Source organism: Salvelinus namaycush, chromosome 36 (assembly GCF_016432855.1).
Source record: "Salvelinus namaycush isolate Seneca chromosome 36, SaNama_1.0, whole genome shotgun sequence".
Lineage (NCBI taxonomy): Eukaryota > Metazoa > Chordata > Actinopteri > Salmoniformes > Salmonidae > Salvelinus > Salvelinus namaycush.
Window position 1 is genome coordinate 12758012 of NC_052342.1, and position 121896 is coordinate 12879907.

The 121896-nt window shown below is 41.5% G+C and overlaps 1 protein-coding gene across 1 annotated transcript; it reads left to right on the top strand.

Moving 5' to 3' along the window:
* Positions 1-35153: 35153 nt before the first annotated feature.
* LOC120030560 (adhesion G protein-coupled receptor L3-like) lies at positions 35154-121511 on the top strand. Its single transcript, XM_038975977.1, has 3 exons — positions 35154-35231; positions 92416-92614; positions 121294-121511. The coding sequence occupies exons 2-3, from the start codon at positions 92560-92562 to the stop codon at positions 121509-121511; spliced, it is 273 nt and encodes a 90-aa protein (XP_038831905.1). The 5' UTR covers positions 35154-35231; positions 92416-92559.
* The last annotated feature ends 385 nt before the right edge of the window (positions 121512-121896 follow it).

A 121896-nucleotide genomic window follows, 5' to 3' on the forward strand; every position in this document is an offset into this window, starting at 1 on the left:
ACATAGTCCAACGAAGCCTCAGTAGATCAACCTATTTACTACTCTGTAAATTGTGATGTATTTGTCTACATGCATTTTACAATGTGACACGTTTTCTGAGGTGAAGATTGATATTAAAGCTTTGCTTCATTTTTTTATTTTATATATATTTTTTTACTAGACACAGGATGTGGTGGGTACTCAAACAAAAACAATGTTTTTCCTGCTAAATGGAGAAACTTGGGAGTTAATTTATGGCCTGTTTGGAAGGCAAGTTTGGGCCTGAATCCATAATGAGCGAGTGCACCTGCAGCCGCATACAAATTAATGGATGACGGTTAGCATTTATGCCTCCCAAACCATGGAGACCTCCTGATCTGACCAATAATTGCAGATCAAAGAGGGGGAAGATGGGTTTTTGTTTCATCCACCATATCATAAATATCAATGTACAGTTATACATTGTGTACTTACTGTACAATGCTGGACAGTGCTAAATGTGTTACATGCCTAAGGAATACAGATGGCAGCCTTCAAGTTATCACTAAGGTGTTTAGAGGATTAAGGTCATAATTGCATCCAAAATGGCACCCTTTTTCTTTCATCGTGCACTGCTTTTGATCAGGGCCCATAGGGTTCTGGTAGTGCACTATATAGGGAATAGGGTGCCATTTGGGACACTGACGAAGACTGCGAAATACCAAATGGTCAAGTAAATGTCATCTGTAAAGTTCATGTAATGTTATACCAACCTAAGTATGTAGTGCAGGGATGGCGGCCCACTTTTGTAGGCACGCAAATTGTTTTCTTTTCTTTTTTGGGGGAGGGACTCAGTCAGTCTCAACTTACTGTTGAGAGTTAGAACAGTTGAATACACAAGGTTCAATTTCGACATTTTGTTGTGCATCAGCATATTTTCTCATGTCAGCTAACATTTTTTAGATAAGTTAGTCTAATTTTACTTTGGGCTCCCAAAAGGCTAGGGCCGGCTCTGAATGCATATGTGGGTATGCAGACCTGTGGCCCCTCACTGTGGCCCCTCATGAGTTACATTTTTTTGGTGGCCACACTCCCATCAAAGTTGCCCATCCATGATGTAGTGCATGTGTATAGCATAGAGAGAGAATTTATTTAAGTTGTCAGTTTTATTGGGAACTTGTGTATCAGTTTCCTAGTTAGTGATGAATAAATGATCAATCCTCTAACATCAATCAATTTATAAAACCCTTTTTTAATGGTTAAGAGCAGTCCTAACACAACTTCCACTTGGATTGTTTTCTCTCTTCTCTCCTCATGGAATTTGATTTCTTTAGTACTACATATGTATATCAGAGGCATTAAGTGCTATATTCATGTGGAAATGTTACAAAATGCACATTTGTGACATGCTCTATCAAAATCAGTCGCTTGTCGTGCTAGCTAGTTAGCATAGAAACATGGACATTTCATCAAAAGTATTGATATGCTCTGAACAATGCTATTTGTTTTCTAGCCAACCAAATTAGAATGTCAAAATCAAATTGCAGGTAAACTTTTAAAATGAGTCCTTGGCTAGCTAATGTTCACAGTCAGCTGACAAGCTAAAGACACCCCCACATTTTTTGGGTACATTAATCAGCTAGCTAGTACATTATCTTGCTAAATGAGCGAGCGAGCTACAAGTTTTGCCAAATAACAGACATGTCTTCTACAGTAGCACTTGAGTTGCGACGTCCAGTATGCAAACAGCGTCGCGGTCAAAACTGACAAACTTCAGAGGTGATTTTTTTTTCTTCTGAACAGCTGATCAGGGATACCACCCTTATAATTAGCTCTACTGAGCTCAATTTAGAGAGCTGATGCATAAGTTATAAATCGTTTTGAAGCATGTCTCTTTTCAAATATCTAAAGAGCTCAAAATGTATTTTGGGGTCAACTGATAAGAATGAAGCAAGATACACTGAAGTGTGCCATAGGGGACTGTGTGATTTGCCAGTGTCAGTCCATTTAGAGGGGATAATCCACAATGTAGTGTCATAATGGTTGAAAGGTAATATTACATATAAGCATTTCTATCAAGCCCAATAGGCCCTAGTACCGTTCATGTTTTGAATTATGCCTTCATCATTGAGTGGAAGGCTTATTTTTAATTAGAATAATGCAAATTTGTGACCCGTTTCAGGAGGCTAGGCGTATGTCGCATGTCACTACTTCACAGTGGAGGCATTTAAACTTATTTTTTTGTTGTTATTCTTTATAAAATGTGCTTTTTGGCATAAAAGCCTTCTGGGGACCTCTCGCGGGGCGCAGTGATTTAAGGCACTGCATTGCTGTGCCATCAGAGATTCTGGGTTTGAGCCTAGGCTCTGTCGCAGCCGGCCGCGACCGGGAGGTCCATGGGGCGACGCACAATTGGCCCAGCGTCGTCCGGGTTAGGGAGCGTTTCGCCAGACGGGATATCCTTGTCTCATCACGCACTAGCGACTCCTGTGGCGGGCCGGGCGCAGTGCACGCTGACCAGGTGAACGGTGTTTCCTCCGACACATTGGTGCGGCTGGCTTCCGAGCTTGTGTCAAGAAGCAGTGTGCGGCTAGGTTGGGTTGTGTTTCGGAGGACGCATGGCTCTCGACTTTCGCCTGTCCCGAGTCCGTACGGGAGTTGCAGCGATGAGACAAGACTGTACCTACTACCAATTGGATACCACGAAATTGGGGAGGAAAAAAAAGAAAAAAAAGAAAGCCTTCTGGAACATGTGAACATTCATGTGCCTTAATAACAAACTTGTATTCCATTTGTAAATATGAATAAAATTGTTAAATTATGAGTCTAGTTGGTTTAGCCACAGAGAAAGCCAGGAACCTTCCCATTAGCCGTGATTGGCTGAGACAATTGATGGGTTGGACATGCCGGGAGATGAATTTGGATTGGTCTGCCATGTAGTGTGCTTCTGTCTATAACGTGAGCTGCTCAGTATGTGTTGTTAATCCTTTCTACTGCTGATTTAGCCATCGAGAACTACAAAAGTTTTGCTGCTTTTCTCAACAACATTGATGCCCTGAATTTAGCAGGCGCTCTCGACAGATCAGTTGGAAAAAGTTGCGATGGGCTACTTTCTGCGCACACCCCGGTCAATGTGAACCGGAGTGACTTGACACAACGCTGGCCAAACAAGATGCAGTTACAAACAAAACAGAGTTACACGGTTCCAGTCTGCCGTGAAGCGTTCATCCATGTATACGGGTAAGAGTTTAGCGACATCTTCAGATATTATAGGTTTCTAATTTTGTTAGAATGTCTTATTCATTGCAAGTTAAAGCATACTGTTAGCTAGCTAACAAATGTTAGTTTGTTGTCTCGCTAGCTAATGTTACGTGTATGATTAGTTTTGTAATATTATTCAAATCTGAAAACCATTTGCATTGCTAGCTAACATTGCAACTAGTTGGTTAGCTTTAGCTACCTGCAGATTCATACTACAGCTATGACGATCACTTTGGTAGTAGTACGAGTTGAGATTATGCCGGTTCATTGTTTAGCTAGCTAGCTACATGTGTAAATAAAAGACTCCACTTCGCCTGATGATTACATGACCCATCAAGTTAGCCAGGTGTGTCTGGGGGTGATTACGGCCATCTAAAGTATTTCATGAACATGTGTACATGTCTAGACAATAGTGACCCGTCCACTTAGCTAGATGTGGCTGGGGGGTGGTTATAGCATTTCTTTCATGTGACCCATCCATTTAGTGTCTGCAGAAGCATCCTCTTATAATTATCTGGACACTTTCTGTTTTTAATATTGCTACTATGCAAATATGCAAGTAACCATTTCACTGTTCCATTTACAAAGTCTGTATCCTGTACATGTGACAAATAAACATGACATTTTATTTGATATAGTGTGTGTTTACCAGAGACGGTGATGTGAAGAACAACATGACCTTCACCAAAGTCAGATTAGGATTTAGGCCAAGAACTAGTTTGTGTATTTGTTTACTACACTACTCACTCTGTTTAGTACATGGCCTCACATGTGAATCCTTAAAGAGATGGGTGGGGCTAAGGCTTAAGAGGGTGTGAACGATGCTGAATGGGTGTAGACAAAGAAGAGCTCTCCAGTAGGTGTAAAAAAAAAACATTCTTGGGTCTTTTTCTCAAAAGTAGGGTTACAAGTTTATCAACTTTCAAAGCAGAATTACTTTCCCATTGTTCCTCAACTGTAGTGTATGATATACCATTTTCTAGCTCTGAGTCTCTACTTTTATCCAAAGTCAAAAATACAATTTCAAATGTTGCTACATAGAACTGAATCCAGGTGGTGGGTCACATTTGTAATATAATCAAGGGGGCTCAATCCATTCGCTTGAGCAAAATCTGATTTCGATTGTGTCTTTTTAAAATGTATTTCAGCATCTCACTGCGCCTGTGATTGAGCCCAAATTGATTTCTCTAATCAATAACTATAGGATTTAAACTGAGGGGGACGGACTGCCTTATCCAGGAGGCTCCTTGCAGCAGTCACTCGCTCACATTGAGGCATGTGATTGCCCCATTTGGAGTGACGCAGGCTATTCGAGACACAAGCACTGTGTACCTGCAACCGTGCCTCGTACCAGGGTCGTAGTCATTAGGGCAAACCGTAGAAAAACATCTTGCAACAGAAAACAAAAATTAGCTTTCTTGTTGGACAGGTTCTGGTTGACCCTCCCTGTTTCAGTCCATTTTCTTCCATTTGGTGCCTTTTGAAAATGACACTTGATGGTATATAAGGACACTCAGTTTCAATCTGTGGTGCTGCGGAGACTGGCAAAATAATCTTTCCTGCCAGACCTTTGTCAAATTTGAGGCGGAAATGCCCGGATTGATGCAGGGGCCCACCGGAGCAAAACCGTTCAAGCAAATTACACGTTTTTTGTCTCACCTTGAACTTAATTGACTGCCTGAAAGCTGACGTCCTCTGAAAAGTGCTGAAGGAGGGTACTACTTCTTCCTCTGACATTTTGAAAAGGGTAGCTGTTGACATCGACATCGCAGACCCCCCTGCCGTGCTCTTTTCATATGGATTGTGACAATCGCGTGCACATTCTAGACCTTCAGAAAGTATTCATACCCCTTGACTTATTCCACATTGTGTTACAAACCTGATTTCAAAATGGGTTGAATTGACACAATACCCCATAATGACAGTGACAAAAAAAAATTGAAATTATTGAAAGTGAACTACAAATCTCATTTACAAGTATTCACACCCCTTTTGCTATGACACTTGAAATTGAGCTCAGGTGCATCCAATTTCCTTTTAATCATCCTTGAGATGTCACTACAACTTGATTGGAGTCCACCTGTGGCCAATTCAATTGTTTGAACATGATTTAGAAAGAAACACACCTGTCTATATAATGTCCCACAGTTGACAGTGCATGTCAGAGCAGAAACTATGCCATGTAGTCCAAAAAACTGTCCGAGATTGTGATGAATTGTGCTCAGGCTTATATCTGGGGAAAGGTATAAAACAATTCGTAGTGTTGAACATTTCCAAGAGCACAGTGGTCAATGGAAAAAATTTGGAATTACCCAGACTGCCTAGAGCTGGCTGTCCGGCCAAACTAAATAACCAGGCAAGAAGCACCTTGGTCAGGGAGGCGACCAAGAACCCAATGACCACTCCGTCAGAACTACAGAGTTCCTTGGCTGAGATGGGAGAACCTGTCAGAAGGACAAGTCTTTACAGCACTTCATCAATCTGAGCTTATGAAAGAGGGGCCAGACGGAATCTAAAAAGGCACATGACAGCACACTTGGAGTTTGTAAAATGGCACGTGAAACACTGCGAGCATAAGGCAAAAGATTCTGTGGTCTGAGACAATTTTACTATTTGGCCTGAATGTAAAGCGCTCTGTCTAGAGAAAACGAGGCACAGCTCTTCACCCGTCTAACACCATCCCTACCGTGAAACATGGTGGTGGCAGCTATGCTATGGGGATGCTTTTCAGTGGTAGGGATGGGGAGACTGGTAAGGTTAGAGGGAACAATAAATGGAGCCAAATACAGGCAAATCCTTAATGAGAACCTGCTTCAGAGTGAAAACGACTTTAGACTGAGGCGAAGATTTACATTCCGACAGAACAATGACCCTAAGAATACAGCCAAAGCAATGCTGGAATGGCTTCAGAACAAGAATGTGAAAGTCCTTGAGTGGCACAGCAAAAAGCCCAGACTTGAATCCCATTTGAAAATCTGTGGAAAGACTTCAAGATTGCTGTTCACTGCTGCTCCCCATCTAACTTAACAGAGGTTGAGAAAATCTGCAAAGAATAGGAGAAAATCCCATGTGCAAAGCTGATACAGACATACCCAAGATGACTCAACTGTAATTGCTGTCAAAGGTGCTTCTACAAAGTATTGACTCGGATATGAATACTTATGTAAATTAGATTTCTCTATTTAATTTTCTAAACATTTGCTAACTTTTCTAAAAACATATTTTCATTTTGTCATTATGGGGTGTTTAAAAAATAATAATATCCATTTTGAATTCAGGCTGTAACAACATTTGGATTAAGTCAAGGGGTATGAATACTTTCTGAAGGCACTGTATATGTCAAACTCCTAATTGAGTGGAGGAACTTGAAAGGCGGGTAGAGAGGGATCATGCATATCATGTCAATCAAATCATGTCTGTATTAGATTGTGTTTCAACTCTTCAGGAGGTTAGCGGCTAAAATCTTCATTAAACATTCACAGACACGAGGAAGCAATGTCATACACCACAGCCTCTCCAATGACCATTTCCTGCATTCTACCATAGTATATCATACTTCTCCCATTCAACACAACCCACATCCACATCGTTAGAGGGTTTGTGACGAGGCGAGCGGTGATGGGCACAGAGTACCCAGGTGTCCAGCTGAGTCTCTGTCAGCCGTGACAGGTAGAGAGGCGGCTCAGTTAGGCTGTCACCGCTCCCCCCGACCTCTCCTGCGGTGCCAAACTGCAGCTGGTGGCGGCGGTGGGATTTCGCGGGAGCGGCAGACTGTAATCAGTCATTATGTCAGCAGCGGCCCCGGGAGCCCCGCTCCGGCTCATTCAGCCAAATAATAAGCAGCAGATAACGGTGCTGCCGTGCAGCCAGGGGCCCTGCAGGGCGAGGAGCTGGAAAATGGAGCCTTTTCCACTCGTGGGTGTATACAGATATCGCCTTCAGTCAAGGGCTGGAGTAGACTTTCATAGACCCCCAGCAGCCTCACTCACCTTTGCTGGCTGTGGCTAACATGGAACGTGTGTGTGTGTCTCTCTGCTCGGTCTGAATTCAATATCCCTTTAATAGATCTATATGCGTGATATTGAGGTTCCAAAGACCAAGTGTTATGGATCAGGATGATGACACCATAAAATGCATACCTAAGGTTGACACTGGTGTAGAAGCCTACATTTACTAGTATTCCAGAACATTGGGTGAACCTGATGATCGTTTCACCTTAAAATTGGAACTTTCAAAGCCTTTGCCAAATATGCAACTTTAAATCTGCGTATCAAGTGGCAGCTTTCCGCCATCATTCTTAAACCCGATGATGCACCCAAATGGCATGCTATTCCCTATATAGTGCACTTCTTTTGACCGGGGCCTATACGGCTGTGGTCCACAGTAGTGCACTATGTAGGGGGAAAAGGATGCCATTTGGGATGCAACCATAATGCTGACTGTTGAAACGTATATTAAATTGTCTCCCCACCACCCTCAGAATCCTCTTCCCCTAGATTTTTGTCATTCCATAACGAGGTTCAAAGTCTCCCATTGTCCCTCTAGCATTCCACAGCTCAGTAGTATTGACTGGTTCTGCTGGGTGACTGGTGCCATATTACATCCATTTATCATCGGTACGACAGAGCGCTCGGAACGTCAGATTCTCTTCACCAGACATTTGACTTCTACTTTTGTTCAACAAGGCTCACTCCATCCGCAGTGATTGCCTTGTCTATAACTCATGGCTACCCACATTTTACACATGTCCACATCCATAATACAAAGGAAAGGTCTGTGTTCCCTTTTGGAGTATTCTTTCCAATGGTAACAATGGTTGGAGAGAAATTTGCTCTACAAAAATTGTTAGGATATTTTGTTGTTGCTTTTATCGCTTTATTTAGGTGCTATTTGTTGGCGATTTGGTTCAGTGAACCACGCTTGCGTGTTGAGTGACCTTGGCTGAGACTTGAAGACTTGAGCTGATGCCTAAGTTTGACCTCAACTGGTTAACACCCATCTGCTCACACTGTTGTAGTTGGTTAACTTGGGTAACTCACAGGCAATAGTCGCATAAATGACCACACATAAAAATACTTTCTTTCAAGATGAACTGTTACCTTCCAGTGTTGTACATGACAAATGGATGACTACATATCAGCTCATATCTAGACTGATGAAATAATTTATGAGCATGCTTATCATACTGTGGCATTGTGAGACCACATTGTGTAGCTAGACTATGAGCTCAAGTTTGATCCCTCACAGTGAAACTAACACCCATAATGATTAATAGACACTGGCAGTGATGATGTTAATCATGAACTGAATCCTGCAGTCTAAGGCTGTGTCCCCCAAATGGCACCCTGTTCCCTATGTAGTGCACTACTTTTGAGCAGAGGACATAGAATGAATGGGGAGCCATTTGGGATGCAGCCTAAATCTTTCTTAATCTGCCAGACTCCTGTGACGTCTTTATTCCTGCACCTGTGGCTTTAACTTTCATGTGTTATCAGCCGGGATATTTCTGTGCCTTTCCTGTGGCTACAACTTCCCCCGAATGAACAATTACCATCAATAATTGATTGAGATGAAAATGATAGATTTTTTTGTGCCGGGCAAAACGTGTCTGATTCGGGGAGGCACATTTGGGATTTTTTCCTCTTTCAGCCCCTTGCCGTAAGACATTTTAAGCACCTCACTTCGGTGAATCTTTTTTTTATGGCTTTTGGTGGCGGTGCGGCCAGAGAAACCAAAGGTCCACTTAGCGGCTCCACTGTCACACAGGAGTCGATGTGAAACGTTACCATCTCTAATCTTGTTTATGCTTTTGGTGGTTGTAAGCCCTCTCTCTGTAAGCCAGCTTTGTGTCAAACACAGCTGGGTAACCTCATGTAATTGCAGCTGGGCAGAAATAATTGGGGCAGCAGCTTGAATGCAGCCTCTACACCCAGGTCATTTACAGATTTCTATCTGCTGGCTTGGCCAGGGCTGCAATGTGGGTTACACAGGTTTCAGAACAAATGGGTCACATAATACATTGTAATATTCAGGCCACTTTAATTCAAATAAAAGGAATGTGACTGTGTACATGTGCCTGTTGATGCGCCTGGATGACGATAAACTGATGTGACGTTGGCTTACAGTACATTAACTAATAATGTAAGACTGTGGCGCTCAAACTGAAATGTGATATTTGAAATGCTGAAGCGGTGGAAATGTTGCGATGGCGAGCAAATTGTTGTATTAGTTACAAAAGCACTCTGACAATTTATCAACCTGACATTTCATTTATAATGGTAACAGCGAGATGGATGCATTTTATTCAACAGATTACTAAAGTATCCAATCTTTCCATGACTCCCTAGTACAATCTGAAATTAGGCTTGAACTGACAAACCTGTATTTAAAACAACTATTTGTCCTCTCACCTGATGCTCTGTCATCCCCACTCCATATACAATCCCTTGACATATAGGCCTAGTATTCTGTACAATACATGCCACAATACAACAGTCAGTCGCTTTGTTTTTACCTAATCAGCCAAAACCTCTACCAGAAGAGCTAACCACCTTTAGCCACCCAGTGCTTGGCATTAGATTGGCTGCTCGTGGCCCTGTAGAATTCATCATTGGCTACAAATAGCGTACAGCCCTATGTCCAATGAATCCTCCATCCTGATGTGGTCAATAACTTGGGCTTCCGTATAATCAGTGGGAGTGTGGGATACGTGAGGCCACGGCAGCTCCCAGGAGAATACTTTTCGCCCGCGTTCGATTGATGACTTTGAACGGGGCCTGTCTTGGCTTAGGGGGAAATTTGGATTGGAAAGTCTGTCGAGAGCAGTTTTAATTCTACCGGCAGTAAAGGATGAAATTGAGCAGGAATGAAGTGCTTTTGGTGCATCGATCTTGCTCTGGTCTCTGCCGAGACAAAGGGAGATGAAGACAATTGTAACCTTCTCTATCGCCTGGCTGAATGCAAATTGAGCAACCGCATCCTTCTTTTCTAATAAAAGGGAAAAGCACACAGGGTAAGAAAGCCCCTCTCAAGCTATCAACCATGTCCAATTAGAGCAGGTCTCTGAAAGGAGCACAGACAGTCAGCCTGCACTGTGGCCATACAACCACTTTCACACAGTCTTATTTTATGATGTTTGGATCTGTTTTGACAGATGACAAAGGTGGCCAACCCCAGTTCCCATACTGTTGTCTCTAGCATGACAAGGGTGGCCAACCCTGGAGGGGTTGCAGTGCCCTGCTAGTTTTTCCTTCAAGGCTGTCTGCCCACCTGGGTGTTAAGAGACTGACTGGGTCCTTGATTGCTTTTTTAAGGCGCCCTAAATAGGATTGTGGCTCCAAGTTGGCTCTCCCCAAATAAAATAGATGGATTTTCTTTTAACACAGATAACAGCGTTCAGCTTTTGTTTTGCTTCCTAATGAAGAGTACTTTCCTGCTGGTTCCTTGAGCTTCACCCTGGCCAGGAAATCTGCAGTAACACACCAGCAGATGCAGCGAGTCCTCATGCATAAGAAACCCCACTCCGACAGCCATCTGTCTCCCTGTGTCTGTTACCATGCGCCTGCAGTTTGTTTTGTTAGCGCCAAGCGCTGTATACAAGTTTAATGGCTTGCAAGACACGTCATCCAATCTCATGGTCCTCGCACCTCATTTTGGAAAAATTCGCATTCCTCTACCTATATTTGACCAGAGTAACAGAAACCAGAACAATCTCTACTGAGGGTTCCATAACTCTGAGTAGGTCTGCCATTGCTTAACTGTGCTATACTGTTACCCCACAAGACTGCTGGGTTGAATTATGTTGCTGGGCTAAATTAAAAGTTGAACCTCCTTTGACCTTAAAGAAACCCTAACAACAACAACAGCAGTAGCAGCAGCATCCCAGCATATAAGCTGTACGACTAGCAAATAGCAAAGAGGTCAGACAGATCACTCTTACCACTCCGTGGCCTGACAATAAAATGAGGGGCTATTCTGGAAGTGAGGAGGATTTGAAAAGGAAAGTGCACATTGACGTGAGAAAAATGCAGTCCGACACCACATAAGCAATATAGAGACTTATCCATTTGTTTTGTCTGATGTTTTGCTTGCAACATGCCCAATTAGAAAGCGGCCAACAGTGAGATAGCGAGAGCTCACAATCTGCTTCAAAGAGTCCCAGCAGCATTAGTATGCAGCCCCCTCTTCCTCAGTCAAGCATAGAGAACTGCTACCCACAACACAGTGCCTGCCATAATGATTACTTATGCCGTTTTTGTGCGCTAGGCCAGCAGTCATTTTTTCTTTCAGCTTGAAATGACTGTTCTCTATTTTTGTGACAATATCCTGCCCAAGTTTATCTGGATAGTTAATGATAACTGGAATCATGACTGTACTTGAGCGATTCCATTCATCACAATGTCACCCTTGGCAACGCAGTGAAGGCGATTTATTGGAGGACTTAGCTTTTTCGAAGACGCCCAACACTCTTCGGTTATGTTTTCATTGTTTTCATCTGAAAGGCAAATGTTTACCACCAACACCGCTATTTACTCTCTTGCCAGCTTTGACTGTATACCTCCCAGGCTAAATATTAGCAAGGGGAAGCTAGCGCGTTTATTAGCCTAGCATATTTTATTTTTAGCCGTTGCGGCACAAGACTTCCCTCACTGCAGATGCCCCAATGAGGACACGGCCCTTATTTCTCCCTGCCCCTGAGAAGACGTGAACACATTAGCCGAGGCACAATGTCACTTTACAGCAGACGACTGTCGGTTCTTATCGCGTAAGCCACCGGCTCTAGCCCGTTTTTTTTGCCTACATTTTTTATGTAAACTAGGCAATACAAATGTGATTTACTGCGTTGATAACCTGTGGATTCAGTGGTTGACCCTTTTTCTGTACATACTGGTTGATGCCTTTTAATATAGCAGTATGGATGGCTACTTGAGGTATAGGCCTTGTCAGTAACGTCATATGCTTAACTCCTTTCACAATCTTAGTTGTTTCTGGCATCTTACCCTATGACTTTTCAATGCACCATTTAGAACCTCTTTGGTCAGTCATTTAAAAAAAAAAATGTTTACTATTTTTGACATCAATTTGACTGTTCACTTGTATTGTTAGAATAGGCTCTATAATATATATCGTCAGTATTAAGAAATTAATATTCCAGCATTTATACAAACAGATATTTATATAATTACTTAAAGGTGCATCTGCGATTCGACCATTTTAAAGTGCCCACTTTCATACATTTAGTGAGAAGAACCAACAAGTAAGTCAGTCAGTCAATTCACATGGCCATGTTTCTGTAACTGTAATCCAGCTATATCTGTATTAATCCCAGATTAAATTCTGGACTACAGGAAACTGAGTGCTGAGCACTCCCCCATCCACATTGATGGGGCTGTGGTGGAGCGGTGTCCACATTACTAAGGAATTATCATTGTCCACACACACTAACACAGTTGTGAAAATGGCACGAGCTCCCTGCCATTAAGGACTTAAAAATAGTCAGACTCCAGCCACCCAAGTCATAGACTGTTATCTCTGCTACCGCATGGCAAGTGGTACCGATGCACCAAGTCTGGAGCCAACAGGACTCTGAACAGCTTCTACCCCCAAGACATAAGACTGCTAAATAGTTAGTCCGGGTAGCTATTGGATAACTATTTAATGATCTGCATTGACACACTTTGCACTAAATCTTTTGACTAATCACATATGCTGCTGCTACTGTTTATCTATTATCTTGCCTAGTCACTTTATCCCTACTTACAGTATACAGTGGGGAGAACAAGTATTTGATACACTGCCGATAGTGCAGGTTTTCCTACTTACAAAGCATGTAGAGGTCTGTGATTTTTATCATAGGTACACTTCAACTGTGAGAGACGGAATCTAAAACAAAAATCCAGAAAATCACATTGTATGATTTTTAAGTAATTAATTTGCATTTTATTGCATGACATAAGTATTTGATCACTTACCAACCAGTAAGAATTCCGGCTCTCACAGACCTGTTAGTTTTTCTTTAAGAAGCCCTCCTGTTCTCCACTCATTACCTGTATTAACTGCACCTGTTTGAACTCGTTACCTGTATAAAAGACACCTGTCCACACACTCAATCAAACAGACTCCAACCTCTCCACAATGGCCAAGACCAGAGAGCTGTGTAAGGACATCAGGGATAAAATTGTAGACCTGCACAAGGCTGGGATGGGCTACAGGACAATAGGCAAGCAGCTTGGTGAGAAGGCAACAACTGTTGGCGCAATTATTAGAAAATGGAAGAAGTTCAAGATGACGGTCAATCACCCTCGGTCTGGGGCTCAATGATCATGAGGAAGGTGAGGGATCAGCCCAGAACTACACGGCAGGACCTGGTCAATGACCTGAAGAGAGCTGGGACCACAGTCTCAAAGAAAACCATTAGTAACACACTACGCCGTCATGGATTAAAATCCTGCAGCGCACGCAAGGTCCCCCTGCTCAAGCCAGCGCATGTCCAGGCCCGTCTGAAGTTTGCCAATGACCATCTGGATGATCCAGAAGAGGAATGGGAGAAGGTCATGTGGCCTGATGAGACAAAAATAGAGCTTTTTGGTCTAAACTCCACTCGCCGTGTTTGGAGGAAGAAGAAGGATGAGTACAACCCCAAGAACACCATCCCAACCGTGAAGCATGGAGGTGAAAACATAATTCTTTGGGGATGCTTTTCTGCAAAGGGGACAGGACGACTGCACCGTATTGAGGGGAGGATGGATGGGGCCATGTATCGCGAGATCTTGGCCAACAACCTCCTTCCCTCAGTAAGAGCATTGAAGATGGGTCGTGGCTGGGTCTTCCAGCATGACAACGACCCGAAACACACAGCCAGGGCAACTAAGGAGTGGCTCCGTAGGAAGCATCTCAAGGTCCTAGAGTAGCCTATAGAAACCCAATAGAAAATATTTGGAGGGAGCTGAAAGTCAGTATTGCCCAGCGACAGCCCCAAAACCTGAAGGATCTGGAGAAGGTCTGTATGGAGGAGTGGGCCAAAATCCCTGCTGCAGTGTGTGCAAACCTGGTCAAGAACTACAGGAAACGTATGATCTCTGTAATTGCAAACAAAGGTTTCTGTACCAAATATAAAGTTATGCTTTTCTGATGTATCAAATACTTATGTCATGCAATAAAATGCAAATGAATTACTTAAAAATCATACAATGTGATTTTCTGGATTTTTGTTTTACATTCCGTCTCTCACAGTTGAAGTGTACCTATGATAAAAAGTACAGACCTCTACATGCTTTGTAAGTAGGAAAACCTGCAAAATCGGCAGTGTATCAAATACTTGTTCTCCCCACTATGTACAGATCTACCTCAATTACCATGTACCACTGCACATCGACTCGGTACCCCGTGTATAGCCAAGTTATCGTTGCTCATTGTGTATTTATTCCGTGTGATATTTTTCTGCTCTCTGCATTGTTGTGAAGGGCTAGTAAGTAAGCATTTCAGTGTTAGTCTAAGTATGTGACAAATAACATTTGATTTGATTGAAATTAGTTTAAAAAAATAAAATGATCAGAAGCACGTTCTATAATGCTTCTCCCCATCTAAAGCCAGCCATAGATTTATGCCTGGGCTGAAGGATGGCTGTCCAATTTTACGCATGAATGGCCGCTCTGCCAGCGTCGGCTATGTTTTAAAAGCCTCTGTCAGATGTACATTTTAGGATGTATATCAGTGCTGCCCGTGTGTAATTCTTGTGTAATTCCTGCACACAGTGACTATTTCTGTCAAAGCCCACCAGCAGCTTGTGCATTGCTAGGATTGTTTTACATAATTTCCGTGAGTGTTTGTTGTCCAAGGTGTGTGTGTGTGATGTCTGTGCATGCACAGTGCTCAAATACACTCTACCGGAATAGCTTTCCTGTTTTCCCACGTCATTATTCATTATGGAGCTAGTCAAATTATAACTACCTCAAGGTCAAAGTTCATGTCTCGTGTTTTTGCAAATGGGAATGAATCCCAAACTGGGAAATGGGGGAGTTGTCGAGTCAATTACGACTGACACCTTTCTGTGTTTTTTTTGGAGGAAGGCTTTTCCTCTCTAGCTGCTTTCTGAGAGATGATACATAGTGAGTTGATAATGTGAAACTATTCAAATAGGTCTGTGATAAAGCCAGGACATTGTCCACTGAAGTTGACTGGTTGTATTATACTGTGTTGTATTAGCTGCATATTTAGTGTATCCTAACGAATGAAAGACAAAATGGCAGTCCGATCATAGGTGGAGGAGAGACTTCCAATATGTAGCGGACTGTCATTTAGACACCCAAAACCCTCTCTTCTCAATGTCATTCGTCATCTGGACAGGCCAATCAACGTTATGGCAATGGGACCTATACACATGTCCACAATGTGATATGAAAGAGGGACAAGTTCCCCTTTGTTATGATGGTAAGTCAAAACGAGGTCAGGCTACCCATTTAAGATGTTTATACAGGTACGGTCAGGTCTGTCTCTGTGTCCCAAATGACACCCTATTCCCAATATAGTGCACTACTTTTGACTTGAGCCCTGGACCCGGGTCAAAAGGAGTACACTATCTAGGGAATAGGTTGCCATTTAGGACACTGCCTGTGTGTGTAGTAGTACAGAAAGCGTTGACGTTGTTCGTCACCTCATGGAGAAATGGGCACCCTTTTTAACTCCTTGTTACAGGGGTCCTGGCATATCTCTGCGGTCTCCCACAAAGCCTGAATGGGAACATTGTGTGTGACCGACCCCGCTGCTGGTCTGGGTGCCTGTTTGGGTCCAGCACACCTGTCAAACCATGTCGGCAGCGCCTCCGGCACTGATAGACTCCAGAACCCCCCTACACAGGAACACACATACACACGTGCACGTCGGACACGTGCACACACACACAAAGTCTTGGGTTTTTATTGAAAACACATATTGGCCCCCTCACTTATATCAAGGTTGCATTCAATGCTGGGGTCGCCCTCTTCTGAGGGGGTCAAGTTCCATATTGGAAAGTGGGAGTTGGGGGGGGGGGGGGGGGGTTGAAGGTGAGGGATGGTGAAGGTTAGTCAGAGCACACACACTTACACATGGAAACGGGACTCTTGACGTACCTTGCCAGTAACTCGATTCCCATTTTCAATCAGTTGCAGATTTTTTGGTATCCTATTCACAATGCCCAAACACTGTGTGTTGCAGTGCTTTTGCAGACACGTTGAGTTTCGTACCAGAAAAGTCTTCGCCCATGACCCCACTCGAACACAATAGAAACATTTAAAACAACTGAATGTCAAGTGAAATGTTCAGAGACCTGCCAATACATATTTTTTCAAGTAATTTCTTTCGATCATCTTCTGCGGATGGGCATTCGCATTCGACAGTATCATGCTCTTACATTCAGCATTGATCTTGATCACGTCTCATTGCCCGACAATACCACCCTGCACTGTAAACATGATGCTAAGTGACGTTATCATGAGAAGGGAAAAAAAGCTATATTGCTGATAGTTAATGCACACAATGCCATAGCCCTCTGAAGCACTTACGGTGTCAAGTCCCACTAACATCACCCATACAATTTTCTCCTCTATTGACTTTTATGTTCTGTCGCAAGGTTGGTCATCCCGGCAAGAGTATGTATTCCAAATAAAGAATAGCATCATTACCATAATGATATTTGATCTCAAAGATAAACACCCCATTCTTCCCCACACCATGCCTCTGAAGCGTCGGGAGAGGGCAAAATTGTGGGGGTTGCCTTGACACTAGTTCGCCTTGACGTGAAGAAAGGCGGCCGTCTTTGCAAGGTGTCTTCCATTGTTTTGCACACTTACTGTAAATTGTGGGTTGACGCTAGTTCACCTTGACCACCTTTTGTGCGCATGTCATTTACAATGGTGTCTAGAACAAGGTTTTACACGGTCGGATTGATTCTACAATTTGACACGCACAAAGGCGGACATTTTTTAAAGGTATCTTCCACAAGAAGGTGTTCCACACATACATTGTGGGGTTGATGCTTGAACCTTGACACATTTTCGAAAATGTGTCTTCAGCAAGAAGACATTTCCCACAATCCAGATTTCCCACCCATAGCAGGGATATGAGGACGCCTCCTCCTTGCCTCAATGCTTTATCGATCAGCCATGGGACCCACAGGAGACCGGAGTCTGCTGTGCTGTGAGTCTGCACCCCTGCATGTCTAAACACTCGATGCAAACGTGCATACTCATTTTTAACCCGAGCTTGCTCTCTTGCTTTCTGTCATACACACACGCACACACGTCACATAGCTCAAGGTTCCTTAGTTCGCTAATAAGGCCAATTAGAGCACAGGCATGTGGAAGCCTCCAGCAGAGTAGCTAAAAGGTTGGAGGTGTTAGATGTACACCCTTCTCCGCCTCCCCTCATTGTCATGGAGACCGCAAGACAGAAGGGAGAGTTGGGGAGAGAATAAGAGGATAAAGATGGGACTCAGAGAGAGAGAATTAAGTGAGGGAGGGAGAGCGAATGAGCGGTTGACGCTAGAGAGAAATAAAGATGGGAAGATGCAGAGGGAGGATAGAGAGAAGGGAGGGATGGAGAGAAAGCGGTGTGATAATATTATGCAGTTGAAGGGGAGAGAAAGATGGAGTGAGTGAGGAGGAGAGGAAGATAACAAGGGTGCACAAAGGAAGGCAAGAAAGCACATTTAAATACATAACCTGCCTGCACTTCCTCTGGTCTGGGTCATCAAACAGTCCCAGTCATTTATCAGCTTGCCTGCATTTAATTTGACCCTTGGGTCCAGATGGTCCTCATGCATAGTGTGTGTCCTCCTCCTCCAATGACTCCTAATGATAGCCTCTGCTAACACCCCTAGACTGACTCAGCACAAAATCTTTGATCTGCTGAGGATGACTGGAAAAACATTTTGCACCGGAATATACACTGTGTACAAAACATGAGGAACACATTCCTAATATTGAGTTGCACCCCCTTTTGGCCTTCAGAACAGCCTCTTTTTTGAAAGTTATTTTATTTTTTATTTCGCCCTTATTTAACCAGGAAGGCCAGTTGAGAACAAGTTCTCATTTACAACTGCGACCTGGCCAAGATAAAGCAAAGCAGTGTGACAAAAACAACACAGAGTTACACATAAACAAACATACAGTCAATAACACAAAATTAAAAATTAAAAAATCTATGTACAGTGTGTGCAAATGTAGAAGAGTAGGGAGGTAAAGCAATAAATAGGCCATAGAGACGAAATAATTACAATTTGGCATTAACACTGGAGTGATAGATGTGCAGATGATGATGTGCAAGTAGAGATACTGCGGTGCAAAAGAGCAAGAAGATAAGTAACAATATGGGGATGAGGTAGTTGGGTGTGCTATTTACAGATTCGCTGTGTACAGTGATCGGTAAGCTGCTCTGACAGCTGATGCTTAAAGTTTGTGAGGGAGATATAAGTCTCCAGCTTCAGGGATTTTTGCAATTCGTTCCAGTCATTGGCAGCAGAGAACTGGAAGGAAAGGCGGCCAAAGGGAGTGTTGGCTTTGGGGATGACCAGTGAAAAATACCTGCTGGGGCACGTGCTATGGGTGGGTGTTGCTATGGTGACCAGTGAGCTAAGGTGGGGCTTTACCTAGCAAAGACTTATAGATGACCTGGAGCCAGTGGGTTTGGTGATGAATATGTGGTGAGGGCCAGCCAATGAGAGCATACAGGTCACAGTGGTGGGTAGTATATGGGGCTTTGGTGACAGAACGGATGGCACTGTTACAGACTGCATCCAGTTTGCCGAGTAGAGTTTGAGGCTATTTTGTAAATGACATCGCCGAAGTCAAGGATCGGTAAGATAGTCCGTTTTACGAGGGTATGTTTGGCAGCATGAGTGAAGGAGGCTTTGTTGCGAAATAGGATGCCGATTCTAGATTTCATTTTGGATTGGAGATGCTTAATGTGAGTCTGTAAGGAGAGATTGCAGTCTAACCAGACACCTAGGTATTTGTAGTTCACATATTCTAAGTCAGAACCATCCAGAGTAGTGATGCTAGCCGGGCGGGAGGGTGCGGGCAGCAATCGTTTGGAGAGCATGCACTTAGTTTTACTAGCATTTAAAAGCAGTTGGAGGCCACGGAAGGAGTGTTGTATGGCATTGAAGCTCGTTTTGAGGTTTGTTAGCACAGTGTCCAAAGAAGGGCCAGAAGTATACAGAATGGTGTCGTCTGCGTAGAGGTGGATCAGAGAATCCCCAGCAGCAAGAGCGAAATCATTTATATATATACAGAGAAAAGAGTCGGCCCGAGAATTGAACCCTGTGGTACCCCTATAGAGACTGCCAGAGGTCCGGACAACAGGCCCTCCGATTTGACACACTGAACTCTGTCTGAGAAGTAGTTGGTGAACCAGGCGAGGCAGTCATTTGAGAAGCCAAGGCTATTGAGTCTGCCGATAAAAATGCCGTGATTTGATTCCTTGATAATTTGTTTGAGATTGAGGGCATCTAGCTTTGATTTTTAGAATGGCTTGGGTGTTAAGCATGTCCCTTTGAAGATACATGGGGGGGCAATCAATTCACATATGGTGTCCAGGGCACAGCTGGGGGCTGAAGGGGGTTTATAACAAGCGACAATGGTGAGAGACTTGTTTCTGGAAATGTGGATTTTTAAAAGTAGAAGTTCGAATTGTTTGGGCACAGACCTGGATAGCCTCAATTTGTCGAGGATGGACTAGGGCTGTTGCGGTGACCTTATTACAGCCACACCGGTGGTCATGAAGGCAGTCAAATTCCACGTGATTATTTAGTCACTGTAATTAGGCTTCTCCAAGCTCTGATGCTGCTGATGGTCATTAGTAGCCTACCAACCTTGGTAACTGCCTGGTACTCAGGACTTAATTGTCCCTCTAATCACTCTGTCTTAACTTCTACTTGGTCACAATCCCGGATCCGGGAGCACCCCCATCAGTAAAAAAGCTGACTAGCATAGCCTAGCATAGCGTCACAAGTAAATACTAGCATCTAAATATCATTAAATCACAAGTCCAAGACACCAGATGAAAGATACACATCTTGTGAATCCAGCCATCATTTCTGATTTTTAAAATGTTTTACAGGGAAGACACAATATGTATTTCTATTAGCTAACCACGATAGCAAAAGACACAACTTTTTTTTCCCACCATTTTTTTCCTGCATAGGTAGCTATCACAATTTCGACCAAATAAAGATATAAATAGTCACTAACCAAGAAACAACTTCATCAGATGACAGTCTGATAACATATTTATTGTATAGCATATGTTTTGTTAGAAAAATGTGCATATTTCAGGTATAAATCATAGTTTTACATTGCAGCCACCATCACAACTCTCACCAAAGCAACTAGAATAACTACAGAGACCAACGTGAATTACCTAAATACTCATCATAAAACATTTATGAAAAATACACAGCGTACAGCAAATGAAAGACAAAGATCTTGTGAATCCAGCCAATATTTCAGATTTTTTAAGTGTTTTACAGCGAAAACACAATATAGCATTATATTAGCTTACTACAATAGCCAACCACACAACAGCATTGATTCAAGCCAACAATAGCGATAACGAATAAACCAGCAAAAGATATTAATTTTTTCACTAACCTTCTCAAACTTCTTCAGATGACAGTCCTATAACATCATATTACACAATACATATAGAGTTTGTTCGAAATTGTGCATATTTAGCGGCACAAATCGTGGTTATACAATGAGAATAGTAGCCAAGCTGCCAACAATATGTCGGGAGAAATCTTGGGAGAGGCACCTAATCTAATCAGTAACTAATCATAAACTTGACTAAAAAATACAGGTTGGACAGCAAATGAAAGATACATTAGTTCTTAATGCAACCGCTGTGTTAGATTTTTTAAAATTAACGTTACTACGACATACAGCGTGCGTTAAAGCGAGACCGCACCGAAATTAATGGCGGAATATGAGTTTTACATTTTTCAACAGAACAACGAATTAACATCATAAATAGTTCTTACTTTTTGATGAGCTCCCATCAGAATCTTGGGCAAGTTGTCCTTTGTCCAAAAGAATCGTTGCTCGGTTGTAGATTGTCGCCTTCAACTTTGGAATTAGCAGTAAACATTAGCCATGTGGCGAAGACGTGTCCAACTCACCATAACGCAGCACAAATAAAATACCGAAAATCGCAATATACTGATATAAACTGATATAACTCGGTTTAAAATAACAACATTATGATGTCTTTAACACCTATATCGAATAAAATCAGAGCCGGATATATCTAAGGGCTATAACGGGAGCTTTCTAGAACGCCATCCTGAGGTCTGTCTTGCGTCATGGCGAATGAAGGAAAGACTGGACCCCACGTTCCCAGTCCATTTATATGGCCTCAGATCTGCCTAGCAACTCCATTCCAATTCTCACTATTTGCTGACATCCAGGGGAAGACGTATGCAGTGCATCTCAACCAATAGAAGACATGCAAATTAATAAACTGACCTCAGAACAGCCTGGCTGATTTCAGATTTCTCACTTGCTGACAGGAAGATTGCTCCAACTCGAGTTCTGTTTTACTCACAGATATAATTCAAACGGTTTTAGAAACTAGAGAGTGTTTTCTATCCAATAGTAATAATAATATGCATATTGTACGAGCAAGAATTGAGTACGAGGCAGTTTAATTTGGGAACGAAATTTTTACAAAGTGAAAACAGCACCCCCTTTTGAGAAGTTTAAAGGCAAATGTATTTGAAAATCTAATCACACTTCATGAGTGTCCATGAGCTCATGTTGCGCAACATTTCAATAGTCTATGCAATTGCACGAGAAAACAGAGTGATGGCCTCTATTAAAAAGAGGAGGATCAGCTTTCTATAGACTAGGCCTACTATATTTATTTCTCAACTTTCCTAATATTAAGCACATTGCTTATATTTACAACAAGAGTATAGCCTACCTGGCTGGCATGAAAATAAACCACGAGAAAAGCGACCTCCATTCGCTATTTAAGTGTATTTTTTTCCCCGCTGCCACTGTTTCGAGACAGTTGCATGATTAATTGTCCATTCTAAATATAAACTCAGCAAAAAAATAAACGTCCCTTTTTCAGCACCCTGTCTTTCAAAGATAATTCGTAACAATTAATTAACTTCACAGATCTAAATTGTAAAGGGTTTAACTTCTTATGGCTGCAGGGGGCGTATTGAAAAACTGGAAAATATGTGCCCATTTTCAAACGGCCTCTTAATCAATTTTTGCTCTTACAATATGCATATTATTACTACTATTGGATAGAAAACAGTCTCTAGTTTCTAAAATCGTTTGAATTATTTCTCTAAGTGGAACAGAACTATTTTTACAGCCCATTTCCTATCCGGAAGTGAGATTTCCAACATCGATGTCTCTCTTCAAGACCTTGTCTATAAAAGGGCATGTCACTTAGGACTGTAGAAACACGTCATACGCCTTCCCCTGGGTGTCATGCGGAAGTGAGAGCAGAAAGGACTTGAATATCTCGTCCAGGGACTGAACACAACCTCTTGGAGTGAGACTTGCGCACTTTATTTTTTTTTTCTGGGCGCGAAGTAGGACCTGTACTCGGCTCCTGGAAAACGCTCGTTAAAGGTGAATATGACCTCCGGCTTCGATTTTATTTGATACATGTCACAATATCATCCTAAAGTATGTTTTTTCAATATAGTTTAATTATATTATTGAAATTTATTCTGGACTTTAGACGTGATGCGACGCAAGAATTTTGTCAAGATGGAGAGGTTAGCGTCGCACTGCCAGTGTGCTTGCTAATTCAAGAGGGAAATCGTTCGTTCTGGATCGAAATAAAGACGTTTCTGAACAAAGGACCCCTTGGAGAACATTCTGATGGAAGATCAACAAAGATAAGGACCCAATTTGGGATGCTTTTTCATATATCTGTCGAACTGTGCTATGCTACCGTTCGACTAGAATCAATGCTGCTGTGTGCTAGCTAATGTAGTAAGCTAATATAACGATATATTGTGTTTTCGCTGTAAAACACTTCAAAAATCGGAAATATTGGCTCTTTTCACAAGATCTTTGTCTTTCATTAGCTATCCACCATATATTTTTCTGAAATGTTTTATGATGTGTAATTAGTAGTTGACGTTGGTGTCTGTATTTTCTCTGGCTACTCCCGTGCGATTTCTGACTGTAGCTATGATGGTAGCAGTAATGTAAAACTGATTTATAGCTAAAATATGCACATTTTTTGAACAAAACATAGATTTATTGTGTAACATGTTATAGGACTGTCATCTGAGGTAGTTTTTTCTAGGTTATTTAGGTTGGTTCTAGGTTAGTTAGGTTGGCTTGTGCATGCTACTTGCATCCTACTTGTGCTGTGAAAAATGTCTGTCCTCTTTTTTATTTGGTGGTGAGCTAACATAAATATATGTGGTGTTTTCTCTGTAAAACATTTAAAAAATCGGACATGTTGGCTGGATTGACAAGATGTTTATCTTTCAAATGCTGTATTGGACTTGTTAATGTGTGAAAGTTAAATATTTAAAAAAAATAGATTTTGAATTTCGCGCCCTGCACTTGAGCTGGATGTTGTCATAAGTGTACCGATGTCGGGACAGCCCGCCTAACATGTTAAACACTGTTTCCCAACCATAAACAATTTATGAACATGCACCTGTGGAACGGTTGTTAATAAGACACTAACAGCTTACAGACGGTAGGCAATTAATTAAGGTCACAGTTATGAAAACTTAGGACACTAAAGAGGCCTTTCTACCAACTCTGAAAAACATCAAAAGAAAGATGCCCAGGGTCGCTGCCCATCTGCGTGAACGTGCATTAGGCATGCTGCAAAGAGGCATGAGGACTGCAGATGTGGCCAGGGCAATAAATTGCAATGTCAGTACTGTGAGACGCCTAAGACGGCGCTACAGGGAGACAGGACGGACAGCTGATCGTCCTCGCAGTGGCAGACCACGTGTAACAACACCTGCACAGGATCGGTACATCCGAACATCACACCTATGGGACAGATACAGGATGGAAACAACTGCCCGAGTTACACCAAGAACGCACAATCCCTCCATTAGTGCTCAGACTGTCCGCAATAGGCTGAGAGAGGCTGGACTCAGGGCTTGTAGGCCTGTTGTAAGGCAGGTCCTCACCAGACATCACCGGCAACAACGTCGCCTATGGGCACAAACCCACCGTCGCTGGACCAGACAGGACTGGCAAAAAGTGCTCTTCACTAACGAGTCGCAGTTTTGTCTTACATGTGGTGATGGTTGGATTCGCGCTTATCGTCAAAGGAATGAGCGTTATACTGAGGCCTGTACTCTGGAGCGGGATCGATTTGGAGGTGGAGGGTCCGTCATGGTCTGGGGCGGTGTGTCACAGCATCATCGGACTGAGCTTGTTGTCATTGCAGGCAATCTCAACGCTCTGCGTTACAGGGAAGACATCCTCCTCCCTCATGTGGTACCCTTCCTGCAGGCTCATCCTGACATGACCCTCCAGCATGATAATGCCACTAGCCATACTGCTCGTTTTGTGCATGATTTCCTGCTAGACAGGAATGTCAGTGTCCTGCCATGGCCAGCGAAGAGTCTGGATTTCAATCTGTGAGGTGAGGGCTAGGGCCGTTCCAGCAAGAACTGGCAAATCTGGTGTAGTCCATGAGGAGGAGATGCACTGCAGTACTTAATGCAGCTGGTGGCCACAACAGATACTGACTGTTACTTTAGATTTTGACCCCCCCTTTGTTCAGGGACACATTATTCCATTTCTGTTAGTCACATGTCTGTGGAACTTGTTCAGTTTATGTCTGTTGTTGAATCTTGGTATGTTCATACAAATATTTACACATGTTAAGTTTGCTGAAAATAAACGCAGTTGACAGTGAGGACGTTTCTTTTTTCACACCTATATTATTTAGTACATGTAAAGATGAGATTAAATCAAGAATAGGCTGATGGGTGACAATATTAGCCAATCACTTGATGATGCCCAGCATCAGAAACAAAGCCAACTTTTTTGAATCATAGTTGCACACCTCGTGTAGCCTAGCCCATAGGCCTATATGTCTTAATAAGGTTTGTATCACAACTAAAGTGGCCAAATAATTTCTTAACATTTAGCACATTAATCCGCTTTACAAGGGATGTAGCTGGCTTACATAAGCAGTGTGTGAGTTTCAAGTTTGGGGAAGATAATTTTCACCATAAAAATGCACCTTTTTATAATAAAAGCATTACATGCATAATCACATCGGCTTTGAAAATGGTGATTTCCAACTAACGGAACATTCGCGCTTATAGGCTACTACCATGTGTGCATTGCTGCTCTTATAATGTGAAGAAATAGCCTAATAGTTTATCAACATTTTAAGCTAAAAGTTCTGATCTGTTCCATCAGCCACGTTGAGTATAACATTTTTTTTATGCTAGTGGTTGTATTAATTTTGGATCTATCGCATCCCACAACTGTCCCAGACTATATTTTGAATAATTATTTATCTCACAGAATCGAATATGTCTACCTTTGTACTATGGAGGATAGTAAATTGACATAGGGTAGTGCTTTTGCTGTTCGTTACGCATACACATCTTGTCTGACGAAAAGTGAATGTGGACAGTTCTTCCAATATCTTCAATATGCACCTCGGAATTGGATAAGGACGCGCGCAGTTGCGTCCCCAATGTGGGTGTCTTCACTTGTAGCCTATGAGAAAGACCCGATCACATGATGGAGCGTGCATCAGTCAGGGAGAAGGGCACAATGGCCACTGGCCGCAAAAGGCATGGATTTTTTTAGGGTGCATTACGGCCACACAAGGGGGATGCCGCCGTGAAATTCTAGACATTATCAAGTGCTTGTCAAATTGTGAATGAGTCACTGATGTAGTTTGTACAGCCTGCGCAAAAAAAAACAGAGCTCATGCCTTTTCAAGCTACTTTTTTCAAATCATCATTAGTCGCATCATGCAGCCTTACAATGTATTAAAAATCAAAACATATAGCCCAACGTTTGTAGAACAACTAAAGTTACATTAATAACTCTACATTAGGCATATAGGAATACCTCTTTTTAACTGCTCAACACAGAATATCCGCATGTGCGCACTCCCTCAAATCGTTTGGAGAAAATATCCTTTCTATTTTATTCAGCTTTGTTCAATTGTATTCTTCATACTATAAAACAATGCTACGGATTTCTAAGCAATTCTTGTCTGCTAAATGAACTAGTGTAGCCCACAGCCATTTGGCATAGCTGGATCAGGACCCAACATAAGGACAACTCTGAGTATACTATTCTGTTCTTCTGTCTCAAATGTCTCAAGGCTTAAAAATCCTGCTTTAACCTGTCTCCTCCCCTTCATCTACACTGATTTGAAGTGGCTTTAACAGGTGTTCATCAATAAGGGATCACAGCTTTCACCTTGATTCTCCTGGTCAGTCTGTCATAGAAAGAGTAGGTGTTCCTAATATTTTGTACACAGTGTATTTGTATATATTTGTGGTAGTATTGCTGTGTTAGTGTTGACAGTAATTGCATGCCTGTTGTGATATAGGCTCCTATGAGTAATGCAACTATGTTTGCAGACTAGTTTTTGGCAACAGTAATGTTTGTATGAATAAATGGCTAGTATTTATTTATATTATGGACAAAACTGCCATGGCTTCTCTACTTCCTAGTATACACAATATCAGTTGAGCACTTTGAGTACTATCCAAGCTGGTCCTATTCATAAACAAGACACTTCAATAACATTTTGTCTACATTAACCTCATCCACATAGCCTCTGGCTGTTTTCTGACCTGTAATAACCCCTGGGTCATGAGTCGTGAGATAAGGTTCAGCCATTACCGCTTTTTGTTGCTAATGTGTCACTAGTAACATGGGTGTTTGGGTCAGCGGCGGGCAACAATAGAATAGTGACTTCTGTCCTACGACTTCCTGTCTAACCCCTCTCAGCACATTTTTCACTCAGCTGATAAAGTAAGTCGTTCTTTGATACACTCCAGGGACCGCAAGAGCTGTCCCTTTTGTGTTCGCACTAGTGCGGCTACGCCACAGGCCGTCGCCCTGCATTAGTCATGCGGTAAACATGTGCTCTTTCGCGCTCGTATGGTTTTCTTTTCACTTCTATTTAGTCGACGGTATAGGGGCCTGTTAAGATTGTTGACGTGATGGCCCCTTGTGTTGTACAATGGCTGTGCCCTTGGATGCAATCGCGGTATGAAGCACACTTGAAGCCACATTCAATGCCTGTACATTTGCTGATGCACTTGCTCTACCTTCAATGTACTGAAGCTGATTTCAATGACAACAAACGGTAGAGTTTTGAAAGAACGTGAAGTTAAAGCTAATGAGGTTTATTTGAACCGTGAGTAACCCAGATGAATAGTGGCTCGAGCACAGGGTGGGGCTGCATTCTCTCACAGCACCCTCTGGTTTGGAGTACCCAGTGATCTTCAAATGTTTTCCTTAGTTTTGTCTTTTCAGCAAAAATGTCTTTCCAGCAGGCTAGGATGATACACTTTAGTCAGAACGACAATGATATGAATGTGTATTCTCCAGTGAAAGCGCCCCACAGTAATGCAACAACAACATCTCAAACACCTATTAGTCAGTCATGAAAGGCCTCTGTTTCACAACCCATTGAAGAGGTTTTGGAAGCTCTTATCCCCAGTGGCCACCACCACTTCTGCCCCACTGAAAGTAGTGGAACAAGTCCAACATGTATCTGTGAAAACACCTCCGCTCAGAATGTGTAGCTGAGATACAGAATTATAAGAATAAGAGAGGCGTGGAAGAAGTGTTCTTAAGAAGAAGAAAACCCCAGATTCATGTCTGAGACAAACATTTGTATAAAAATCCATTACATCTGCATGTGGAGCATCAAGGTCACCAGTGTGCCGGAGTTTCTTTTCATCATAGTTCAGGTGAACCAGGTCCGGTCCCATGTGGCTCAGTCGGTAGAGCATGGCGCTTGCAACTTCAGAGTGGTGGGTTCGATTCCCATGGGGAACCAGTATGAAAAAGTGCACTACTGTAAGTGGCTCTGGATAAATGACAAATGTAAATGTATAATACTGGACTTGTTATACCATTTTCAATTGAGATGTTAACTCCAATGTGAACATAATGCTTTGTAATTCGGCTTGTTCCCATTGTGCAAAACTCTTTCTGGAGGGGATTGGTGTAATATGGCAGAGCTTCTCCAAACCCCCCTGGGCCTTCAAATAACTGACAGATGCTATGTCTGTCTGACCACCAGCCTGGTTCTCCAGATTGACCTATGGCGTCTGCCAATCTAACAACAACCCCTGCTTGGATGTAATGACTAATAGACTTGATGAAGCTCTCTAATGGTTAGGAAACAACGTTGGGTCAGATTGTGTTAAGACATTTTTTTGCCCGAACAACTAATTTAGTGGCCTATGGTACATTCTAATGCAAGATTGTATATTCAAGCAGCAACTAGCAGGGTTCACCATCTTCATCGACTGTTTTCATAATTTGTCTGCAGATCATCGCCAAAAAGACTACCAGTATGCAAATTAGGGAACCAAATCAACAGCTCTCTAACCGATGCAATTCAGTAGGCTCCTGATGAGTCACTCACTTTGATGTCATTGTCTGGCATGTCCTGATGAACTTCATATAGAACATATAAATTAGATCTTTAGTTGTCTGGATGCGATACCACAGACATATAACTATGTGTTCCTTCAAGGTATTCACACCCCTTTCACTTTTTCCACAATTTGTTACAAATCGCGATTTAAAATGGATTAATAAAAACTGTGCAACGTTCTACACAAAATACTTTCAAAGTAGAAAAATGCTACTTTTTTTTGTTGATTCATACAAAATAGTATTCAAACCCCGAGTCAATACATGTTAGAATCACTTTTGGTAGCGATTACAGCGTTGAGTCTCTAAGAGCTTTGCACAACTGGATTGTACAATATTTTGCAATCTTCAAGCTCTGTTAAGTTGGTTGTTGATCATTGCTAGACAGCCATTTAAGTCTTGCTATAGCCAATTTTAAGTCCAAAACTGTAATTAATGTCAGCTTGGTAAGCAACTCCAGTGTACACTACATGACCAAAAGTATACAGTATGTACACCTGCTCATCAAATCGAATTCCAAAATGAATGAGCAATAATATGGAGTTGGTCCTCCCTTTGACGCTATAACAGTCTCCTCTACTGGGAAAACCTTCCACTAGATGTTGGAATATTGCTTGCGGGACTTGATTACATTCAGTCACGAGCATTAGTGAGGTCGGGCACTGATGTTGGGCGATTAGGCCTGGCTCGCAGTCAGCGTTCCAGTTCATCCCAAAGGTGTTCGATGGGGTTGAGGTCAGGGCTCTGCAGGCCAGTCAAGTTCTTCCACACCAATCTCGACAAACCATTTCTGTATGGACCTCGCTTTGTGCATGGTGGCATTGTCATGCTGAAACGGGAAAGGGCCTATCACAAAGTTGGAAACATAGAATCGTCTAGAATATCATTGTAAGATGATACGATTTCCCTTCACTGGAACTAAGAGGCCTAGCCTGAACCATGAAAACCAGCCACAGACCATTATTCCTCTTCCACCGAATTTTATAGTTGGCACTATGTGTTGTGACAGGTAGCGTTCTCCTGGCATCCGCCAAACACAGATTTGTCCATCGAACTGCCAGATGGTGAAGCGTGATTCATAACTCCAGAGAATGCATTTCCACTGCTCCAGAGTCCAATGGCGGCGAACGTCACACCATTCCAGCATATACTTGGTATTGCACATTGATCTTAAGCTTGTGTACGGCTGCTAGGCCACGGAAACCCATTTCATGAAGCTCCCGACGAACAGTGCTGACGTTGCAACCAAGGACAGATGTTTTTAGGCACTTCAGCACTCTGCAGTCTTGTTCTGTGAGCTTGTGTGGCCTACTACTTTGTGGTTGAGCCATTGCTGCTCCTAGACATTTCCACTTCACAATAACGGCACTTACAGTTGACTAGGGCAGCTCTAGCAGAGCAGAAATTTGACGAACTGACTGTTGGAAAGGTGGCATCCTGAAAGTCACGGTGCCACGTTGAAAGTCACTGAGCTCTTCAGTAAGGCCATTCTACTGCCAATGTTTGTCTATGGAGATTGCATGGCTGTGTGCTCTATTTTATACACCTGTCAGCAACAGGTGTGGCTTAAATAGCTGAATCCGTTCATTTGAAGAGGTGTCTACATTTGTGTATACAGTGCATTCAGAGAGTATACAGATCCCTTCACTTTTTCCACATTTTGTTATGCTACAGCCTTATTCTAATATTGATTAAATACAAATGTTCCTCAATCTACACACAATAACCCATAATGACAAACTCAAAACAGGTTTTTAGACATTTTTGCTAATGTATTTAAAATAAAAAACAAATACCTTATTTACGTAAGTATTCAGACCCTTTCATATGAGACTCGAAATTGAGCTCTGTTTCCATTGATCATCCTTGATGTTTCTTCAACTTGATTGGAGTCCACCTGTGGTAAATTAAATAGATCGGACATGATTTGGAAAAGCACACACCAGTTTATATAAAGTCTTACAGTTGACAGTGCATGTCAGAGCAAAAACCAATCCATGAGGTCTAAGGAATTGTGTATAGAGTTCCGAGACAGGATTGTGTCGAGGCACAGATGTGGAGAAGGGTACCAATACATTTCTTCAGCATTTTAAGGTCCCTAAGAACACAGTGGCCTCCATCATTCTTAAATGGAAGAAGTTTAGAACCACCAAGACTCTCTTCCACCCAGCCAAACCAAGCCTGAATGCCAAACGTCACGTCTTGAGGAAACCAGGTACCGCTCATCACCTGGCCATTACCATCCCTACGGTGATGGTGGTGGCAGCATTATGCTGTGGGGATGTTTTTAGTGACAGGGACTGGGAGACTAGTCAGGATTGAGGGAAAGATGGACAGAGCAAAGTACAGATAGATCGTTGATGAAAACCTGCTCCAGAATGCTCAGGACCTAAGACTGGGGCGACGGCTCACCTTCCAACAAGACAATGACCCTAATGAATTTTAACATAAGGCTGTATTGTAACAAAATGTGGAAAAAGACAAGGGGTCTTGAATACTTTCCAAATGTACTGTATATAATGTATATTTGGCCATGATTTTTAGGTTATTTGTCTCCCAGTGTCTGTCGGAAAGAAGACCGAACCAGGTTTTCCTCTAGGATTTTGCCTGTGCTTAGCTCTATTCTGTTTTCTTTTTATAAAAAAAAAACCCTCTGTAGTCCTTGCCGATCCATAACATGATGCAGCCACCACCATGCTTGAAAATATGAAGTGGTACTCAGTGATGTTTAATTTGCCCCAAACATAATGCTTTGTATTCAGGACAAAAAGCACATTTCCTTTCCATATTTTTTTGCAGTATTACATTAGTGCCTTATTGCAAACCGGATGCATGTTTTGGAATATCTTTATTCTGTACAGGCTTCCTTCTTTTCACTCTTGTCATTTAGGTTAGTATTGTGGAGTAACTACAATGTTGTTGATTTATACTATATTTTCTCTGATCACAGCCATTAAACTCTGAATCGGTTTAAAAATCACTACACCATGGTGAAATAATCACTGAGCAGTTTCCTTCTTCCCAGGGCAAACTGAATTAGGAAGGACACCTGTATCTTTGTAATGACTGGGTGCATTGATCCACCATCCAAAGCGTAGTTAAACATTTCACCATGCTCAAAGGGATATTCAGTGTCATTTTATTTTTATTTGTAAAAATATTTTGCCATCTACCAATGGATGCCCTTCTTTGCGAGGCATTGGAAAACCTCCCTGGTCTTTGTGGTTGAATCTGTTCTTGAAATTCACTACTCGACTGAGGGACCTTACAGATAATTGTATGTGGGGGGTACAGAGATGAGGTAGTCATTCAAAAACCATGTTAAACACTATTATTGCACACAGTGAGTCCATGCAACTTATGTGACTTATTAAGCAATTTTTTTTTACTCCTGAACGTTTTGATGTTTGCCATTACAAAGTAGTTGAATATTTAATGACATTTCAGCTTAATTTTATAAATGTAATTAATACAAATGTATAAAAACTAAATTCCACTTTGGCATTGTGGGGTATTGTGTGTAGATCATTGGCACAAAATCTCAATTAAATGTTTTAAATTCAGGCTGCAACACATCAAAATGTGGAAAAAGTCGAGGGGTGTGAATACTTTCTGAAGGCGCTGTATGAGATTGTCACCTTTTATAAATCAGTCAAACTCGCTGTTCGTCAATTAAAGCACAGTAAATAGCCTATGAGCGACCACTCCGTGACTGCATATGAAACGCCAGGGTCCAACATGAACTGTTTATCAATGAAAAAGTTGACTCGCGGAAGCATAGTGGCGCTTAAATGAATGGTCAATCATAATGGTCAAGTACAAATAGCATGATATTTAACCTTCGCTTGTACTCTTCAATTGTAGACTGCGACAGAGCAGATAAATATTGAAATGGAATGCAAAAATGCACTGAAAGGATACTGGCCCGACACAAGATCCACTGTACTGATATGTATTTACTGGCCCAGGGCCAACAGACCATGGTTAATGTCGGACTAATGGCATGCAAAATAACATAAATGAATGTGCCAGAAAACAATAGCCTAAGTGGATTTCGACTCATCGTTACCACATTAACGTTATATGGGAAGTGCAAATTCACTCACATGGAAATTCGACTGCAACCACTGCGCGCGCACACCCAGGTACTGAGAGGCGGGCGGGACCGACAGCAGACTAGCGATGGGCCGTTTGTGAATGAACAGCTCTTTTCTAAGGGATCTTTTCGGTTAACGTCGGGATACCGAATCACATCGGTGAAAGGACCGTTCATTTGTCTCCCTGATTTGCATACTACTACCAAGACTTATTTAAAAAAAATCTCAAACGTTTTTCTGCAGATAAATTACAAAATCATTATCTAAAGAAGGTTAATACTAATTTGTAGAAACAATAAATAGTGGGGAGAGCGCATCAATCTGGTCCACGCTGATATTTTCCCAGTGCTTAGATGATTATTTTTTTGAACGTTAATTTAACGATATGACATAGTGGTAGCCTACCTTTTGGCCTTTATATGGGGATTTGCAATTATTTCATGGTTCTCGGTCGACATAAGCATTTTGACATAATAAGAGCTGTTTGGGAGCCAAATGAGCCTACTATTTTACGTGAACGGAGCCAAATGACCCAGCTCACCGAAAAGACCCATCACTACAGTCATACCAGCAGTTTCCCTGTCATCGCTCACTTTGTGATTGACAAGCGCCTCTATCAATAGATTGCTAGAAGATACATATTGTTAATTCTAGCGGGATCCGCAGACTTTTTTTCTGACTAGCGAATCGAAAGGTAGCCTAGTTGATTTGAGTTGGGAAAGTACCCGGCTGAAAATTACTCTGTAATCGGCTATATAGCCGGCGCTAGTGCAAAACACAGTTTTTATGATTTACGATTCTAATCAGATGTGTGGACTTCAGTCGCCTCAATCTGCAGACATTTGTGTCTTGGCTGTGTTTGTGATGGATGAAATTTAATCAAGATCATTTTAAAGGGAATCCATTTCACAGCCCCTGTAAATACAAAAAGCAAGCCATCATTCCAGGGAGAGGATTACATGTTTTGTTCCGTTCTTCTGTTGCACACACACAAAGAAGTCATTGGTGTGTATTTCTGTTTCAATTACGCACATTTCTGAAGTACTAATTCGAGAGGAATTGTCTAAATCATAATTTGTCTGTAATTAAGGTCAACCTCTTCACATCTGAAGCCTTTTCATAAAAGGGGGTGCAGAGAGCGAGATTGATAGAGAGCGAAGAAGAGGAAGAGAATGACAAACCTAGATGCATTTCTAGAGACAATAAGAGAAATGGAGACAGCGATACACACGGTGGGAGAGAGAGAGACTGCTAAAATGGAGCAAGAGAGAGATTCTGTGAAATTGAAAAGCAGTCATCAAAATTCTAATGTCGTATATGTATATTTACTGCAGTGTTAATGCAATTTAAATCAGGATTGTTGTCTGGCTCCCATCAGAAGGGACCTGTTGGGTCCTAATAAATCAGTCATTAAAAGCTGATGTGACCTGAATCAAAGATTATGGATATACTGACAAGATACACGTCTCTCCGCCCTAACAATGTGAGTCGTTGTCCACAATGCAGCACGGCGGGCTGTCTAGCTCCTGCCTTTCCTTTCTTTGGATTGTTGGATACATCTCATTATTGTAATCCTTTTTTTGAATATTCGGTGAGGGTTGTTGACGTCAACCACCTGTATTCAATGGAGAGAGAGAAGCTACTAGCCTCATGCCATCGATATGCATAGCCATCTCAACAACTCTGATATAAAGTGTCACGTCTCTTACTTATATTAGTACACTTGTAACAACTTATATTTGATCAAATAAACCTCACATAGAGAATAAGCCATAGATCTTTTTTTTGTTGACCAAATTTGCAACTCATTGATTTCCTTACAAAAATTCCTTGTCTGGTGGGCGAAACAACAAAAAAATGCCACCTGCTGTAGGGTGACAGATTTTCCACTGAATTGGGCCTCTCTCTTCCTCTTCCTCTCTGCCTGAATAGCTCTTCAGACACTTGAAATAACTTCTAATGGCCATCTGAAGAGACACAAACAGCTCATATGCAGCTAAAATATACTTGCAAATGATCATGTGCATAATCATAAGGATTGTGAGGATCATAATGATGACATTTTCAAAATGATCCTAACCATCCTCATCGTCATGGATTCAATCGTTTAATTATGTTGTGAATATCTTATTTTTTTAAACTAATCAAAAAGTCAGCCCTTTTGGGTTCTAACAGGTGTCTTTCTCTGTTCTAGGATGGGATATATGGTTCTAGTCTCTGAGATGTGATGTACTGGATTTGTAAGGAGCTTTGACGAGAGAAGAACCACTCACAGGTATGTGACAAGTCGATCCACTTCCTCATCAGATTAAACAGCTGCTAATATCATGACAAGACAATTCCCTGCACTGTTTCTTCAAACTCACCCCCAAACACAGAAAATCACAAACACATTTTATTCAGGAGATTCCAACAACATTTTTCAGCTTGCTATCAAGTTCCCCTCTTCGAGTGATTCAACCGACCTTGCATAAATGTGACCGACCGGCTCGATTCGGTCTTATGTAGAAAAATGTGAAATTGTGTTTTTTGCACCATTTCAAACTCAGAGCTAGAAAATGTTATATAATAAACTGCAGTTGAGGAACAATGGGAAAGTAAATAAACTTGTAACCTTACTTTTGAGAAAATGGCACTTGAATGTTTTTGTACATCTACTGGAAAGATCATCTTTGTCTACACCCGTTCAGCATCGTTCACACCCTGTTAAGCCTTAGCCCCACCCATCTCTTTGAGGATTCACATGTGAGGCCATGTACTAAACAACCAAAGATCTCAAGACTAAAGGCTGGTTTATACTACAGGTGTGTTCGTAAATTCAATCTGGAGTGGAAGAGTGCGCTCAGAGTGCGCAATCAAAACGATGTCAGATTGTCTGTTCATGAATCCAGATCATTTCACTCTCGGAGTGTTCAGAGCGCCCACTGGACACTCTGGCCGAGGAGTAGGTTTGATTCGAGCGTTCTGACCTAACAACAGCAGTCAAGCACCCAAGCTACCTGGCTGACTTTGGTTAGCTTGCTAGAATGATTTCCAAAAAAATGCATTTTGATCAGAAAAGTTGACGTTAAAATGGCTCCCCTGTGAGGTAGTGATGCACGACATGTGCATAGTTTCCTGAAACTTATCACAAATTCCAAGAAGTTTCCTTTGAAAGCATGAATATGCAACAGGGCAAGATTGCATGTCTATTTAATCTCCTACACAGCATTCTAATGATGAGCATTCATGGGGTCCTTCTATTTCACTTGTGTCCTCTCGTGATTTTTTGATGAGTTGATGGATAGGGAAATGCTAGGTGGTCATTAACATATGCAAATCTCCAGGACAGCACTGGTAAACCACTAATATCCCCCCTCAGCGACGGGAGGTTTTTCTGGTCAGTAACCACACCCATCCACCAAGCATGTTTGGATTGCGCTCCCCGGTGCAAATTAGGTTTTTGGTGTAATCATGCAAAAGTGCAGTTGGCTTCCATTTTGCTGTCCCTCGAGTCTCTACCCGTCTCATGCTAACCCTCCCCCTACCTCTCAACCCTGTCCTTCTGATCCATCTTATATTCACTCCCCATCTTGCTTTCGATTTTGTCATTGTTTTCTTGTGCACCTTTCATCTCTCCTCCTCCAAATCGGATGCAGTGACACACATGCCCCCCCTCCCCCCCACCTGTGGGTTTTGACGACCTTACCCACACTAATACCCCCCCCCCCCCCCCCCCCATCACCCTTCCCCTCTCCTTACTGCAGGCTGTTTTTTTCAGTAAATGCCACCTCACTTCGGATGTTTCTTCTCTTTGCCACTCAAAGAGATTGTGGAGAAGATATTGGCTCGTTGAAATAAAAAATCTCGGACGCCTGACATATCGTCCGCAGCTGCTGAAGTGACTTAATCTTAAAACCGTAGGATACGTCAGTCGGCGGTCTGAATATGGTGCACGTTATTAGTGACAGAGGTTAATAAATTCAGCGTAAGGTGCCATGTCACCTTTTCCAATAATGCCACACGGAATCACACTGGGAGATTTTGCATTTCATGTTACTTTGCATCGAGGGGATTTGAATGGCATTTCCTCCTCTGCTGGATAATACAGAAAACAGCGTGGACGTTCTGGCTAAAATTAATCTAAGCGTAATCCCATATTTATTGTAAAATAAATATGCATTAATGTCCCAGCCAGTCCTTCCCTCTGCACAGTATGAACTGAAGCAAGGACGGGAAGCTGCAGAGTCAAATGTAATTGGCATATTAGTCACAAAGTGACATGGAAGCTGTTGTGCATTTGAATAACATGGGGCAACAGTGAGGGGTAGTTGTGCGGGCTTATAGCTGAAAGCTAACACATTTAATGCATTTTATCCATGTACAGAGCCATTCTCAATTGTATTTTCTTGATTACATTTACATAATTTAGCAGACTCTCTTCTCCAGAGTGACTTACAGGGGCAATTAGGGTTTTTCACATAGTCAGCTAGGGGGTTCGAAACCGAAAAGTCGCTGGTTACTGACTCAACATTCTTAACCGCCAGGCTACCTGTCGCCCTTACGTTCCTCCCCTCCAATCTTTTCCTCCAATGTCTTTTAAGAAGGAGGCTATGAGAGAGGGCATGAAGAATCAAGGATAAACAATTGAGATGCAGCCTCATTTTTATAGATCTCTGGGTCTTTAACCCCAACAGCCTGCTGCTCGGATCTCATGTAATAGTAGACGTTTGCTACTCTATTAGTGTTGAAAGGTGTCAAAGGAATTTATATCCGTAGTCTACTTTCATTACAAATCATCTTAATAACTCCCGACATGGAATTAAGACCTTCATTTGATGCACCTTCTTTTGCCTAATGTGCGGTCACTTTGATTTAAGTCCAATCTGGCGGAAGGAGACTATGCCGGTGGAACGTTGGGGGAGCCTCTGAATGGGATCCTTGGGAAGTCCCAAATCTGACGTCACCCCATTTGAAGTTGAAATTTAACACAGTTAAGGTAAGGGTTATGGTTAGGGGTTAGGGTTTAGGGTAGGGATGGATAGCACTAAGAATCCCGGATAGCACTAAACCTTTACAACCAATACATCTTTCCCAGCGCGCTTTGCATACCCACCTAGGTTGTCCTAGTGACAGCAGTGTAAGGTCTATTTGACCACAATGTGTTCTGGTCACATGTACTCCTAGGTTTTGGTTTAGTTATCTTAAGGCAGGCCCTTTGTTTTGTTAGTTTGAGTCGACAGTCATGCTGTCTAGATCTCTCTAGAACGATGCAAAGTCATTTAAATGGAGTTCGAGTACACAGGAGAGGAATCATTTTGAGCAAAGTCAGCAACGTCCTCAAATTTTAATTCAACCCGAGGACAGTTGTCTTTACAGGTCTTGCTGGTGCTTTGGCCCAAAAAATGACTCAATGCCACAAAGGAGGAACACGTTGGTGTTCGACCTAAAATGACTGAAAAAGTCATTTGATGAACTTTTGATATCTCTAGTGGTGAATTTGTTGACACTCGGCCCCATAGACCGCTGTTATCTGTGGCGCCATGAAACTGTGAGGCATGTTTACAGTCACCTCTGCCCCAGCGGGTGGAAAGATCCTTGCAGGTTGTGATACAGTACGCTTCCCATTTTGACCAGAGCCCGATTGGGTACTGTATATAGAGAATAGGGCACTATATAGGGAATAGGGTGCTATTTTGGACTCATCCAATGTGTACACATTCTCTACATTAACATGTCTTGTCCTTGCTTGAATTCATTGTTTGGTATGAATTGAAGCACCTCCCAAACATGCTCTCTGCTTACGTGATGCTCTACTTGCCTCACACTGCTTTCTCTCTCCCTCCATCACCCCCTTATCTCTCTCCCTCCATCACCCCCTTATCTCTCTCCCTCCCTCACCCCCTTATATCTCCCTCTGTCTTTCACCCTCTTCCATAATTTTTCTTCCTCTCTTTTTCTCTCTCCCTTCCCTCCTGCTCTCCGCCTCTGTATTTATTGTTCTTCTTCCTCCCTCTATCCCCGCCCCCCTCCCCCTCCACCCCCTCTCTCCCCCCAGTCATGCTTGCTGCTTGCTCAGCTCTTAGCCTGGCTCTGTGTTTCTACCTATGTCCCCCCTGGCCTTAGTTGCTTTGCTCTAAATATACATACCGTGCTGTTTGCCGTGCTGCTACGGCTGCTGCTGAGACGAGGGAATCACAGCTTATTCCCCTCACTAGTTTACATAACCAACTCATACAGTATGGATGTATTCAGTGGCCCATCCGTGGCACATTGGCATGTTATAATGATGGAGCATAATGTGGTGGGACCTCGGCTAGTTCTGTTTGTGAATTGGTTCTGAATATGTTATTTGTGTTATGAATATTTATCACTGTTGGTATAACATTTTTCCATTGCTGAAGCTGTTGATGTTGTATGTTTGTAATTCATTGTGAATCACAACCCCTGCTTTTATATTGTGCAATCATTGGGTGATATCTTTTTGAGAACCTTAAAAGATATTGCAATCATCACCAGTTCAGATCATCTCACACTAAAGATCAGTCAGCAACTGCTTGCAATTAGTCCACTTTCACCGTATGGACCATATTGATTGATACAAGGGCTATGATAACAATATAACCTGTTTAGAAGATAATTAATGGGACTTTCATGGATGAATCATAAAAGGATTAGGCCCATCTCTGAGATGAACCAAAATGGAGTCATAAGCCTGGAGATGTGTTCAAGAAGGGTTGACTACACCCTCCCACCCTCTGTCACACACTGCCTGCTCAATCCCAGAGGGCTGTGCGGTGTGAGGAAGGTTCCACTTGGCTTGATGAGGCGGTTCAGAAGCAGCACCCCCCCGCCACCTCAGGGGGAGGGAACAAATCTGACAAAGTCAAGTCTGATTAAGTCAATGCGGTCTGGGGAAGTTCGATGTCATGTGCCCCACTGCTCCTCTGACATGCACTCTGACAAGTTTCAGATCTTAATAACAGTAGAGTTACAGTATGGCCTTAATGGGGAGTTCACATAGTCTTAAAGGGATAGTTCACCAAAAATGCTTTTATCTTTTACTCCAGACAGTATGGCCTTAAAGAGGAGCTCACATGGACGTAATAACAGAACATTATGGGCTCGCAATAGACTAGCGTCCTGTCCAGGGGGTGTACTTGTACATCACGCTACAGAAACAGGAGATCCTGTCCTTTAGGCCATTCTGGCTGGGACAAGGCTACTATTATGGGGAACTTGTACAGTTGGAGTCGGAAGTTTACATACACTTAGGTTGGAGTCATAAAAACTCGTTTTTCACCCACTCCACAAATTTCTTGTTAACAAACTATAGTTTTGGCATGTCGGTTATGTACTTTGTGCATGACACAAGTAATTTTTCCAACAATTGTTTACAGACAGATTATTTCACTTATAATTCACTGTATCACAATTCCAGTGGGTCAGAAGTTTACATACACTAAGTTGACTGTGCCTTTAAACAGCTTGGGAAATTCCTGAAAATGATTTCATGGCTTTAGAAGCTTCTGATAGGCTAATTGACATAATTTGAGTCAATTGGAGGTGTACTTGTGGATATATTTCAAGGCCTACCTTCAAACCTTTGCTTGACATCATGGGGAAAATCAAAAGAAATCAGCCAAGACCTCAGAAAAAAAATTGTAGACATCCACAAGTCTGGTTCATCCTTGGGAGCAATTTACAAACGCCTGAAGGTACCACGTTCATCTGTACAAACAATAGTACGCAAGTATAAACACCATGGGACCACGCAGCCGTCATACCGCTCAGGAAGGAGACGCGTTCTGTCTCCTAGAGATGAACGTACTTTGGGGCAAAAAGTGCAAATCAATCCCAGAACAACAGCAAAGGACCTTGTGAAGATGCTGGAGGAAACGGGTACAAAGGTATCTATATCCACAGTAAAATGAGTCCTATATCGACATAACCTGAGGTCGCTCAGCAAGGAAGAAGCCACTGCTCCAAAACCGCCATTAAAAAAGCCAGACTACGGTTTGCAACAGCACATGGGGACAAAGATTGTACTTTTTGTAGAAATGTCCTCTGGTCTGATGAACAAAAAATAGAACTGTTTGGCCATAATGACCATCGTTATGTTCGGAAGAAAAAGGGGGAGGCTTGCAAACCGAAGAACACCATCCCAAACGTGAAGCACGGGGGTGGCAGCATCATGTTGTGGGGGTGCTTTGCTGCAGGAGGGACTGGTGCACTTCAAAAAATAGATGGCTTCATGAGGAAGGAAAATTACGTGGATATATTTTAGAGACTTCTCAAGACATCAGTCAGGAAGTTAAAGCTTGGTCGCAAATGGGTCTTCCAAATGGACAATGACCACAAGCACAGTTCCAAAGTTGTGGCTAAATGGCTTAAGGACAACAAAAGTCAAGGTATTGGAGTGGCCATCACAAAGCCCTGACCTCATCCTATAGAAAATTTGTGGGCAGAACTGAAAAAGTGTGTGCGAGCAAGGAGGCCTACAAAACTGACTGTTACACCAGCTCTGTCAGGAGGAATGGGCCCAACTTATTGTGGGAAGCTTGTGGAAGGCTACCTGCAATTTTTGATCCAAGTTAAACAATTTAAAGGCAATGCTAGCAAATACTAATATAGTGTATGTAAACTTCTGACCCACTGGGAATGTGATAAAAGAAATAAAAGAAATAAAAGCTGAAATTAATCATTCTCTACTAATTTTCTGACATTTCACATTCTTAAAATCAAGTGGTGATTCTTACTGACCTAAGACAGGGAATTTTTACTAGGATTAAATGTCAGGAATTGTGAAAAACTGAGTTGAAATGTATTTGGCTAAGGTGTATGTAAGCTTCTGACTTCAATAGTATTGTGACATCCCAAGGGCCTCTTCCTCTTGCAGAGCCTCAATAATGTATTCTAATGTAAACTAACAGCTAGAATAGAATGTGCTGATGCAGATTTAAAGGGAACTGCCAGTCATACCAGTGGATATCATATAATATGACTGAGGAATCTCAACCAGCCCCACCCTGTGGTTAATAATGTTTTCATTAGCTCAAGGGGCTTTAGTGTGGTCGTAGTCAGTCTCGTTCTGGCAGGTATGCAAATGGAGGTACAGGAGAGTGAAAGAGCCAATGAACATGCCCTCCTTTGTTGTCATGCAGGTTGTCGTTGATACCATGTAATGTTATTTTCTTTCTTCCTTTCTTTTTCTTCTTCTCATTCCGTACCTCTGGCTCCCACCTGTGAAGTTAGGTGTCCCTTTGTGCCCGTCTAAAAAATAAACGACACTCAGCGACCGGGTCTCGGGAGTCGCTGCCTGACAACCAGCGCGCACCCGGAGGTAATCAGAAGCTGTCAAATGGAAAGGGCTTGGGCTGCGTTTTGAGAGGCAACTCTCTCCAGTCTCCTCGCTGGTCTAATTTGAGCATGGGGTACAGTGGAGATGAGCCCAGTATCAATATGAGGACCTAAAAGCAAAACACATGTAAGTGAAGAAAATGGACCCCAACAAGAAAGCAAAGTGGCGCCATCTTGTCAGTCACAGCCTAACCAAACCTAATTGCTCTCAGAAGGTTTTCCGGATGACTTTGAGTAACACAAATAATGTCCCTTTTCTGTGCTTCCAAGACAACGACAACTTGTGAAGATCATTTATCAAATTCTTCCTGCTATATGTTTATCCTCTGTCTCACTCCGAGGCAGAGGGAAAGTGAAAAATGTGCCACCTTAAAAGAATAGGGCTGACAAATTCTGGATGTGTCTTACTTTTCTGGAGACAAACGAAAGATCCTGGCATACCGGAGGCCCTTTGGTGGCCCATTGTACGAGTCCACCCTTGAATGGGTGGTTCTAATACGCAGACGGACACAGAGCCCCGCCACAATCTGTTTCATCCATTCCTGGGGTTTATTTACAGCCGCAGCCCTATAAAATCCAGAATTTATGTCATACTTTTTAATTAGAAATAATGTCTTGTAGAATTGAAGTGATATACAGCTTAATCAATATATAGACTGTGTCCGGACAGGATGACAGACAACACTATTGACAGCTCACAGAGTAGCCTAACTTAACACTGTCTTTCAGAGAAATATGTTGTTTGCGGAGGAAGGAAACTGTACTCTCAATCAATTTTTTCACGTTTTCTGTATTTTTCTCTTTCTCTGTTTTTTCTTTCTCTCCCTCTGTCTCTCTCGACAATCTGCCAACATCTTCGAACAGATAGTATTTTCTTCAGATTGAATCAGGCTCCCTCGTCACTCTGTATTTACCCAAATAATTATTTTACCTGAGCGAGCCCCACTGTGCTGTTAATTGCTATTGTATAGGTTTGAATAGCGGGAAAGCTGGAGGTGGGTTTTAATGAATATGAACTTAACAGATCGAGAGAGGAATGAAACTCAAGTGGGTATTGTATAAATCTCTCTCTCTCTGTAAGCTAAGGTAGAGAGGAAAACTAGGAAACTGTAAGCCCGTTCACTTAAAACCGCTTGGACGATTTATATTCCATTAGTATTTTGTTGTGAGAAAGCATGGTTTAATTAAGTTTATATATCATTTGAGTTAAATTTGTCTTCTCATTTCACACAATACACATAGTTTGATTGATTAATGAAAATACACGGCTGCTTTTATAAAGTGCTATAGGTGGAATGTCACATGATAACCCAGAGTTATTTTGACCGGAGGGCAACGATAGAGTTAATATTTGTCCAAATTCACGGCTAGGTCTACCAAATTGTTTATTACTTTACTATTTTTAGCTCTCGAAACATTGACTTATTCATGTCACATCCAGGATACAGGAACCACATTTACAGGATTCATATTCTCATGGAGTCTCAAACAAATATATGCCAGAGTATATTGCCATGTTGTTTTAGGGGACAATCTAAGCACAATGATGTCTGGGAGCGTTGACAATGATACCTATAGCAAGGTTTTCAACCCTGCTTTAGGTGTGTGGTGCTGCGCTGGTTACAAGGTCAGGTATGAAGGTTGTGTTTGTTTATGGAAAGGCAGTTACTGTTGCCATGCGGATTTACCATTTACGGAATTAGTTTTCCTTTTTAATATACGGCATGTCTTTTCTCTATAAATATTTGTCCCTATCCCCTGCCACTAGTCATTTTGAAGCCATCCTATCCCTAATCCATAATGCATCGAGAACTCTGAGAATAGCACAAATACATGTCATATCGCCTTTTGGTGTGTGTGCTGCAAAACTAGGAATGGTGTCTTTGGGAAAGTTGTAAGATAAGAGGTGACAGTAAATCCCATGCGTACAACACCTGGCGAGTCGATGGCAACATGACTCAATCAGATGGAGTGAGGCGGTGAGGGAGTCTGAGAGAAGCTCTGAGAGGCCATTGAGCTTCCCATTGTCTCGGCTTTGCTGATTTAATCAGCAAATGAATAACAAAAGAAGCTCTATCAGAACATTTAATAATGTAATGTCAGAAGGCATGCGTACAAAGTCCCCAAGATTGTTGCACATTATATAGACAGCCGTTCACACGACTCACTAATGAATATGAAAAGGTGGTACACACACACACACACACACACACACACACACACATTTTAATTTGTTGCACAATTAAAGGTCAACACTGCATTTCAAATAGCCAGGAATTATCTAATGATTACTTTTACAAGCCCAATCTTCCACAATCATAAGACCCACTAATAATTGTACTTTATCAAAATAGTTTAACCTATGGAAAATCAGTTTTTTTGTTGCACATTTAGCCAGAACCATGCACATCCACTAATAACCAACTTCTGGTAGCAGGCATTATAGAACATTAACACAGGTCTCATAATCGCTCAAGCATAAGCCCATGTGCTATTGAGTAGCCAGCTAATATGTATATTTAAAGTCTAGCCAACTTGGATCTATTTGCTTGCTAACAAGGTAGAACAGTTGAACTGTTATGAATACACCCTCCTTTCTGTCTCCAACTGTTTGAACCGTTTGAACAACATAGCCTGTTCCCTTTAAGATGTTGAAAGCAAGTGGCTTACCTGGGTAAGAACATGTTCTCAGAATGAGAATGAGTTGACAATTCCTTATATGAATGCATCTTTTTATGCTCATTGCACATTTATAAAAACAGCTAGCACATTACAGTCCATGGCTAAAATGCTGCTAGCGATAAGTGGTACTGCCAGTGGTGGGAAAAAGTACCCAATTGTCATACTTGAGTAAAAGTAAAGATACCTTTTTTATAGAAAATTACTCAAGTAAAAGTGAGTCACCCAGCAAAATACTACTTGAGTAAATGTCTAAAAGTATTTGGTTTTAAATATACATAAGTATCAAAAGTAAATGTAATTGCTAAAATATACATAAGTATCAAAAGTCAAAGTATGAAATAAATAAATAAATATGTCATTTGTGTTTAGTGAGTCCGCCAGATCAGAGGCAGTAGAGATGACCAGGGATGTTCTCTTGGTAAGTGTGTGAATTGGACCATTTTCTGTCCTGCTAAGCATTCAAAATGTAACGAGTACTTTTGGCTGCCAGGGAAAATGTATGGAGTAAAAAGTACATAATTTTCTATAGGAGTGTAGTGAAGTAAACATATAAGTTGTCAACCATATAAATAGTAAAATTACAGATACCCCCAAAAACAACTTAAGTAGTACTTTAAAGAATTTTTACTTAAGTACTTTACACCACTGGGTACCCCAATGCCACATGTGACAAACTGAGCATCCATTTTCTATAATCATGTCTGTTGATACTCCCGTTTTAGTAGGGTCTGCAGTGTTCTACATTTTAAAGTGTTCTCCTTTATTACAGTAAAATGTCTGTTTTTCAGCGTCCATATGAACCATTCTGTTAGCGCTGAAACATACATTAAAATGAATTGAATTAATTTGATACATTGCCCAGCCGTAACACACACACAGATCCCCCTCTGTTCTCTGACGCACCTTCTATTCTCATTCATTAGTGTTGCGTTCACTTCTCAGGGCAGGTAGAGACTAACCAATAATGACTTAATGCTTTGTGTTTACAGACTTGTGAGTTAGATGGTCAAGAACGCTACGCTGCCAGCCCCTAGTCAATGGTTAACTGTTCTCGGCGATTCAAAGCATCCGGAATCTGTCACAACTGACTACCCTCCCCTACATCTTGACCCGCTTCCTAGGCTCATTTTCCTTCCCCTCTGAGCTTGTCCGCGCTTATCTGAGTCCTTTGTGTAACCCAAACCCTATAGAGAAGAAGTATTGGGGCTGGGGTTACTCATGTCTGTTCTTCCTTTCATCATGATCCTCTAATTCCCCAAAATACCCAGAATACTATTTGCTAGGCCACAGGTGGCCTCGTGTTGCAATGTTGCGGCCACACAGCGGCTCTCCACTAAGCAGACAGACGTTTACTCACCCACCCTCGCTTTTGTGTACCTGAATGGCGGTAATACCCAATATGGCTAGTGTACACACGGCTAATCCTTCAACCGTTGTAAAACGCACAGTTGTCAGGTACGCAGCTTTGGACGAGGTTAACTGTGAAGTCCAGGTATTACTCACATGTTGTTTTCCCCCTCACCGTTCCTGATAGACCGATGTGTAGCTAGCGTGTATGGGAAATACCCCGGATTCTCAAAACAAATTCTCCAATTTAGCAGACAGGACAGGTGTTGCAAACCACACTACTGTGTCTAAAAGCAAAGCTTCCAGTATTCGTGTAGGTAGTGCTGACGCTAACGGCGGTCTAGTTTCAGTCTTTTTGTGATGGGATTTATTGAGTAGAAGCGGTTGCATACCAGAGTAGGCTACCAGTACTGCCCTGAGACCATGACTGGGCCTGTTCACAAGAATAGGGTCACAACCGGCAATGAACTTTGTGCCCCACAGTTAATTACAAATTAGAACGCCATGCGACCCTGAGGATGTGCTCCATGGGTGGAATAATGAACACCTGGAAATGGAAAGAATAAGAAGGATGAGGTAAAGACAGAGAGGGAGGGTAGTGCATATTAAAGCTACAATATGCACTTGACATCTTTATGCATTGTGTTGCCAGCCCTTCAACTCTGTTGAACTCTTTTTCTGTACTGTATTTTTATACCGGTATGCTAACTTGGATAGAGAGGCCCTAATTGCGTTTACTTAATTCAATAACTGACTTGAATTGCATTTTGCTCATTGAAGTTTTCCCTCTGGGTGTAATGTGAGATACCTGCTTATACGCATACTGTACAGTTTGTACTTTACATCTACTCTTGCAGGTCACAGTGCAGCTGACAGTCAGGTTAGTTCTCTGGGTTGCTTTCGTGGTGAGAACTCTCTAGTCCACAGACATCATATGATGATGCAGTGTGGCAGGCCCCGGTGAATCATCCCCCGCCGTCACAGGTGGGGGAAATACATCTGTGCTACTGGCAGTCTGAAGGCGGCTCATGGCCTAGTGCTCAGCGAGGGGTTTGGATCTGATGGAAATTCAGTGTTTATGTGACGTGGGGGATAAAGACATGGAGCAATCGATCGAGAAAGAAGAGGAAAACATTGACTTATAGGTGAAGCTGTGGAAATACAAAATACTGTCTATATATGGTCAAGACATATGAGACAGTAGACCGGGAAGTACCTTTTATTTCCAATGTCTGTGTGTACGTCTGCTTCTGTGGGGTGCGATGTCGGGGCACGCTCTGTGTTTGTGTGCGTGGAGGTCAGCGTCGTCTGTGTGTGTGTGTCGGACGATTCCGGCGAGGCCCCTTTTGAGCAAAGGCTGATTCCCTGGGCAACGGGAGGCCTTTTTATTGGCCACTCCGGTTCACAGTATCCTTATTTAACCATTCTCCAAGAATGGCCCTCGCCCAGTGTCGGATATGGCGGATTGTTTTCCTCCGCCTTTTGCTACGGGGCGTGGGATGGAAAGCGAATACGAGGGGATGTCGTGTTCCCCTGTGACGTTCCCTTCCTTGTGTGGCTCGGCACAATTCCTTCCACGGTAATTGGGGTGTGAAAGCAACACTCGCTTGCCTATTGTCTCGGTATCTGATTCTGAAATGCGTTCAGACCACACTCGGGCCACACTAGTAAAGAGAGAGTAGGAAGGGTAAGGGAGAAAAATGAGTGACGGAGGGAGTATGTGGTGACAAAGGGGAATTCGGTTTGAGATTGTGAAAATGGCAGATGGTACTCATCCTTCTGATAATCACTATGTGGACAGAGGAGGGAAATTGACTGATTATACATGGACAGAAGTAAATTGTCTTAGAGAAAAGGGAGGTTCCAGAGAAAGCAACAGTGTACAGGTGTAGCAGAGAGTTTGATCTGAGAGAGAACAACTGAGAGAGCGAGAGAGCTGTGCGAGTGAGTGTTCAACAGCGATAGCCAAACTAGGTTCAGCTCTTTATACAATGTACAGGAGATGGATTGAGAGAACCAGAGGTCCTAATTGTGCCACACCATCTGCCCACTATAGGGAACAGGCCAATGAATGTGACTCCTTCCAACAGGCTCGGTGACGAGCAGATGTGTGTGTGTGTGTGTCCTGTATGGTTGTATAATTATGTACGTCTCTATATTTGAAGTATGTTTGCGTACATGCATGAGTAATGTAACACTAGAGGACGTGCTTTGAAAATTACCAGCGAGCAGACATTCCAAACTGACTCTGAAATGATCAGTCTGTTATCCAGCCCCATCTAGCTATGTTTGACACTTAATTTTTTTTTTTTTTACGGGAAATGTCCAAACAAAAGTAGGTTGAGGAAAAGGTAGACTTTCTGAGGGAAAACGAGGACCAAGCCTCCCTTGTCTTCCACCCTCCTTACTCGAACTGTGCCGAACCAGAAAGGGCTATGTGTAAGAGATAATCGCATTGGTTACATTCATCACATTACCTGGATCTCTTTACTTACACCTGGATCTCTTTACTTACACCTGGATCTCTTTACTTACACCTGGATCTCTTTACTTACAGATCTAAAGGTGATAGGAGCAACATGAAATCCTACCCCATTGTCTTACTGGAGGAATGGCACCCGATTTAGGTAATAAGGAAATTTCATTTGCATAGCAAATGACCGACAACTAACCTGACTGTGGCTATGCCAGATTTTCCATTTAGTTTCAGCACCCTTTCTGTTTAATTGTTGTTATTTACAAGAGTATTAAAGGGTGTCTTCTCAATGTAAATGAATCTGTAGTAACATTAGGCACCTCCGTAAAGATTCCATTTAATACCGTGTATAACGTTTCCATCACAGTTACCCAACTGCTCTTGTGGTGCCTCCACTTCCAAAATGTTGATATGATGTGAATGTGCTTTCATTTAGTAAATGCTCATTGAATTAGGAATGTATTTATTCATATAGCACTTTTTTTGAGGGTGGAGGTGTAAGCCACTAAATATGACAATAGGGTAATGGATTTTTTATTTACTTGCCCGACCAGCAGTGTTGGTTGGTGCCAATCCCATCTGTACATTTGAATATGAAATATATGAACTTTTTTTTCCAAACATTGAGTAAATATTGATATCAACTCTCAGAATATACTGTAAATCATGGACTATGAGCTGGTTAACACTCATACAGTATGATATAAATTCTTAACCGTCCAATTTGCACAAGAGAAAAAATGACCAGATATGACAAGACAGCCCCCTCCTCCTCTCTCACTTGGTCGTGTTTGGTCACAGTAGGAAAGGGACGTTGGCATTCTCCTCATATCCTGCATACTCATATCCCTAAGTCCCTCTCATAATTATTATTCAGTGGATGCATTGCTTGGCACAAGGACAAAACTTTGCATAATTTATGCAAGACCGTCATCATTTTTTTTTTAAACGGCCCCAGACACGTTATTTTGCTTTTAACTAAATAGACAAGCTCTGGTCGGACATAAAACGCAGGCGGAGGAGAGAAATAACTTTATTTATATCTTTATCTAAACTTTGAACCAGTGTTCAGTTTATATAATAAGTGGCCAACTCAAATAAATTGTATTTATGGGCATACTTTTGCATAGCCTGGTATGATACTGCAAATCTACAAAGCGACACAGGGATGAAGGTTTTAAAGTATTGAGCTTATTTGGAAGGGGATAAATATATTCCCAGGTATGCTGTTGTTGAAGATGAGATAGGCGTGTTAAGGTACAGCAGTCTTTCCCGTACAGCAGTCTTTCCCGTACAGCAGTCTTTCCCGTACAGCAGTCTTCAGGGCTTTTGCTCTGGGACTTGGAAGGTATTTTCAGTGCAGTGCTCAAAGGAAAATGTCCTCAGAGAACGAAAGGAGGGGGCTGCTCTTATTGTCCTGTATCCCAGGATGTTGCTGGGCTATTTATACCAACCTTAATGAAGAAAAGGAGATGTAAATAGCTTCTCTTTATTAGCTAACCACGTCCAACGGGAGCTGTGTGGTCTTTTTCACTTTGCATTCCACTCCCGTGATATTCCAAGTAATAAACCTGTTTTTTTCCACTGCATTGTCCATCAGTGTGGATATCACACACCAGCCGTGTGCGGCTGCCAGACCATTGCAATGCGCTTTTCGCTGCCAGAAACAGGAAAGGGCAAGTCAGTTTGACTTTGTCTGACCACACTGCGGAGTGTACTGAAACCCATGAACATTGGCAGCTCTCTTCCATTTCTAAACAGAGTGGATTTAATGGACATTTCACAAATACACTCCCACTCCATAGGTAAACGACACGTCCCACTAATTTACTTTTGGTTCCTCTCTTTGTCACTCTGTCTCCGGTATTACGTTTGTTAGCGAGGAGCGTAAATCAAATGAGAACTTTTCTATTATGAAACGAGATGTGGAATTACATTCCGCTGCCAACCCCCATTTTTTTTTATCTAAAAAAAAAAGTTTTATTTGGTTACATTAGCTGAAAATGGGACTTTCTTTAAAGAATAATGTGTAAGAGATGCTATTTAATCAGTTTGCTCAAAATTTCAGTTCGGGATGTAATTTCCTGACATTTTTGAGCTGAGCCACGTTAAACTACTTCAATGGAAATGCCTTTTTACTTTTAAGTTTAATTTATTTGCACAAAATAAAATAAGTGATAAACAATAATACAAGGGCTCATATAAAAACCACACCACAATATACAATATATAAGTACAAAAATAATTAAGGTTTGTTAAAACAGATTACAAAATCCACTAATCATAAATGTACAAATGAACCGATCAACCACACAATAATAAACAGTACACATACTCACATAGTTTTGTTTAAATGTGAGTATGTGCGAGTTGGGATATATGGAGGAGTAGTTTGGTTGAGTAGTTTGGTTCATCAGGCTGACCCCCAGTCTTCGCTTGGCAATGTGAAGATAAGAATTCCAGAGTAGGGTGGTATCTCTATCTGATATAGAATTGACTATGTGAGGTGCGCCAGTGGGGAGGGTGAAGGTTATCGCAGTGTCTTGTGTTATATAGATGGATTTCAGAATTAACCTTTGAATAATCCATTGAAGGGTTTAGGTAAACTGTCTGGGAGATATGAGTATTTGTAGATAATAATGCATAATTGGCGTACAGTGATGTCGTAAATGGATAAGATATTGAGTTTCTTAAAGGTGCAGATGGAGCCAGGTAAATAGCTGAGGTGGCTAGTCTTGTAAATGTCTTTTGTATGATGAGTCATTTGTGTAGGTAGGAGATGTTTGTAGTGGCCCAGACAATATTATAGTAAATAAGATATGGGTAAATGAAGCTATAGTAAAGAGTTACGAAGCAAGCCTGATGAACCAAACCACTCATCTTTCTGATGATACAAACAGATTTCATCACTTTCCTGCTGTAACGGCAGTCTATTTCGTCCTCCTCATCGGACGAGGAGAGGCGAGAAGGATCGGAGGACCAATGTACAGCGTGGTAAGTTTCCATGATTTAATAACATGAAAACAAATACAATTACAAAATAACAAAACAAACTAACCGTCACAGTCCCGTGTGGCACAAACACTGACACAGAAAACAACCACCCACAAAATCCCAACACAAAACAAGCCACCTATATATGATTCTCAATCAGGGACAACGATTGACAGCTGCCTCTAATTGAGAACCATATTAGGCTGAACACAGAAACAGACAAACAACATAGAATGCCCACCCAGCTCACGTCCTGACCAACACTAAAACACGCAAAACACATAAGCACTATGGTCAGGACGTGACACCTGCAGACAAATTGAATAGGATCTTTCAAGGTTAACTTTTCATTCATTAGAACTCTGAGGAATCTAGGCTATGTGACCATTTCTTATTCTTACTAGTGAATACAATAAAGTTGGATTTTATTTACATTGAAAGATAATTTGTTTATCTGGAACCATTCAGAAAATTTGACCATGCCTGAGTTGGCTTCATGAATTAGTGAATCAAAATTCTTGTGAGATCAAATGTATCATCAGCAAAGAGAATGGGAAGTACGGTAGAAAACACAACAGCAAGGTCATTGATTTAGATTAGGAATAACAAAGGTCCAATTATCAACCCTGTTGGACGCCACAGGATATCTTGGCCCTGGTAGATGCACAGCCGTTTGCATAAACATATTGTTTTCTATCATAAACATAACTATATAACTAATTATACTGTTTGTGTAATCATGAAAACCGGAATAATGAAATATCGAAAGTAAAATTTCATGATCAACCGTGTCAAATGCTTTGGATAAATCTAAAAAGATCCCAAGAGGGTATTTATTGGTAAGGGCTGTAAATATTTGATCCACAGGTTGTAAAAGAGCCTTATCTGTGGAGTATATGGTGCTCATTTAGAATAGTGTTGATTTTAAATTTTGGTTCTCTTATACAGCAATTGTTCTAGGATTTTATAAAAACATGGTAGTACAGATATTGGCCGATTTTAATTTGTAAAAGTTTTGGGATCCCCTGATTTATAGATGGGGATAACTTTGGCAATTTTAAAATCTTTAGGAATAATACCTATTTGCATAGATATGGTGAAGATATATGTTAGAGGCTCCGTGATCGATTTCACCAAAGAGGCACCAATCTCATCATGACCTGGTGCTGATATCTTTAAGTTGCCAATTACCTCCATCACTTCCATTACATCAGGAGGCTCAAACTGAAGCAGAGAAGGGAAATGTCCCTTAGTATAATGCAAGGGATATCCATCAGTTATCTACATTTTCTTTGACAGAGAGGAACCCACATTCACAAAAAATGTATTAAATTAGCATGAAATAACATCAGGATCACAATAAGTCTTATTTCCAACAATACATTTAACTTCACTAGGGTAGGGGACACTATTTTCACTTCCGGATGAAAAGCGTGCCCAAAGTAAACTGCCTGCTACGCAGGCCCAGAAGCTAGGTTGTGCATATAATTTGTAGATTTGGATAGAATAAACTCAAAAGTTTCCAAAACTGTTAAAATAATGTCTGAGTATAACAGAACTCATATGGCAGGCGAAAACCTGAGAAAAATACATCCCGGAAGTGTGATTTTTTTTATTTTTGTAGTTTCCTATTGAATGGCATTACAGTATCCATTGACTTATGACTCAAATTGCACTTCCTATGGCTTCCACTAGATGTCAACAGTCTTTAGAAATTGTTTCAGGCTTGTGTTCTGAAAAATGAGGGAGTAAGAGCACTCTGAGTGGACACTGCAGTGGGCCAGAGCATTTTCATGCGCGAGACCGAGAGCGTGCCTTTCTGTCCGGTTGAAATATTATCGATTATTTAGGCTAAAAAGAACCTGAGGATTGATTATAAACATCGTTTGACATGTTTCTACGAACTTTACGGATACTATTTGGATTTTTCGTCTGCCTGTTGTGACTGCGTTTGAGCCTGTGGATTACTGAACAAAATGCGCGAACAAAACGGAGGTTTTTGGATATAAACATGGACTTTATCGAACAAAACGAACATTTATTGAGTAAATGGGAGTCTCGTGAGTGCAACCATATGAAGATCATCAAAGGTAAGTGATTAATTTTATCACTATTTCTGACTTGTGTAACTCCTCTACTTGGCTGGTTACTGTTTGTAATGATTTGTCCGCTGGGCACTGTTCTCAGATAATCGCATGGTATGCTTTCGCCGTAAAGCCTTTTTGAAATCTGAGACCGTGGTTGGATTAACAAGAAGTTCATCTTTAAACCGATGTATAACACTTGTATGCTTCATGAATTTTTATGAGTATTTCTGTTTTTGAATTTGGCGCTCTGCAATTTCACTGGATGTTGGACAGGTGGGACGCTACCGTCCCAAGTACCCTAGTGAGGTTATGAGTGGATCGTTGTAGATGCCTTTTTCTTATTCAATTGATGATTTTCCGACAAGACAGAACTGCCAAAGGGGGAAGAGTTGCAATCTACTGCAGAGATAGCCTGCAGAGTTCTGTCATACTTTCCAGGTTCATGCCCAAACAGTTCGAGCTAATTTTAAAAATGAATCTCTCCAGAAATAAGTCTCTCACTGTTGCCGCATGTTATAGACACCCCCCCCCCCCCCCCCCCCTCAGCTCCCAGCTGTGCCCTGGACACCATATGTGAATTGATTGCCCCCCCCATCTATCTTAAGAGTTCGTTCTGTTAGGTGACCTAAACTGGGATATGCTTAACACCCCGGCCGTCCTACAATCTAAGCTAGATGCCCTCAATCTCACAGAAATCTTCAAGGAACCCACCAGGTACAACCCTAAATCAGTAAACATGGGCACCCTCATGGATATTATCCTGACCAACTTGCCCTCCAAATACACCTCTGACACCCCTGTTTTCAATCAGGATCTCAGCGATCACTGCCTCATTGCCTGCATCCGTTATGGGTTCGTGGTCAAACGACCACCCATCATCACTGTCAACCGCTCCCTAAAACACTTCTGCGAGCAGGCCTTTCTAATCGACCTGGCCCGGGTATCCTGGAAGGATATTGACCTCATCCCCTCAGTTGAGGATGCCTGGTTGTTCTTTAAAAGTAATTTCCTCACCATCTGAAATAAGCATGCCCCTTTAAAAAAATGCAGAACTAAGAACAAATATAGCCCATGGTTCACTCCAGACCTGACTTCCCTCGACCAGCACAAAAACATCCTGTGGCGTACTGCACTAGCATCAAATAGTCCCCGCGATATGCAACTTTTCAGGGAAGTCAGGAACCAATAGACACAGTCAGTTAGGAAAGCAAAGGATAGCTTTCTCAAACAGGAATTTGCATCCTGTAGCGCTCCAAAAAGTTCTGGGACACTGTAAAGTCCATGGAGAAAAAGAGCACCTCCTCCCAGCTGCCCATTGCACTGAGGCTAGGAAACACTGTCACCACTGATAAATCCACGATAATCGAGAATTTCAATGAGCATTTCTCTACGGCTGACCATGCTTTCCTCCTGGCTACCCCAACTCCGGTCAACAGCTCCGCACCCCCCACAGCTACTTGCCCAAGCCTCCCCAGCTTCTCCTTCACCCAAATCCAGATAGCAGATGATCTGAAAGAGCTGCAAAACCTGGACCCGTACAAATCAGCTGGGCTAGACAATCTGGACCCTCTCTTTCTAAAATTATCTGCCTCCATTGTTGCAACCCCTATTACCAGTCTGTTCAACCTCTCTTTCGTATCGTCCAAGATTCCTAAAGACTGGAAAGCTGCCGTGGTCATCCCTCTCTTCAAAGGGGGAGACACTCTAGACCCAAACAGTTACAGACCTTTATCCATCCTGCCCTGCCTTTCTAACATCTTCGAAAGCCAAGTTAACAAACAGATCACTGACCATTTCGAATCCCACCGTACCTTCTCCGCTGTACAATCCGGTTTCCGAGCTGGTCATGGGTGCACCTCAGCCACGCTCAAGGTACTAAACGATATCATAGCCGCGATTGATAAAAGACAGTACTGTGCAGCCGTCTTCATCGACCTGGCCAAGGCTTTCGACTCTGTCAGTCACTGTATTCTTATCGCCAGACACAACAGCCTTAGTTTCTCAAATGACTGCCTCGCCTGGTTCACCAACTACTTCTCAGACAGAGTTCAGTGTGTCAAATCGTTGTCCTGACCTCTGACAGTCTCTATGGGGGTACCACAGGGTTCAATTCTCGGACCGACTCTTTTCTCTGTATATATCAATGATGTTGCTCTTGCTTCGGGTGATTCCTTGATCCACCTCTACGCAGACGACACCATTCTGTATACATCTGGCCCTTTGGACACTGTGTTAACACACCTGTAAACGAGCTTCAATGCCATACAACACTCCTTCTGTGGCCTCCAACTGCTCTTAAACGCTAGTAAAACTAAATGCATGCTCTTCAACCAATCGCTGCCCGCACCGCCCGACTAGCATCACTACTCTGGACGGTTCTGACTTAGAATATGTGGACAACTACAAATACCTAGGTGTCTGGCTAGACTGTAAACTCTCCTTCCAGACTCATATTAAGCATCTCCAATCCAAAATTAAATCTAGAATCGGCTTCCTATTTCGCAACAAAGCCTCCTTCACTCACGCTGCCAAACATACCCTCGTAAAACTGACTATCCTAACGATCCTCGACTTCGGCGATGTCATTTACAAAATAGCCTCCAGCACTCTACTCAGCAAACTGGATGCAGTCTATCACAGTGCCATCCATTTTGTCACCAAAGCCCCATATAGCACCCACCACACCGACTTCTATGCTCTCGTCGGCTCGCCCTCGCTACATATTCGTCGTCAGACCCACTGGATCCAGGTCATCTAAGTCTTTGCTAGGTAAAGCCCCATCTTATCTCAACTCACTGGTCACCATAACACCCACCCGTCGCACGTGCTCCAGCAGGTATATCTCACTGGTCATCCCCAAAGCCAACACCCACTTTGGCCGCCTTTCCTTCCAGTTCTCTGCTGCCAATGACTGTAACGAATTGCAAAAATCACTGAAGTTGGAGTCTCATATCTCCCTCACTAACTTTAAGCATCAGCTATCTGAGCAGCTTACCGATCGCTGCAGCTGTACACAGCCCATCTGTAAATAGCCCACCCAACTACCTACCTCATCCCCATATTGTTTTTTACTTTTTTGCTCTTTTGCACACAAGTATTTCTACTTGCACAGTATCATCTGCACATCTATCACTTCAGTGTTAATTTGCTAAATTGTAGTTACTTCGCTACTATGGCCTATTTATCCCCTTACCTCCTCCATTTGCACACACTGTATGTAGATTTTTCTATTGTGGTATTGACTGTACTTTTGTTTATTCCATGTGTAATTCTGTGTTGTTTTTTTTGTCGCACTGCTTTGCTTTATCATGGCCAGGTTGCAGTTGTAAATTAGAACTTGTTCTCAACTGGCCTACCTGGTTAAATAAAGGTGAAATAAAATTTCAATTAAATAAAAAATTCCATGTTGACTTTATATTATTTAATGATTCTTGGAATTTGTCAGTAAAATATGTTTTTTGGGAGATCCAAAGTAGTTAATTTGTTCTTATACTTTTTGTAATTTGCAGAATTCAGGGGAGAGGGATTTGAGAAATGTTTTATACAACTTGTTTTTTTTAAACTGAGGATTTTTTGAGATCGGTTGTAAACCAAGGTTTCCAGAACCCTTCTGCTGCTCTCTTACGTGGTTTAACTAAGGGAACACAGTGATGAAAGATGTGAGAAAAGTCTGGTCAGCAGACTCTACATCGGCCTGATTATAAACATTTTCCCATGAAATATCATCAATCAACATGCTTTTACATTTTCCCGGTAACATTGTGTTAGTGTTACACTTCAAAAGAAAAAATATTTACACTTTTAAAAGTGTTAATACTTCTAGCTAAGTAGTACCTAGTTGCATTACAAAGCTGATACTAGCAACACTAACATACTCATAACTGCTTGCTTGATTTGTTTATGCATGTGTCCTAATTCCAAAGTAGTTTCCCCTTTGCGCTCCCATCTGCAATCATTCCCATTCATACGGAGCTCATCATATCAGATCTGTTCTCGCTCCATGCAGCTCAAGCATTTCCATTTAGACCCTGCTGTTCGCCACAGTGAAACAGATCAATACACTACCCAGAGAGACTTATTTGCATGGTAACCTTTTGCTCAGTCTGAAAAATATGTAGGCCTATGGAGCATCAGAAAGTGGGCCATTTTACCCATAGGGTTTAGGACATTGCTTGACTACTGTTCTGTTGACCCTAACTTGAGATTGAAATACATTTGAGTAAGAGCTCTGATTGGATAGGAATGGTGTTGCATTGTAGGGGCAGGCCCTATGGCTGTTTTTGCAGAAACAGGGCAATGCACTTCTTCACTGTTTCCTGAATAGCCACAGATTCAGAACAACATCATAGACTTAGTTCCATATGATGTATTACTTGTGCCTGTCTTTGACAACCACTGTCGCCAGGAGTTTTTGGTCGAAAAAAAGTATATGCTATTTCAGCGAAAAAATTCTCCTCACTTAGATATTCATGGGAAATAATGTTTGGTCTTGTGTGTGTTTTGTTATCCCGTGAACTCCATGCCATCCATTGTGTTGTCAGCTTTGAGCTAAAGTATTTATTACAATCCATAGAGCAGATGCCAAGACAGTGATGGAAGATGGTGAATACTCAACCATATTTCCTCGTTGAATTTGACTTCAAGATAAAGCGAAATTGTGGCCCTATTATTTACTTTCAATAAGCAAGTTATTGACAAGTCACTTAAATCCACAAGACATGGAAACAAATATTGTTTTAGCCTCAGTCCTCTATCTAGCCCACCTCCATCCAAATATCCAACTTGAGCAAACAATCCCAATGTCACACAAATTGCATTAAACACTCTGGCATATTTCTCTAAGGAAGGCTGTTGAATTTAATATATTTTTTTATTTGTTTGAGACATCTCGCTAAGGCAATTATGGACAATGGTGAGCAATGCATGAAGAAAAATAATTACTTTGCAATTTGTCTTCTGCCTGGTACAACAAGAGAGGTTAAAGCAATTGATCCATCCTCCATATAGGAGGGGAAAGGCTAGATGGGTTCGTTTTGGCACTGACAACTGGAGAAGACGAACATTGGCTTTTGGGCCCCCTATCTCAGAACTGATATCCCCATTAAAACCTCCCAGTGGAAGATGGAGGAGATGAATAGAAAGTCTGAATGTTACCATCATCAATCACCCATGGCAACACAGTAACTTCTGTGCAACAAAGCATGACATCTTTGATTCCCGAATCCCAATGAGATGACGGCAACATTATGGTTTCAGTTCTCCGAGAAGCAACATCGGATAACATTCGGAATGGGAATTCACCGTCTAACTGAATCCAACAAGGAAAAAAAATACTAATCTCCTAGGCCCATCACGGTGCTGGCGAATATTTATTCTGAAATGGTAATTTCCTGATTGTCTCATTCCGATCACGGTCTTGCTTAGCATTGTGGGCCCATTTTTCCACAGCTGCTATTTATTATTTTAATGATGCTGAGTCTGAATGTTTGCACTGAATTACACAAATTTGCCTTGGACTAATGACAATGCCCCAGAGGAACAGGGACACACTGTGTGATTCTCCAGACTATGTGCTGCATACATTCAGAAGTATTAAACTCAGTCGGGCATATCACCGAAAGGCACTCAATCTATGTAGCTGTGTGCCGAGACAGTTTTTAGGCCACTTGGGCAATGTTGTTTAGGAAATTATCTGCAGAGTAATATGATAGCCTATATCTGTAGAATGCCATATCTCATGTTTGGCAGTATGCACAGAATTCGTTGCAGCCTCTAGCTTAACATAGCTGAATAAAAGTAAATGGTGCAACATTTAACATTTAACACAGCGTTAAATGTGTTAACACTAAGTGAATGATTACTTGGGTATCAAACGGGACAGATAGTTTTGTACTCATTCATCAACCTTCTCTAATAACATTATATAAAATGGTCTTAATATACTGTCAAATCCTTACTGAGGTTACCACTGGGCCATAGCTGCAGTGTTGCCAAAATGGTTGCTGACTTCTGTCTGAATTCTTGACATGACTATCGGGGGTTGGGGGGAATGCAGTAATATTTTCTCATAACCGAGACATATTGGGCAATAAATGTTAAATCCTCCAGTAATGTCTTGCACAGAGGATGTTATTAGACTTGCCAGCCAGAGGTATGTGTGTGTTGGGCGTCTGTCAGAAAGCCCTTCCCAACCCCCGTCCTCCCCTCCCAACTCCCCCTATGCCGAAACCAACTGGTCCAGGAAAAGCCATGCCAGACTCCCAGAGTTGTCCCACAGCCTCTCAAAGTCAGCTGCCAAGAAGTCAACAGAGGAACTCTGGCACTACGATAGACTACTACCCTCCGGAATTCACCATACCGTACCAACACCCTGCCTCCGAAATGAATTTCTCCTTCTTGGCCCCCCTTCAACATGGAAGGAGAGGGGTGGAGGATTGGAGAGGAGTAGGGAGGGGTAAAGTTTCAGAGTTTGCTTTAAAGATTATCCCACTCCTGAAGGCCCCCGTCGTCAAGGCGAAGTAATATAGCTTGTCAGATTGAGCCCAAAAAGAAATGAGGAAAAGGAGGGGAGGAAGGTAAGAAGAAAAGCGCCCCTCATCTGAGCTTTGACGTCCCCGGCATTGACAGGAACACAGCAAGCCAATGGGACTCCAAAGGAAGAGGACCATATTGTTGCTCCAGGGGTGGGGGAGTGCTCAGAGGGGATGGGGGTGTGCCGGGTGGGTTGGGAGGATCAAAGAAGAAGAGGGGGCTACACTCTGGGTTGTGGCAAGATATTTTGACACCGACGCTTTTTCACTGGAGGGCTGAGTTTCCATCCAAGACGGGACTGAAAAGGCACTGTAGGGGAAGGTGACTGAGCCTTATGGCATTGAATTGGCTGCTACTGTATTCAGGGAGTTTATTAGCCTTCGCTGTATATAGAACAGCCCAGTATATTGCAAGTGAGAAAGTTGCCACACTCCTTTCCTTTCTGTGTTAGCGTTAGCATTGTAGCTATCGCAGTTCTCTTGAACCGAGAGTTGTTTGAGGTAAAGATATCATATTGCGTTAGAAGGGGAAAGGAAGTAGCCTAACCTTGGCGCTGGCTTCTAACACACTCCAGGCCCTGGTCTCTTTGACAAAATTAAATACAGGTTGCTCTCTGTAACTCCCCACCCCTGCCAATGGATCTGCGCCTTAGCACAATATTGATCCGGAGGGCCAATGCTATCAACCGAGAGCCTTCTGTGATCCTGTCGGCATCAAGTGGCAGGCAATCTCTTTAAAAAGGGCTCCTCTTTAAGCGTCCAAGAAAAAGTTCCTCACATGTGCGAGTCCGGTGTGGTCTAGAAGTCAAAAGCAATCATTGACTCTCTTTAGTCCGGTTTGATAAAATGGCGAAGGGGGGGCAGAGTGCTGTGGCAGTAAGTGGAAGAGTATCATCGCTACACAGTGGGGCAATTAGAGATTGGGGCTCGAGTTCACAAGGCCAAATGACTTAGAGGAATATGATTGAGGTGTGTGTGTTGAGTGTATGTGTGTACTGAAAAGTGTGTGAGGGTGTCAGACTATTTCCAATGTGTCAGCTCTCAACAACCCCACCCCCCCCACCTATAGTATATCTATCTCAATTACTTTTGTCTAGGTTCGTCATGCTCTACTGTCAATGAACCCCCCCCCGACTTGCTTGGTTTATTTCACTGCCTATGCAGCTATGGTTAGTAGTCCTCACTGAATATATCCTCTTCCCTATTTGAATCTGCATTGTGCCTTTTAAATCTTTCGGCTAAAGGCCTATTAGATCAGCGTGGGATGCCTGGTGTAGTAAGCTGCCACTCCGCAGTGCTAATTACGAGGCAGTTAAACCCAGTGGTTTACGGTCTCTTTGCACAGACTTCCTCTACTGCCTCGGACCGTCTGCTGTCGGCTCGCCCAGGGCTACTGCTGGTCACCTATTTTAATAGGTTGAAATCTCCAAATCCAAATGCATTCTTCTTTTCAGCCAAGAGCTGTGGCTGTATCACACCTTAATCCACAGAGTGTGTAGTAGTAGTAGTAGTGTGCTTATTTGTGAGAGTACCTACTACAATGTGACAGGCGGGCCCCTCTTTCTACTCTGGCACTCCCTGCCATTATCAACGGAGACTCTGGAGCAATTAAGGTTAAGTGCCTTGCTGAAGGGCACATTGACAGATTTTTCACCTTGTCGGCTCGGGGATTCTAACTATCAACCTTTCGGTTACTGGCCCATCGCTCTATCCGCTAGGCTACCTGCCGCCGCAAAGTGTAGTTCCCTGACCGGGAATCGACCCTGGGCCGCGGAGTGCTGAGTCCTAACCACTAGACGTGTGTTCATCTGTGTCTATATCAGTTCATACCACTCCCCAAAGTACACACTGTCTCCAAGCAGAATGGGGCCCTATCTCCACGGTGATGGCTTAATGGTTGGAGACTGCAGGCTGATGTAATTCTCCATGTCAGGGGTCTCCAATTCAATTCCTCCAAACTCCTTGCATTTGCAGATTTGTGCTTTTAGACTGTGCTGTTAATGACTTAATTAGACTCTAGTCGATATTGGATTGAATTAAAAGGGCAATCTGCAGTTGCTACCTCCATTTTTGGACGTTGACATTAATTATATGTACCCATTCATTCTTGAAGATGCCTCATGAGCTTAGTGCAGCTGTCGTACCAAATCAGAAACTAAGTTATAAGCTTGATTTACTCATGTTTGTAAGCAAATAAATGTAAACAAACACTATAATGCCTCCAAAACATGGTTAAAACTATACGTATGATATCATGGATGGGCAGTCCTTGCATCCATAGCGTTGTCTTCGTTATTGTTTCAACAGCTGATTGCTGCTTTAAACAAGAACATCCTAAATGGTTTAGTAATCGAGCGACTGCACTTGATATGCAGAGGAGGTACATATAAGTGAATGTACAGGGGTTGCTAGCTGGGTTTGAGCTCAATCCAGGAAGTGAACACCCTCATGAAAAACTAGTGGCTAATTTGGACTGAAATATAACTGAATTGATACCCAAGGTGGGCGGATATTCAAATGAGTCTGACACATGATTCTCACCCCCTGGTATAACATGTTCAGCATCTGCTTTTATTTTCCCAGAGTGCCTTGAAGCGCCACAGCCCGAGTAGGCTTCTTGTGATTCGTCAGGTCTGAGTGCATTTTCCCTGACTAGACCCTGACTGAGTATTGCTCTCTTGATGTCCAGAGACAAAACACCCCCCCTGCGAACATGTTCCGTCAGCTCAATCAAGCTTCCATCAAACTCCATTTGCATCTGAAGACGTGGGGAGCTTGATAGCCTGCCTCTCAGCCTCACTCAAACTACTCCAGACACCACCCTTCTACGCCTCCGGCAGCGAAGAACAACATTTTCCAATTATAGATGATTATCTCAGTGAATTTTTGTGATTAGTTGGATTCGGGACGCTAGGAGGGAGGGATAGTGGATCGTTCGGGGTGTGATTTTGAACGGTAATGTGTCTGGAATTGTATATTAGATCAAGGACTGCTGACCACAGTGTCTAAGAATATATTGTGTGTTATATATTGGTATATGCAAGCAGTGTATTAGTGTCATAAGGCCGGGTTTGCACAAACAAGCGCATCCGTAGTAAAACACATACAATTTGAACCAACCTGTATGCAACTTTTGCCAATCAGTTTTCCACTGAATCCCATGATGCCTCCATCTCAACAGTGAAACTCCAAGGCTTTGAAAAGTTGAGTGGAAGCTACAGTACTGTACAGTTGTTGCTTTCAAACCATAAACGTACATGTTTCTCTCTACGACATGGTCTCCAGTTGTTGTTCAGTTGGAAATACATCAGCCTGGTCATTAAGGTCTTGAAAAACAAGAGCAAGACTCTGTGTGTGTCATTCAGACATGTCAAACAATACTGCCCAGGGTTGTTAGACAGCACAAAGGCAGAGCTCTATGCTATATTCACCAATTTGACCTTTGACCTGTGTGTCAACCATGTTTGTCAGTAGGGCACTTATCTCCAGACCTCCAGATGCTAGGGGACTAAGGTTGTCCACCCTAACCCAACCCTATGGATTGGCCAATCACAGGCCATAGAGGCATCCAATTGGGTTTGGCCGGTCCAAACATTCTTTGTTTCCCATTTCCTGCTCTGATGGTGAAGTTTATAGTGACCAGGAATGAATGACGCAGAAGGAAGTCAGTTGGAACTTGAGGTCATTGGGTCCTGAGGTGGATCTATGAAAGCCAGTACTTCAGTCATGCATGATTTATATACACACACACACACACACACATGCATACATACATACGCACGCACACACACACACTCATACGTACAAGCACGCTGTATAGGAACGAGTGCATGTTCACACATACACAAACACACCATCAACAACCAACTCTCTTTCTCTCTTTCTCTATTTCTCTCTCACTCACTCTCACACTCATATTTGGCTGCAGAGAAGGCCAGGTGGAAACCATTTGAATTCCCTGTGGTTGTAACCACGGTCGTTACTCATAACACAGAGGGTCGACGCACCTCCGATTGCCAGACCATTTACAACATATTCCCCTTTGATTTGTGAAACTTATTCATTAAGATGGAGAAAATGATATGCATTGCACGCACAAAAAACAACAACAATTTGACTCGATAACATTTGTACGAATTCTCCTGCACATGCACTAGGCTAACATCAGATAATCACATTGAGATACATGCACCAATGGGATCATGGTTATTCATGTCTAAAATCTCTGTTTCCTATTCACCCGCCATCTAAAATTACTGTTTTTATTTGTATTTTTCTCCCCACGTTACGGGCTCTGAGTGAAGTGTTTGCTGAAAGACAGCCCTTTTGTTATTTCAATGGTTCTGTGACTTAAGGAGTCAATTTGACTTGGTTGCAGGCGCTGCAGTCTGGTTTGAATGGAGAATTATTCAAATTGAGGCGGAGGGAATATTTCCTAGACAGAATGATGATTGAGACCTCACCCAGTCAAACCGAGAAAACACAGAGGAACGGAGAGCTCACACTGACGACGTTTAGCTTTGAGGTCAATAGGAAACCTGCCAAAATGCCATAATTCATTGCATAAGTGATTTAGTTACGTGGTTTGTCTAAAGTTCCATAGAGTGGGACCCTCATGTTGTGTGTCTTGTTGAGCAATTTAGTGGTTACCTGGGGTTTTCTCGACCGCATTCTCTGGCCGCTTGCCAGAGACCGAAAGGATCCCAATACAGGAATGGTCCATCCAATCAGCTGGGGTTATGTCAGACAGGCTCAGGGACAGGTCATGTTTTTGTGGTGTCATACATTCCATGCATTGTTCTGCCAATAGCCATCCTCCTTTCCCTTAGAGAATTGACTCCCGCCATTTTAGAAGTCTTGGTTTAAAAAAAGAGAAAGAAAACCCTCAGCAAGTATGCCAGATAGATTATGTGTTCCAATATTTCAGTATGAAGTTTTGGCAAAGTACAACATCTCAGGGTTTTGGCTCGTGGTTCTGGTCGCCCGTGGATGGCAATTTATCGCGAACAGGTGATGTGGTCATGGTTGTTTATTATTATTAACACAAGCCTACTGATAATATAGTGCTTTTTAATTCAATCAAGGCTCTTTCTCACTGTGTGTGACGTCAAAGTGGAAGAATGTGCGTGTGCTTGCATTTGTGTTAGCGAGCATGTACTGTATGTGGTTAGTTATTCTCTACAGGATCGGTGTCCCCCCCCCCCCCCCCCCCCGCGGGAAGGTTGAGCTAACATGCGCTAATGTTATTAGCATGAGGTTGTAAGTAACAAGAAATTTCCCAGGAAATAGTAATGTCTGATATGGGCAGAAAGCTTAAATTCTTGTTAGTATAACTGCACTATCCAATATACAGAAGTTATTACAGTGAAATAATACCATGCTATTGTTTGAGGAGAGTGCACCGTTATGAACTTGAAAATGTAGCAATAAACCGATTAGGCACATTTGGGCAGACTTGATGATAGTTTTTTTAACAGTAATGCAATGGTTCATTGGATTAGTCTAACACTTTGTACATGCGCTGCTGCCATCTAGTGGCCAAAATTTTAATTGCACCTAAACTGGAATATTACATTGTGGCCTTTCTCTTGCACTTCAAAGATGATGAAAGAAAGAAAAAACATGCTTTTTTTTATTATTATCTTTTACCAAATCTAATGTGTTATATTCTCCTACATTAATTTCACATTTCCACAAACTTCAAAGTGTTTCCTTTCAAATGGCATCAAGAATATGCATTTCCTTGCTTCAGGTCCTGATCTACAGGCAGTTAGATTTGGGTATGTTATTTTAGGCGAAAATTTAAAAAAAAAAGGGTACAATCCTTAAGAGGATTTTATACAGAGCGACTTAGTCAGTGCATCCAATCAAGGTAGATAAATAACCACATATCACAGTCAATACACTGCAAGTAAAAACGTTCTTTAATAAAGCAGCTATCAGCAGAATGAGTACTAGTAAGACAAGCGTATGGGTGGGGGTTTGAAATCATTTCACAGTATCATTCATTTTTGTCGGATATCCTCATATTCAAAATACATTTTGGTTGGCACTCTATTGCTGCAGCTGGGGTAGAGGTTATATGGGGTGATGTGTGTAGCAAGCAGACTGCGGGACAAAGAGAGGGACGCCAAGGCAACTCAGCTACGTCCAAGACTAGGTAACTTGTAGCAGCCACAATGTTATTTATCATCCCATACAGTGCCTTCAGACCCCGTTGATTTCTTCACATTTTGTTACAAAGTGGGATTAAAATGGATTTAATTGTTGTTTTTTGTCAACAATGTAAACAAAATACTCTGTCAATAAAATGTGAAGAAATCCAAGAGAAGATAAGATAACCTAGCTAGCCCCATGCTGCGCTTTCTCCCCAACCCCCATTCAGATAAAAAAAACAGCATACCTGTTGGTTGCTCATTGAAGCCTACTTCTCATTTTGCTAAGTTTAAGACTGTAATTTTATTCCATCTTGCATTGAATTAGAGAACTCTCACTCCACTTGCTACACAGCCCCTTTGCCACTTTAATTGGCCAACATAAACAACAAGCTACACACATGAAGGCTGCCGGTCGGCTACATGTCTTTTTATGGGGCGCACCATGCATGTCATAAACTACATTGAAAGGTTTGTTTTGATTAAATTAAGCATTTGAAATGTCATGGTATATTATATGTAGCAATGTTACATGGCTATTTTAATTCAAGTTAGGAAAAACATTTTCAGTTGAAATAGGCTTACATTGGGTTATACTTTTTTCTCACAAAAATGAATACTCACAAGTATTCGAAAATGAATAGTTTGGATAGTCGAATATCCATGCACATCCCTAGAAAAGACAAGTTTAAAACAATTGCAATGATGTTGAAGATTTTTATTTGAGTGAAAACAGAACTAAATGGTTCAATTTGTTGATTTGGGAGTGCTTACTGTAACATACAGTATATGCAATTAATATTATGCAAATGAGCAAGCATTCTAATTCTAACAAAGTCTCTGATCCTCTTCAATTCACGTGTGAAATGATCTTCTGTACGGTGTACATGTATTACAAAAGTCCCAACGATGTTTCAGGTGTCTTTCCACTATATTCACTATGAGATCAGGGTTGAAATTTTTTCCATTTGGGTTATGAGCAAAAGCACAAAACTACAGTATAATGACAAATGTTTACAAATAATGAAACTAATTTACTCATCAATAGTTTCTAAATCAGGTATTAATGAGTATTCATATTATTAATTATAAACTGGGTGGTTCGAGCCCTGAATGCTGATTTGACTAACAGCCGTGGTATATCAGTCCTTATACAACGTGTGGGTCTAATCCTGAATGCACATTCCAGCCGCTGTCTATTCCACAAGTTACCACCGGCTAAATCTATGACGTTAAAATGCCTATTTACTCTGTTCCATCTGACTGTGCAATCCACTGTCAACAGCCAAGGCAGGGAAGTTAGAAACTGATCTCCACTATAAAAAGCATCTCGACATTCACATTTTCTTTTTGACTAACATTTAGTTTTCAACAGCGGAGATTTGTATAAACCTTGCTCTATGTCTCTCTGACATTTGCAACATTGTTTCAATATTCAAATTCGATCTCCAACTTTCCTATAGTAATGAACGTGTAGGGGTCGAGACGAGAGAGCGTTTCTCAGCCAGTCGAAATCATGAATCAGCTGGCATAATTTTTATGGATATATATACAAAGATATGTAAATTGAAAAAAAACGCCAAACGAAGCTAGTTTGCAGTCTTTTCAGCTTCAGTTTGAAGTCGTGTTAGCTGTGTTGTTGGCTAGCTCCTCTGAACAACAGTGTCTTAACGAGAGAGCACATTTTCTATGCCAGGCGAAATTGTGCCTCAGCTCATTGTTATGGATGTCTCCAAATAAATATCACTAGAAAACAACTTTAAACAAATGCAGCTACTGTGGTTATTCTGTCTGCACTGTTTGATGTGACTGTAAGTTAGCCGTAGTTGGCTAGCTAGCAAACAAGGGATAAGAACATTGCCAGCCAGTATGGCAATGGAATATTTCGAAGGAACGACTGGGTCGCGTCCATAGATACAGAACAAAAAAACTGAACGACTGAGTCGTGTTTCTGGCAACCGAACCAATAGATCGAACAAACGACCAGCCATCTTGGGTAGCAGCCCTAGATTTGTTTCGGGACTATATCTTTTGGAAGGATGAAATTTAAAAAATAACATTTTTTATTAAAATCTGTCAACCATTATTTGAATATGTTGGTAACCTGTTGTATAACAGTGAAGCCAGTGTTTGGAGGATATATTGGCACGGTTTAGCAACACCCGTGCCAATATATGCTCCCAACACCGGCTTCTCTGGCATTAAGTTATTTTTACTGCTCTGGTTATCAGTTTATAATAGCAATAAGGCTCCTTGGGGTTTGATGTATGGCCAATATACCACGGCGATGGGCTGTGTCCTGGCACGCCCCGTTGCGTTGTGCGTAAGAACAGCCCTTCCATGATATATTGGCCATATATCCCCACCCCCTCGGGCCTTATTGCTTAATTATGTAATTATTGAAAGACAATGGGGGTTTGCAGTGAGACAATTATTGTAGATGCCTTAATAGCATTTCTTATGTTGCAGAATGGTGAAGACCTCGTTAAGCCACGCCTTCCCTTGAAACCCTATGTGACACTGCCAGCCTTGTCGTGTATTTAACAGTTTTCCCTTAATACCATTGGGGTCAGAAAGGGAGTATATGGTAACTAAACAGGTAAAATACATTACAATACAGGGAAAAACATGACCATACATTAAAATGCTACATTATGTAACAGTACGACATACCGGCACATTTTCATGATACAAAATATTTAAAATCTGCTCTACAATACTGTGAAAGTCATTATAATCTTGAAGTGTGCTTTTACTTGACAGTTTTTTATTTAACAATGTGTGTTATAAATTTTAACTATTTTGTATCACGAGAAAGTTACCCACTGAGTGGTATAAACAGTATTTTACACTGCAACGGATTTGAGCATCAAAGCGCTTTACACTTGTAGTGGACGGCTGCTTTTACACATGCGGCCCAATTCTGATCTAATTTTCACTAATCAGTCTTTTGACCAATCACATCAGATCTTTTTCAGAGCTGATCTGATTGGACAAAAATGCAGCTGACCTGAAGAGACCTAGACATAAATGGAGGAATTATGTATTTATTTTCAACTTGGTGTATGCAGAAATAATGGACTTGATAAAGTACTAACCTGTACACATGCATAATTTTACATTTAGAAAACGTGCAGAGGTTCTGAACTGCACTGATTTGCTGTTGGCACCCCTGTGACCCATTCTACTCAACTCCCAGCACAAGAATCCACAAGAACCTGCAGAAAACAAATACTCATGACATCTGTTTTGGGACTATTTTATATTTGGACAGATATAATATATGTGCCACCATAGACACAACCAGGTTGTGCCCATGTGGGATACTGAGCCCCATGAAACAACTCCCCCATCAAAATAACAAAAGTGGCTGGTGGCACCTTAATTGGGGAGGATGGGCTCATAGTAATGGCTGAACCAGAAGCAATGGAATGATATCAAATACATGGTTTCCATGTTGATTCCATTCCAGCCATTATTATGAGCTGTCCTCCCTTCAGTAGCCTCCTGTGTTATTTATATATATATATATATATATATATATATATATATATATATATATATATATATATCAAATATATATATATATATATCAACTCCCCCACAATGAACTAACATATACAGTGTATATATATAACATATACAGTATATATATATATATATATATATATATATATATATATATATATATATATATATATATATATATACTGTATATATATACTGTATATATATATATACTGTATATATACTGTATATGTTAGTTCATTGTGGGGGAGTTGTTTCATGGAGCTCAGTATGCCACATGGGCTCAACTTGGTTGTGTCTATCAAGGTTGGGGTCAGTCTCATTTCAATTTCAGTCAATTTAGGAAGTAAACTGAAATTCCAATTCCAAATTATCTTCAATGCTTTTCAATGAGGAACCTTTTTGAATTGGAATTGGAATTTGGTTGACTTTCCGAAATGACTGGATTTAAATGGAATTGGCCTGGATATTGTTAAGTCTGTTTATAGCTATATTTAGTTTTTTGGGTATTGCCGTAGGGCCCCATTCATTCTAACAATATGTCTGAGTTATACACCTTAACTGGTTGGACCGAACATAGTGCTCACTGGAATCATACTCAAAATTACAGTGTGAGTATCCATCAAGGTAGTAAATCAATCCTCCATGATAGTGACCATCAGGCGCTATACCTTTACAAACAATAATTCCGGTAGGGGATTTGACAGCATCCTCAACGAAGGACATTTGTTATATTTATTTGAAGGAGTCTCACACCTTTTTATTTTAGTTAAGACAGTGAAGGATAGATGGGAAAGATTCACTTATTTTTCAAACTCTTGTAGAATAAGGTTTGTTACATACTCAGTGGTATTACTGTAGAGGTCTCCCAACATAGAGCCTGTTCACGGCAGCCCCGGTCTTGGCTAAGGTCCCCGATCCAAGGACTCACACACGTACATTTGTGGTCATGATTGGTGGCTGTGCATTCAGTGTTGTCTCTGCAGGAATAGACAATGCATGCATCCATGTGTTGACCTTCTCTACACACTTCACTATCCCTACAAGAGACGCCACTCGTGCACCTGTCACAGCTGCTGTCGAGAATGAATGCATTACAAGGCTGCTCTGTGCATCTATAGCTCAAACTCATACTGCAATCTTGGAAGTTCTGTCATTTTGAACAGGATGCTGTGCAGTCTCCCTTCAGATTTGCATTCCATGGTCTCCTTTCCAGTCAGGTCAGTGTGACATACAGGCAAGTGACTCCATTGTCCGTTAGAGCATGTAAGTCTTTGGATAAGGTTTGTAGCCATCGGCACATTTGACGCGTACCTGCTGCTCTTTAGTGCTGTGGTGAAGCTTCTCACAGTAACTATTACACAGTTGTTGAGCCTTAAGTGGGCTGCAAACATGTAGCTTGTAAATGTTCTACTGACTGTCTATTTGATCTTGTTGGCCAGTGATCACCAGATAATTTGACCAGGCTGAGACGACTTCCTTCTCAAGGGCAAATCTGTAGTGTACAAACAAATTGAATTTAACTCTATATGCTTCAGAGCATTCGATTGGATTGTCTTCGTCATTGTTCATCAGCAGCGTGTCTCAAACAATCGCCAGGATTGTTCTCACCTCCATGAACCCTTGGCCCAACATCACGTTATTGAATTTGCTGAGCATATAGAGGAATGGTTCACCTTTTTGAAACATGTCTCCAACTTCGGATGTGAACTGGCTTTGGGTTACATTTTCAGCTTGAAGTTCAAACTGTTTTGCTTTTATGTAACGGAATTTCTCTATGACATTGTTGTACCTGACAAATATTTGAGTCCAATCTATATCATTGCGAATATTTGCAACTGTAATATATAGAAGTCATATCTGGGACAGGCTTAAATGCAATGCCGTTGAGTTGGACATCTATAGCTGCAAATTCAATCAAATGTTCAACACTTTCCTTGCATTCTGGACCAACAAACATTCTGGGGCATTCACATAAAACAGCTGTTGTGTCTGAGTGGTTTGCATTTTCCATCATTTTGAAATGTCTTTGGAGTAAGGGTCTTGTTCGACAACATCCTGACTCTTCAACAATATAGTATTCTCAAATAACAGTAATATGTTGCTTCCATAATGTATTAAACACTTGAACTCTACGAAGCCTATAGTAGCTCTTTGAGCAAAAGTTGAACCTTTACTAACGCTGTAGATCTAATCTACATTTTTCATAATCTCGTCGTTACAAAATATTTTGTATTTTTAAACACAAGTTACCTAGCAGGTCAGGTCGAATTTGCCCATATATTGTCTTTTTAATACTATCATTAACATGAAACCCTTTCTCTAGATGGATGAGGTGAATTCTTGCTTTTTGGACTAAACTATTTTGAGAGTTGCCAAAGGTTATCTCATGTTTATCTTCTTCGTCATGCACTATAACTGTCCATTTGTACCAGGGAAACTTCGGGTCCAATTTTGTCTTAATATCATTGGCTAGCTTGAAATTATTTGAATATTTCGTCCCCGATTTTATTTACATATTTTAAGAGCCATATGATAGAATCGTCTGCGCACTCAATCTGAGCATTCTTCATTGCTGTCAGTATGGAGGTTAACCTTTCAACACTCTCTTTCACTCCAGGAGCAGCAGCATAGCCCTTCATTATGTCATAATACACATTCAATTGCAAACCTTTTAACCATGAGACTCAAAAAGTAGCCAGAATATATCTGCAGGATCTTGATGTCAGCATTCGACTTCTGAATGACAAGTTGCAGTAGATTCTTGTTGAGACTTGTTTCGTTTTCCTCAGTCAGGTACCGGTAAAAGTTAGATACACTGTTACGGTGTTTCACTGTTGTCATAGTAACTGGATTCAAAACTTGTTTTGTCGTTCCTCGACCAAAGGAGCGTGTTCCAAGAATTTCATCAACTCAACTCAACCCAGGAGTTTTTAATGTTACTCTCGTCTCTGTCATACATGCTCATATAGGTCACCCAGTCAAGCTCATCTCTTCGGGAGTTGATTTGAAGCGAGATTGAATCCAGTTTTTCTGTTGATCTCTGAAAACTTCTCTGTCATGAACTCCACATTCGGATCAGTTTGTGGAATGAAGACCAAAGCCAAACCAATTATTGAGCCAACAAAACTGAAACAAGATGCAACTTCAGACAGAGTATTCATCACTGTCAGGACCTTGGTCAGGGTTTTACTGACTTTTTCTGTCTCCTTATGCCTGTGGGTTTGGGAGTAGCTGTATTTCTATGATGGCTGTGGGAATAAATTCATGGACATTATTTCTGGGCATGTTGGCTCTGTCCTGTCCTTACATTCCATAATAATGTTAGCTTGAGAAAAGCAGCTGTATAGAAGTAGATAGAGCACAGAGATGAAGGTCTTTGTGCTACACATGAGTTTTTCTGCGGGAAGGGAAAACAGAGTGAACTCAATAAGCTTTAAAATAATGATTTAAAACGATACACTGTTAGACTATTTGAAAATGATTGACCCACGCTAAAAATGATCATTTCTAATCTGTGGATCTGACCAAGGGAATATCTGACCCATCTTTGTAAGAAACAGAATCAAAATAATAAATAATTTCGATCTCTTACTGATATATCGCTTTTACATTAAGTTGCACCTTTACTATGTAACTACACTTAACTGTCGTAACGACATAGCAATAAGTTGTTACATAGGTATTACATGGTAATAGTTATTAGCGGTATCAGTTGCTACACAATTGAAACAAGGACTCTCTAATTACACAAACACACGCTGAAGGTAATTCCACATGTGTAATTACTACTGTGATTACACATTTTATTGTTCCCTTATGTAACTACTGTATTGTAATTACACGTTTGAAAGTTAGTCACCTGTGAATTAAGATGATAATAACGCCAACCAAATTGTGACTTTGTTACATGTAACTACACAGTGCCACTACTATCAAATGCACAGGTAATTCCAGGGTTGATACCTTTTTGATCTAATGATGTAAATAGGCTAGGGCCTCCCAAGAATGAAAACAATTATTTAAGTATATTCAAATCCAGAATGTGAATTACAGGGGGGCCCATGGGGGTCTCAGACAACCTGAATTAGACATGAGTCCCCCTAATTGCAACAAAGTCAAACATTGGGGAATTCTCTAAATAATGCAAATTGAACCATTCTTTATTTGTTTAAAATGCAATTTGTACTGCTACAGTGGTATTTTACATGTGTCCATTACAATCTATGCAAGAATCGGAATGCATGATTTGTCACCAGAACTTGAAAATGTGACTAAAACAGTAAATGCATTATGCTCCATAAACACATCCAACATTTCCTCATCTCCCACCCCTTCTTATGTGACTATCCCCAATGCTCCTCCCTCTTTTTACCCCTGCCACGATACAAAGTTTCTCCCTGCAGGCGGTCACTGAGTCCGATGTGCTGAAGGAGCTCCTTAAACTTGACCCCCAAAACCCATCTGGTTTAGACCCTTTCTACTTTAAGGTTTCTCCCCCTATCATCGTCAAGCTTATCTCTGACCTTTTTAACCTGTTTCTCCTCTCTGGGGACGTTCCCATTTCTTGGAAGGCAGCCACGGTCCATCCTTTATTTAAAGGGGAGATGAAGCTGATCCGAACTGTTATAGGCCAATTTCTATTTTGCCCTATTTATCAGAAGTGTTGGAAACTTAATAATCAACTGACTGACTTTCTTGATGTCTATAGTATTCTCTCGGGTATGGCATCTGGTTTCCGCTCAAGTTATGAATGTGTCGCTGCAACCTTAAAGGTCCTAAATGATATCACCATTGCCCTTTGATTCTAAGCAATGTTGTGCTGCTATTTTTATTGACTTGGCCAAAGATTTTTATATGGTCGACCATACCAATCTTGTGGGCCGTCTAAGGAGTATTGGTGTCCCTGAGGGGTCTTTGGCCTGGTTTGCTAACTTCCTCTCTCAAAGAGTGCAGTGTATGAAGTCAGAACATCTGCTGTCTCAGTCACTGCCTGTCATCAAGGGAGTACCCCAAGGCTTGATCCAAGGCCCCACGCTCTTCGCAAATTACATCAACAACATAGCTCAAGCAGTCGGACGCTCTCTCATCCATTTATATGCAGATGATAGTCTTCTACTCAGCTGGCCCCTCCCTGGATATTGTGGTAAACGCTCTACAACAAAGCTTAGTGTCCAACAAGCTATCTCTGCCCTTTACCTTTGTTTTTGAGGTGTTCAGAACAAGGATATGCGGTTTGGTAAGAAGAATGCCCCTCTCCCCACCGGTGTGGTTACTAACCCCTGAGGGTTTAGAGCTTGAGGTACTCACCTCATCCAAGTACTAGGGAGTATGGCTAGACGGTACACTGTCCTTCTCTCAGCACATATCAAAGCTGCAAGCTAATGTTTAATCTGTACTTGGTTTCCTCTATCGTAATCGCTTCTCTTACACCACAGCTGCCAAACTAACCCTGATTCAGATGACCGTCCTACCCATGCTAGATTACGGAGACATAATTTATAGATCAGCAGGTAAGGGTGCTCTCGAGCGGCTAGATGTTCTTTACCATTTGGCCATCAGATTTGCCACCTATGCTCCTTTAAGAACACATCATTGCACTCTATACTCCTCTGTAAACTGGTCATCTCTGTATACACGTCGCAAGACCCATTGGTTGATGCTTATTTATAAAGCCCTCTTAGGCCTCACTCCCCCCTATCTGATATACCTACTGCAGGCCTCATCCTCCACATACAACACCCATTCTACCAGTCACATTCTGTAGAAGGTCCCCAAAGCACACACATCCCTGCGTCGCTCCTCTTTTCAGTTCGCTGCAGCTAGTGACTGGAACGAGCTGCAACAAACACTCAAACTGGACTGTTTATCTCTTATCTCTTCATTCAAAGACTCAACCATGGACACTCTTACTGACAGTTGTGGCTGCTTCGCGTGATATATTGTTGTCTCTACCTTCTTGCCTTTGTGCTGTTGTCTGTGGCCAATAATGTTTGTACCATGTTTTGTGCTGCTCCCATGTTGTGTTGCTACCATGTTGTCATGTTGGGTTGCTACCATGCTGTGTTTTCATGTGTTGCTGCCATGCTATGTTGTTGTCTTGGGTCTCTCTGTATGTAGTGTTATGGTGGCTCTTGTCATGTGTTTTGTCCTATATTTTAATTTTTTACTTTTAATTCCAGCCCCCGTCCCCGCAGGAGGCCATTTGCCTTCTGGTAGGCCGTCATTGTAATTAAGAATTTGTTCTTAACTGACTTGCCTAGTTAAATAAAGGTTAAATCAAATCCCCCAAAATACGGTATGCTATAGTAGAAACGACAACGATATATACAGAAAATACGGCACTTACTTTGATAGGGATGCACACATGGGAAAAGGTTTGCAAGGCTTTTTCTGACTAGAGATGCTTAAATGTCTTCATACTTGATCTGGGGAAGTGCTTGGGCTCTCGTCAAATAGATTCCTTTGTCCAGCTCAGTAAAGCCTTGAACATAAATTGTCCACAACAGGCGAAATGGGCTACTTCTTATATTAATTAACGAGGAGGCGGAAAACACCTCAATTCAAACGGTTGTTAGAAAATGAAACTTGTTAGGAAATCATTTTGTAATTGACAAACATAACCAATAGATAATTAGCAGGAAGCGTGCCTTGGTTTGAGGGCAGCGCGGATGAACTGTCCTATTGCAGAGCAATCACATTTTGGAACAGTGATTGCATTCTGACATCACGTGCATAAACACATTCACACGGGGGCGACCGTTAGCAATTTTTGGAACTCACGCGTTAAAAGGTAATAATCTTTTTTTTTAAAAGGTTTTACCATTGTGTTTACTATTAGGCCTATTAGACCCACATTCGAGACCCCCCCCTCCCCCCCAATGTCAGCTACTGCTTAAATCATACTTCATTAATATTTTGAAATACACCATATATACAACAGTATGTGGACCCCCCTTCAAATTAGTAGATTTGGTTATTTCAGACACACCCGTTGCTGCCAGGTGTATAAAATCGAACACACAGCCATGCAATCTCCGTAAACAAACATTGGCCGTAGAATGGCCTTACTAAAGAGCTCAGTCACTTTCAACATGGCACCGTCATAGGATGCCACCTTTCCAACAAGTCAGTTAATCAAATTTCTGCCCTGCTCGAGCTGCTGTAAGTGCTGTTATTGTGAAGTGCTGTTATTGTGAAGTGCTGTTATTGTGAAGTGCTGTTATTGTGAAGTGCTGTTATTGTGAAGTGCTGTTATTGTGAAGTGCTGTTATTGTGAAGTGCTGTTATTGTGAAGTGCTGTTATTGTGAAGTGCTGTTATTGTGAAGTGCTGTTATTGTGAAGTGCTGTTATTGTAAGTGCTGTTATTGTAAGTGCTGTTATTGTAAGTGCTGTTATTGTAAGTGCTGTTATTGTGAAGTGGAAACATCTAGGTGCAACAACGGTTCAGCCCCAACATGGTAGGCCATACAAGCTCACAGAACGGGACCGGTAAAATCATCTGTCTTCGTGCAAAATCATCTGTGCAACACTCACTACTGAGTTCCTAACAGCCTCTAGAAGCAACATCAGCACAAGAACTGTTCGTCGGGAGCTTCATGAAATGGGTTTCCATGGCCGAGCAGCTGCACACAAGCCTAAGATCACCATTCGCTTTTCCTAGCATCGGCTGGAGCAGTGTAAAGCTCGCTGCCATTGAATCTGGAGCAGTGGGAATGCATTCTCTGGTGTGATGAATCGCGCTTCACAATCTGGCAGGCAGACGGACGAATCTTGGTTTGGCGGATGCCAAAAGTGTGTTTAAGTGTAATGATAGTATACTGAGGGGTCTGCAATTATTGACACCCTTGATAAATGACTGTGTATAAATGTGTATAAAATAAATAGTTCAAATACTGAACTATATTGTATGCTCCAAGAAAATTGGGGAAATATATTATTTGATACTAATACAGTTCGTGTTTATAAAAGGTGCCGAACTGACTGAATAAAGTCAATCTCCTATATCCCTATGCTGTTCATAACGTAGTCAAATGTCCATGGTATCGCATCTGGACAAGTATACAAAAGCTCTTGTTTGTATTTTCCTAGGATTGGAAGCCCATGTCGAGACTTACCAGTGCCTGCTAAAGTGACTCGTCACTGTGGCCTAGTGATGGTTTGTTTGCGAACAAACAACTCTTTTTGAACTGATTTTTGGGGTGATTGGAACCGAATGGCATCGATGATAGAGCCGTTCATTTGGCACCCTAATTTGCACACTGGTAGGCTACTACTGCATTTTGGCGATAATCTGCAGGTACATTTTGAAAATGTTGAATCCTTACTGCAGGAACAATAGGTAGTGGAGAGAGCCTCATTCTGGTCCAAAATATGATAACAGATTTGAATAGTTTTTAAAGCTAATGATACTTTATATGGTGTTTTAAAAGATATTGATATAGGTCTATTGATTTAATCAAAGTGTTGACAATGGAGTGGTCAGCTGCTGCTTTCTGTGTAGCAAAGCCCATGTTAACCTGCTTCATTATTCTATTTTACCTGATGGTCTATTCATGCCCGCCTAACTTTGTGCACCCCCACTTTTACAAAATCTGACAGGGGTTCAAAGGGTTTCCTTTCCCTAAGTGTCCACAGCAGCAGAGGCAATGAAATACATCATTTGAAGAACAAACATCATTCATACATTTTCAGTGATTTTAATTGTAAAGTCATGTCTTTCTATTCAATACCACAACTCATTGTACTAATCTGGGATGTACAGTGTAACTAAAAGGGAATTACTTAATATTCTCCTACTTCCTACTTTCTCACGATTACCTTATTGACTGCAAAGGTTGTTACAGTGTAACTACATGTAAAGTGAAATAATGTATTCATTGCCATTAATTTGATTCCTGAGTAGGTATATTATAATTGCCAGTGCATCCTTTGTAACGTTGTAGTTGAAATAACATTTGATTGAATATACCCCGTTGGGCAGGCTATAACATGGAAATAAACTACTTAAAATAATCTGTAGTTAATGGCATGGTGTGCCTTGTTACAATTGTTGCTATCAGGTCCTAGCCTATTTACTTCACTAGATCAAGATGGTATCATCCTTGGTATTACCTGTGGATTTGATTTGTAGTCACACCCCGTAGTTACATGTAACAAGGTTATTTGGTTGGTGTTATTAACATGGTAAATCACAGGTGACTTTCAAACACGTACTTACAAAACACTTACATAGTGGAACAGAAATGTGTAATAGAATTAGTAATTACACATGTGGATTAACTTTCAGCAAGTGGGTATGTAATTGCATTTGAATACCTATGTTTGTTTCTACAGTTATTACTGTGTAGTTACGTAGTAATACCGACTATCTTAGTCATACAAGTGTGACTGAATTTATGAATGAAAATATGAATGTTACCCATTTGGAAATAGTTATGTGCATGAAGGCAATTTTTGTTAGGCTTAACTCCAAGTTAAATATTGTTGCATTTAGTGTAGGCTACCAGCAAACTGAACAGTATTGCAAAATGTTTGTCCTGTTTTAACTGTGTTGTCAATCATGTTTCAGCAGCGTGGTAACATTGCCTCTTAGTTCATAATGAATATGATTATTATTGACAGTGGGGACCAGATCCTAGATTAGTACTGGGTAAACGATTTGAACGAAACCTTCTATACATATTTACCCATTTGTAGAAGTGCTCAGAAAATGAATGAATGGCAAGAGATAAAGGTGCTCAAATTTGACCCATTTTGCGTACCCCATCATTTTGCGTACCCCATCATTTTGCGTACCTATCACCTTCATCACTGGAAAATATAAACGGTTGAGACTGATATCATATAAAAGCTTACAAACAGTGTTGTCAAACTATTTTATAAATTCTGGAAGAATGTTTTTTACTTTTTTTTAATGAAAATACATGTTTTAACCTCTTGGACATTAGGTAAAAATGTAGATTTCTGCTTTAACGTACCCAAAATGGATCATTTATTATGAGAGAGCTATAAACAATTACTAGTAATGCTGCATACTCCAAGAAATACTAAAATATCACCTTTCTGGTAAAGTGTACTCACTTTTGAGGACACAAGCTCAAGTACATAGTACAAATATAACAAAATCAAAGCTTTTTTCCTATTCAACAGAAGTGGGTTAATAGGGCTTGAAATGACTGAAATGCTTTCTAAATATAGTAACAATCAAATTATAAACTGCTTACTAAGGATTTCACATTTCGCATAACTGTAAAATAATTAAATATATTACTTAGAGACAATATTGGCACTATCTCATATAACTGTCAACAGCGAATGTTTACTAAACGTCCACTGAGCATCACAGAGACCCAATTTGAATCAATGCAGACTCGTTACAACTTTAGTGGTAAGCACAAAGGGATTTTGTCTGTTTGTGATGAAGAGAACATGGTATTAGTTGAATTCTATGAAATTATTTTGTATTCTTTCATGTGGAGAGCTCTAAATCCAGCTGAGAATACCACAGCGAGATGAAACTGCTATTGTTGCATGTGCTAGATTCTCCCGTTTCATATGTGCTATTTCAATCGCAGCTTTGAGTTTGAAAGACATCGGAAATCATGCCTTTGACTGGTTAGGCCGGAAAATGGGACACGTCGCTCCCTATGCAAAATGTGGCATCTGAAACCTAACATTTCAAATTAGCTCAGGCGGAGAGAAGAGAGATGGGGCTTTCTTGCACTATAAGACGCGGGACTCTACGACGTTCACAGAGCGCTTTATACACACAAATGTTAGTCGGGACCAGTCCAGAACCGCTCCAGAACCGCCCCAAATAGGGTACTTAATGTCTTTAACAGCAATTATTTAAAAAGGCGTGAACTTTTTTTATCTGAATATGTTGTAGTTTAGTCCCTATTTTTTAGCTGATGAATGTACTAAAATAAAATAAAATTGTGAATTTAAACTTTCAAATGGTACACAAAGATGGTTGGAGGTCCACACATCAGAGAATGTAGATTTGAATGGAAATATCTGTTTTAAATTATACTGTAAATCCTCCATAGGAAACTTACTGAAAACATAGGAATATAGATAGAACTTAAATGGTCATGTCCATTTTATTGACATTCAATGGTGAGTGAACCGGCGGTCATCTTTGTGGTAGTAATTAAAAGTTAAAATGTCAATTAAATGTCAATGGTGTACCAGCTAAATTGCAGTGGTCTGAAGGGATAGGTCCATTCTATGAATTATATTATTGAAATGACACCCATCCTGTATTCAAGAGCATGTTGTATCTCAACCGATGGCGGACACAGCAGAACCTCAGATTTGAAAAAAAAAAGGGTTCAAACTACAACATATGCGGATATGAAAACAAATATGAGTTTACTAGTTTTAAGATAATTAACATATTCGTTTAAAAATGAAAATGTAATTTTTGGGGGGCAAAGAAAATATACAATTGTTTGACAATACTGTTTGTAAGCTTTTAAATGATATCAAACTCAAACGTTTATCTTTTCCAGTGATGAAGACCATGGATGTCTCATGATATGATGGGGTCAACTTAGCACCTTTTATCTCCTGAATCTTTTAGCAAACACGCATGGAAAGTTTGGATTTAATCAAAGGGCGTGCTATCAAAAAGTGATTGAATTCAAATGGTTTACCCTACTCCTACTCGAAGATGCTTGATTAATACAGGTCCTGGTTTAAATTACATACACTGCACATCTCTGTTGTGACGCATAAAAAAACGGTCAATCTTACCTGCACGAGGAGCCTTCTTTGTGGTCTTAGCGGTTATTACTTTTTTCTCAGAGTATGACTGAGAGGCCAGTTTGGTACGAGTTGTATACTTGTTTTATGGGGCAGTGACCTTATTTAGCAACAGACTTTTTCCTCACTTAAGGTAACCCCATTGTCCTTCAAGTCCTTCAAGGTCAAGCAAATATTTCACAAAAAACATTGATGTAGACACCGAGATACTGTAGCTTTTTACCTACACTGTTTTCATTCAAGTATTTATATACAGTGCATTCAGAAAGTATGCAGACCCCTTGACTTTTTCCACATTTCGTTACAGCTTTATTATAAAATTGATTTAATTAATGTTTTCCCTCATCAATCTACACACAATACCCCATAATGATAAGCGAAAACAGGTGTTTTGAAATTTTTGCAAATGTATTATTTCATTTGTAAAAATTTATAAAAACATAATTCTTCTACTTTGCGAGGCATTGAAAAACCTCCCTGGTCTTTGTGATTGAATCTGTGTTTAAAATTCACTGCTCGACTGAGGGACCTTAAATTATTGTATGAGTGGGGTACAGAGATGAGGTAGTCATTCAAAAATCCTGTTAAACACTGTTGTTGCACACAGTGAGTCCATGCAACTCATTACTCCTGAACATATTTAGACTTGCCATGACAAAGGGGTTGAATAATCATTGACTCAAGACATTTCAGCTTTTTATTTAATACTTTGACATTATGTGATATTGTGTGTAGGCCAGTGACACATCTCCATTTAATCCATTTTAAGTTCAGGCTGTTACACAACAATGTGTAAAAAGTCAAGGGGTGTGAATACTTTCTGAAGGCACTGTATGTTTTTTAAAGGGGGTAACCCAGGTCATGCATGACAATGCACTGTTTAGTTTATAGTACATAAATGACATGTTTGCATTTTAAATATGACTCATGGATGGATACAACAGCAATATGTATTTTTGTTGATTCTCATTCGGGCAATAAATAACTTGATTTAGTGTTTATAGTTATTGCAGCTATAGTATATGCTCATCAAGGGGTGTAATATAAGATATGCATTTTGGCTTGGTGTTGAACTTCCCATATAAATCAAAACTTGAGAGTAAATTCTTCGTCTAAGCACGAGGTAGGATAGAGATTATGAAGACTGACGAGTGAGAACTATCCACCACTGAAATGAAAAGGGAGTTTACCATGCCAAGTGGATGACCAAGTAGTGTCATCGTTGGCCATGCGTGACCTGCAACTCATTATGTGACTTGTAATCAACATTTTTACTCCTGTACTTATTTATCCTTGGCATAACAAATGGGATGAATACTTATTGACTGTTGGAGCTCGGATATTAAGAATTTCACTGTACCCTGCAATTATGCATGTGACTAATAAATGAATAAGTCAACGGCATCATGACCTTTACCCAGTACCAGGATATTTTTGCCAAAAACCTGGTTCCCTCTGCCAGGAGGCTAAAACGTGGCTGCAATTGCACAGTGACCCCAAGCAAGCGCACATCAAAATCCAAATTGTTAATTTACCACACATTCAATATTTTTCAATGGCCATCTCAGTATCCGGACTTGGACCCCATTGAAAACCTGTGGTTTGAATTAATAAGGGCAGTCCATGAGCACAGACCAAAGGATAAACAGGATCTGGAAATATGTTGTATGGAGGAATGGTCTAAGATCCCTCCCAATGTGTTCTTCAATATCATAAAATATTTTAGAAAAAGCCTCTGTGCCATTATCCTATCAAGGGGAACCCCCACAAAGTGTTGGAAATAAAATTGCCAATTTGTAGGGTTACCTACCCCACACAGTGTCAGATAGGCTTTTTTGCCTTCAATAATCTTTGTAGAAGGGGCAATAGGCTACTGGCTGATGTAGACATCTACTGAGTTGGTATTTAACCCCAAAATACTATTCTTAATTAAATAGTGTATGTGGGAGTGATTCAAGCAGGCATGACATGGTAACATCATATTTAGCATGTTCCCATCAGATAACATTGAGGATCGGGTTGCACTTTGTTGCTGCTCATATTGTATGAATGCATAGGCTCATTCCACCCTAATGAAAACGTATTTGGGAGAAACTGCTGAGCTACCTGAACTAATTATAGGTGGTGACGTACAGTACATTTACTCCAATCGTTTTCATACCCATATAGGCCTAGCTACCCACGTTTTTAAACAGGTGTTGTATATGATAACCCAAATCCTGTTGACTAGTAAACCTTGGAAGCTTGGAAAAGTAGCACTCCCGTGGAGTAAATTAGTTATATTTATAAAATATAGCTGTCGAAGTGTGTTTTGAGGGGTTTGAAGCGTTAGCATTCAAAGCAATACATTACTTTTTCGATTTATGCATGTAGTGAATTTCTGTCTGAACAAATGTGTGTTCAATCATGGAGCTTGTGGCAATCACGCTTTACAACCCCATGATATGCAAACGAGCGGTTGGACGCATATCCAAATTTGTGAAACGGTTTGCCGTACCTGATTACTGATGGATCCTGGAACGTATTCAGAGTGAGAAGCAGTGCAGCGAGAGATTGAATGGTGATACTGCAATCAGTTGGCACTAAGAAACTAGTATCATCCGATGGAAAAAGCAGGGTCACAGACTAGTGTACTGACTGCTTGGCATACTGAAGTTATTTGACTTGGCAACTCCTCTAACCAGTTCAGGGAAATACATTGACACTCTCACAATGTTATATCACACATGCAGCGAGAGGTCTAACCACCAAACTTGTCACTAAGCATAATCATGGTATTTGGGATGATATCACAAAGTCATGCCTTTGGATTATATCATTTATTTCATGTCAGGAATCCTGTAGGACAGGCTTCACAGCTTCTGTGAGTGCAGGCTTTTGTTTCAGCCCTACTGTAACACACCAAATAATCCACCTGTTATTCCACCTGGGGTGAGTGTTGGTGTTCGGCTGGAACAAGCCTGCACATCAGGTAGCTCTGCTGGAGCCTGAGGTGGTTGGAGGCCCCTGCTGTTGGATCTATGAAGCCGAATATACGCAAGGCATCTCTAAGCACACTTTGATCTAACCACACACACACACAAACAGCCGGCAGGTGCATTGTGGGGGATAACGTTGTTTTGTGTTAGACTGCTATTTATTTAGATTTCCCGCCGTGCCCCTTGAGAAAGACAGTGTTTTCATGCTGTTTTGATACTGAAGACAGCAGGTGTTTGGAAGCCTAATTGTCGAACAGTCAACTCTACTGTTCTTAATATCTCAATACTTGTCAGCCATGAAGAGGTTATCACTGTCAGGTAAGCTGAAGGTGTTTGACACTAAAGTGCCTGAAATTCAAATGCAACTGATAAGCTAGTCAACTAGCAAGTTTGTTAGCAGCTAGCTAGATTTCAGGGCCGTAACCAGGGTTTGAGTTTTAGTGAGGTCCGTAAGGGGGGAAAATGAGTTGAAGCTCGTTTCTATACAGTAAAAAATTTAAGAAGCGATTTGGAGAACAGCAAAAACATACAAAAATGACCCCAGCCATTATCACCTTGGCTGCTGTAGGTTCATTCACCTCATTCGATCTGCAGACACAGGCTATTGGCTATACAATTGTAATGTTATACCCTTGAAAGGGGGTAAATATAAGAAATGATTCACACTGAAGCATCAGCGACTGTTCAGTCAGTTTTAATAATGAAGTGCATAAAATCGTCAAACCTTTACATAGACTTCTCTTCTCAATTAGTGTTCACATTTGTATTCCTAGGCATTACTAATCAAGCTCCGCACAAACAACATCAATGGAGCACACAGATGATTGTATTATCACATTCACATGATTTATTCGAATATTACTTATGATTCTGTATTAATCAGTGTTTTCCATTAGCGTCAGCTAATCAGCCGGTTGAACACTAATTTTCAGCCGGCTACTTTTTCCCCTTCATATTAACTAGGTATACTTTTCATTTGAAAAGTTTCAATTCGCTAGTCCGTCGAGCCATCTCCTGCTAGAATGAACAAAATGCATATTCTAGTGATCTATTGATAGGATAGGTGCCTGTCAGTCACAAAGGGAGGGATGACCGTGTAACGCAGACTGCGGTCTGTCCCGCCTCCCAGTACAATGTTTGTGTGTTGTGGACAGATTGCTGCTTGTGAATTTGCACGTCTCATGTAATGTAAGTGGTAACGATGAGTCAAAATCCTGTAGGGAATCAACTAAATGTATAAAAAATGTATTCAATTGCCCATATTTATCATAAGACATGAACAGAATGCATCAGTGATTCTTATTTCCTGCAACTTTCTGAAGAGGCAATGAGAATCCCCGTCTGTGTGTGTGCATAGCACGTTTCTGCCACTTGGCACTGTGTGCCATTAGCGATGATGCTAATTAAAACAGTATTCTGGTAGATGGAAAGACTTTCCCAAAAATCTTCTCAATGAAATGTTAAATACAAAGTAACCTATGCTTACCTGGCAGAATGATGTCATAATTATTTTCATCATTCCAGTGTTTAATCTTGAATTTTTCACTCTACTATTTACGTGCGCTACAAAAACACAGCTAAACAACAGCCTATTGCTAGGCGGCACATTAATTAAAGGGTAACTACACCCAAAAATACAAATGTTGTGGACTAAGAACAGGGATGGGCAACTAGTGGCCTGAGGGCCCCCCTTTTGAAGGCCCTCAGATCAATTCCCCCCCACCTTTTAAATGTTAAATGTTTAAAGTTCTCTTACTTAGAAAGTTGTCCTGGTCATACATGTATAGGCCTAGACTATATCCAACTAACAATACACTGAATTCCTAAATGTTCAGTAATTTTACATTTCAAGTCACGTCTTTCTGCACAATACCTCAACAAATGTTTCCAATCTGGGAGGTAAAGAGGTGCTGTGAGAAGGTGGAGTTAGCCGTTTTAGAGAGTGGTGAAATTGCGCTGCTAAAAAGGCAAATACGGGAGGCAAATCTGGGGGATGCAGGCGACACATAGCAAAAAAATTACTCTTCATGATTCCATTCGTTTGCAAAGAGGCAGGCGTGAATCAATGGATACATATCATGAATTTATACGTCCAAAAATGTATGTAGCAACTGCTGATTTCCCCTTTAAGGGACTGAAATGGAATTGATGAGCAAGTAGTCTGTTAGCTAATGTACTTACTAGTTAATATTTAGCAAGGAAACATTTGCATGGCACCATCGAGGTAGTTTATTTTAACCAAAACATACAAATCACCTTTCCAACACTGTTTTATTTGTAAAAAAAATGATATATATATATTTATTCTAAAATCAAAGACAAAAGGTATACTATGATGAATCTGGATGAGGGTTTGTGAAGAGAGAACACTAGATATTGCTTTTGCTTGGATCAATACTATCCATTACAACTGAAGGGTAAGCTATCCTTGTAGCTCCATGTTCCCTAGAACTCATCTGAACTGAATCAGGGACCTTTTTTACATTTGCTCAAACGAGGCCAGCCAAATTATTTACAGTACCTTTTTTGTTTCTCCCATATATTATATTATATATGTTTCCACTGTCTTTGCATCTTGTCTTTTTAATGAGTGCATTGATAGTCAACATGGGATACCCGCCATCACACACACACACACACACACACACACACACACACACACACACACACACACACACACACACACACACACACACACACACACACACACACACACACACACTTCCTCCTCCTCCTATCTCCATCCACCTTATTTTCCTCTTTGTTTTAACCAGATAGACCGTGGAAAAACAGTTAATTAAAACCGTCAGGACCCATCTAGGCCCTTTGGCACTGGCGGAATGCTAAAATAACAGCAAAACAACACTGATGAAAAAGTTAGCTGTCTGAGACTGAATCCGTAATGAAGTGGTTTAATTGAAGTGGATTTAACCGGCATCATTGCAGTGAGTTTGGAAGCCTCATCTAAAGGGAGTTCTCTTAAAACTGAACAAGTACCTTTCAAAAGCCTGCCACTATAAAGTATCACAAGGCTCCTCTGAATACAAGAGGAGTTGGCAACCTAGTGTAGGTTTTCAACGGAGTCTGTCTTGTACTTTTTTTGATTGAACCCGGTCCAGCCCCTTACTCATCCATATGTATTTTCAGATGTGTTCCTCAGTGGCTTTCTTTTCCTACTTACGCTCACACTTCTTTTAGTAGAGGGAGCATGTTAATGATTGTGATCACAAGACTTCTAAAAGCATGTAATGTGCTTAATGTAATGAGTTAATTCCAAGTAACACTCATATTAGTAGCTGCGTTCATATTATTTTCATAGTGAGACGTGAATATGAAAATTGAGAAATACTTTCAGATAAAACAAATTTTACGCACACACACACACACACACACACACACACACACACACACACACACACACACAGAGATGTAGAGTGAAAGCGACACTTATGTCCATGGTGATTGGCTGTCTAGATTTCTCATTGTCCCTTGTCAGTAGCAGCAGCCCCTGTCATTCTGGTGACTAGCCTCATGTATTCTTCTGACAGTTTCGGTAAAATAAAAAAACAAAATAAAAAGGACACTGCTGAAGACGACAACTGAGGAATCAGTGACAGGGTGTCCCCTCGAATCCTTCATCTTTGTTCATGTTGCCAGCGATCTTTCTTTCTTTTCATCTTGTTTTTTTGTCAATTTTGGGGGGGAATGTCTCCAACTAGTTAGGTCCTGTTCAAAGTTAATGAAATGGAAAATCTAATGGAATGTTTCTTATTGGACAAATACAGGTTGTCCCTCTCTGTTTCAGTCTGTTTTCTTCTGTTTGGTGCATAACGAACATGGCCCTTGCCTGGTAGCATGTTGACATTACACTTTCTTCACTGTGCAGCACCCAGTTCAGGGACCTACATTTCAGGCTTCAAATTTCCTGTATCAATCGTATCCTGCCTGAGATCTTATTTTTCTTATTTTTCTCCCCCAGTAGAAAAATGATTAACTCATATGCAAGGTCTCTGTATTACCACATAATGGGATGCCATTCCACATGACCTCATGCACAGGCCTTAAACCCTATCTACAAAACTAATGAGTTATGGTCGAGACCAGTTGCCCTCACTAGACCACCATTGTTTGGGTTCAGCACAGGCTCTGCATTATCCTCAATACAGCCCATGTACATACAGTTGTAGTCAGAAGTTTACATACACTTAGGTTGGAGTCATTAAAACTAATTTTTCAACCACTCCACAAATGTCTTATTAACAAACTATAGTTTTGGCAAGTTAGTTAGGACATCTAATTTGTGCATGACACAAGTCATTTTTCCAACAATCGTTTACAGGCAGATTATTTCACTTATAATTCACTATCACAATTCCAGTGGGTCAGAAGTTAACATACACTAAGTTGACTGTGCCTTTTAAACTGCTTGGGAAATTCCAGAAAATGATGTCATGGCTTTAGAAGCTTGATAGGCTAATTGACATAATTTGAGTTGGAGGTTGGAGGTGTACCTGTGGATGTATTTTAAGGCCTACCTTCAAACTCAGTGCCTCTTTGCTTGACATCATGGGGAAAATCTAAAGAAATCAGCCAAGACCTCAGAAAATATTATTGTAGACCTCCACAAGTCTGGTTCATCCTTGGGAGCAATTTCCAAATGCCTGAAGGTACCACGGTCATCTGTACAAACAATAGTACGCAAGTATAAACACCATGGGACCACGCAGCCGTCATACCACTCAGGAAGGAGATGCGTTCTGTCTTCTAGAGATGAACATACTTTGGTGCGAAAAGTGCAAATCAATCCCAGAACAACAGCAAAGGACCTTGTGAAGATGCTGGAGGAAACAGGTAGAAAGGTATCTATATCCACAGTAAAACGAGACCTATATCGACATAACCTGAAAGGCCGCTCAGCAAGGAAGAAGCCACTGCTCCAAAACCGCCACAAAAAAGACAGACTGCACATGGGGACAAAGATCGTACTTTTTGGAGAAATCTGGTCTGTTGAAACAAAAATAGAACTGTTTGGCCATAATGACCATCGTTATGTTTGGAGGTAAAAGGGGGAGGCTTGCAAGCCGAAGAACATCATCCCAACCATGACGCACGGGGGTGGCAGCATCATGTTGTGGGGATCCTTTCTTGCAGGAGGAACTGGTGAACTTCACAAACTAGATGGCATCCCAAGGAAGGAAAATTATGTGGATATATTGAAGCAACATCTCACGACATCAGTCAGGAAGTTAAAGCTTGGTCGCAAATGGGTCTTCCAAATAAATAATGACACCAAGCATACTACCAAAGTTGTGGCAAAATGGCTTAAGGACAACAAAGTCAAGGTATTGGAGTGGCCATCACAAAGCCCTGACCTCAATCCTATAGAAAATTTGTGGGCAGAACTGAAAAAGCGTGTGCGAACAAGGAGGCCTACAAACCTGACTCAGTTACACCGGCTCTGTCAGGAGGAATGGGCCAAAATTCACCCGACTTACTGTGGTAAGCTTGTGGAAGGCTACCAGAAACGTTTGACCTATGTTAAACAATTGAAAGGCAATGCTATTTAAACTTCTGACTTCAACTGTACATTTACAGATTGTTGCCAACAGCTACAAAGTAGGAGGTATAGCCACAGACAAAACACCAACTTTTTATGTAGGCACATTTTTTACTGTCATAGATTCAAGATGGTAGCATTATTTTATGGGGAGTTCAATGTGGTTTTCAGGGAGTTTTAATGTGCTTGGGCAATTTTAGTGTGCTTGGGCAATTCCAGTCCTCGGGGGCCTGATTGGTGTCATAGTTAAGCCCCAGCTAACACACCTGACTCCAATAATCACCTAATCATGATCTTCAGTTTAGAATGCAATTTGATTAATCAGCAATGGAGTTGCCCACCCCTGTGACTAGGGTATACAACTACTGAAAAGTACAGTACAATGACCTATAACCCTATATTAATGCCCTCTACAAATTCCCTTTGTATGGAATGGGTCACTCTTGATGGGCTGCACCCCTCTCCGTTTTTTAACTCCAATATCTGTCCCCGAAATCGGATTATTCTTCATCTAGTTTGGATTTTGGGAGAGATTACGAGTTCCTGCTACATTTGATCTGAAAATGTCATGCAACAGAGGAATGCATATTATCAAGAAAGAGAGAGCGCAACCAGAGGAGATGGCATGGATGGGAATTGAGATTGAGTACAGGAAGGATGGAAGTACAGAGTAAAGCCATTCTGGTTTGCCTGGTTGTGTGTTCTGCTCTCTAAACTATGATTGTTCTTTCACCTTTAGAAGTCAGTCGAGCCAATTTTGTCTTTGAAAACCGACCTGGTTTCAGTCATTTAAAAAATGGAGATTAAGAGCAGCATAACGGCGTAATCTGCAACAATAATACGATTTTAGAAGGTATAAACATTGTCTGTGCTCTTTGGATTAAATAGACCTAGATTATAATTTGGTATTATATTTGGTAATAGCAGATACAGTAGAATAAATGATAATACATAATTTAATATTCACTAAATCTGTTTTAACCTTGATATTTTTAATGAAGCATTTGATCCTGATATTCTTCTGAATCCTATCAAACTATACATCATCAAATGGTGAATAGCCGAGGATATGCGTATGATATTCACTAACTTGTCACAATTGACATGCTATCTTTGTTTGACAAGTCCTAATCAACACACAGTATTTCCTGTTCATGACCAACCCGTTGTATGCTAACAGGCAATAACTTCATCCTGATGTCATCCGCCAGTGTCACAAGTTCACTAGTGACTGCACTCCCATGCACTTACCACAGGTCAAATGGTCACTACGACTCCATGCTGCTCAATACAGTTGCATGGGAGGCCATTTTGTTTTCTGTTGATGGGAAAAGGCAGCTAGACCTCAATGGCCGTTTGTGACGCACTGTACTACACATTCTCCGCCGCCGACAAATCTCAAACTGTGAAGATACTGCTCACACCCACAGGAAAGGAAAAATGTCACACTCTTTTCCGGTTGCAATTATCATCAACTGTCCAAAAATCCACTCAGACTGACTGGAATCATTTTTGGTGGTGAAAAGGTACTATACTCTCTGTGGGAGTAACTGGGGCTGGTTGACACAACATGGTCAAACAACAGTCAATCCAAAAGTATCTGTTATAGTGTTGTACGGTTGAGCACTCCCTAACACTGTCATGTTATGCAACTAGCTGTATCTCAATTAAGGCAGCCCCCCCGCACCTCTGATTCAGGGGTTCGGTTAAATGCTGAAGACACATTTCAGTTGAAGGCATCCAGTTGTACAACTGACTAGGTATCCCCCTTTCCCTTTCATTGGCTGACAGTTAGAAGAATACGTGACTCGTAGCCTGAGAGGCTGCTCAAGTCTTTACTGTACAAACTAAAAGGTTGTCTTATTTCACAAAACATTGCCTTGTAGGGAATATTCCTTGACACTTTGTCTTTGTACACAAGATAAGATTCACAACTTGAATTAAACTATTCATTTAGTACTTTTTATAACTTAAACACATTGCTCTCTCTCTTTCTCTTTTGCACGTTTTTTTCAGGATAGGCTTTGAGAACCGTGAAACCGGACCATAACAGGACTGCAGTGCAGCGGAAGGAACCTAACAGACGGAGCGCTCGCTTTGGGCTCACCAGGGAAGGCCTGACCCCTCCATTGGGCGGATCGACAGCCAGGCGGAGGGGCCATGTGGTCTGCACGCCTGCTCCTCTTCGCCAGCCTGTTTGCGCCAGCAGCTCTGGGTAAGCCCGGGACGCCGTTGCCCCATTTCATGTGACTGTTTGTTTCAGTGTCTGTCTCACTATTTATATTTGCTAAACCTTTTTTGTCTCACTATTTATATTTGCTAAACATTTTTCCCAAGTTTCATGCTTTTCCGATATGTCTCTTTCCCTCTCTCCTCTGATCCCTATGTATCCTTCTGTCTCTGTCTTTCTTTCCATCTCCTCTTTCTCGCTCTTTTTACCTCTCTTTTTACCTCTCTTTTTACCTCTCTCTTTATCTCTCTTTTTACCTCTCTCTTTATCTCTCTATTTTCCTCTCTCTTTATCTCTCTCTTTATCTATCTCTTTTACCTCTCTTTTACCTCTCTCTTTTACCTCTCTCTTTATCTTTCTCTTTTACCTCTCTCTTTTACCTCTCTCATTATCTCTCTTTATCTGTCCCTCTACCTGTTTCTCTTCCCTGATCCCTATGTATCTTTTAGTCTGTCTGACTTTATCTCACTGTTTTTCTCACTCTCTGGACATTATTGAGATCACTTCGAAGGCATTTTTTAAAATCCCTCTGAACAAATTGAAATCACCTCAGATTTGACCGTTTTCCTGTTGGCTTCTGACAATTGTTTCAGTAGAAAGTAAATTAAGTAATTTAAATTCAGCTTAAACTAGGGTTTGGGAACGGGTTAGGCATTATGCCATGGTCCATAAACATGCTAATTTGCTACGGTGAAACCATTAACGGGAGATTCAAAGCAAATTGAATTGCTTTGGTGCCTTATCTTTGGGCTGGGCTGCAGCTCGCTTTTAGCGGCACGCTAATCAAAACTAGCTCTCCAGCATAGTTTGTTTTGCAAAAATGTTCATTGGGAGTGGAGTCACGTGACTTTGACGTGTCACGCACCTGTCTGTGTATTTCTCTATTGATCCGAAGGGAATAGAGGCATTATGAAGCCGCTAATTTACTGCCGACCTGACAAAAGAGCCCGGAAGATAAACTGTGTTGGACAATAAGGTTGCATATTAAACGCTGTGACTGCTGTGATGCCATAATTCTCTCTCCACAATGGAAAATAGAGATACAGATACACAAAGTATAACTCCCCAGTATTTTTATCAAGGCCAAGGTAGCAGAATTGTATTCTTTTGTTATCCTTGAATTGACTTAGTGTTTATTCTTTGAGGTGGGGAAAACATCATGCATTACTAGATGCTGTCAGCAGACTAGTCCCCGATGTTTTGGAATGCTTCTATTTAGGGGCTGGTTTTAATGCTCACGTAGGGGTTTCTTTTCTCTCCACAGTCTCTCTTCCTACCCCAGGGGGGTGATGGAGATGGGTACTCTGGGGGGCACTGCCCTACTTTGGGATGGTAATCCAGTTACGGTCCCCTGTTGCCCCCCCCCCCCCCCCACACACACACACTCCCAGTATGTTCCGACCTAGCCCATAAATATGCTCCAATCACACCCACATACTATCTGCTTCCCCAAATGGCACCCTATTCCCTAACTAATACACTACTTTTGACCAGAGCTCTACCATTTGGGACGCAACCACAGCGTCCTCTGCTCACAGCTGCCTCCGGTGTGTGTGTGTGTGTGTGAGAATATTGTTCAGCTGGGAGCTATAGAAGGTAATTGACCATCCTGGCAGTTATGCCCGAGGCTTTCTACAGACATACACCCACACATATCTCATACACTGTAGGCCAATTCATGGTACACATGCTATCTGACACAGTTCCATCTACAAGGTATTTACAACTCTCACCATCTGCATATTGTATGGTAATTCGGAACGCTCCCCGCAGCCGAAGTGAAATGTCACCTGAGGATATCCCAGCATCCCCGGCCAAGGCTATCCATCAGCAATATGATAATGCTAATCCGATCCCATTGGATCCATACAAACCCCATTAAAAATAGTTTTGTGTCAATTTCAACATGTCCAAGCCAGACATCCCTTAATTAATCTCCTTTTGCCAGGGCATTCAGTGCTGTACACCAGGGCATCCCTGCGTTTGCCTAATTAATTAAACAAATTACTTTCCGCACTCCTATTTGAAATGGGAAACTTCAACAGAGCCTACTCGGGCATGTTCAGTTTTGTTGTGAGTATGAAGCGTTTGTGATGCATGTAATGTAATAGGTCTGCTCTGAGCGGGTGGGCTTACTGTCGGTGTAGAACCTCTATTGGTATCTGAATTGTACGAGTTCACACTAGTAGTTGTTTTAGTTCTCCCTTGTATCCCTGAGAACGTGATGCGAATGTCAACAAAAAGAACAAAGACAGCGCTAGCATCTTAAGCCAAAGAGAATTGAAGGTCATTAGATTTAAAGTTGGACGTGAACTTTACTTTGACTATAATTGGTATGTAAGTGCTAAGAGCAAGAGTGAAACGCTGCATGTTTTAAGGAAATACTTGGACTCCTTTGGGGTTTCTGTAAGTGACTTTCAAGACTTTTACCTGATTGTGTGTTGGTTTTTTTTACACAATGAATACGATATGACCTACAGTTACGGCACATTGGTATTCATGGGCACAAATAACTTGGTGTATTGCGCTCAACACTAATATAACTATTATTTTGAATTATTATTATTTTGAAATTGCACGGATGGTCAAATTTGTGTCTCAGTACACCAGAGCTTCCTACAGGTTGACAAAACAGTTGTCAATTGGATACCAGCTTAATCCATATCTCTGTTTACTGAATGCAATGTTCCTTTGCTGTGTCAGTCTTTCTGGTTCGTTTCACCTATTGTCAACTCACAGGTGTCTCATTTCCAAATAATTATTTGTTTTTTGGATAAACTAAATATGCATAATCCTGGTCTCTTTGTACTGTATTCTAATTACATTTTCAAAATGTTGTAATTCCGCCAATATATCAAATCAAATTTTATTTGTCACATGCGCCAAAATGCTTACTTACAAGCCCGTAACCAACAATGCAGTTCAAGAAATAGAGTTAAGAAAATATTTGAAAGTAAAAAATAAAATTGCGGCTATACAGCGGGGCAAAAAAGTATTTAATCAGCCACCAATTGTGCAAGTTCTCCCACTTAAAAAGATGAGAGAGGCCTGTAATTTTCATCATAGGTACACTTCAACTATGACAGACAAAATGAGAAAAAAAATTCCTGAAAATCACATTGTAGGATTTTTAATGAATTTATTTGCAAATTATGGTGGAAAATAAGTATTTGGTCAATAACAAAAGTTTATCTCAATACTTTGTTATATACCCTTTGTTGGCAATGACAGAGGTCAAACGTTTTCTGTAAGTCTTCACAAGGTTTTCACACACTGTTGCTGGTATTTTGGCCCATTCCTCCATGCAGATCTCCTCTAGAGCAGTGATGTTTTGGGGCTGTTGCTGGGCAACACGGACTTTCAACTCCCTCCAAAGATTTTCTATGGGGTTGAGATCTGGAGACTGGCTAGGCCACTCCAGGACCTTGAAATGCTTCTTACGAAGCCACTCCTTCGTTGCCCGGGCGGTGTGTTTGGGATCATTGTCATGCTGAAAGACCCAGCCACGTTTCATCTTCAATGCCCTTGCTGATGGAAGGAGGTTTTCACTCAAAATCTCACGATACATGGCCCCATTCATTCTTTCCTTTACAGGGATCAGTCGTCCTGGTCCCTTTGCAGAAAAACAGCCCCAAAGCATGATGTTTCCATCCCCATGCTTCACAGCATGGGGATTTTCGCTGAAAATATATTTTGAATTTCGCACTCTGCCTTTTCAGTGGAATGTGGGAGGAGTTCCGCTAGCGGAACGCCAGAGCCAGACAGGTTAAGGAGCCTATTGGAACTAGACTTCGCGCGCCGGTGCCACTTGCCGTGCGGTAGTGGTCTGACTTGGGTGTCTGACTTGGGTGACTGGGGTCTTTGACAATTTTTTGGGGCCTTCCTCTGACACCGCCTAGTAAATAGGTCCTGGATGACAGGAAACTTGGCCCTAGTGATGTACTGGGCCATTCACAATACCCTCTGTAGCACTTTAGTCGGATGCCGAGCAGTTGCCATACCAGGTGGTGATGCAACGGGTCAGGATGCTCTCGACGGTGCACCTGTAGACTTTTTTGAGGATCTGGGGACCCATGCCACGTCTTTTCAGTTTCCTGAGGGGGAAAAGGTGTTGTTGTGCCCTCTTCACGACTGTTTTGGTGTGTTTGGACCATGATAGTTTGTTGGTGATGTGGACACCAAGGAACTTGATACTCTTGATCCGCTCTGCAACGGCCCCGTTGATGTGAATGGGAGCGTGTTCACCCCTCCTTTTTCTGTAGTCCACGGTCATCTCCTTTGTTTTTACTCACATTAAGGGAGAGGTTGTTGTCCTGGCACCACACTGCCAGGTCTCTGACCTCCTCCCTATAGGCTGTCTCATCGTTGTCGGTGATCATTGTTGTGTCATCGGCAAATCTAATGATGGTATTGGATTTGTGCATGGCCAAGCAGTTGTGGGTGAACAGGGAGTACAGGAGGGGATTAAGCACGCACCCCTGCTGGGCCCCCGTGTTGAGAATCAGCATGGCAGATGTGTTGTTGCCTACCCTTACCACCTGGGGGTGGCCCGTCAGGAAGTCCAGGATCCAGTTGCAGAGCGAGGTGTTTGGTCCCAGGGTCCTTAGCTCATTGATGAGCTTTGAGGGCACTATGGTGTTGAACACTGAGCTGTAGTCAATGAACAGCATTCTCCCATAGGTGTTCCTTTTGCCCAGGTGGGAAAGGGCAGTGTGGAGTGCGATTGAAATTGCATCTGTGGATCTGTTGGTGTGGGTCTAGGGTTTCCAGGATGATGATGTTGTGAGCCATCACCAGCCTTTCAAAGCACTTCATGGCTACCGACGTGAGTGCTACAGGGCGGTAGCCATTTAGGCAGGTTACCTTGGTGTACTTGGGCATAGGGACTATGGTGGTCTACTTGAAGGATGTACAGTGGGGAGAACAAGTTTTTGATACACTGCTGATTTTGCAGGTTTTCCTACTTACAAAGCATGTAGAGGTCTGTAATTTTTATCATAGGTACACTTCAACTGTGAGAGACGGAATCTAAAACAAAAATCCAGAAAATCACATTGTATGATTTTTAAGTAATTCATTTGCATTTTATTGCATGACATAAGTATTTGATCACCTACCAACCAGTAAGAATTCCGGCTCTCACAGACCTGTTAGTTTTTCTTTAAGAAGCCCTCCTGTTCTCCACTCATTACCTGTATTAACTGCACCTGTTTGAACTCGTTACCTGTATAAAAGAGATTATCTTTATCTCGGTGCGGATATTGCCTGTAATCCATGGCTTCTGGTTGGGATCTGTACGTACGTTCACTGTGGGGACGACTTCGTCGATGCAATTATTGATGAAGCCAGTGACTGAGTTGGTATACTCCTCAATGCCATTGGATGAATCCCGGAACATATTTCAGACTGTGCTAGCAAAACAGTTCTGTAGCATAGCATCCACGTCATCTGACCACTTCAGTATTGAGCGAGTCACTGGTACTTCCTGCTTTAGTTTTTGTGTGTAAGCAGGAATCAGGACGATGGAATTATGATCAGATTTGCCAAATGAATGGCGAGGGAGAGCTTTGTATGCTTCTGTGTGTGTGGAGTAACGGTGGTCTAGAGTTTTTTTTTTCTTTCTGATTACACAAGCTGGTAGAAATTAGGTAAAATGGATTTAAATGTACCTGCATTAAAGTCCCCGGCCACTAGGAGTGCTGCTTCTGGGTGAGCATTTTCTTGTTTGCTTATGGCCTTATACAGCTTGTTGAGTGAGGTTTTAGTGCCAGCATCAGTTTGTGGTGGTAAATAGATAGCTACGAAAAAAATAATAAATAGCTATGAAAAATATAGATAAACTCTCTTGGTAGATTGTGTGGTCTACAGTTCATCATGAGGTACTCTACCTCAGGCGAGCAATACCTCGAGACTGTGTTAGTATTAGACATCGTGCACCAGCTGTTATCGATAAATAGACACACACCACCACCCCTCGTCTTACCATATGTAGCTGTTCTGTCCTGCCGATGCACGGAAAACACAGACAACTGTATATCATCTGTATCGTCGTTCAGCCACGACACGGTGAAACAGAAGATATTACAGTTTAATGTCCCGTTGGTAGGATAGTCTCAAGCCGAGATCATCCAGTTTATTCTCCAGTGATTGCACGTTTGCCAATAGAACGGAGGTAGAAGCGGGTGACCCACTCGCCGACAAATTCTCACAAGGCACCCCGATCTCCACCCTCTGTATATCCATCTTCATGCGAATGACAAGGATTTGGGCCTGGTCTCGGATAAGCGTTATATCCTTTGCGTTAGACTTATTATTGAAAACATCTTCTTCCAGTTCGAGGTGAGTAAATCGCTGTTCTGATGTTCAGAAGCTTTTTTTCAGTCATAAGAGATGGTAGCAGCAACATTATGTACAAAATAAGTTACAAACAATGGGGAGAAAACACACAAAATAGCACAGTTGGTTAGGAGCCCATAAAACTCCAGCCATCCCCTCCGGCGCCATTTTCTAACTGCCTGGCATTTTGGTATCAGTCTCAGGAGATGTTTTTTCTTGCCTACCATACCTAAATGATGAGTAGGAGCCATTACCTGGTTCCTACTCATCCTTGAGTGGAAAGGGGCTTTCATGTTCTCGTGGCGTACATCGTGTGCCTCCGCCATTGCCAAAGTGCTGTCAGAGCTCAGAACCCGAGTGAAACAAATGACGGTAACATTAAGCAATGCCGGGCATTTGAGCTCGCAGGGTTAAACCCCCCCCCCCCCCAAATGAATTAGGAATCCTCCCATTGCGGCTCCCTCTGCATAATTCGGTAAGCATCGGGTGATGCCATTTAAAATGGCCTGTGGTGGATGGAATAGCGTTTAATGAGGACGGATATTGACAGCAGGGTCAAGTGGCGGAGGATGTTGATTTACATTAGGTGGAGTAATGTGTGCCTGTGGCGCCTGGCGGACTGGGCAGATAAATATTACAGAGTGATCCTTCAAACGAGCCTAAGGCGCAAAAAGGCTCTTCTACAGGGTTTCCTGGCCAAACCACCAGGGGTTGGGCGAAAATTGGCAAGTGAGCAGGTGGGCGGGGACAAACATACGCCAAGCAGAGACCATGCATTGAGAGCGAGAGAGCGTGTCACTTTATCAATTTGCATAATGAAGTATTTAGCTCGGCAGATAGATCTGTGTATCAACCACACGCCAGATGCTTAAGCCAATACTAGCAACAGCATGAAGCTATAAAACACTGACAACCCTTTACTTATCTGGCTGATTTGCATGCAATGGAAAGGCTAGGATAGGATATTGTAGGTGTTACGATCAAACAGGAGAAGCCTGATATTCATACGGCTCATAGTTATACAAATCTCCCAAAGCCTTATATGATTGGCCCTGTAAACTCTTCCAGCGCCACACACCATATTCACACACAGGCACGATGTGGGTGGGGAAAAAAGGCAAGGCTGTCCTCTATCCCCTTTCCTGACTATATGTGACCACGGCAACAACAATTTATATCCACCTCTGATGGTCATACAGTATGCTTGCCTAATTATGGGGATTATCTGCAGTTAGGCACTTCTCATGCAAATTGGATATGGGGTTAGACCTTGTGCACTTTGCATGGGCTTTTTCATTTGAATCTCGATGAATCTGGTTTCGTAAGAGCATAGGCTACTGTAGATTGGGAACTTTTTTTCTTTTTTACTGAGGTGCATTTTTACTTCCTGGGTCCAATATAGATGTTAGCCAATCATCATTGATTGGTTTGTTGTGTTGTGTCCCATGTCTCTAAACAACACCACATGGCTCATGTTTCGAAATGAAGCAGTTTAAGCGGCAACGAGATACAACAACTATGATGGCCTGCTGAACAGGTTCCCCTATGTCCACTGAGAACGAAGGAACATCAACTTAAGGACACAATCATTTGTCCTTGGCCTATTTGTTTTAAGGGTGTGCTTTTTTCCGTCCAAGTGTCGACCGAACAACATAATATGACCATATCAGCTAAATAGCCACAAAAGGCACACAGTGCATTAAGATTCCACATTTAGCATATCATTAATCAAATCATTGCCATTGTTCTACAGTATATGTGAGCATTGATTTGAGTCCGGTATTGTTAGCTGGTTGTATTATCCCACCTAGGTGCAATTGGTCCACTGAAGAGGGCAATGATAATGTCTTCCTAATGGAGCTCAGAGGACAATGCCGACCAATCAGTCAATCCAAACTGCTTTCCCCAGCTCTCTCATTTTTACATGGCACTTTACCACTTCACCACCGAGGGAGAATTTGAGCTTTTTTTTCTTCAAAACCGAGAATACAAGGTATATAATTACATTTGCCTGAAACTAAAGTTCAAATTGGGGGGGAAAAGAACAGTGGTCCAATTACGAAGTGAGACGCTTACACGATCTCTCCGTCTCTCTCCCTACCTCTCTCTCTTTCTCCCCATCTCACCCTCTTTCACCCCCCCTCCATCTCGCTCTCCTCTCTTTCCTCTCTCTCTACTCTTAGCTTAGTAGAAAGCAATGGGTGAATCAATATATGAAGTATTGTAAAGTCGGCATTGGGACCGAAGACTGGGATCAAATGTTACAGTGAGACAGATTAGCCCCTGTAGACCCTTGATGATAAGAGAATGAGAGAGAGAGGGAAGGAGGGATACTGGAGATGGCCTTCAATGTGGCACAGTAGCCTTGGAGGGAATTCAATACAACCCATTGACAAAAGAAGGGCTGTATTATAGAGAGAAGCTGCGGCCTCCTTTGGGAAGCTGGCCTGCCCATTCTATTTCCTTATTAATTGTGCTCGAGGAAAAAAGGGAGAGGGAGGATAGCGACAAAGATATACAAAGCTTTCTCTCAAAGGAGGCCCTTCTCCTTCCACATTTTGTTTGAAACAATGTCAGGGTCAAGCCGATTTGAGGCTATCTTTGTACTTACTGAATGGAAGAGTGGTATTTTCAAGGGGATCTAAGAAAGACACACACTTCCTTGAAATCACACACTCCCCCATAACCCCTGTCCCCTCAGTCTTTGAGGTCACAGCTTGCCCTCAATCCCATACGGAGTTATCAGGCCCCTGGAGAGATTGTCAATTTAGCCATTGATGGATCCCCCTGTGAAGTCACCTCCCACTTTCCTCCCCTAAATCCACCCAGGGCACATCTTAGCTGCATGTTTGTTGGAGTAGGGAGACATGATAGAAATGAACGCTTTCCTCCCCCACTGACCCTCATCTCCCACCTTTACTGCACACACCTGGTTACAGTACAGTACACGTCAAGAAAGATAAGACGACAATAAATGAAGTGCTTGGACGTCCGGTATCTTTCTTAAGGCATCATATTTATGTATTTACTTTGGAGATGTTCCTGAAGAAGTCGTTTTTTAATTTTTGTGTGTGCTATGTTTGATGTATAACAACCTCCCTCTTACTGCATCCCCAGAAAATAATCTTGGCTCGTCTTTATCCTTAATAAACGTATTCATTAGGATCTAATGGCTAAACTGAACCTAGATCAGAACTACTACTCTGAGAAGCTTGATAAATATAGCCCCTGTATTATGTTGTCTCTTGAATGTCAGGATAGTCCAAACTGAGAGAAGTCAATAGTTAAGAGCTGGCTTTTAGGGGTTCTGTAATTTATTTTCACCGTGGAAAACCACTGTGATTTCCCTGGAGATAAATGTGACATGGAGGGATCCCACAAAAGACTGACTGTGTCAAGTGAGAAACATTGCAGGTGCCCCCCCCCCTCTCTCCCACACACACACACACACACACACACACACACACCCCCCGATCACTGGCCCTTGTTCAGTGGCATAGGGGACTTGAAGGGGATCCTTTTTCACTGCAATAATGCAGTCCTTTCTGCTTCGTGACATGGGCTGGAGAGAGCAGTGGAAACGGTAGAGAAGGATGTCACTCTGCAGTGCAGCATCAAGCGTTTTGGCACGAGATGTCTCTATAGGCCCTCTGGAAGGGACATGCTGTAGACTGTGTGTACTCTGCTCATTGTTGAGTAAGGGCTCATATTAAGTGTGTAGACATTTTTAGTGGGTTAGTGCTGCTTTTCTTATTGATTCTCATTACCGTGTTTTTCTTTACAATGTTATATGCATATTTAGGTTCAAGTATTGTACCCAGAGCCATAGGTACACCATTTTGTGTGAGCGTGAAACGTTTTCTCCTCATGTTCATCCTTCTCAAGTGAACTGCATGCCCACAGTACTGTGTACGTCTGACGGTCGACCAAAATTCCGAACTTTTGACACGTCTTCCCATTTTACGTTGCAGTTCATTTATTAACACACGTGGAGGGCGACATCCCTTTCCATGCATATTCAAAGTCCCGCCTCTTGTCTTCACATAATAGCTTTGTGTGTGTGATTTTAGCTTTCATTTTAAACATGGGAAGCCAAAAAGAATCAAAGAGGGTTCACTGAGTGCTGTTGCTATTGCAGATGTAGCGTAGCAACCCAGGTTGATGGAAGCAATGCCACACCATTTGCGTGCACCGTGGCATGCACGCTCAATAAGATGACCTGCTCTCTGTGGGCGGTCGAAGAGCTAGGTATCGACGAGTTGTCGCCTCCGCCACCCCCTCCTCTCCTCCTTTTTCTCTCCTATCATCTTTTTCAACTCTCCTCACCTCTTTTTATCTTCCATCTTTCTCTCCTTTAGCGTGTTGCTGTATGACTGGCAGGTTCTTGTTAATAATAATCTTGCAGAAGGCTCCGCCATGCGATTCAATTAACTGCACGCGCTGCTGTGATCTCTCGGCGCACCGACAGAACATGAGCTTTTTGTCACCCAGCACATGTGTTTTAGATGTTACGCTACACATGCTGTAGCTACACTATCCTATGCTAGCTAGCTAGCACCATTGTAGACTACAGTAACCTAGAGAGACTCTAGATTAGCACTGCCCTCATCGTCCTGGATATAGACGGACGTATGAAGACCTTCTGTAAATCTAGGCTAAATGGGGCCACCATGCATGTATGTTTGGGGGAATGTCCTAGAAAGCCTCCCTTGGGGGGAGGAGGTGTGTCCTCAACCCCCCTCCATGGTCATTCATTGACCTGGAGGGATAGATGGAAGGGAGGGAGGGAGACAATGAATGGTGCCACTCTGCACATAGCCTACTGTATGAAAGCTACGCTAGCATCTTCCATGTAGTATACGGGTATCCCATCCTACCCCCATTACTACAACACCCAGGCTTTAAAAAAAATGCACCCCCCTCCCCAAAATATTTTCACATGACCCTCCCCTTGTACTGTAAAAAAAAATGCGCCCCCCCCCTCATAGAATTAACTACAAAATAATGATTGCCACCACAAATAACAATAACTGGACCAACCCTGTGTTTATAAACATGGATATTGATTTGACCACTTCAGCAAGCTTTTGTGGCAGTCCAAGCAGTGCTCTGGAACAGAAGGTTGAGGATTAGCCGACCACCACGGACGAGCTCACTCTCCCTGCTTGTGTCGTTACACTAAGACCAGAGCCGCCTTTAGACAATGATCAGCTTGGGGGAAATAAAATGTAAAACATTTTTATGCTATATTTATAATTTATATAAAATATATGCAACAATTTTCCACCAAAGAGTATCTGTGCCAAAGCACTACACATAACCAATAGTCCAGGCATAACTGCATACCGATGACTTCGAGCGCTTCATCGTGGTTTACATTTTCAACACCACAATCAACTGGAGTATGTCTATCTCAACAAACAGAAAATAAATCCATTCCTACTCCTTGTCGAAGGATTGCCTTGACAATCTCCGAATGTCATTGGCGGTTTAGTTTTTTTGTGTCGGATATCTCTCTTCGATATCTCTTTCGAATGTGTGCAGGTAGCCTACAGGAGACCTTTGAAGTAGCCTAATCAGACTAAAATCTGAGTGGTTGTGTTTATGCCACACAAGGTAATACATATTAAAAGTGAAATGACAAATATTTCGGCGATATTCAAGTGTTAGGTTCTAGGTCGAGGAACAACCACTCGGATTGGAAAGGAGTCAGAACGTGTGTTAAGCTTTTCTGAATAACTGGGCCGGCTGGGAGCATAGGCCTATGTGGCTACACTATATAGGACGACATGGGAGAATGATGATCGGCAACAGACAGCAGCACATCAGTATCAGAAGTAAAAATACAGCCAGACAGTCCTGCACTGTGACTTTGTCGACTTTCTAATCTGTCGAGTAGACTCACAACTGATCCAAATGAAAGGAATAGAATAAAACATTCAAATAACAGGGCTTTTGCACCATCATTCAAATGAAATTGTGCAAAACTGCAGTTTACAGCCTTGTACAATAATTGTACTCACAATAATTCACATTTTCATTGCATTGTGGTGGTGTAGGCTAGTCTAGGTAGGATCATTTTATTGACTTTATGGCCGTACATATTTAATGAGCTATATAATGGATACAATTTTTTTTAAGTAAGGCGAAACCAAAAACAAATCACTTTTTTTATTTAATATAAGTTATACCTGTTGTAATAATACTAAACAACCTTTTGTACAACACCTAGTGACCTCACTGAGAGATTTTAGCTTTTTGGTATTGTAGCAAACTGTGGCGCAGGGAATACAACTTGGATTGCTGGAGTGAAAGAAAACACGCTACGCTTCGTGTCAATAGGGTTAATCTACTTGCTGGGAATTGTAACGTGGTTCATATAGCACGGTTTACTACACAGACCCCTCCTTCGACTAATCAGCCCCCTAGCATGTCCGAGCCATGCGTTCTGATGGCTGCACGGCCGCCATCCCACTTCTGACACCAGTGTAGCAAACGGCAGGACAAGGAAGTGAAACCGGGTCACTGGCGTGAAAGGCAGATGATACCTTATGCATTGTGCCAATAGGGTTAACCCACTTGGTAGGAATTGTATCATGTATAATGTAGCAAGGATTGTGATCGTATAATGGTTTTGTAATGACAGTCACAGGGACCAGTGCTTGAGACCCAGTCAGGGTATCACCCTAATCCACTATTTGTGTCAGGTGTTGGAGAGCACCATTTGAAAGCATGTCCCAGCCGAGATTTAGTCACAGTACATTTGTGTTAGGGTAGCGATGTTTCTGTACTGCACATGTGATGGCAGAGTATTCAAAACAAATGTGCACCCAGTTGATAAATCATCATAAAATCATTCTGCCAGATAGGCCTACTTTGAAGTCAACATTTAATTGGGAAGGTTTTTGGGGAAAAATGTTGAATGATTGTTTCAGCACGCATCGTGGATTTTATAGCACCGATTGGCTATATTTATGACCTTTTAGAAGTGTTTACTTCAGGCTGACTACTAGCATCTATTGAGTTGCAATGTCCCATAAATTGAATATCCAAATCAACTCAAAGTATACATAAAATGAGTTTTGTACCAACACAATTCAAAAGGAAGTCTACAGCAAAAATACATCTTTTTACTTTTTGCGATTCAGAAATGATTATTTTGATTCCCATAATTTCATTCACAGAGCTTTAACTGAACCCCAACTACTACATTACAATGGCGAAACACATCATTCAATTGGTTCAAAAAAATAGATTAAATATAATAGTTTTACATTAATCACTATTTTATAAATGTTTTGACTATTTTGAGATGGGAATAGGGGCATCCGATATATAGTAAATAAAATGTCTATGGCTTAAACAACATCGATAGGGGAACTTTTTGAGCTGCGTCTCATGCCTTGACTGTTATTTCATGCGCAATGACGCACCTGGCCTCCGCTGCCTATCAGCTATTCCATGTTCTTGTGGATTTATATAGACAATTAGTGCAGATTCTAATTATTTTATGTATGGTATGATTGCTAGTTAACCTATTGCAGATCTGGACAAACGATCCACCTTCCGCTATTGCCACTGTTGATAGAGGGCAGGATAGAGTTGACTGTATAGTAAGTGGGCAGAAAATAAGTGGGCAGAAAAAAATTGTGCATAAGGGAAGTACCAAAACACCTGATAGGGGAGGAGCATGCAAGCAGATGAGGAAATGCGGCTATATGAAATAAATGATATAGTAAAACCTGTAGAATGTAAACCAAGGAAAAAATTTACTTCGCCCAATTAAAAAATCACACAAACCTCCCCAAAACAAAAATGTTTTGTTAGACAACCTATTTTGGACCACCCCAGTAAATTTCGAACTGTCTCTTAATGTTTTGCTTCTGTAGGACCCATTTCGTCACACAATACATTATTGTGTATCATTGCGTACTCTCAATCTCTTAATAGTTCAGCAGTTTGCTAACCCAGTTGCATCTGATACAGTTACCTATTTAGATATGATATAAATGTTGCTATGTGCCTTAGTTAGTAAATTAGGATATATGCATATGCATGAAATCCCATTTTAATTTACGCATTTGAATAATTTGTGTTTTTCATTATGCAAGTAAACATAACTACTTGGAGCCATAATTGGTATTAATTCATGCTTTTTACCCCTCAGCTATTAAACTGCAGCAAAAATCGCGTTAGACAGGAAGAATTTGGAATACATAAATGACCTAAGCTTATCATGGAGGCTACTGTACGTTATTTGCAGGAAGCTCCAATAAAGTATGTTTATATCACACGGGAAGAAGCCTGCTGAATCTGAAGTCAAATGAGTTTCTATGAGGATACATCAGTTGTGAACTTAGCTTTGTTGCCTCTGTGACTTTTCACTCTATAAGCAGCAGAGCAAGCCAAAATTTAAAGATTCCTCTTTTTCTTACTTAGCGTACCCTCAAACTCGAAAACAAAGATATTGCCACATTTCTCATACACATACTGTGTCTTCAAGTTCATAACAAACACAACGAGTTTCTCATCACGAGCCAATATGGGCTTTGTGTCAAATGCATTATCCGTTATTATTCCTTTTGCTGCTGAAAAGTACTCCTTTCTCCCCATCCATGTCTTCTCCATGGCTGCTGCTGTTGAATATACAATCCGTGTGAGGGAGAGTGAAAGAGGATGCATCCTAAATTACACCCTATTCCCTATATAGTGCACTACTTTTGACCAGAGCCCTATGGGCACTACATATTAATAGGGCGCCATTTGGGATGTAGTCAGTGTGAGCGAGCGTAGGGTAGTTTATTCTCAGTGTCGACTGATTGAGGTCAGAACAGATTAAGTGCTTTCCACTGTCAGTTTATGAGGTCGTGGTTTCCATTGACAAACATGACCCGATGGGATCCTCACACACCAGTGTTGTCTCGAATACACTGCAATGGCAATCCACATCATATTGTGGCTAAAGAGACTATTATCCATGGTGATTGTCAGTATTGGCGTGCATTATACTTTGTTTACGCTGTCTATGCTCACAAAAGCACAGTTGATGCAATTAACTTGAGGCTTGGATGCCTTTCAGACTGGAACATTGCAGGATTTTCCTATTCACTACAACATACAGTGGATTTTCGTGAACGCTTTGTCATAGGAAAAACTCAGGAAAATATACTCCCAAAACTTTTCAGGGTTAGGATAGGCCTAAGGCCTGAATTGTGGTCTAAGGTCAGGCTGAATGGTATTTAGAGTGTCTTCCCTTAGTCATTCGGTCATGGAACTTTCACAGTAGATGGATACAGACAACATAGCTTTCTAATCTGAAAATCTAAAGTCTTAAATAGCAGGAGAAAAAATTAGACACTGTGTGGTGAGTCTTGCGTTAAGACACTGTGTAGTGAGTCTTGCGTTAAGACACTGTGTGGTGAGTCTTGCGTTAAGACACTGTGTGGTGAGTCTTGCGTTAAGACACTGTGTGGTGAGTCTTGCGTTAAGACACTGTGTGGTGAGTCTTGCGTTAACTTCTCTGATCTACGGATACCGAATACGGGTTCACTTTCCTAAACAACCTCTGAATTGCAGGGCGCCAAATTCAAAAATATTCCTAAAAATATTTATAATCATGCAATCACAAGTGAAATATACCAGAACACAGCTTAGCTTGTTGTTAATCCACCTATCGTGTCAGATTTTGAAAATATAGTTTACAGCGAAAGAAATCCAAGCTTTTGTGAGTGTAGCTTTCAATGCTATAACAGTTTAGCCTTATATTAGCTTGACTAGCTTGGTCACGAAAGTAAGAAAAGCAATTAAATTAATCACTTACCTTTGATAATCTTCGGGTGTTTCCACTCACGAGACTCCCAGTTACACAACAAATGTTCTTTTTGTTAGATAAATATTTATTTTATCACAAAACACCGCCATTTGGTTTGCGCAATATTTTGAGAAAACAAAAGCCGTGTTCCGTTCGACAAATCCCCAAAAGTATCCGAAATGGTCGTAGAAACATTCCAAATGTTTTTTATAATCAAACCTCAGGTTGTCTTTAACAAACATAATCGATTATATTTCAACTGGAGCATAACCTATTCATTAAGAGACAAAAGGAAAATGGAGAGCTCCCCTCTGGCGCGCAGGAAATATTCAGAGTACACCTGACTACTTCTGAAAAATCTTGTTCATTTTTCAAAATAAAAGCCTGAAACTATGTCTAAAGCCTGGTCACAGCCTGAGGAAGCCATTGGGGAAAAAATCTGGTTGATACCCCTTTAAATGGAGGTTAGAGGGGAAAGGAAACAAAGATAATTTTTTTTAAATATCACTTCCGGGTTAATTTTTCTCAGGATTTCGCTTGCAGAATAAATATTATTTTTTCTCACAGACAATATTTTCACAGTTTTGGAAACTTTGGAGTGTTTTCTATCCTAATCTGTAAATGATATGCATATTCTACGATCTGGGCCAGAGAAAACTTCTGTTTACGTTGGGTACAGTATTTGAAAAAAAATAAAAAAATCTGACCCCTAGCGCTAAGTTAAGACACTGTGTGGTGAGTCTTGCTGTAAGACACTGTGTGGTGAGTCTTGCGTTAAGACACTGTGTGGTGAGTCTTGCTGTCTCATTTCACATGGCTAAATGTAGTTCCATGTAGTTCCTGTGTGCTGTAGAGGTGTTGCTTTTCGATAATAATAATTTGGTGGGTGCGTATATTTGTCCTATTTCACACATATACAAGCGTGTGTTAATACGCATGTGTGAATTGGAAATGTGTTCGCATATGAATTGGAAATTTGCATATTCCAACTCCCCCTGAGAACCTTCTCGGAGAATGGGGACATGACCAGGGTCTGTTGTTATCAACGGCGACCATGGAGCAATTAGGGTTAAGTGCCTTGCTCTAGAGCACATCGGCAGAGGATAGAAAAAAAGTATTCACCTTGTCGTCTCAGAGATTCAAAAAAGTTACCTTTTGTTTACTGGCCCAACGCTCTACCCACTCTAACCTGCCGATGTCTGCACTGCGGCAACGGTCCATGTGAGAAAGGCAGGTTCTTCTCCCCCTCACGCAAGGAAAGCATCTTTTTTGTTTATTTTTTTTGACCTCAATTAAACTTTGTCGCGGCCAGGGCAAGTTGAGTTATGCCAACTCCGTAGAGGCCTGTGTGTTTGTGTTACTGTGTGTGTGTCTGTGTCAATTAGTGTCTGGGTGGTTTGAGGGGAACGAGGTGGTGTTAGTTTTGACCCATAATGTCCCCAGAGCGACACAGAAGCCTGAGGGGATGGTTGCAGCCAGGGGAAGATGGGGGAGATGACAGGAGAAGAAATAGACAAACAATGTCAATGTGGCGGGTAGCAGAACAAAGCCCAACTTTCTCTCGCTCTCATGTGCTCACTCTCAGGCGTGCTCGCTCTCTCGCTCTTTCTCTCTTGCGAGCCGCCACTATAGCAGCAGCCGCCAACTCCCTAGGCTGCCCTCCATCCTTGGAAGAGAACCGGGACTGACAAAGTCTGTATTCAACTTATTTTACATGTAGAGAATAGAAATGGGAATATTTTTTTCCCAGTCGTCAATATTTTGGGATATTAAAATGTTCATAAAGTGTTTGTTTCAATGTATTAGTGATGGGGCCCTTTTTCAGTTCGACAAGAAATTTGTCAAATGGACTTCAACTCGTGTATATTCAACGAGAATAATGAAGTCATTGAACTGCACTCTAAATTATCCCAGAAATTCCTTGAGCTGAAGAGAAATTGACCTCCACATAGTTAACTATAATTTGCTTTTTGAAGTGGAGTATCAATCTCTGAACACCCGGAAGAGCATCATCCTCCTTTTGTCATCTGCTTATTTTTAGGTCTGCTACAGCTCAGCACTTAATAGTGTTTAATTAAATTAAATTAAGGCATTCATTTAAAGTGGCAATTCACTGCTGTCTAGCCTCATATTCATCATCTACAGCATCTGTACCAGCGCAGTGGTGGCTGGTGATTGGCCAAAAAAGAATCACAGGTGGGGTGCCGCCGCTAATGCCATAATGGGCAGGCCACCACTCTACCAGTGTCTACAGTACATACATTACCAGTCAAAAGTTAGGACACACCTACTCATTCCATGGTTTTACTTTGTTTTTACTATTTTCTACATTGTAGAATAATAGTGAAGACATCAAAACTATGAAGTAACACATATGGAATCATGTAGTAACCAAAAAAGTAACAAAAAAAAATCAAAATATATTTTATTTGAGGTTCTTCAAAGTAGCCACCCTTTGCCTTGATGACAGCTTTGCACACTCTTAACATTCTCTCAACCAGCTCCATGAAGTAGTCACCTGGAATGCATTTCAATTAACAGGTGTGCGTTAAAGGTTAATTCTAATGCGTTTGAGCCAATCAGTTGTGCTGTGACATGGTACTGGTGGTATAGAGAAGAGAACAGCTCAAATAAGCAAAGAGAAACGAGAGTCCATCATTCATTTAATACATGAAGGTCAGTCAATGTGGAACATTTCAGTTGCAAAAACCATCAAGTGCTATGATGAAACTGGCTCTCATGAGGACCGCCATAGGAAAGGAAGACCCAGAGTTACCTCTGCTGCAGAGGATAAGTTCATTAGAGTTACCAGCCTCAGAAATTGCAGCCCAAATAAATGCTTCACAGAGTTCAAGTAACAGACACATCTCAACATCAACTGTTCAGTGGAGACTGCGTGAATCAGGCCTTCGAGGTCGAATTGCTGCAAAGAAACCACTACTAAAGGATACCAATAAGAAGAAGAGACTTACTTGGGCCAAGAAACATGAGCAATGGACATTAGTCTGGTGGAAATCTGTCCTTTGGTCCAATGAGTCCAAATTTGAGATATTTGGTTCCAACCGCCGTGTCTTTGTGACGCAGACTAGGTGAACGGATGATCTCCACATGTGTGGTTCCCACCGTGAAGCATGGAGGAGGAGCTGTGATGGTGTGGTGGAGCTTTGCTCTTGACACTGTTGGTGATTTATTTAGAATTCAAGGCATACTTAACCAGCATGGCTACCACAGCATTCTGTGACGATACTCCATCCTATCTGGTGGTACTTAGTGGTACTATCATTTGTTTTTCAACAGGACAATGACCCAACACACCTACAGGATGTGTAAGGGCTATTTGACCAAGAAGGAGAGTGATGGAGTGTTGCATCAGATGACCTGGCCTCCACAATCACCCGACTTCAACCCAATTGAGATGGTTTGGAATGAGTTGGACAACTGAGTGAAGAAAAAGCAGCCAACAAGTGCTCAGCATATGTGGGAACTCTTTCAAGACTGTTGGAAAAGCATTCCAAGTGAAGCTGGTTGAGAGAATGCCAAGAGTGTGCAAAGCTGTCATCAAGGCAAAGGGTGGCTACTTTGAAGAATCTCAAATCTCAAATATATTCCTACATGATTCCATATGTGTTATTTCATTGTTTTGACGTCTTCACTATTATTCTACAATGTAGAAAATTGTACTAATAAAGAAAAACCCTTGAATGAGTAGGTGTCCAACCTTTTGACTGGTACTGTATGTGAAATGGGATGATTAATTTGAAGTAAAAAACTGAATGGCCCATTTAGCCTCACGTTTAGCATCCACTTCACCAGCCCACCTTTAAAACCACACATGCTTATAGCAATCAGCGTAGGGACTCCCTTTTTCAAAATGGAACGGACAAAAACGTCGATTTTTGTCACAGTAAATATAGAAATATAGCTCCATTAGACAGTATCTGCCCCCCTCCCGCCCCCATTAACAGCAAGCATCAAACATTACAAGTTTCAGGCAAGAACTAGCGGTCTAGTGAGGTTAAGGTGTTTCTCAGGCAGTTGATGTAGCCTCTGTATCTCACCTTGGGACTAATTCAGTAATTCACTGACGTAAATAGAGCTAATTTCCTCCCTCGGCATGGCTGACTGCTAGATTGACAGGTGAGGCACGTGTGTTAGTTTGTCACTAGCTCTGTCAAGCGTAACTCGCCTCCCCTATACTGGCGAGCTTGGTGTGTTGCCAGGCGTTGGAAGACGTGTGTCGATGAAGAGGAGTGGGAACAAAACAAATGGCCTGTTTCCACTGGCAAGCAGAAAGTGTCTTCAGACCATGCTTTCTCCCCATTAGACTGACTCATGCTAATTGCTAATTACACTAAAACCACAGTGCCGGTTGAGGCGCCAAAAGTCAACAATTGGTGTGATTTTGAAGGGCCTGTCAATCTAGGATCCACGGAAGAACACCTGTAACTGGATAGCTCTCTGTGTTTCATTGGGTGTGCAGTCTTCCATGACAGGCATTTCATGCCTTTTCTTTTTCAGACACATCAAGGGTTCTATGGAGAAAACATTAATTTTTTTAAACAATGCAATTTTTCTGCATTGCAACGTGTGTTTGATTAATGTCTACATGTCCGAGTCACATTTTTTATTGACTACATTCATTCAAAAGCACAGCTTACACATTGTCTTGTCTTATGATAGTCTCCTTATCCTTTTCGATTGAGTAGAGACCCTTGGATTTGGATTGCCTGGGGATATATCTCAACTTAATTTACTCATTATGCTAGTTTCTCACTTAAAAATGAACAATTCTTTGTTCTTTATGGAAAAATGGTTACCGTTAAGAGCAATTTTTAAAGTAGGTCTACCCTCCATTTCCTCAAACCGTCTCGGCTTGCCACAGGTGACACAATCTCCTTCACCATAAAGCGCAAGTGGGTGTGGCTGCCTCCCTCTGCTCTAATCGAATAACGACATTATGATTCATGCGCTAATTAATCACCCGTTTTGTGGGCCGAGCAGATTCAGCTACGTGGGGAAGAGAGACAGACGTTTGTGTTGAATCAGCCCATCCCTCCCTCCATCCCTCCCTCCATCCCTCCCTCCATCTCTCTATCCATCATTAATGCATTTCAATAAGAGCTCATTTGAATTGTCCGCCCTCTGTTTTGGTATGTGTAGTTTGCAGCCGGAAACGAGCTGCCTCCTGGGACGAAATACTCTACCTCTTCATAATATTTGCTAAACTTTTCATACTGAAGTTTTTATTTGGCGTATTTCCCAATCCGGGCTTAATTTGAGATGGCAGGTTTATCGCAAATCATCACTGCCTGTGTTGGAGCTGATGCTGTCGGAGACTGGTTGAGGAAAAGTTGAATAATTGCACAAGTCAGTATAGGGACCCTTCGAATCGTACCAGACATGTGTTTATCTCCATTATGACAGCCATTTACACAAACAAGCTCTCTAATCATAATGTCTGCAGTCGTTGGCCCCCCTTCAATCTGACATTTTTTCTGTTTCTTGGGAGATTAACTGAAATGCCTACCCCGAGGGCCTGTTTTGGTATTAATTAGGACTTTTAAATGTCATTGCTAGTTAGCTCTGTCTGACCCAAAGTGCCCGGTGTCTCAGGAAGGAGGTAAGAGGGTCTGGGCTGTTCTTCAATGACCCCAGGGCCTCAGTGCCGCTCTACATGCAAGCCCTCTTGAGGACATGCAATTTACCCCCATTACTTAAGGAAATACGCATTCAAGACCCGCAATCAAACTCATCTTTTGGTTTTCAATTTGCTGCCTCTCCGAGTGATTAGAAACCTTGGCAAGAGCGACATTTTCCTCTCAACCATTATTTCCTATGACCTTTTAGAATTCCCTTTTTGGTGAGTAATTGCATTTTTAAATATTAATTTGTGAATTGTGTCATGTCTGTAGAAATGACTCGCTCTTTGTAGATTCACTGTGTGAATTAACACTTTTAGACAAGTTGAAGAAAAGTTGAAGTAAAGATATCATTCTTCACTTTAGCCTAAAAGGTGATTTGACTTCAAAGTTTTATCAAGCGAGTTCTCCCACAATTCTGTGCTTTCAGCAGGGCGCTCGTCAAGAGACTTATCCTGGGAAATTCTCCGGAGCAGGAATAAAACTACAGAAGAATATTCCTCAAGGATTACAGACAGAGAAAGTGGAACAGAATAGAACTGAGAGCTTAGATATCAGTAAGGACTTTCAATGAGACTCCATCTTGCTTTTTAGCTATAGGTGGGTGTCTGGCCTTAGATGGTGATACGGGCACACAGGCAGGATGCTGGTGTTGGTAGATAGGGAATCTGAGCCCTATCCATCGCCACTTCTGGGTACAAATGTAATTACATAGAATTGTTGACTACTCTGGTAATTCAAGCCTATTTTGGGCATTTGGTTACTTGCTTACATTAGTCGATTAGGGAATCTGGCTCCTGAATTGCTTTTTATTCATTTGTTTCCTTGTTTTAATATTTGGGAGGAAGATATAGCTTGACTAACATTCTGAGAACTTGAACTGAAAATATGAGCCTTGGCTTCAGGTTATAGTGAGAGTCCCTTTTTAAGACCCTCAAGGGATGTTGAGGTCATGCTAATAGCCCAATCAGTTGTCAATGTCCAGTCAGGGTAGTACATCTGATTTATTCTAAAGCAGCGGTGAAAATGAGCCGGGGAGGAGAGGTGGTGGTATGCTGTATTGGTAAAACATAAGCCTATCACAATAATTAAAACAAAGATGCCAAGAAAACTGTAAGCCATTACACTATTATTTATCATGACCTCCATGTCAGTGTCATAAAACATTAGCAAATGGACTTAAAAACATGTGGAAGTACGCTCCAAAATGTGGTGAGGTACGACAATAACAGTGACATTTTGCCAAGACTGAGACGCGAGGACAGCAGTGGATGCATCAATTCAGGTTTCAAGTGCAGGCCTATTTCACAATTACCGAATGTCATTCATTACACTTTTTGGTGCTTTGTAAGAGATTTCCATTTCTCAAATGGTGGGTGTAGTGCACTATATGGATGTGGGAATTATTTTAGAGTGGATGAACATGCGTAGGTAGCCTTTTGACGTGATTGTTTGACAATCAGATGAAGACATCAAAATGAATTGGGATTCTATATGTAATTCTATGATTAGAATTATTTAAAAAATGTGAGGTCCCATACCGGGAAGAAATTTTATCTACTTTCACCCCGGTTGAACAGTGTGCAAAAATAAATATCCCAACTTCTTTTTCAGACCTATTCAAACCAAATAATTCAATCAAAATAATCAGAGGAGACTTTCAAATGTTTGCTGGTGCCTTTGCATCCTTTCACGTTGAGTTAGCATAGCATAGTTTGCATACCATAGATAGCATAGGCTATAGTTAGCTATGCTAGTTTCGACGCCCATCTTTGAGAATTACATGGGAACCCTTATACAGTTAATTTCTCTCAATTGGTCTAACATACCTTAGATGTAATATGTCTGTTGCCAATTTAACCTGGCCTACGTTTGAAGCTGCGTACAGTACCAGTCAAGTTTGGACACACTTACTCATTCATGGGTTTTTCAAAGCTGTCATCAAGGCAAAGGGTGGCTACTTTGAAGAATCTCAAATATAAAATATATTTTGATTTGTTTCACACTCTTTTGGTTACTACATAAATCCATATGTATTATTTTATAGTTTTGATGTCTTCACTTCTACAATCTAGAAAATAGTAAAAATAAAGAAAAACCCTGGAATGAGTAGGCGTGTCCAAACTTTTGACTGGTACTGTAGGTCATGACGTTTGAAGTTTGAGACTCATTACAGTAGTGTGTGTGTGTGTGTGTGTGTACACACCATATATAGAAGTGTTACCAGTGATGCACATGTTAATACCATAACTTGTGAAAAACGTTAATATCCTACTATGCTGTGATTTCAAACAACCTAGGATGGCACACTGTGTTGCTTAAAATGGCACAAAAATGAATTTGATCCTCTTGCCTTATAGAATAACTACGGCACTTTGCCCACTGCCCAGTGAATTGAAATAGATCAATAATACTCAGAGAGCAAACTCATGTTTAGGCGAGCTATTCAGCAAAGCACAGTTCAATAGAACTCAAATCTGCTTATAAATTGATGTGGCGTCGCGTTTGAGAATGAGCTACTCCATAGCAAGAGAATAATATGAAACAGAATGTAGAATAAATGAGAGAAAAATGAAATCATTTATTGATTTCAGGGATCGCTGAGACAAAATGGCTTTTTAAATTCAGTTTGGTACTTTATCATAAGGGGGTGGTAAGTATTTTGCAATTCTCAGTGCAACGTTTCTATGGTAACCATCCCATGTAATGGGCTATGCATGTGCCTTTGGATAGAACTGTAAGAACATAGCCATCTGGATTTTGGGCCACATTTTGCTGTATTTATTGTTTTACTATATGGATGGCATCATCCTCTCCATATAAATTATGCTTATTGCATTGTGGTGCTTGCTACAAGTATTTTATACTGACAAAATGTAAATGCAACATGCAACAATTTTAATAATTTTACTGAGTTACAGTTCATATGAGGAAATCAGTCAATTTAAATAAATAAAATTAGGCCCTAATCTATGGATTTCACATAACTGGGAATACAGATATGCATCTCTTAGTGACAGATATCTTTTAAAAATGGGCCTCACAATGGGCTTCAGGATCTCATCAGAGTATTTCTGTTCCTTCAAATTGTCATTGATAAAATGTAATTGTCTTCATTATCCGTTGTTTATGTCTGCCCATACCATAACCCTACAGCCACCATGGGTCACTCTGTTCACAACGTTGGCATCAGCAAACCGCTCGCCCACACAACACCATAACCGTGGTCTGCGGTTGTGAGGCCAGTTGGACGTACTGCTAAATTCTCTAAAATGATGTTGGAGTCAGTTTATGGTAGAGAAATGAACATTCACTTCTCTGGCAACAGCTCTGGTGGACATTCCTGCATGCCAATTGCATGCTCCCTCAACTTGAGACATCTGTGCCATTGTGTTGTGACAAAACGGCACATTTCAGAGTGGCCTTTTATTGTCCCCAGCACAAGGTGCACCTGTGTAATGATCATGCTGTTAAATCAGCTTGTTGATATGCCACACATGTCAGGTGGATGGATTATCTTGGCAAAGGAGAAATGCTCACTAACAGGAATGTAAAAAATAAATGTGCACAAAATCTGAGAAAAATAAGCTTTTTGTGCTTATGGAACATTTCTGGGATCTTTTATTCCATCTCATGAAACGTGGGACGAACACTTTACATGATGCGTTTATATATTTTTTCAGTGTACAGTCGTGGCCAAGTTTTGAGAGTTACACAAATATACATTTTCACAAAGTCTGCCTCAGTTTGTATGATGGCAATTTGCATATACTCCAGAATGTTATGAAGAGTGATCAGATGAATTGCAATTCATTGCCATGCAAATGAACTGAATCCCCCCAAAACATTACCACTGCATTTCAGCCCTGCCACAAAAGGACCAGCTGACATCATGTCAGTGATTCTCTCGTTAACACAGGTGTGAGTGTTGACGAGGATAAGGCTGGAGATCAGTCTGTCATGCTGATTGAGTTCGAATAACAGACTGGAAGCTTCAAAAGGAGGGTGGTGCTTGCAATCATTGTTCTTCCTCTGTCAATCATGGTTACCTGCAAGGAGACACGTGCCCCCATCATTGCTTTGCACAAGAAGGGCTTCACAGGAAAGGATATTGCTGCCAGTAAGATTGTACCTAAATCAACCATTTATCAAATCATCAAGAACTTCAAGGAGAGCGGTTCAATTGTTGTGAAGAAGGCTTCAGGGCGCCCAAGAAAGTCCAGCAAGCGCCAGGACCGTCTCCTAAAGTTGATTCAGCTGTGGGATCGGGGCACCACCAGTACAGAGCTTGCTCAGGAAGGGCAGCAGGCAGGTGTGAGTGCATCTGCATGCACAGTGAGGCGAAGACCTTTGGAGGATGGCCTGTTGTCAAGAAGGGCAGCAAAGAAGCCACTTCTCTCCAGGAAAAACATCAGGGACAGACTGATATTCTGCAAAAGTTACAGCGATTGGACTGCTGAGGACTGGGGTAAAGTCATTTTCTCTGATGAATCCCCTTTCCGATTGTTTAGGGCATCCGGATAAAAGCTTGTCCGGAGAAGACAAGGTGAGCGCTACCATCAGTCTTGTGTCATGCCAACAGTAAAGCATCCTGAGACCATTCATGTGTGGGGTTGCTTCTCAGCCAAGGGAGTGGGCTCACTCACAATTTTGCCTAAGAACACAGCCACGAATAAAGAATGGTACCAACACATCCTCCGAGAGCAACTTCTCCCAACCATCCAGGAACAGTTTGGTGACGAACAATGCCTTTTCCAGCATGATGGAGCACCTTGCCATAAGGCAAAAGTGATAAGTGGCTCGGGGAACAAAACATCAATATGTTGGGTCCATGGCCAGGAAACTCCCCAGACCTTAATCCCATTGAGAACTTGTGGTCAATCCTCAAGAGGCGGGTGGACAAACAAAAACCCACAAATTCTGACCAAATCCAAGCATTGATTATGCAAGAATGCTCTGCCATCAGTCAGGATGTGGCCCAGAAGTTAATTGACAGCATGCCAGGGCGGATTGCAGAGGGCTTGAAAAAGTAGGGTCAACACTGCAAATATTGACTCTGCATCAACTTCATGTAACTGTCAATAAAAGCCTTTGACACTTATGAAATGCTTGTAATTATACTTCAGTATTCCATAGTAACACCTGCCAAAAATATCTAAAGACACTGAAGCAGCAAACTTTGTGGAAATTAATATTTGTGTCATTCTCAAAACTTTTGGCCACGACTGTAGATTGAATTAGCCGCACAATATTGAAATTGAACGAGCTTATTAAAAGTAATTGGTTTATCACCGATTTTTCTTACAGTAGATTCATGCAACAGTTTTCATGTAGCTTGTTCAATATTGTTGTATACCTCATCATAGATTTTCAACACATTTCATTGTATTTATATCACTGCCAAATCAAATGTTTGACAAGCGGGCACCATGGAATAGAAAGGACAATCAGCCATCAGTAATTTTGTTTTTCTCTCCCTTGATTAAAAGTAGAAATGTAATAAGATCCGGATCACTTGTTTTCAGAGAGAGAGAGAGAATCTTCCATTAAGTAGGAGATAATTGATATGTTTCATTCCTTAAACCGTCCGATTTCGGTTATAATGACAACTGGCTTGTCGTGGTACCACTTTCAACCCCCCCCCCATAACGACAACAGGCTTCTAGCAACTTAGGCACTTCCACTGATACAGAATACATTCCAAATGGCACCCTATTCCCTACATAGTTCACTACATTTGACCAGACCGCTATGGGCTCTTGTCAATAGTAGTGCACTATGTAGGAAATAGTGTGCGATTTGGAATGCATTCTGTATCAGTGGAAGTGCCTAAGTTGCTAGAAGCCTGTTGTCGTTATGGGGGGGGGGTTGAAAGTGGTACCACGAAAACTTTTAGATTGTTCATAACGGCTCAGATTGTAGTGGAATTTACTGGAGGGGGGAGAGAACTTCACAAGGGCATACAGTCACACAGGCAAAACACACACAGGTAAATGGCTCTCACACTTCCAGGCTGTGTAGCCCCCTTCCAGCCCATGATAAATGCTTGCAGTCAGTACCCATTGTCCAGTGTTGGCGCTGTAACACAGACACTTCTGTTAAGGGGTGTTTATGAAAATCCAAAACTGTCACGGTCCCCTGCGATCTCTCAGCCCAATGTTTACATTTCCCACTCATTTTTTCATTCCCACTGTAAACACCAAACCCCTGGAGTTTCCTCTGTTCCTCTGGCAAGAGGCAAAGCAGAAACGGCATGACAGACCGCAGGCTCTGGTCTCCTGGTCTCCTGCCATTTGGCTGCCTGCGGTAAACAATGACAATACTGCCAGAGCGCTAGCAGTTAACCCCTCTTTGACCCAATCGTCAACTTTCCCTGTTAAGTGGGCGTGGCCACCTCTCTCAGCTCTAATTGAATAACGACATCATGATTAATGCGTTAATTGATCACCTGAGTTGCGGATGATGGATGTTTTTCATTCTCTCTCTCTCTCTCTCGTTTCTTTTTTTCTGTATTGGTCTTACTGGTAGGATTGTCATCATGAACACAGCTAACATGCTCCCCACATACTCCTTCGCTTTGAACTCTTGACCGTTCACCATATCTCTCCATATTCCTCTCCCACACCACCTACAGCCATGCTATTGTGCCTCCCACGCCCAACAAAGGCCCTGTCAGCCCCACTCCCTTCGTCCCAATGTCTGACCTTGGACCTTTGCTCTATCCTCACCTTCTCTTCATCTTTTGCTCTGTTTCTCTTGCTCTAATGGTTAAGCCATTAGGTTGGCAAGTGGGAGACCCAGGTTCAATTCCCACATGGTAAAAATACCCAGTGTTACGCAGGTTTTGCTGACGTTATTTTCTGTCTATGTACCCACAGCCTTCAGTCGAGCTCCCATCCCCATGGCGGTGGTGAGGAGGGAGCTGTCGTGTGAGAGCTACCCCATCGAGCTGCGCTGCCCGGGCACCGACGTCATCATGATTGAGAGTGCCAACTACGGCCGCACCGACGACAAGATCTGTGACGCCGACCCAGCGCAAATGGAAAATACACGCTGCTACCTTCCCGATGCCTACAAGATCATGTCCCAGAGGTAACAATCTCTAGACCTCTATATACAATGAGCTCCAAAAGTATTGGGACAGTGACCCATTTGTTGTTGTTTTGGCTCTGTACTCCGGCACATTGCATTTTTAAATGATACTATGACCGAGGTGAAAGTGCAGCTTTAATTTGAGGGTGTTTTCTTCCATATGGGGTGAACAGTTTAGAAATTGCAGGTCTTTTTGTACATAGTCCCCGCATTTTAGGGGACCAAAAGTATTGGGACAAATTCACTTATGCATTAAAGTAGTAAAAAGTAAAACATGTAGTCCCATATTCATAGCACGCAATGACTACATCAAGCTTGTGACTACAAATTTGTTTGACTAATTTGCTGTTTGTTTTGGTTGTGTTTCAGATTATTATTATTATAGAATG

Excerpts from the sequence above, each read along its gene's own strand:
- LOC120030560 (XM_038975977.1), top strand. The coding sequence starts at position 92,560 with ATGTGGTCTGCACGCCTGCTCCTCTTCGCCAGCCTGTTTGCGCCAGCA. Across the intron at positions 92,615-121,293 it reads GTTTGCGCCAGCAGCTCTGG|CCTTCAGTCGAGCTCCCATC; the intron begins GTAAGCCCGGGA and ends ATGTACCCACAG.